This window comes from Ascidia mentula, chromosome 1 (assembly GCF_947561715.1).
Source record: "Ascidia mentula chromosome 1, kaAscMent1.1, whole genome shotgun sequence".
In the NCBI taxonomy this organism is placed as follows: Eukaryota; Metazoa; Chordata; class Ascidiacea; order Phlebobranchia; family Ascidiidae; genus Ascidia; species Ascidia mentula.
The window spans coordinates 13,441,654-13,562,387 of record NC_138566.1 but is presented as its reverse complement, the minus strand read 5'-3'; the positions used below and the strand labels follow the sequence as shown (position 1 = coordinate 13,562,387).

At 36.0% G+C, this 120,734-nt stretch overlaps 13 protein-coding genes across 22 annotated transcripts in view; 9 read left to right on the top strand and 4 right to left on the bottom strand.

Moving 5' to 3' along the window:
* The first annotated feature begins 8,937 nt into the window (after positions 1-8,937).
* LOC145887758 (vacuolar fusion protein CCZ1 homolog) lies at positions 8,938-10,590 on the top strand. Its single transcript, XM_082978974.1, has one exon. It carries the CDS (start codon positions 9,173-9,175, stop codon positions 10,454-10,456), a length of 1,284 nt encoding a protein of 427 aa, XP_082835100.1. The 5' UTR covers positions 8,938-9,172; the 3' UTR covers positions 10,457-10,590.
* LOC145887757 (uncharacterized protein KIAA2013 homolog) lies at positions 10,498-16,420 on the top strand. 4 transcript variants are annotated; one of them, XM_082978971.1, is made up of 13 exons: positions 10,501-10,756; positions 11,244-11,462; positions 11,578-11,763; positions 11,864-12,019; positions 12,801-12,922; positions 13,344-13,557; positions 13,608-13,713; positions 13,916-14,031; positions 14,246-14,475; positions 15,259-15,394; positions 15,449-15,531; positions 15,730-15,881; positions 15,938-16,420. In XM_082978971.1, exons 1-12 carry the CDS (start codon positions 10,617-10,619, stop codon positions 15,879-15,881), a joined length of 1,860 nt encoding a protein of 619 aa, XP_082835097.1. In that variant the 5' UTR covers positions 10,501-10,616; the 3' UTR covers positions 15,938-16,420. The 4 variants fall into 4 exon arrangements, 3 of the variants coding, with proteins under 3 accessions (XP_082835099.1, XP_082835097.1, XP_082835098.1); XM_082978972.1 differs by having other exon boundaries at positions 10,506-10,756; positions 11,578-11,748; XR_014399279.1 differs by lacking the exons at positions 15,449-15,531; positions 15,730-15,881; positions 15,938-16,420 and adding an exon at positions 14,553-14,667 and having other exon boundaries at positions 10,498-10,756.
* Positions 16,421-20,129: 3,709 nt separating this feature from the next.
* LOC145887759 (aspartate aminotransferase, cytoplasmic-like) lies at positions 20,130-26,629 on the top strand. Its single transcript, XM_082978975.1, has 9 exons — positions 20,130-20,583; positions 21,366-21,547; positions 21,739-21,859; positions 25,088-25,180; positions 25,245-25,360; positions 25,422-25,581; positions 25,647-25,812; positions 26,027-26,169; positions 26,229-26,629. Exons 1-9 carry the CDS (start codon positions 20,460-20,462, stop codon positions 26,378-26,380), a joined length of 1,257 nt encoding a protein of 418 aa, XP_082835101.1. The 5' UTR covers positions 20,130-20,459; the 3' UTR covers positions 26,381-26,629.
* Positions 26,630-32,554: 5,925 nt separating this feature from the next.
* On the bottom strand, positions 32,555-34,477 carry LOC145887760 (phosphoglycerate mutase 1-like). Its single transcript, XM_082978976.1, has 5 exons — positions 34,459-34,477; positions 33,965-34,113; positions 33,406-33,638; positions 33,085-33,346; positions 32,555-33,022 (listed from the first exon to the last, which is right to left on the bottom strand). Exons 2-5 carry the CDS (start codon positions 34,083-34,085, stop codon positions 32,856-32,858), a joined length of 783 nt encoding a protein of 260 aa, XP_082835102.1. The 5' UTR covers positions 34,086-34,113; positions 34,459-34,477; the 3' UTR covers positions 32,555-32,855.
* A 2,454-nt stretch (positions 34,478-36,931) lies between these two features.
* On the top strand, positions 36,932-50,612 carry LOC145887755 (integrin alpha-1-like). 3 transcript variants are annotated; one of them, XM_082978968.1, is made up of 34 exons: positions 36,932-37,109; positions 37,161-37,345; positions 37,538-37,655; positions 38,449-38,558; positions 38,699-39,006; positions 39,070-39,172; positions 39,274-39,374; positions 39,650-39,773; positions 39,843-40,007; positions 40,072-40,191; positions 40,242-40,356; positions 40,493-40,680; positions 40,750-40,829; positions 40,900-40,977; positions 41,047-41,092; positions 41,157-41,279; positions 41,370-41,518; positions 41,575-41,718; positions 41,780-41,882; positions 42,307-42,504; positions 42,558-42,674; positions 42,839-42,984; positions 43,717-43,883; positions 43,976-44,086; positions 45,132-45,288; positions 48,071-48,175; positions 48,237-48,415; positions 48,486-48,591; positions 49,075-49,203; positions 49,264-49,377; positions 49,702-49,830; positions 49,886-49,969; positions 50,053-50,199; positions 50,266-50,612. In XM_082978968.1, exons 1-34 carry the CDS (start codon positions 36,937-36,939, stop codon positions 50,356-50,358), a joined length of 4,515 nt encoding a protein of 1,504 aa, XP_082835094.1. In that variant the 5' UTR covers positions 36,932-36,936; the 3' UTR covers positions 50,359-50,612. The 3 variants fall into 3 exon arrangements, 2 of the variants coding, with proteins under 2 accessions (XP_082835094.1, XP_082835093.1); XM_082978967.1 differs by having other exon boundaries at positions 42,558-42,764; XR_014399277.1 differs by lacking the exons at positions 49,264-49,377; positions 49,702-49,830; positions 49,886-49,969; positions 50,053-50,199; positions 50,266-50,612 and having other exon boundaries at positions 42,558-42,764; positions 48,490-48,591.
* Positions 45,311-47,632, top strand: LOC145887761 (uncharacterized). The gene is made up of 5 exons (XM_082978977.1): positions 45,311-46,414; positions 46,477-46,634; positions 47,046-47,131; positions 47,183-47,424; positions 47,491-47,632. Exons 1-4 carry the CDS (start codon positions 46,060-46,062, stop codon positions 47,328-47,330), a joined length of 747 nt encoding a protein of 248 aa, XP_082835103.1. The 5' UTR covers positions 45,311-46,059; the 3' UTR covers positions 47,331-47,424; positions 47,491-47,632.
* A 1,931-nt stretch (positions 50,613-52,543) lies between the features above and the next one.
* On the bottom strand, positions 52,544-55,974 carry LOC145887734 (L-proline trans-4-hydroxylase-like). The gene is made up of 6 exons (XM_082978938.1): positions 55,845-55,974; positions 54,550-54,745; positions 53,706-53,797; positions 53,031-53,208; positions 52,748-52,942; positions 52,544-52,660 (listed from the first exon to the last, which is right to left on the bottom strand). Exons 1-6 carry the CDS (start codon positions 55,937-55,939, stop codon positions 52,544-52,546), a joined length of 873 nt encoding a protein of 290 aa, XP_082835064.1. The 5' UTR covers positions 55,940-55,974.
* A 1,989-nt stretch (positions 55,975-57,963) lies between these two features.
* On the top strand, positions 57,964-62,714 carry LOC145887748 (chloride channel protein 2-like). Of its 4 annotated transcripts, none has more exons than XM_082978958.1 (2): positions 57,964-59,742; positions 59,818-62,714. In XM_082978958.1, exons 1-2 carry the CDS (start codon positions 58,233-58,235, stop codon positions 60,597-60,599), a joined length of 2,292 nt encoding a protein of 763 aa, XP_082835084.1. In that variant the 5' UTR covers positions 57,964-58,232; the 3' UTR covers positions 60,600-62,714. The 4 variants fall into 4 exon arrangements, with proteins under 4 accessions (XP_082835084.1, XP_082835085.1, XP_082835082.1 ...); XM_082978959.1 differs by having other exon boundaries at positions 57,964-58,292; positions 58,351-62,713; XM_082978956.1 differs by having other exon boundaries at positions 57,964-58,296; positions 58,351-62,713.
* Positions 62,715-64,221: 1,507 nt separating this feature from the next.
* On the top strand, positions 64,222-66,370 carry LOC145909727 (uncharacterized). The gene is made up of 2 exons (XM_082997083.1): positions 64,222-64,504; positions 64,790-66,370. Exon 2 carries the CDS (start codon positions 64,836-64,838, stop codon positions 65,667-65,669), a length of 834 nt encoding a protein of 277 aa, XP_082853209.1. The 5' UTR covers positions 64,222-64,504; positions 64,790-64,835; the 3' UTR covers positions 65,670-66,370.
* Positions 66,371-70,430: 4,060 nt separating this feature from the next.
* LOC145906477 (rab3 GTPase-activating protein non-catalytic subunit-like) lies at positions 70,431-87,995 on the top strand. Of its 2 annotated transcripts, none has more exons than XM_082993909.1 (31): positions 70,431-70,694; positions 71,700-71,761; positions 72,322-72,397; positions 73,779-73,848; positions 74,423-74,546; positions 74,862-75,066; positions 75,593-75,837; positions 75,950-76,093; positions 76,176-76,338; positions 76,755-76,938; positions 77,247-77,384; positions 77,715-77,788; positions 78,903-79,052; positions 79,107-79,216; positions 79,278-79,388; positions 79,467-79,572; positions 80,037-80,186; positions 80,521-80,714; positions 80,790-80,832; positions 81,319-81,434; positions 81,487-81,538; positions 81,964-82,077; positions 82,196-82,305; positions 82,476-82,652; positions 82,709-82,820; positions 82,959-83,097; positions 84,691-84,844; positions 84,911-85,024; positions 85,089-85,148; positions 85,242-85,400; positions 87,666-87,995. In XM_082993909.1, exons 1-31 carry the CDS (start codon positions 70,619-70,621, stop codon positions 87,822-87,824), a joined length of 3,891 nt encoding a protein of 1,296 aa, XP_082850035.1. In that variant the 5' UTR covers positions 70,431-70,618; the 3' UTR covers positions 87,825-87,995. The 2 variants fall into 2 exon arrangements, with proteins under 2 accessions (XP_082850035.1, XP_082850026.1); XM_082993900.1 differs by having other exon boundaries at positions 85,898-87,806.
* A 2,174-nt stretch (positions 87,996-90,169) lies between these two features.
* LOC145894491 (rho guanine nucleotide exchange factor 38-like) lies at positions 90,170-103,131 on the top strand. Its single transcript, XM_082983105.1, has 17 exons — positions 90,170-90,562; positions 90,815-90,937; positions 91,130-92,121; positions 92,186-92,345; positions 96,383-96,449; positions 97,450-97,615; positions 98,406-98,507; positions 98,688-98,848; positions 99,836-100,041; positions 100,149-100,317; positions 100,389-100,587; positions 100,865-101,014; positions 101,147-101,290; positions 101,341-101,442; positions 101,505-101,636; positions 101,700-101,880; positions 101,940-103,131. Exons 1-17 carry the CDS (start codon positions 90,400-90,402, stop codon positions 102,371-102,373), a joined length of 3,651 nt encoding a protein of 1,216 aa, XP_082839231.1. The 5' UTR covers positions 90,170-90,399; the 3' UTR covers positions 102,374-103,131.
* Positions 103,132-103,387: 256 nt separating this feature from the next.
* LOC145887725 (uncharacterized) lies at positions 103,388-106,198 on the bottom strand. The gene is made up of 3 exons (XM_082978925.1): positions 105,391-106,198; positions 104,012-104,544; positions 103,388-103,897 (listed from the first exon to the last, which is right to left on the bottom strand). Exons 1-3 carry the CDS (start codon positions 106,196-106,198, stop codon positions 103,388-103,390), a joined length of 1,851 nt encoding a protein of 616 aa, XP_082835051.1.
* An 11,003-nt stretch (positions 106,199-117,201) lies between these two features.
* The window catches only part of LOC145910183 (suppressor of tumorigenicity 7 protein homolog), a 9,440-nt gene continuing 5,907 nt past the window's right edge, over positions 117,202-120,734 (bottom strand). Inside the window, exons 6-15 of the mRNA XM_082997217.1 lie at positions 119,623-119,701; positions 119,504-119,558; positions 119,343-119,442; positions 119,192-119,289; positions 118,480-118,594; positions 118,234-118,409; positions 118,026-118,176; positions 117,882-117,974; positions 117,643-117,791; positions 117,202-117,590 (exon numbers count right to left, since the gene is read on the bottom strand). Of these exons, the coding sequence (XP_082853343.1) occupies positions 117,495-117,590; positions 117,643-117,791; positions 117,882-117,974; positions 118,026-118,176; positions 118,234-118,409; positions 118,480-118,594; positions 119,192-119,289; positions 119,343-119,442; positions 119,504-119,558; positions 119,623-119,701 (1,112 nt within the window). The 3' untranslated portion in view covers positions 117,202-117,494. The remainder of the gene's footprint in view (positions 117,591-117,642; positions 117,792-117,881; positions 117,975-118,025; positions 118,177-118,233; positions 118,410-118,479; positions 118,595-119,191; positions 119,290-119,342; positions 119,443-119,503; positions 119,559-119,622; positions 119,702-120,734) is intronic.

The window sequence follows — 120,734 nt, the reverse complement described above, 5'->3', positions numbered from 1 at the left end:
ACAAATTGAAAGGATTGCTGCTGACATAGGCTTACTTTATGTTGAAATAGACGTAGGCTATACATATTAGGATTCTTAGACACAACATATATTTCACAAAAGTTGCAAATAATAACACCAATACTTACACATAAAATCTCAATGGGCAATTGTCTTACCAGTAGTATTGTCTTCTGTACTCCGACCTTTTTGTAATGATGAAGCTATAAAAAGTAAAATGCCACTAAAATATTCTACTTTCACATAATCAAACAAAGAAAATGCCTAAAAAAGTAAAAATAATGATTACTAACGTCTTTTTTCAATTTTTCCAAAATGGAACTTTGTCGTCTGCACAACAATTGTCACGTAACAAAGAAGAGATTGCCAAAATAGCCCGAGACCACAAGCACATGCGCACTGATGTTCGTGAAAAATGGCGCCAAAAGGTTAAATTTCGATGCTCTGTCCTAACCCCCTTGCCCACGACAGGCCCCAACACGTATTTTTCTAAAGTTTCGCCTATATACAATACAGAATACACGAACGACCAGGCTTCTTCCGAGAAAAACACAGTAGCGTATCCAAAGACAAGAAAACTTATTGCTTGGCGAGCTCGCCCGCTGGCGGAAAGAAAAAACGGAACAGCTAAATCACAAAACAAATTAATAGAAAGCACAGGTCAATCGGCCAAACATGAGAAAAAGAGTTGTGAATAGTTACGAGCAAAATTCCATCATTACGGTTTAGCACATTTTCGCAGAAAATTTATAGAAACTTAATAATTTTTCACGACCAATAGTTTTGCCAAAGTTGTTTCTTGTTGATTACTTTTGGTCCCATTAATTTGATACAGTGGTCGGTGTTAAGCAGATCACCAGGGCGTACAGCTTCAAGAATCGTAATACAATTCGGTTTCGGGGAATTTGCAGCATTTTGGGTGCTTTTTGACCGGGAACGAGAAAATCGTATGAAGCATTTGGCTTCTTATAGCGGAAGTGCATGTAGTTCACACATTGCACCAACTACAAACGCGCAGGATGGCGCAAAGATTTCCCAGACTAAACATGAATAAATACGACACACCTTATGGTTTTTCTAGAGATTTGAAATATAGGCTGTTTCAGTCATGATCAAGTATTTTTTGACATAAACGTGCCTGTGAACCGTTTTGATAATGCCCCGTTCAAATACTTTGGCGTAAATACTTTGCCGCGACGATGCAGCATTGACGACGCAGGCAAAGAATGACGAAGACACAAACACACAGATAATAAAGATGCAGGATCAAGAAGATGACCATTGTATCAGACAATGCACTTTGTGTCTGCTGAAATTCTAGGACTAAGGCAAACAAAAGGGCATCAGTGTGCCCTGTACATTTTGGTAGCTAATTCTATACCTGTTTATATATAAACTGCATTGTAGGCCTATTTTAAATGCAGCCCCGTGCCGCTGCCCGACGTCTTAACGTTGCAAATTTGGTGACCCCCGACGTGATATTTAAACAGAAAACATTAACCTTCTGTTGCAATAATTGCGAAATTTCTAGAACCAACTGTCACTATGTATATCTTCTTAACCAAGCAAATTATATATTGGTCATTGTCGAAATTGGTACAATTTGGATCAGAAAGAAAATTTGTTTCTTAAGCAGCTTCACACAATTTTACTAGCACGTCACGTTTAATTAAATGCGACATTTGTATTCCTCTCTCCTACAGAACATTTTTTGAATTGGTCGATCGCCAACAGTAAAACGGAGTTTCACGTATAATGCTTAATCTGATTTGCTACTTTCCGAATCTAACGCTTAAATTGACTTACAAAAATTGTATAACGCGCGTATTTACCAATTTGAAAGTAATTCTTAATATCTGAGGCGTAAAAACAAAGCGTTGTTTTTTTACTCAAGACTTTATTGAAAAAAGCAGCGTACGACCACTTTCTTCCTCATATATTCAGTTGGTTTTTCTGACCAACGATGTTCAATTCAATAGTTTTTGTCGATTGAAATACAAATACAAATTTGGTTATTGTTGGTCGCCTGTTGACATATTGCATATCGGGTAGATTGAAGTGCACAGTTTAGAAACCATTGGAAAATAGTATCATTTTTATATACACCGAACAGTAACTCAGAGTGGAAAATGCAGGGGAACGCGAAGTTGGGCACTAAGCCAACAGCTTACATTTTCCCAGTATTGTTTTACAATATGACAGTGTACAAAAAAAGTATAAAACCGTTTCAAAGGCTTTTTTTGCAAAAGACGCACCGTTTTGCTCAGCTTAACTTTCTTGAATTTTTTGTTGGTCACGATGGCCATGAGGTTCATATTTAATTTGGAAGCTTTTTAGTTTCCTCTCTACTGTATAGCTTGGTGTATTATTTTATAGATTAGTCTCCAGGGTAACCTATCCCAAGTAAGGAGTTCCATAATCCTTGTGCTTTGGGTGGATTTGTATAACCATTCTGTAGCCAAAGACAAGGTCTTTGTGTACCCACAGTGTTGTAAGATATTTTTAAGACGTCTGTAAGCTTTTTTGATCGTGAAGGAACTGCGCCATAATCCCACTCAGATAGACTTGCTACGAGCTTTACAAACGTGACGAAATCTGCGCAATCACTTCCGCCTCGATAAAATTTTCGTAAAAAACGTTCACTGCGCATGTTTTGGGGGTTTTGGCTGAGAATTTAGCAAATTAAACAATACTTATGACACAACGTATGCTCCTCAAAGGAATAAGGGTTTTCAAAAGTCCAGTTCAATTAACTTCTCAACCTTGTATTTTATGTGGTTTTATCACCACAAGGTACCTATAATAGAGTCTGAAGCCCATCGAATATGGATGTTTTTATATTCTTTATCGTAAAGGCGTATGCCTTCAAAGTCGACCTGTCAGAGCAAGATCAAAGTTGAATCGGGTCTTACTGTCTGACGCCACGTTCTATGTCAAACGATTGAGAGACAACGTTGCTATTAAAGTGCATGTGACAGAAAAATAAAACATATTAATAATTAAACTAGGAGATGGTCATAACTTTGAAACATTTTTTGCGTAAAAGTAGCTTGATACGGCGAGATACAGGTGATCAAAGTCGCACTTTTACCGTTGCGAACGAAATCGTGCGAAAGCGATTTTATTGTTGCGTGACGTCATAGAAGGCTGTAGTCGTGTGAATGCTGGCAGCAACTGGTTGCATGAAACAGGGCACAACAAGTGAATAAGTGCAACAAACGGATTTTGATGTTATATGGAGCTGCAGCCAGATGGCCACTGTTTCGACCTATTATGTCTTATTTAGTTGGGTAATAATAAAACAGTTACTGGGACAGGGTTACAGCATTTATGATCGCTAACGCGATGCATGAACTGTTGAAAACACGACAGAGACAAACCGTCAATTGAGCATTGTCTTTTTGTCCACTCACAGCAAAAGATAGAAGTAATTGAATTTTGAGGCTGGCAAAGACCGCCGAGAAAAACCGACCAAATTAGCCGATTATGCAACACAACACTGTTATTCTGTCATAGTTCCACTTTTTGTCTGGCAGTAGCGATGTCTACGAGTTCGCGTCATAAATGATTTGATTAATTCGCCACAATCAACCACTAATGTATTTTTCGCAATATAGTTTGTAACTAGAAATGTTGGAATCATCAAATTGAAGTCAACACAAAGGTTAAAGTTATGACATCACAACCAAAATGACTTCATGTAATGTCACTGAGCGAAGAAACGCACCACCCCGTCTTATCGAAGTACAGAGTAGTGTCGTTGCTGCTATACCCTTTGGTCTTCCGATAACCAGGGACAAACGAACCTTTGGTTTGTAACGTCACAGTAACATATTTTTCTATGATGTAAAACCTTGTCCTGACCTTTGAGGTAACATAATTTGTGGATTCTCCTATGTTTGAAACTATTCGATATCTGCAATATAAGGCGCCTTCTCCTATGTAAACAATGCACATTATGACGAGCGCGCCTTGTGTGGCGTCAATATGTGCATTGTTTACATATTTACGTTGTAGCAAAGTGGCGTTTGCTACAACGTAAAAGGCTTACGATTTTTGGATTTTTGAAAAAGTTTTGTATATATACAAATATATACCGCCAGGAACGCGGCAATGGTCCGTACTGACAATAATGTCGAAAAGCAAACGGATATTTGACCCTATTTATCGGAGCGGTAGGAAGCCGTTTTGGCCCTTGGATACTGTTACGGACAATACGTTCCCCGTGATGAAATAATTATTTCCCACCACCACAATGATTTTGTTGTGGACGTCTTGTGACGTAACAAGCACCTACTAAGTTCTCCTCTTTTCGGCCGGTAGAATGTTGAGATAGATGATGTAGGGAACGCAAATCTACTATTGTAATTCTGGCAAAATAAAAATAAAACTTTCAAAATCGTTCCGCATCACGTGTCACAAATTTCAATTAATATTATGAGTCTTTATTTCTGGTTTGAAGTAACTTGGTCTTATCTGGCAAGCAAATGACCAACACGTCGATATGGCCGAAGAGGAAATCATTTTAAATGCTATGTCAAACCAAACATTTCTTCATATAACTGAATATATACTTCACAGCGTATCCGAGAGTTCACAGAAAATGATGGTGATTCTGTTGACGTTTTAAACACTTTCCGGAACTTATATTTTTCTAAAAATTGCTCTATACCTAGAGTGCATCATCAGCTAAACGCTCATATCAAAATAAAATGGTAGACAAGCGCCGTTTTCCAACAAAATGGATTTTTCCGTTAACAACTGCAACCTTAATGGTAGATGCGAGCTTCTATTTTTAAGAGTTCTTTATTTCCTTGCCTTGTAAAAATCAATGCAGGTCAGTGGCAACTTTGTAGGTGAAAGCAGTCTTTGTGTCTGCTATGTGATATACACTCGAACGCCATTAGTTACCGACGCTGTGTTCAAAACTTGACATAGACATCAATAAACCTTTGAAGGCCTTAGTCGTCGTCCTGTCGTTTCAGTTACTTCACAGGTATTTTCGTTCTTAGTATAGCTTCCCAGACCTATATGGCAATTAAATCAACGAAATCCTGCTTTTAAGGTCATCTGCAACGATGCACCTGTCAGTTTTACCACTTGTGTACTAATTACCGTTGCTGGGTCTTGTGACTTTTCGGGCCCTAGCACTATTGAATAAAGTTCAAAACAAAATTATTGCAGGTAAAGATTGGCCGAAACTGAATTGGTTTAGATAGGAGTTTTTCAATTAAACGCGTGTAACACTACGGTAAATCATTTTGTGGAAAAAAATTTACGTTTATGCAAAGCAGGAACTGTCGAAGAATATAAAGTACCAAGGAGCAGAGACAAATAATTTCCCTCTAGGCGAAGAAAAAACTGTGGAATTAACGGCAACTGGCGCGCCTGGCAGCAACTTTGTCTGTTGTGTGCGTTTTTACTGCGGCGAAAAGTCCTGATCATAACGAACAGCAGACGGACACTAAAGCTCATCTATTATGTATTTTGTCAGAGCGTAAAACTACATTGGAGAATTTCGTAAATTATAATATCTTTTGCAGAACTTTTAAGTGACCTATAGAGAATTAGGAGTTTACAAATTGATTTAGAGCCGTTTATTTCATATGCTGTGACTTTTTTCTTCAGCTAAACGTAATTTTTTGTTTTTGGTGTTTGGTACATTCGAAGCATTAATAAAAGCGTTTTTCTAAAATATGTTAGTGCGAAGAGTGTTCAAAACGTTTGTGCAATTCGTTTCGTTGGAAAACGGCGCTCGTCTACTATTTTATTTCGATATAAGAGTTTAGCTAATATTGTTCTCCACCCATACGGCAATTTTTAGAAAAATATAAGTCCCGGAAAGTATTTAAAATATAACTTTATTGCTAACAGCTCTTGTTCATTTTAAGCCCATGCCTGTGGAAGTTTAATGCGCTTATGACGTAACAGTCTCTGTGTCATCTTTGTCAAAGTTTGTTTTGTTACAGCAGAGACTACTTACCGTATTTTACGGACCATAAAGCGCACCCGATTATAAGGCGCACTGTCAATAAATTGCTTTGATTAGTTTTTTGTTCATACATAAGGCGCACCGGGCTATAGAACGCAACGTATTTTAAGGAGTATGGGTTACCGTATAAAGCTCATTAAACAAAAACTTGTTACGTAATAAATGTAGGCAAGTCACAAAAGTATGAATATCATAGTTGCTAGTTGCTTTTACCGTAGTTTATTGTGTAAGACGGTGGTTTATTTATAATAGTATCGGTACTGGTTTTGAGTGTAGGCAATAAAGCACTACTTGATCCATACATTAGGCGCACCGGCTTATAAGGCGCACGATCAATTTATGAGGAAAAAAAAGGATTTAAGTTGCGCCATATGGTCCGTAAAATACGGTAGTATGAGCGTTTAGCTTATGCCAAACTCTTTCCTTATAGAGCGACTTTTAGGAAAATATTAGTCCCGGTCATAGGCGTCGATTCAGGGGTGACTGGGGTGACATGTCACCCCTCACAAACCAACAGGGGTGACAACGCATGTATTGTCACCCCTGGATTTCGTTTAAATTAAAAATTTTTGTTAGAAAAACCACACACATTATACATGTTTTAAGCTAGTTTCAAAAGACCTTTAATATTACTGTCACAATCATGACAAACACAAGCGTCTCGTGGATTATCACGCAGCGCAACAATTGTTGTAACATAATGGTAAGAATCGGCATTGTTGCGTAATAGATTTGTTTGTTACTTCATAATTACTAAAATTGCAATTTTCACGGAGTGAAACAAAAATGTCCCGCTTTCAGTAAGTGCTCGTAGTCGAAATGTTTAAAATTTAGTGCTATAACAGCATGGTTCGGTGAAAAAAGAAACTGACACGAAACGGAATTTGCGTCGTTTCCTATGTTTAGTGCGATACGACTGACGGAATGTTTTTTTGCGTGTTTTTAAAACCTGGAAAAGTCACCCTTAATATTTTACAAAACGTTGAAATATCGACGCCTATGGTCCCGGTATGTGTTTGAAACGTCAATAGAATTTCGTCGTATACCTTATTCTGGTGGCAATTGTTGACGAACAAAACCATTTCGTTGGAAAACGGCGCTTGTCTACCATTTTATTTTGATATGAGCGTTTAGCTGATGCAGTACTCTACTTATAGAGCGATTTTTAGACAAATATTAGTCCCGGAAAGTATTTATAACGTCCATAGAATTATCATTTTCTTTTACCAGGCATTGCAGCCTAGCTGGATCAGCCACTGTTTCCTGTCAAGTTGTGCGCTTGCGCACCAGTGTACCTTGGCCACAATATACCACGTGAAACCATTTAGCTCCTGTAGCTCAGTTGGTAGAGCGTTGGGCCTGGTTAGCCCAGGGTCGTGAGTTCAAACCTCACCGGGAGCTTGATTTTTCAAATCTTGCTCCGACTTGTCAGGAAAAAGTGGCTGGTCCAGCTAGGCTACAATGCCTGGGCTGCCAAGCCTGCATACCTAATGATCGCGATACGATAGCTGTGATCGCCAAGCAAGGACCTGCTCAGTGGGGCGATCCTGCCAATCATGCCATTGCATGAAATATTACTGCGTTAATGACAATAGTGTTTACAATAATCTATTTTGAAATAGGTGTGGTCCGAAACTTTTTAAAATCACTTTAGCATACGATTCTGAAACTGTTGTATTGTGAATTAAAGCGCATATTATACGCGATCGACCTTATAATACCAGTTGAAGAACTGCAAGGTGGAATTAAGAAAGGGCTTGAATTCTACAGGCCTTATCTCTGTATTTCTATGGAAAAGAGTTTCTTGGATGGGAAATGCCCATCTCGAACTCTGTCCTGCGTAACAGAGTTAATTGTACGTAACAATGCAATGGGTCATGCATGGGTGCCAGTGTTTTGGATGAATGAGCGCAAATGAACAGGCTGTTGCCAGAGCGATTTTCAGCGAGTATGGGGGAATTTTACTATGGTTTCCAGGGTTATTAGTCAGGCAGTAAATTGGTAGAGGGTGCTGTTGAACATGTAGCTGAAAAACTACCCAAATATTGAGTTGGATTTTGTGGAAAAATGAATCACATAAAGTATGCTCAATTTGTGATTTTCTGCTAGTCCTGACCCTTGTCTAGGAATTCTGGTCAAAATTATATTCGAGATAACTACTTTAACCGCTCCCCCAGGGGCATTTTGCACCCCTGTTGGACATTATTTTGGATAAAAAAGCAAAAAAAAGTGTAGGTTTGTTTTGTAAAAAAAATGAATCACAGAAAGTACCTCCTTAGAATTAGATGTCTCATTCTTATAACTGTTTCGTTGACGACTTTTGAGGCGATCTTATAGTCCACGTTTAGCAATGTTATCGGGCGATAATTTTAGGGCTGCAGAAGATCTTTCCCAGTTTTAGGAATCAGGGTGATTAGTACTTCACCAGTTTTACCAGTTTAACCGTAAACCTTCATGCATCTCTACACCAGTTTAATATCATGCCAAGACGTTATGTAGAATTCGTCAGGGAGTCCATCTAAGCCTGGTGATTTTTTGGCAAGGCCTTATAATCGCTGTTATAAATTGCGATTCCGTTGTCTCCCTTCCCCTTGTTCACAGGTAATCTTTGTTAGAGCGAGCTTTTCCAACTTATTTGCAGGTGGGGTACTTTGATTCTAATATAAAGGTTCCTCGTGCAGGTTCCCAAAGGAGCTAACTAGATTATTTAGTTTATTTCAGACAAAATGAATCGGCAAGGTCTCTTGCTATTTTAACTTATAACACGTTCATCTGCATGCTCCAGGCAAGCTTTGTGCATACATTGAAAAAAATCCTTTGGACCGGAAAGGTTTTAAATGTTCGCCTCTACAAGAGACCTTCGCCAAGCTATACGCGGGCAATAGGCTCTATGGCGTCACAGCTGACCTGCGGTTTAGTTCATTTCGCTGGGAAATTTGAAATGAGTTGGTATTTAAACTTAAACCATGTTCATCTACATGCTCCAGGCAAGCCGTGGTGTTCTAATTGATGTGTATACTTATGTTTTTTTTTAATAAACCCTTTGAAGTTGTGTTCACTGTTGCGTGAAATATATGTCGTTAAACAAATAATCATTCGCCGAAATCAGAGTAGTGATTTCTGGTGGATGTTGAGGTGATATCCCGTGCTTTTAATTTACAGGTGTTGACGCAAACAGGAATGAGTGCGGTTAATTCTTTATTCATCTTTAATAGTTCATTCGGTTCCAAGGAAGGAGAGGAAGAAAAGAAACTGATTTTCTATTACCCTGAGGACCAAAAACTTTTTCGGAAAGTGAATGATGTTGGGCTCTGTGAGGCGATCGTACAGTTCACACAAACTTTTGCAACGTCCGGACAATGTGAATACGTGCACACTAGTCACCACACACAGTTGTTCTGGGAACCTGAACCAAATTTTTGGATGGTTATGAGTGTAAACAACGAAGGAGATCAATGTGGTGAAATTAAAGGGAAAGCATTGATTACCAGATATGAATTTTTTTTGAAAGAATCCTATTACACATTTCGCTGTTTGAACAATGAGTTTAAAAAAATCAATGAAAGTGAAGGTGCAACTGTCCTTCGTTTTAAGTCCACGTTGTTCTTCCAGAAATATTTGCAACAGCTGAAACCCAGTGGTGGTTTTGACAAAGCAATGTTTGAAGGATTTTCTTATGCGAATCAACGAAAAAGTTCTACACTGAAATTTATGTCACTTGCGAGCAGAGTTTGTGAAATGTTTCAAGAAGTTGTTTCAGCGACCCTTTTTTATGACAACCAGTTAGTATTAACAGATTTGACCCCGTCTACATGTAATATAGTCACCAGCTATTTCAAAACTCATCTGCATACAAACCCCTCCACAAGAAACAAAAGCAATTCCAAATGCATACACAAGCAACTTCAAAATGGTATCTTTAGTATGGAAAAGCGAGAACTGTACTTGTCAGAAACTATGAAGAATTGCAGGGTTTGTTCCTACAAAGTTTTGAACTTCTTGCTGATTCTGGTAGTTTTAACTGACACTGAATTAGATAGCTTTGCTCTAAAATTGGAAAATTTTGTTGGTCCATTATTCACATCTTTTTCTTCATCTGTTTTGCCTCCAACCGATAACAAAAAATCTGAAATAAATGCGAAAGTTATTTTTTTTAACATGAGAAATTGCCTTTTTATTGCATCAACTCATGGACATTTTAATGAGGGAACATATGATGTTCTATCACTTCCAGATAGCATTCTTCATAAAATATATAACATGCATCGTTCTTCGGCTAAATGCATAGACAGTGATATTGAAATTGTTGAAAAAGTTCATTCTGATCATTGGCTGTCACTTAAATCTATGAACTGTAAACAGTTATACATTGTTATTTATCATCGCAATGCTAATCTAATATATGTAAATGATGATGTGAAAAGAGTATCATCCCATTTTGATAACATGTTTTTCTCAGATTAACATAGTTTCATTTATTATTTCATCTAAACATACAATTTGTGAAACATGTAATTCCTTTTTTAAAAAACGTTTCTAAGATGTTTTATAATGGTATTGACTGTAATTTCAATTTGCTAATTTTGGTTCATTGGCAGCACATGTTAGGATTTATTTGTGAGTTATGATTTCCAAAATAAATGATATATCAATGCGAAAAATTTTGTTTTTGGTGATTGGTGTGTGTCCCTTGCTCTACATGTTGCCACATATTATCCAATACCTACGAGGAAGATCATGTAGTGTGGAGTCCTGTATCAGGAGGTATTTAACTTATAACACATAGTTGTCAAAAAATAAAAAAAATGTAAAATACTCTCAAAGGCTCTTAGGGATTTAATCCAACTGTTTTTTTGGCTATTTACATTAAGTTACCTACTGTCTGTTTTGCTTGTTTACGAAAAATTCACTCGAACTTTAACTGCTTTCAACAGTATACTGTGCAGTTTTGTGAAGCCTTTTGGAAAACCAAATTTCTTAAAGGGGGTCAATACATTCTTAAGGTATCTTTTCTCATTTTATGGGATATGTTAAATGGAAAATGTACTTTATTTATTGTCCCATTTTTTTCTTCTTTAAGGTATATATATATACTTGTTGAGTTTTACCAAATCATGGTGTCATGGGATTTACTCTTACTATATTTGTCCCTTTTACAATTTTAGTTTGTGAAAATGCCAGTAATAATATGTTCAATTCCTTTTAGAGAAAGGGCACTTGTGCTGTTTGTAAAATTTTTGTGGCTTTGCAGAAATATTGAAGACGAGGCTCAACTCTTTCAAAATTTTAATGCAATGATGTTAAATACGGACACCTCCACAATGGATGCCCATAAGGAAGGATTTCCATTTGTTGGAAATGGAAAAATTGGTTTTGTTGTTGACAACAAAAATCCAATGCTTTCCTTGTTTTATGATTCATCCCAACAAGAAGCAGCAAGAATAGGCCAGGATGTTCTGCCATTTGTTTCGTAAGTGCTTTAGACCCAACTTTCAAATGCAGGATAATAAATTAACGCATACAAAAAAAGACATGACTTTGAGTTGCTTTTTTTTATTTACTTTGCTAAACATAAGCTTGTTTAGGTTTCCTATAAACTTCATTGTTACGCCAGAGCATGTTACTACACATGAAAACAAAGATGATGCTTTGTTTGTCAACTTCCACCATGGCATAGTGGAACATTTGTCTTGTTATGCGGTTGATGACCAGCATGGAAACTGTATTTTTGTAAACCACACCTTTATAGCCCACAGGTGTCTCAAAACATTGTAAATCTCAACTTGCAACAATCATATTATTTTGTTTACTTTCTAAATGTCTTGCTTATGGTTTGTAGTCTGAACATGAACACAGCCATTTTTTTGGTAGATCAAGGCCAAGTTTATTTTTGCAACATGTTGATGTATTCTTTGACGCTGGAACTACAAATGTTGATGAAGTGTTGCATTTTCGAAAATCTAATTGGATGTCAATTTTAAACTTCAAGCAAATCACCAGCAGTATTCACCAATCCAAACAATACAAGTAGAGTTTTACCATTCAGTTTTTCACCAATCCCCACTATAAAAAATAACTTACGCAGTAAAACATGGCAACTTATATTATCTAGTGATGTTCTGAACAAGTTCCAGGTAAATACACCTAAATTTACTGGATGGCTGTGATAGTATTTACGACGCAACTGTTTTTGATTTGATAATTACCCGGATCGGTCCGGGTAATTTGGAACTGGGAACACCACTAGTTTTATTGCAGTTTATGCCAACAAACTTCCTTTAAAACAGGTGTTTTAATAAAGGAGAGTCCTCCAAATCAGTGCTTCCCAAACTTTTTCAGTTTGCATGCCAACTTTTAATGCAAGTTTTATTGTGCGACCCACAATGAGATATGACCAAACATTGTTGCATAAATGTTACGTAATGATAATGCAATAATTTCATGATCTAATAGAAAACTGTAACATTTGGAAATTTCCCACTGGTTGGGAAGCACTGCTCTAAATAACCACAATTTTTTGTAAAACTTCTAATTCAAGATAACTTTTCTGCTCCTAATTTTGCTTTGAGCTCTGGATTTGTTGTTGATATTTTAAGTGAATGCAAATATCTGATTAAGTTTTAAGGCTATCTTCAAAAATTCATTTTGCATATTTGCTGTCTTAAATCTGCCTTTTTGCAGGTAAAAAACTAATGTTGTGTAAAACCCAAATTTCAATGTTTGAAATTATACTAATGATGGTCACAAGATAATTTAGTTGCTTTCCTAGACCATTTAAAATGTTTTTATTTGTTTTTTAATTTTTAAGATTATATCAGGGAAAAGTTAAAATTCCGAATAACAAATGGCTAATATTGATAATTGGGACAACCAATGCTCCTGAGATGATACATTTGAAAAATGGCCATGAATCTTTTCACATAATAAATGGTAAGATCACAAAATGCAGTAAATCTCGATTAATCGGGGTTTAATGTAACAAACACGCAAATTTATCTAGCGACATTTGTTTTTAGCCAAAACTAAAAATCCAGTTTTAATTTGAAATGCATGTTGCTGTACTATTTTGTCATGAAATTACACTTTTTTTTCATCCAGATTAAATAATTCAAGTTATCCAATGCTTTTTATAGAAAAAAACATTACAAATCATTAGTACCGCCAATTTTATTTGAATTATGTGAATACTAGAATTGACCGAGGTTTACGACACACAGGTTCAAGTGTTGTGCATATTTGTCACAGCAAAAACAGTTTTGATATGTGTTATTTCTGTTTTATTCTTTCTTTGTGCTCCAGGCAAATTTAGTATAATTACATTATTGTGTATTTAAGTTTGTATATTTTACAGTTGTAATGCATTCAAATCCAGTGGACGACCCATTGCATGATCAATCAGAAATACAAAAAACAATTAAAAAGACAAAAAAATACATGGATGATTTAATTAAAATAAATGTGTACAATTTACTTCAAGAACATATACAGGCATGGGATGATATATGGCATACAGGTTTAAGCATAAAAACTTCACCATCTCCTGAACCCAATATTCCTGAACCAAGGTAGTTTTTACTATATTTTATCACAGTGAATACAATCCACTCAAACTTAGGTTAGTGAATGCTACTTTGTACTACATTCTTTCTATAATGGATTCAAAACTTCATCATGAGGACATTCGTGATGATCAAAGGCAACAGCTGCGCAAACGACTTCAGGTAAACTGAAAAATAATCTTAAGTGTGTTTTGGGTGCGGATATTTAAATGACTGGGACTTGATTTACAGCACTTTTGACAAAACTCTTTTACTTCATAATGCGATGGTTTGTATGCAAAATTCATAATTATGGTCTTCCACCAAAAACCAAAAACAATTTTTTATATGTTTCTTACGCCAAAGAGAAGTAATAATTTTGCAGACTCCAGACTTCTGTTTCACTGGACATCCTACAGTTCATGCAAAAAAATTGTGGACTTATGTTTCTAACATCCAAGAGTTGGTTGATCTTGTAAAATTATGGTCAATAACTTTAAGGTTAGTCCATTTTGTGCAATACTTGAAAAATTTTTTTCAAAGTATTAAAAACGTGGAGAATATTAACTGCAGTTTGAACATAGATATGTTGTCCATTTCTCTTGCGTCTGCTTTAGAGACATTGCCGAGTTTGGCACTCAACTCTTTATTTAGCATAAATGCAAAATAACCAAGAGATCTTTTATTTACTCAAGTAAAGATGCTGTGTTTTTAGGAAAAAAGGTTGTTCGGTTTTATTAAGTGAAGGTGCTGAAGGGTTCCTTCAGGCAATTGTACTGAGTTTTGGTGGCTTGCAGTTTACCAATAATGATCTACAATTTAACACTGATCCAGATATTTTGCACAATCAAATAACATTCCACAATATTATCTATAAAAATGATACGATTGATATAACCATGCAATACAATGGTGGTGAAACATCAATTCAAGTTTCATTGGCAGGTATTTAAAATTTGTAGAAATATGTAATGTTTATGCTGTATATCAGGGGTGACCAACTTGTCCTAAATACATGATAGGTGACATGATTGTTTAAAGGGAAGGGTAGAATGTTTTTGGAAATTCCTCCTCATTTTTGCAAAGCAATTTGTGTAGAGTGAAAGACTGCACAAGTATATATTTCATACGTGTCAGGTAACAAATTTATTAGGAAATAATTTATAATTTGATTAAATGCATGCCTGTGGTCTATTGGTGTACATTTTGCATGGGCTAACTCTAGCAACTGTGACAAAGGTACAGGTAGCTTTCATAAAAAGGTTGTTGATTATGTTTATTTACATACTTCGTAAAGACAACACAAAATCAGATGGGATTGTCAAGTTAACATTTAATGATCAGTTGGCCACCCCTGTCATTTAATAACTTCCATGATTTGTTACTTTACAAAGCAATGCAATGGAGATATAGGGCCAGTCATTCTGTTGTGACTTTGATTTCCAATTATTTTTAAAATGGTCTGGAATAGTGTTTCTCAACTTTTAGTGGGCCTGATTTATATTGTAATTTGTGTTTTAAAATTTTCTCCTAAGAAACAATGCCCAATGGTTGAGAAACACTGTTGAAAAATTATATTGCAATAAATCGGAAATCTTCAGCGAACCCAGTCAGGATTTAGACTTCCATCACTACCTTTTGTGGTTTTCATTATTATGCATAATAAATTGTACATTTTGATGTAATTAAACTATATTTTTTATTGTGAAAATTATATTGTTGAGATAGGTGATAACCAGCTGCCATTGTATGCTTGTGAGGCTGGGTGTTTGTCACCCATTGTTCAGTTGACCAGAGATCCAAAAAAACTTCCAGTGTATATCACGGATCCTTTAACATCAATTCTGTATATTTCTCATGATCGGTAGGTCTCACTAGCAATGGCAAGTTTTTTTAATCTGACATCCCAAAATTGTAGACATCACTTGCACGAGTTGAAGGATTCTCTTCATTTGAAAACAATTATTGATCATGCTGAGCATATAAAAGATAAAAATTCAGGTAACTAAAATTTTTCACCAAACAATTAGCTTTTGTCCACTTCGGAATCAACATAATTGTGTGTTCATAAATTATTGTATTAAATAATTGTTTCATTGAATGAATGTTTTGTTACTTTTGTATTTAAGCAGTAATCATTTGCACTAAAAAAAACAATTCATTTCAAGTAAGATTTATTAAATTTGTTTAAATTTTTAGGTCTGCCCACCATTTTGTGGATAAGCATCGGGTCTTTAATAGTTTTGTTTCACTTGTATTTAATACGACTGATAGTTAAAGAATATAATACTTCTTCTATATCCAAATCGAGCAGAAATTATTACTCTAACAGAGGACGACTTGCTTCCTAGGTATATTTGTGTAAAACAGCATGTATTTTTTTTAATGCTATTGTTGTTATTGTCAGAGAAAACCTTTTCTAAAGGCATTATGTACAAAAAATCACTGTAAGAGAAGGAATTAGTGGTGGAAGGTAATCATACTGTGCAGATAAGGAAAATTTACATTCATGGTATTGTATGAACAATGTATGATTTGTTTTTCCAAACCAGTTTTTACAACATGGCTTGTGTATTGTAAAGCCACTTGAATCATTCCGAATGTAGTTATTTTGCTGAACAGTTCTAAATTTTTGCCTATTGTAAAATATTTTTTGGCAAATCTGTTTTTAAACAAACCACTGGCTGCAAGATAGCCCCACTGTGAAATCAACTTCTATCTAATATCAGATGTTTTTGCTGTTGACGACATTGTTTGCTATTTTAAAGTTTTACAAAATGATATCAATATTTTTTGTTTTGCTGTTTATGTGAAGCCACCATGTTTAAAAGTTTTGTTTGAAAGATTTCTATGTACATGGAAAGTTGATGCAATAAACAAACTGCTGTTTGGCTATAAGCCTTATAGTTTTTCTTCTAGAGTATCAGCAACACTTGCAAATAAATGAGACGCACGATTAACATTTTACCATGGTCTTCACTGAAAATTCCCCACAATGTTGTAATTCTGAAAATAATGGTATTGGTTGAATTTATCTGTTGTAAACTCAATCTCACTCCAATATTACAACATTTCGTATGGTCATATCAGAGGTAATGTGTGTCGAGCGCGGCTTGCGGCCACATCTGTATTTCTATGGAAATGAGTTTCTTGGTCGGGAAATGCCCTTCCTGTGTGACAGAGTATAATTGTGTGTAGCACTGCAACAGGTTATGCATGGGTGCCGGTGTTTTGCTTGAATGAGCACAGATGCACAGGCTATTGGTTATTATATTCAGGAGGACAATTTGTAGAAGGTACTGTTGAAAATGTGGTTGAAAACCTGCCAAAGCTTTGAGGTGGATTTTGTGAAAAAAAAATTCACAGAAATAACAATCTATTTGTGATTTTCTGTTGGGCGCACCCTTCTCTACAAATTCTGGTCAATTTATTTGTTAGATAGCTACCTTAACCGCTCTCCCAGGGGCATTTTGCCGCCCAGTTAGACATTGTTTTGGCTAAAATAGCAGGAAAAAGTGTAGGTACACTCCATTTGCAATAAGGCGTAGTCACCAACCCTCCTCTACACAATGCATTTAGAATTAGATGTCTTGTAACTGTTTTGGACCCCGCATAGGACTGGCAGTTTCAGCTGCTGCAGGTGCAATCAATTTTTTGCTGTTGTGCAATAGTAAGTCCCAGCGAATAATTTGGCAAACAAGAGAAACTGCCACCAGGTACATGAAGGTAATGACCTCCGAAACTTAATTTTTAGGATTTATTTGTTAGGGGCTTTAACACCTCCGCAACTTTTTTCACTAACGTCACATTTCTGAACTTTTAAAGTTTGTCGGGATTATGCGATTGTTCGAAGACGTTTATTTCAAACCTAACGTTGCGAACTGTAACCTGATGATCCAAAATGAACGGTAACACGTATGTGTAACCATAAGTATAGGGAATTGACTGTTAAAGTTATACGCGCACGGCGGTAAGTCACTCCAAGTTGCAATGTGGCTATAATTAGTTGTTGCGATTAAAACAAGTAGCAGAAACGTGGTTTGGTGGCGAGGGGCCCGCGCGATGGATGATAAATACGGGATATTTAAAAAAAATGCCATCACGGGGCCTGCGGGGCAAATTAGCATGGGGAAACAAGTCACACTGGTGCACAAGTGACTCCACATAATGTGACAAAAAAGTTTCGTTTGGTACTCTTGTGGGTTGGACTGTCAATAATTCTATAAAATTGTATCTTTACTGAAGTAGCGTTTAAATTGCAAGCTGCCATACAAGTGTCTGTTCCGTCCTCTTTTGTTGTATCCATAGGAAGACACGACAGCTGTGACAAAACAGAAACTCTTACACCCTATAGGCGATGACACCCTATAGGTTGAAACAGTGGCCATCTGTCTGCAGCTTACAGAATTCATCTTTCTTGCTCAGCTACAGAGTTTTCCCTTGTTTTCTCCGGTTGCACTTAGTTTGGTGCACTATTTGCTCTTCTCTCGGGTAAGCTTGTCCCAGCGTGCACAGTTTAATAACAAACTGCTTGTATGTCTGTTCTGCCAGCTGAAACTGCTGCAGAAGGCACTGTTTTGCGCTATTGCGCGAGGCAGAATCGGTTGTTACTTTGCACCAAAGGCCTCGTCATTACGCATGAAACTTATACTGTGCAATTTATCACCAGAAGTTTACCTTATTCCAAAATCAATTTTCTCCGGCAAGCAAATACAAAAACGCGTGCTTAACTCCCTTGTTTGCATCCACAATGGCACAAAAGCTATTGCAAACGTCGATAAATCGCCTTGCTCAGTGGGCTATTAAAAAACTCTTTTTTTCACTGGTACAGGTCTATGCTCGCCACAGTAACATTCATGATTATCAAGGCTCGTAGGACCTGCTTCAAACCAGTACGGTAGTCTACATATAGGCTACCTTTATTAAGACAAGTGAGTTATGACATGATTGAACACATCATAGTTCGAACAGAGCTCAACAAAAGCCCAAAAATATACATAGCACTTTCGGTGTTATGATTTTTTCTGTTTTTGCACAAAACTTGGTGAGAACACTAACGTAAATCCCTTGTTAAATGGCAGATAAGTCATTTGCACTCCATGGTGGAACACGCGATGACCATACAAATGCTTAGTTATACTCATATAAATGTATAAGCAATAGAGCCAAAACTGATTAGGTCCTTGCTGGCTAAATATTCAAGAAAAGACCGTTTCCTGATGGTTGCACCATCGAATAAAAAATAAGGTTGGCATCAGGTTTTGCAATATTTGCTTGATGCGACAACAAGTTCGCTTTTTTAACGCCGCGACAAACAGACCAGAGGCATAGTATGTTGACAAACCGACGTGGCAAGATGTGTCGAAAGGAGTGATCAACACCTTTGGATGCGGTATTACCAACTGCGCTTATGTAAAGTTTAATAATAGGTGAGGAAGAGGATCGTAACAATTAATTGCACCATGTTCACACTATAACCAAAGCTGCCACGAGTTCGGCTGACCAAAAACAATTTAGACACCGACCATGGCTAGACGCACATTGCAAACAATTTAAAAATTTATTAAATCTCTGTTGTGAAAAATCTGTACTTAACGTTAACATGCGATCGGCCTTTCACCAACTCTGCATCTAATTTGTCCGCTTTTAACTATTTAAAAATTTTGATCATTTATATTCTGTCTTTTTAACAGCTCCTATACTTCAACCTTTTCAAAAGTTACCTCCTTGTCATATTCACCAGCGTCCAAATTTTAATCCCTCATTTTGATCGACCCCGTCTTTCGTCAATTCCGCAACTGACTATTTCCTCACTTTATCTGTGGCAAAAGAAATTCTTTCTTTTTTGTTCTCAGGTTTGCATTAAGCAGTTGTTACGACGCACTCTTCAGGCGAGTTTGTAAGAATTTGTTTATTTGGGCCTGTAATTTTGAATTTCCGCAACGATGACAACGATCATAATTAAAATGAATATGGTTGACAAACATTTTGCATTAGGATCTTCGGAACGCTGTTGTCTTTATCTTTATGCTCATTAATGGTTGTCTTTTTTGCTCATTTTCTTTCAAGTGAAACTCTAGCCTTTAAGACTTTCACATTGATTTCAACATTTTGTTGTTCAAATAAATCGTTTGTATTCCATGCAATTACCCGGATTAGTTGTGATAGGCTGCTGGTTACAACTAGCGATCCCTGTGCCATGAAATAGATAAGCTTAGGACTCACTACCTACGTGAAAAAACACTACATTTGTACATTCAACAGGCACAAACACATTTTTTTAGGTTGAGTTTCGGCCTGGGAATACTTTAGAACAGTTTTGTTAAATCACCAAATGTCTATCAGGAAACATATAAACCACTGTGTTAATTTTTAACCTTTTTATAACTTTGGCATTGGAAGGGTCGGGTCTGGCTATGGGTGATGGGTGAACCACGCTGCTACCTCGTAAAACGGAGAAGTTTACCATGTTTGGAGCTTTGCTATTTGGCATTTTTTCCTGCTGCGTTTCATTGATCACTCAAGCATAGCAAAGGACGCTTGCTGGAGGACATGTTGTTATTTTGTTGTTGTTGTAATTTTGCACTGAGAGGCGTATGTATTTGGAAATCAAGCAGCTTACATCTTAGATAATTTTTTTGCAGTTTATTTTTTGTTTGTAATTAAAAGCTCTTCTGGCAAAAGAAAAACTTGTTTGTTCGACGTTTCGTTTTAATTACAAATAGTATGCCTGGCAGCGTTAGCAACAAACTATTTTTTGTTTAGTAATCAAAGTCTAACCAGTTTGTTTTTTTGTGGGTATTTTTTTCTAAATTGTTGTCAAAGTCTAACCAGTTTGTTTTATAAAAGTCCTGTCCCAACCCGACAAAGTTTCATCACCCTAACCCGTCGTGGACAAAATTATTGTATTATTTTAGTTTTTGCATAAAATGGAAAAGTCCCCACCATCACTGTTTGCTGATGTAAAATTAGCAAACCCAGTTGCTGTGTTTCAGCTGACTGCAGATTGTAAGTCAGACTCTTTTGAAAAAAAGATTAACTTGGGAGTTGGAGGTGATTATATACTATATAACTATGGCATTTTGTCATGACGACCCTTTAAGTGTTGTTCACAAAGCCAGATCCAAACATTGGAGAACATGTCATAGTTAGTGACTGTACAAATGTATATACCTACACCATTGCATATTGGATAAATCTCATTTATTACGAATTTTTATCAATCTACCATAATTTTCTGGAGTATTCAATTCTTAATTGTATTGTGATGTAAGTTTTATTATTTGTATGGTTGAAAAGCTTCATTACCTGCTACAACCATTAGTTCCCAATTGTGTGCATTTTCCTGAAAGTGGTTATTCATCAAAAACGAGCTTGTATTTTTTTCAAAATTATCTACTTAAAAAAGCTTACATACAAATTTATGTCCCGGTTACTAAAAATACACATATATTGCAAAATTCTTTTTTTACCTGTGCAAAAATATGGTGGGATGTGATGATGTAAAACTATTTAGAGATACTTAACACATTTCATCTTGTAACTTATCCTTCCTAAAATTTAGGACTAGTATTAAAATTTTACATTTTGCACTAATATATCTGTATTTTGTGTATGGAAGTCCGAAAAGTGTTCAAATGCTGGCATAAAATTCTTTAAATTGAAAGAAACAAATTTGTTTAAATCTGTGGTATGTGCTTACTCTGACATAAAGTCTATACACCAATTACACTGTACTTGGTGATCAGCCAGTATTCACAAATACATTTTTGTATTGATGTGAAATGCAAATGAAAGAAGAAATGGTAAATTCCAGTAATTTATGTATCTTTCAGCATATCGCAACGATGAGGGACAACCCTGGGTTTTGCCAGTTGTCCATACTGTGGAAGCACAAATGGCGATTGACCTCTCACTCAATCATGAGTACCTTCCAATTCTTGGACCAGAGAAATTTACTCAAGGAGCCATGAAAATGTGTCTTGGCTCAGATTCTCCTGCTATTGCTGAAAACAGAGTAAGAAATGATAAATTACGTTCAAAAAGCAATTTTTAGTAACAGGGACCAGTATATAACCTGATTTATCACCTGGCAATACACATCAATGAAATGCAAATTTTCATAATATGTTAGCATATGAATTTACCCAAGACAGAAGTGTGTGTGTTTTGAGAAATGTCAATTGTGTATATTGTTGTTTGTTTAAGGCCAGTGGTGTACAAGCACTCGGTGGAACAGGTGCTTTGCGGATTGGTGCAGAATTTCTAAAGCGTTTTTATAACCAGAGAGAGACAATGACTCCAGTCTATGTATCAGATCCTACATGGGGTAAGCATAATCCTCAAACTACATACTTTTTATGAATGGGGAGAGGATGGGAAATACATAATAATAAACTATTCTAATAAAGGTTCACAGGCTTCACAGCCAAGGCGCTGTGGGGCAATCCTGCCTTGCTATGCGAAAGCATGGCATTACTTCTGCTATTCTAGTAAAGTTGTGTTGTATCCGGAATACAGGATCCTAATTCTGTTTTTGCTGAATGCAATGTTATTACCTTATAATTTACCTAATGTTTTATGTCTTGCATTCCAGTGGTTGTCAACAGGTGTGTCATTTGTAACTTGTATAGTTGGGCAAGCTTTTTACTTATAAGGTGATGTTATATTAAAGTTTCAAACGTTTATTTCCGTCCTCATTTTATTGTTTTCTGTATGGGATAGTTCACAAAAGTCTGTGCTGCGAGTACTGGTTGTCAATTATAAAATAAATGTAATTTATGGCAAACTTACATTCAGAGAAATTGGCATTTATTATTTGCTTTCTTTGTCTATTGCCCTATAGCAGTTGTTTTCAGCCTGGGGTCTCGACCCCCACGGGGTCATTTTCCTTTTTTTCTAGAGGTTGTTTGCTTTTGATAAATAATAAACCAATTTTAACATTGTGCATACGAAAATGTAATACGAAAAAAACAATTTTGTATGCCTGAATGCAATTTTTGGCAGGGGATCGTTAGCTAAATGGTGTTGCTAAAATGGATTGCGGTATTAAAAAGTTGAAACCCACTGTTCTATAGTCTCTACTGCAGGGGTGCAAAACTGTTTAAGTTAATTAAACATTTTCTGACAGCCATATATGGAAAACCCACTTCACATTGCTACATTGCCATCTCACCGAATATTGCCAAACTTTTTAGAAAAAAACAGTGCCAAACTTCACATAGAAATGTCACCAAGTAGTAAAAACTTAGTTGACTTTACTCTTGGTATTTTTGTGGTAATGTTTGTAAAAGGGGATAATGTTTGTAAAAAGGCATTTCTAAGTTATAATTTTGGTTTGAGGGTTTTAAAATGATAAGACAGCCATTTCTAAGATTACAGATTAGGCCCGCGCAATCATTCATTACCCACATGTGGCCCTTTGACCAAAAAGGTTGGGCACCCCTGGTCTATGGGTTCTGCAAAATCCAAATATATTCTGCAAAATAACTTTTGTTCATTGCTCTGTGCTTTGTTTATTGACCATATTTTCGCTTGTCGATGCTGCTGGTTTGTCTGACGTTTTACATAGTTTTGTTGCTGACAAGTGCGTTTGTTGTGTTTTTTTCGATCACGTATATTTCGAGTTCGGACAGCTGCCATTAACCGTTGGGTACCAAACTAGGAATAACCTGCGGGAAATTTGATTGTTTGCGAGCCATGGCAATTGCAAGGCCTGTTGCGGTATGTGACATGACGTAATCACACACAACTTTTGACAAAGTAACGAATCGATTAAAATGATTCTTACCTCGTAGTCGATCGAATAGATACACGAGTGTGCTAATTTCCAATCGTTGTGTGTGATTGCGTCATGTTTACAAAAATAATATACCAGGCAAAGCATTGTAATAAAGCTAAAGATGTAACAAATTAACAAAGATTCTGATTCGTGTAAGATGTGACGTTAACCATGGGCGTATTCAGGGGGGTCCGAGGGGTCCAGACCCCCCCCCCTTTTGTGATATATTTTGGCCTGTTTTGATAGCTAAACAAACGCCACTGTATTTTTTTGTTAAAATCCCCGTGAAAACCAGGAATGTTCTATAACGTTGACCTAAAAACCGCATCGTGCTTGTATTCGCCATTTGTTTCCAAACAGGGAGCATTGTTACCGAACACTTGACATTGTTACCAAACATGTTGCATTGTTACGAAACAAGTGTAATTTTTCGTCAGTCTAAGGACGAAATGTTGTATTTTAGTCAATTAGTTTGGTTGTTAAGTACGTTGCCAATATTACGCATGTTGAAAACAACTGTTAGCACTAACATAGGTGCAAAGAGGAATATAAGGCCACTGCTTGGAAAATAGTTTTTATTTGTATGTTTTATTGGTAACGTAAGCCCACATTTGATCCTTTTTGATTACAAATATATTCAAGCCTTTCTTTTAAAGTAGTAGAAATAATATTACGGCGCAAGCACTATCGCAAAAACTCGCATCGAGTGTTCCATTAGCGTTACACAACTGCGCAAGCCAGGAAGCCACTCTTTATGTGATGATTTGCGCCAACACTTGCGTTCGTATTTTGCGATTCTCGACCACAATTAACCTTGGTAAATCGGGGAATTCCCCCAAAAAATTTGCCCCCCCCTTTAAAAATTCCTGGATACGCCTATGACGTCAACAATGTATTTGATCGGCTTACCTATTGCGCACGAGTATATTGCTTGAGTTACTATTGTTTTATTATCAAACGAAAAATTATTACAGGCACTTGATTTCTGCAAAGTGTGATAAACTTTCAGAAATCATCAACCAAGCCTACCAGTACAAACGAACAACGACCGCTGCCGATTGTGATTCGGAAGGACGAAATTATGACGTAATATTGTAATAAATAAAACAATTTAAGCCAGTGGTGTCCAACACGTATTTGAAAATGGCACTCGAGCAATTGCGAAAATTCAAATGCCAAAAACTAAGATTTGTTAACACAGTCAATTATTGTTCTATTGTTTATGCACAATACAAAACAATCGCAGCAAATACGATATATAGTCTAAGCGTGCGCACAGGTTAGCAGCAGCTTTCATGTTGGTAAAATTTTGAATTAGTTCCAAAATAAATTACCAAACGTTGGCAAGGATATAAGTTATGAGATAAAAATTTCCACGTCATCGTGTTTGAGTTGGACACCTCTAATTTAATGTCAAGCAACACAAGAAGTGGTTTTGTAAATTGTCTAGTGCGCTTCTTTATTTACGTACATGTCCTACGAATCGGTTTATAGTTTCAATGCGAAAAAAGCTCTTTTGGGAATAATATTTATAAATATCGACGTTTTGGTTGTCATGCAACAACCCCCGATCAGGATGTTCTCTTATAATGCGAAAGCAGAAAAACTTAACGGTTGTAACCATGTTTTAACAAATATTGTGTACTATTCGCGTTCGCACGAATATTAAAATTGTGCTGATATTCGGCGATAGAGTCATTTCCTTTACATATTATGAAACTTTTTATTTTCAAACTGGACGCAAAAAAACGAGGAAGTATTAATTTTTTTTTGTAGGAAATCATTATGGAATCTTTAGAAATGCTGGGTTCCTAGATATCCGCAAATATCGATATTGGGATTCTAAATCATGCTCCATTGACTTCTCTGGTTTGTTGTTAAAGGCTACATTACTTTGGTTTTATCTTGATTTGTAAACTATTGCAATTTACAGGCTTTACAGAAGATCTGCAAAATGCTCCTGAGTTCTCTATTGTAATATTTCATGCATGTGCTCATAATCCTACTGGCATGGATCCAACACAGGAACAGTGGGCTACTCTTGCTCAAGTGTGCATTTTGAAAATTACTTACATCTTGTATCTTTATCTGTTTCTCTCTATATCCTCAGATTTGTAAAGAAAAGAACCTATTTCCAATATTTGATTGTGCTTACCAAGGATTTGCATCAGGTGACCTTGATCAAGATGCATGGAGTATCAGATATTTTGTCAAAGCTGGATTTGAAATGTTGGTGTGCCAATCTTTTTCAAAAAACTTTGGACTATACAGTATGTTATCAAATATTATTGGTATACTTGCACTTCAATACCATTGTCCTGGTCATGTTTTGTAGATGAAAGAGTTGGAAACCTGATTTTAGTTTTGCGAGATGCTCAGTCCATTTCTAAGTCAAGGTCCCAAATTGAACTCATAAATAGGACCATGTTTTCAAATCCACCAAATCATGGACAAAGAATTGTGGCTACTACATTGGAAAATAAAGCTCTAAAGCAAGAATGGTGAGTGTATTTTGTTCTACCATTCATCCTAGATACAAGAGCACAAATACAAGTTTTTTTTTTCATGGCAATAGGGTCAAACTAAAAATGTGTCTAAATATCCCATTTGTAGTAGGTTTAAGCACAAAAAAATAACTGATCGGTTTTACCTTGGAGTTCTCATATTTTGGATAAAATTGGGAGGTTCAATTGATTTAATTATACATTACTGCAGGATGGACAATGTAAGAAAAATGGCAAACAGAATCAAGGACATGAGACAAAAGTTGCACTCGAAACTTCGTGCAGCAGGGACACCTGGAAATTGGGATCATATTGTCAATCAGACAGGAATGTTCAGCTACACAGGATTGTCAGGTAAATATAGTAATGTATGTCCATAAATGTTTCAACTTTTACTTGGGTCTGTTTTGTAGAAGAGCAAGTGGCTTTTCTAATTCAAGAGAAGCATGTTTATCTTCTTTCATCTGGAAGGATTAACATGTGTGCTTTAAATACAAGCAACATAGACTACTTTGTGCAGTCGGTGCATGAAGTAGTCACAAAATCACTTAATGGAAAGCTGTAATGAATTGATTCTGCTTCATAATTATAGTTTTTTTTTCAATTTAAGTTTAATCGTGTTTGATTTGTTTTAAATTATGTTAGATGAGGGTTTTAAGTGTGTGTTATTGCATTTTGGTATTATTGCCCAAACAATCCCCTAACAATTGCGGTGCTTAAAACGAACAACAAATTACTTGTGCTAAAAAGTCATGTTTTTTAAAAAAAATGCGACGCCTCAACGGTAAAAATACAAACAAATCATTGTTCAGGACGCATTTTGGTATTTCTATGAAAATAAGTTTTGGTGCTGGGAAATGCCCACCGTGTCGACGTTTGTCACAATAGGAATTTTACGTTACAAAGCAAACCAGTGATGCATATAAGTCAACTTTACGGTTGAATGAGCGCACATGCGTGTGCTGTTGTCATGGCGAATTTTAGGGTGTTTGGCAGTTTTAATCCGGTAGTTACTTGCTGGTGGGTACTGCTGAAAATTATGGTGAAAATGGAGCACAAAATTCAGGCTATATTTATGGAAAAATGAATCGTTAAAGTGGCCGATCATTCGTGATTTTATTAAAGATCCATCCCAGATCAACAAATTTTGATGAAAATTAGTCACTAGGCATTTGCCCCCCTGGTTATTTGCAGAAAAATGAATCTATCCACTCATTCGCATTTTTTTGTAAGTTCCAACTCTTCTCCATGCAATTGCATCAAATTTAGTTGCACAAAAAGTGTCAAAGCACCACGCCCTCCCCTGTTGGTCATAAGATCTTCCAGGTGGCTCAACAAGTCCTTGCTCTGTACGGTCTAATCCAGGGGCAAAATTGTTTTAACTTTGAAGAATATTTAGGTTCCTATGTAAGTCACAGCACCCATCAACGGTCATTGGGAAACAAGCGGAACAGTCGCTTGATGCATTACATCAGAGGACCTTGAAAACAGGATTTCTCCAATTTAGTACCCATATAGGTCCTTCAGTTTTCAACAGATCTAAACTGCTCCATAAGAAGTTTAATGCAATCTATTTTGGAAAATCTGAATAGATTTAAACTGTTCTATTTGTTTGTAGAGAGAGTCGCAATATACCTGCAGGTAGGCCATCAACTCCCACCTTAACAATCGTTTGTCTCTAGCCTAACTAAAATACGATGAAGAGTTTGGTGCCAAATTTGCCTTGATAGTGGAATATTAAACATCTATCAAAAATTTGCGGCCTTAAACCAGTCCACGTTGTTAATAAGGCCCAAAATGTTAATGTTTCGCAAAAACATTTTCCAAATCTCAATAAGCCGATGGAAATATTTGCTGCTATGTTACATCCCAGATAATGACTAAAGAAAAAATATACGAAACAACATACAAGGTCAGACTGCAATAGCCTATGTTATATACTAAAGCAAAAGACATGTTTTATTTTTTTTAATTTATTGGACTTTTAAATACTATGGGGAAATTAAAAATTTAGTTTTGAACATACCAGTTATTTTTATATAGGTATGATAGTGGCCACTGGAAATATTAAAAACATGTTGGGCTTCTAAAGTGTTTATTGGAAACCAACGTTTCGTCTGCCATCCGGCGAGACTTCTTCAGGGTTATGTCAACAGTAAAGCATCACGCACATAAAACACTAAAAACGTAGGAAAAACGCAGGAAAAACACAAGGAAAAAGGAATAGATAACACTGGCACCGCTTGCATCGTCACGTGAACCAGGTGTGTAGCGGGGCGTAACATTTACAACAAGTTGTTGTATACAGCTGGAAAATATACGCATTGCTCCTTATCGTTTATGCAATTGTCGTTTTTATGGATGTGGAGCGTCTCCAGGAACAGACGTTTTGTATGATCGTCCTCCATCTCTAGGATTTGCACGTCATCAAAGTTAACTCGGTGGCCGAGTGTGGCAGCGTGTTTTGCCAGTGCTGTCCTCTGGCTGTTCTTCGCTGCAACGTCGCGGCGATGCTCTTTTAACCGAGTCTGTAACCTTCTCCCTGTCTCGCCGATGTACGCTCCACCGCAGTCCTTGCACGGAATGTAATAGACAACGCCTTTTGGTTGGACCGTACCCTTCTCGATAGGATGAGACAACATCCGCCACAAGAAACAGCGCCAACTACCGGTACGATCGTTTTGCCATATGTTCCGGTTCTAACAGACACGCTAAGGCGTATGATGTTGGACTATGGTATTGCGGTCTACACTAAGCCACACAGAACACTGGGCAGGATGTTGTCTCATCCTATCGAGAAGGGTACGGTCCAACCAAAAGGCGTTGTCTATTACATTCCGTGCAAGGACTGCGGTGGAGCGTACATCGGCGAGACAGGGAGAAGGCCACAAGAAACAGCGCCAACTACCGGTACGATCGTTTTGCCATATGTTCCGGTTCTAACAGACACGCTAAGGCGTATGATGTTGGACTATGGTATTGCGGTCTACACTAAGCCACACAGAACACTGGGCAGGATGTTGTCTCATCCTATCGAGAAGGGTACGGTCCAACCAAAAGGCGTTGTCTATTACATTCCGTGCAAGGACTGCGGTGGAGCGTACATCGGCGAGACAGGGAGAAGGTTACAGACTCGGTTAAAAGAGCATCGCCGCGACGTTGCAGCGAAGAACAGCCAGAGGACAGCACTGGCAAAACACGCTGCCACACTCGGCCACCGAGTTAACTTTGATGACGTGCAAATCCTAGAGATGGAGGACGATCATACAAAACGTCTGTTCCTGGAGACGCTCCACATCCATAAAAACGACAATTGCATAAACGATAAGGAGCAATGCGTATATTTTCCAGCTGTATACAACAACTTGTTGTAAATGTTACGCCCCGCTACACACCTGGTTCACGTGACGATGCAAGCGGTGCCAGTGTTATCTATTCCTTTTTCCTTGTGTTTTTCCTGCGTTTTTCCTACGTTTTTAGTGTTTTATGTGCGTGATGCTTTACTGTTGACATAACCCTGAAGAAGTCTCGCCGGATGGCAGACGAAACATTGGTTTCCAATAAACACTTTAGAAACTAAGTGCCAGAAGAGCAATTCTGATTAATTAGTATGCCTGGCAACAAAAATAGCAGTATATGTTGGGCTTCTTTTGCTTGCACTGACCGTTCTGGGACGTAGTACAAAACATAACACTGCCGTATATCTGACTCCTGCGTTGCTGTTTAAACAAAGACTGTAGCCTTCCATTTAATTCGTTGAAACACAAACAAAAATACATCGACAACTTAAAAAAAACGTATCGAATCTGTTACTAAACAATAGCTCGAAAAGCTAGGCGACAATCAGCCCAATAGTTTCTTAATCTTATTAGTTCGGTCTTTCTCCTTCTTGACTCCCTGTTGACTGTCTTGGCTGCTTACTTGAGGAATATGCACGGAATGTATAGCCAGGGAGAGTGCAGTTAATTGAGATAAAAAGGCTACTCTCTAACCCAAAGTCAATATATTGACATATATGTCAGTTTAATACATACATAACAGTCGCACGAGTAGGCAAACAACGCGTACTAAAGTCTCAGTCTGTTAGGCTTGAATCTTTTTTATTCTCTTTTTTTTTAATGATCTTTTACCCAAAGATGTGTGACTTATATAACAAATGCATACCGGGTCGTTTAAGTTCGGACCAATCCGTGACTCATTTGAAAAGACAGCTTGTTGCTTGAAGTGTCACGAGAAAGGTCGGCCGGATATTTAGTTGTCTTCCGTGGAAACGAAGTTAAAACGGGTTCAGGACGTGATTAATATCCGACGTTAATAAAAATACAGTTGTTGCCACGAAAACACAACACAACATACGAGAAATATGACGTCGGACACAATACTTACCCCAAAACGTATCTTTATAGCAATTCCGTTTGGGTGGGTGATTGGTAGCATTGGTCAAGCGCCCGGCCCATAAGAAGAAAACCTGATCGGGATTCGCGCCCAGCCAGGGTTCAAATCCAGGTGTGGGCAAAAACCCTTGTGCTAATATATCCCGGTAAACTTTCTATCAAAAATATAAAGCATTCTACCAACAAAAACTTTAAATTTTGGTAACCGAAAAATTATCAGAACTAATAACATATGCCGTAAATGAATGGGTTTACTGTTTGTATTGACCATAACAATTTTAATAGAAAAGGAAATTGTCCCAAACTTTGTAAATCGACGACAGTAAGCATACATTATGCAAGGGGATAAAAAAAAGTTTTCTTGTATATTTAGAAATATGGCTAGTGGGTCTTATTATCAGCTGGACCTTTTCATCTTCAAGTACTCTATATAAAGCGATATCAAAGGCGAGGCAGAAACACAAAGATAATTTCTTCGAATATTTGAAAAAGGAGACTGAAGTAGAGAACGTTAAAAGACGTAATGCAAGCGAGAAAACTAAAGAGGGTGTGTAAGTGTAAAAGAGCAGAAAGTGTTTTCGAAAGACCGAATTGAAACTGTCGGTTTACCAGTTGTCGGGGTATGTCCCCGCTGGGTGACCGTGGGGTACGACTGCGTCTCGGCCTCGCACCCCCAGGGATCCGACTGAGTCTCGTTGGCAACTCGGCCTCGTAGGCAACTTGCCTTCTCTATCTCAAGGTTTACTGTTGGAGTTAAAGAACTCCTTTACACAAGTCTGTGCGTCTTCTAAATAATCTAACTCCCGACTAAACACATACATCCACCAAGCTTCAAGCCAGTCCAAAGTTGTTCATAAATCCATTTATTGATATAATCCAACGAATAAATCCAAGTACAGTACAGTACAATTGGGGCTCCTATACAGTGTACTAAAGCAGAACCAACAGCCTAGACCCTTACACAGCAACAGTTAAAACACACTAATTTGGCAGGCGCTTTGCTCTGCTTATATAGTCTGCGGTTGGCCACACGTATTGATGCCTTATTTGGAGTTGTTGCGCAACTTGAATGCAACTTGAAGGTGGCCGATTTGGTCGATTACGTCAGTTATTTATATAGCTTAATTAACTAAGTGCCCTAACAGGTTATTTATGTTTAGGTAGACTTTGTTTTCAGAATAACTAAAAGTAGTTATGTTTATTTTAGCTTTATTTATCATTTGCGAAAGAAGTACTTGTGTTTAAATTAACCTTATTTATTATTTGCCAAAGAAATGCCTGTAATTATTTTAACTTGATTTACGTAGCCTAGTTAGTTTGGTTGCCTAAGTTACCTATATGACTTCATTGCCTAAATTACGTGTTAATAACACAACTATAATGTGGCTGCTTCTACCAGCTACAATTTTTTCACCTGCCACTAGCTCGGCAGGTTTTTCCTATTAAATTGTCCGGTCAGGAATTGACCTAAACCGGAAATGAGTTCTTCTTTTTTCCCATGTCGTTTTATTGGACATCACAACTTGGACATGCGTTGAACGCGTGATTACAATGACTTTGGTTTTAACTCTCGGTCATAATATAGTTAAACGCTTTGGGCCTTTTTAAGTATATACATGTGTTGTGCGGCGACAAAACAAAATAATTTAAGGAACTTGAATTACGACAAACTGCATTTCCCGCTATGGACCCTCAAAATCCCTTGTGAAAAGTGTTCCAACGCGAAATGGCAAGTAACAATGTTTTGAACGCATACACGAAACGTAGTAATCCTTTCGCTTTGTAACCAATCAAGCTTTATTTATATTCGCGTACACAAATGATATTCAATATTACACTATGAAGTATTGTAGGAAGTTGTAAATTACCTTTTGCAATTCACACCACATTAATGTTAAAACAGCTCTAGCCCAGTGTAAATTTGTAACAACATAATTTCCATGGGATTTTGAACGCCCAGCAATAACGCAACGGGTTGGTGTCTTCAAAATAAGACGCTTTCTTCATGCACTTGACTCCAGACCTCCCTTTGATGACGAGAACCGAAAAACACCATAAATATATTGGCGGAGTTGTACCTTTAAGATAACTAACTACGACGCAATCTTGAACTTTTGATGAGCTATCATTTTTGTGTTTCTTATTAAAGGATTTTGATAAATTTGCTTCAATTGATGTCCTCGTCTTTTGGTTTTCGTCAATGACATATCCTAAAATGGTAAACAAGTGTCTAACAACGTTCAAGGTATTTTGTGCTGTATATTTAAATTCTAATGGATAAGTATTCTTAATCTTGTGAACAATTTCGCCAATGGTAAATTATTCCATAGTTCGGATTATGAAAGTGAAGGTCAAGGCGCAAGTTGTAATGTGCTTCACAAAGTTTTTCTCATCAAACACACCTATTTCATGTTGAACATTAAAACTATATTGAAACAAAAATAATACAGGCACAAAATAAACATGCAACTCAAGTATAGAATCACCAGCTATGCTCCTTCACTAGTACTACAACAGGAAATAAAAAAAACTTGAATAATACAATGAAAAAAATAAGACAATCCCTGTCGCACTTATTGATACATGTTTTTCCAAGTTATTTCATAACACAGAACATAACACAGACAAACAGCATTAATGATAAACTTATTTAGATTTCCCCTGAGCAGCAACAGCTGCCATTGCCTTTTTGACTGTTTCATCATCACCCAAGAATTTCATTGAAACAATGGGTTTAAGGTTTTCGTCCAGTTCATACACAAAGGGTATGCCAGTGGGGAGATTGAGTTCCATAATTTCATCATCAGACATATCTGTAATACATATTGGTTATTTTTATGACTGTTGAAAATTGGCGCAATCATCAACCACTCACTGTCCAAGTGTTTGACAATTCCACGCAGGCTGTTTCCATGTGCGGCAACTATAATCCTTTTTCCAGCCTTCATATTTGGAACAATTTCTTCATTCCAATAAGGCAAAGTGCGTGAAATAGTCATTTTTAAACTTTCACATTTTGGCATTTCATTGTCTGTTAAACCTTTGTATCTTTCATCATTCGCAATAGTTTCATAATATTCATGGTCATTCTTCATTTCAGGTGGAGGAACATCAAAGCTTCTTCTCCAAATGTGAACCTTAAAAAAATATTCATTTAATGACATGTTTAATACTTACTAAAAACTGTTTTATATACCTGCTCTTCTCCATACTTTTCTGCTGTTTTAGCTTTGTTGAGTCCAGTTAAACCACCATAATGTCTTTCATTTAACCTCCATGTTTTTTTTGTTTCTAAATTGTCCTGGTTGAGCTCCTTCAAAATTACAGACAGAGTTTCTTCTGCTCTCAGTAAAAGAGATGTATATGCCAAGTCAAATGATACGCCATCTTTTCTCAAAGCAACACCTGCAGAATGAGCTTCCTCCACACCTAAATGCATTGTAATTTTGAAAAGTGAAAAAAAAGCCTTTAATAAACAGTGGTGATTTAGTAATGTGGTATCACAACTAATGTCTAAATAATTTTTTTCCAGCGGAGGCCATGTTGCTACCTTAAAGTTACCTATAGTGTAGTATGTAATAACAGGTTTTAAACAAACTTCTGACCGAGAACAAAATACATTATATTATTAGGTGACTCTGACAATGTCAACAGTGGGAAAAAGTGTTAATGATAACCGTAACACATTACATAGTTTTGAACATATTATCTCTCCAACCGTAATTTCTAGTAAGCTAGGATACTTTTTTGTTTACCTTTAGGACTTAAACTGGCATCATACCAACCACAGAACTTGTTTTCTTTGTTCCACTTACTTTCACCATGACGCACCATTACAATTTTGTATGGCATTTTTATTCGTGAAAGCAAACGCATTAACTGAAGAAAACTTAATGTTGTGTGCCTAAAAATAGTTTATATTAGCCTTTGCAATATGTTTAGCCTGCACAAAACTTCAATGCGGAACTTTTACTAACAAACACTTGCTGTTCTAGTTGTAAACTTGGACACGTTGTCTCCTGGACCAAAGAGACGCTAAAGAAGATACATACAATGTTGTATCAGTTCATAATTTCAAGTTAGATTTAAAATTTAATTTTATGCACGAAACTTGCATTCAACTTAATCAGTCGTTCGTAAGTGAAAGCTCTTGTCATTATACCAGCTTCTCCAAAAATACCACTAAATGTTTTTAACAGCCAATACATTTCGTCACCATTTGAGCTGGGAATGAGGCATTTGATTTCACCTTAAAGCATCTTGAGCCGCAGCGCCAATAAGCTGTGTGGTCAATGAAGCGAACCAACGCCAGATCTGCTACCGAGACACATGCGGTCGTTCCGAATACGCAGGGTCTGGCAACACTGGGCGCCAGCTTTGTGACCTTGTTGTAGTCGCTCAAGCGTTCATTGTCATCGGGGTCATGTTTTTGCTTTTGTCCTTTCGTTTGTACTCCTTGAGGTCTGGGCGTTGACGAGATTGGCGTAGGTCCATTTTCATTTGCAATCGAATTGTTTTTAATTTTTTTCTCACTTACGTTTATCGTAGCAACGCGCACGTGCGTTAATAATTGCTTTCCCTATTCGGCGTGTGATCTTGAAGTTTACAACGGTCCTTTATTTCAATGAAAATTTTTAGGAGATACGGTTAGCCTACACTTCGTCAGAGGTGTTTTATGCTCCATTTCCATTTATGATTCGTCGTGTTATAGGCTATAGCTAACACCGCTTGATTTTTTATGAGCTGTCAACATGTATTACCCAAAGGAAAGCATGTTTTTAGGGTTTACGACAAAACCGTGGCGTTCATTTGGGGGTTTATTAGGCTTTGGTGTTGTAAGTCCTGCAGTTTTTTGGGCGTTTTGTATGCTTTGATGGTCTACATACCAAAAGCGATAAATTCAAGTATAGGCTACAAATCATCAGCAATATAATCACTTTTTATAATAGTTGTACAAATCATTGTTATTCCCAGTATTTCACATATAAATTGTGCCAACATTAACAGAAATTAGCCTACCATTATCATGGAATAGGTAGGTACTTTGCTACTAATATATCGCTGACGCTATCTTCCAACTGTTTTTTCAGTGACAAAAAAAATTAATCAAAATTCCTAACTAGAATAGCCTACCGTCCTTCGCGCCAAGCTGTGACCGTTCACAAAAAAAGTTAATTTTGGTGTGATGTCATACAGTAGACCCTATGCAAACTTCCGTTCTGGCATACCCTACGCCAAGTGTTGTGTTTGGTGCTTAGAATTTATCTTAATACTTAACCTTTTTCTTGCTCTAAAATCTCTTTTTGCCTACAGTTTCTAGTATAACGTAAAAATTAAATTTACTTCCAAATGATTAGTAGGTAGGCTAGCTACAGTGGCTCACAAGGGCAGTCCCTATTTCCAAATTCAAAACTGCATTCAAAATCGTATTTTTAAATTTGAAACCAAACCTTCAAGTCCACAGCTATCTATGACGACTTCCGATATTTTGTGCCTAATACTTGCTGCAAGTTTATTTAATCGTGCTAATGGCGGGTAGCGCGCACGGTGCGTTTAAGGACCTACAAACAAGTGTATGGCCGGTCTGCATCACATTTGACCGATTTGGCCAAATCGGGCCACGCGCTTTGTACCAACCCAATATTTACAATGGAGACCCAAAAAAAAAGTTCAAATCGAATGAAGATCTTTTTCAAGGTGAAATACAGACCACGCATTATTCATTCTAATCGGGCCCCGCTCTTTCCAGGCTCTGTGCAAGATTGGAACGCTAAGGACCTTAAACACTAGCTCTGTTGGCCTGCAGTAGTTTTGTGCATGGTTTAGGCTAGCAGTGTGCAACCTTCGCCCGGTAAATCGATTAATACATTTTCTAATACAGTGACGGATGTTTGTTAAGTTTTTTGGTGTAAAAAGCTTGTCTGTCGGTCAAAAATGAACATTAAATGTTGACTATAATTTCGCCATCGGACACGAGCCAACGCAGTTAGCATTATATGTCTTTGGCGTTCTACACTTGCCTGTATGCCCTTTTTGGCATTTCGCATTGTACCCAGCAGTAATACAAGGTGCCTACATTTTCATGATTAAATAAACATGCAGCAAGTAGGCACAGAATAAATATGCAGTTTTGAATTTGGAGACGGCCCTTCTATTTAAAGGTAACATAATTTGGGGTTCTAAAAGTCCATGTTAACTTGATTAACAGTCAACCCCTTTGAATAGAGGTACAAGAAAAATCGTTTTCTATCTCATGTCTTATTTACGCTGTATTTCGTTTAATTATTCCATTAGTATTTCCATCTAATCATTCCATTGCAGCATCAAAGCAAACCGATCATTTGATCACAGACCGAGAAGGCAGCGCATTTCCTTCCGGTTGTTTAGACCCTTTCAAGGAGCATAAACAACAGAAGCACATACTGATTTTGATAATATTTGTTTAAAACATTAACATTGTTACTACATGTAATTAACTTCATTAAGTTTTACGTCATAAGGCACATTTTAAGCACGCAATATGTGTTTACCCTTATTGCATGTGCATCATGTGCATGGCGCGCGAACACACGCGTAGTGGGCCGCTACGTTATTGTAGATATCCGCTGTAAGCAGGGAGACTGCTTCCATGGAGTGATTGTATGTGGTCAACAGTAGTTTAGCGCATTTTTACTTTTTAAAATAGCAAAGCTTGAATCAAATTCTGTTCGCTTTGCAGAAAACAAATATGCAAGGAATTTACTGGCAACTCGTTGTGAGCTTCTGTATCAGCTTTGGAATTTTGTTTGGGAAAGCTGTTTCCTACAATGTGGATTTAGAAACTGTATCTTATCTCGGTGGCCCGCCCGCCTCATACTTCGGTTATTCTGCCGTTTCCCAACAAAACAGGAATAATTTAATGTAAGTCAATGTTTGAATTTTAACAAAATTTAATTGCATAAACGGTTAAAGATTATGGATTGGAGCACCAAAGTTTGCAGAAGTTAATACAAACCGGTCAATGACGGCAAAAAAGGGAACAATTTATAAATGCCTTTGTCCTGTTGGAAATAAAACCAAATTTCAAGGACATTTTGGCAAAGCCAATTGCACACGAGTTAGAATGCAGGAACAAAACAGTGGAAATCATAATTCCCGTAAGCATAAAAATTTGTTTGATTTTTCGCTTTTTTGTCAATATTTTTGTCAATGTTTTCTGTGTTGTGGTAATTAATATCAATTTATCATAAAATACTGATCAATCAAATCGAAATATACACCTTTTTGTTGATGAAAATAATGTAACATAAATTCAGGTATAAGACCATATTATTTTGCACGAAATGCAGAAATGCCAAACCGCAACCTTCCGAACATGGCTCTGGAAACATGTGACATGGAAAAACCTGGAATATGTGGATTTCAAAATAGCTCCCTGACATCTCTTGAATGGGTAAAAAGTTCCAGGTAACAAATGATTGTGGCATTATTTCAGTTGAATAATTCTATATGTGCATGTTAGGCCTACCTGATGACAAATCAAAAAACAATAGGGAAGGGAAACTTAAGTGCTTCTCCCAAAAAACTTTTCATTCCTCAACATAAGTATCCAAACCTGACAAAACTATACTTTCGAGTTTTACACAATAGTCAATTAAAGATGATATGAGTTCTGTGAGGTGAGTGCAGATGGCCACTGTTGCGACCTAGTCACCCCAAAGTTGAAGTCTTTGCCTGGCCGTTTGGCCGGCAAGATCGTCTATAGGCCAACCAAGCTGCACTGATAAGATCTTATTGGTCGATATACTGGCCATCTGTACGCACCTGACAGAAATCGTGTAATGGATGTTCCCATGCTTAGTTAAAATTTTATTTTGAAAAAGGAAAACAAGTTAAAAATTTTCATTTAGAAAAGAGCAAAATTGTCACAAAGTGGGGGTGAAAATAACCAAAAAAAAAGGTTTGGAAGTACTAAATTAATATAAGTCACAAGTCTTCCATACGGGATTAGTTTTGTTCTCGTTTTCACTGTGTTTCTTACAAGAAGCCTGGGATGCTATTATGAAGCAAAAGAGATTTCCCAAAGTAACCGAACTTATACAGTACCTGCTATAATTCTGAGGGCGTGAACGAAAAATTTAAAAACAATTTTTTACTAATATTCAGGCAATAGGCAATTTATTTTGTAACATCTAAGCTATGTTTTATTGTTTGCTTTTAAACCAGATGTTTTTTCAATTACTGTGTGCAATTATTGCAGTTCGGGAATATTTCGATACAAAAGTAAAAGAAAATTACTCTTTGGACCAAAATGTAAAAAGAAAACTGGTTGTAAAAGAATTTCAGGCCCAGCTGGATATACAGTAAATGGTATAGTATATCCCTGTATTCTATATATTCACACTACTTTTATACCAGTTAAAACTAAAAAAATCTCAACCATAGTTCTTTGTTGCTCATGTGTTTATAAAGCACTATTGAGAACTAACGTTGATTAATATTTTACGAAGACAAATACTTGAATGCTAATTCTGATGTATTTGGTGGTAATTCTAACGGACCAATGAAGCGGTCCTACGTGCTGGAGTCACCTGCTATAGCAACTCGCAAAGGTTTAGTTCAGTGTTTACGCTTTTGCTTTCACGCATACTCTGTGTGCAAGAGGTGCAAAAGGACGTTGAATGTTACTTTGGAATATCACACTCAAGTGGGTGATCGACATAACTTATTTTTGTTTGATGGAACGGTTGATGAAGCAAGTTCATATTGGAACCACACTGAAATCAACATTCAATCTACAACAAATGATTCTTATAAGGTAAATTTTGTTTTTCATTTAATTATACCCATCTTACCACAAGTTTTGTGGTTTTCATTGCAGATTTATTTTGAAGCAACTGTGTTCAACAATGTTCGGTCTCGGATTCGTTTTTTCGCTGATGTGGTTCTTTCTGATATTAACGTATCTAACTTTCCTTGTGGCGGTAAGAATAAGACACTTGATCTTTATCTAAAACTACCATTGCTCGTACATAAGCAACACAACCGTCAATCAATCGACAGTAATGTGAGGATAATTTTGCAGAAGAGAAGGTGGAAGAAGACGAAATAGATGCAGAAGAATCGCTTGGTCTCAGTTTAACTTTGCAGCATAAACCAGAGCAAAATTTTTCCACTGCCGTTGCGGTAAGACATATTTTTGCGCAATCTTATCAGATCTCCAGTTGATATACCAGTAAATGTGTCGCAACTTCAGCAATAGTCTGAATGATGTGTGTAAAAGTTAACCATAATGGTTTAAGACAATAAATACCATGAAACTATTGCGATTTAAAAAAAGTAAAATCTCATTTCCTACCGTGACAACTGACGGGAAGTAAAGTTAACTAACTTCATTAGTGCAACTACACAATTGTGATTTGCAAACAACATTTACTGTGCTTTGGTTTCAATATTGACAGACTTGTGGGCCACTTTGGCAACATAACTGCGGTTATGCTAAAGAAGCAAATGGAGTATGCTACGAAGTTGACACTATTAAGTCGAAAATACAGAGTATTAAAAAAATGCGGCCTATAGCGCAAGGTATTTATGGATTTTTAAAAACTTTATTTTATAAAATAATACTCCCCAAAAAATCTTTTTTTGTGAAAGAATGTATCCGAGGAAAGATTGACATTGTATTATTGGTTGATCAATCCGGAAGTGTAAACCAGTGCAACTTTCAAAAGGTTAAACGCTGGCTTCACAACATTGTAACCGGTTTTACATTTGGATGGAACGAACAGGATTTGGGAATTGTAGTTTACAGTGATTACGGTGAACAGTCGCATTAAACTCTCCCAATTCCATCAAAACTTCAGTATCCCCTATTTTTTTGCAGAAAAAATACGAAAAGTGGTTAAACTTGGACTGAACGAGTTTTCAAACGGCGGAGAAAAGATGCACAAGACACTTTCATTAATTAAAAACTTACCGTACGAAGCCGGGCAGACATATACGGGTATGTATCTAATATGCTTTGTGTCAAGTTATTTTAATAAATGATTTTAGGAAGTGCCTTGGGAGTGGCAAATCAAATGTTAAACAACTCGAGGGCAAATGCAAAAAAAATTATAATTTTACTAACTGACGGCTCAACCTCTTCGAACGACAAACAAAAATTACAGTATGTTCACCTTGCATTTTCTGCGTTTAACTTTACGTGTGGAGAGTATTTAGCCTTTGCACGTGATAACAAGAATTTGTACTTTGTACCAGGAATTTGCATTGAAAACAGTTTTAAAACAATTGTGCGTCCTTAGGCACGAAATCAACAATTCTAGGAGTGCAAATATAACAATTTTGGCCGTGGGTGTTGGAAAGTATAACGAAACGGAATTAATTTCAATTGCTGGCACTGAAAAGGATTTCTTTGCTGTGAAAAGATTTTCTGAACTGGAAAAAGTTCGCAATAAATTGAGGCAATCTGTTTCACAAACAAATTTGGAAGGTTTTTCAAAAACAAATTAATTCAAACAATGGCGTACCCTTGATTTTACAACCTGTTGCATGTTTTAAGGTGGAGCTTCAAATAATCCAAATGAAACTAATCGAAATTTACAGCAATGTCAAATAGGATTTTCGGTGCACTATGCAAAGGTATTACTCTTCGATTTGAGGTTATAGGTTAACTACAAGGAAATAGGAAAACGTTATCTTTTATTAACAGCACGGTTTAATAATGGGGTCTCCAGGATGCTATGACCAAACAGGAAATGTTGTCATGCATAGACGTGGAACAAAGACGGTAAAACTACATTAGAGACTTTTTTCAATTTTTGTAATATAAAATCATATGTATTTTCCTAATCCATAGGTGGAAGAGGCATCTGGTTCTATGGATACATTTCGTGATTCCACCGGTTGTATCCGGCGTATTTTGGGTGTGTCGGACAGCATCTAAATTATTTGTCTTTTATTTGTCAGATATTTGGGGGTATTCGGAAAAACATCATAACTCTGAAACCCAAAACGGCGGCCAATTTGTAATACCAACTCTAAAGGAACTATTCGGGGTGTTAGACCCGCAAACATATGAAAGCTATTTTGGTATGTACAAATATAAGTGAGCTAAAATCGTGTATAATTTCTTAAAAGTTTTGCAAAAATTTCTGTTTAGTTAAATGTAATACAATTCAGGGTATTCAGTGACTAGCGGAAATTATTTTCATCAACGAGAAGAGCTTATTGCCTCAAGTGCTCCACGATTGAATGGTACTGGCTGTGTCTTTGTTTTTTCAAATGCCCGAGGTTTATTAAAAGGCAAACATTCAATGTGCGGAAAACAGGTAAGTTACAAACCGTTTCCTTATCTTGCATGTCTATTAAATATATTCACTTTTAGTTCGGGGAATACTTTGGTGCAACAATCATAACTGAAGACATAAATCAAGATGGTTTTGGCGATTTGCTTGTCGGTGCTCCGTTGTATACAGGAAAACATGCGGACGAAGGGAGAGTTTATATTTATTTAGGAGGGAAAACCATGGTAAAATAACACCAAAACTGACAATGTTATTTGAATATTCCTTATACGTAGCAGCATACAGTCAACAGATTCTAGCTTCGTCCTTAATGGCAATGAGGCTCCATTTGCAAGATTTGGATCAACAATTGCAGCGGTTGGGGATATAAACGGAGATAATTATCCTGGTATATATTAAATTAACTTTTTACGAGCGAAAATTTAATTAATTTATCATGACATGTTGAAAAAATGTTTCCTGCTCATGGACTGCCAGTCCTTTGCCATCACATCTTGCAATTTAAGGTTTTTCCTATTTTCAATATGCAGCACGTCACACAGTAAATTAAAAAATGTGTTTTACTGGATTATTTCTGCTACGTATGTTGTCTGTTAGTATAATAACTTGATACCACGTCTAGCTGTAAAAAAAACGTTAAACAAAATCTTTTTTTCTATAAAATTTCATTTTGTTGGCGATTTCAAAACAAAAATTTACTTAAAATTGACAGTAACAATCTTATTCTGCCCTTTCGTGAAACATTTATTAATGGGTCCATTGTTTACAAGTGTTTTTTTAAACTTGTCTGTAATGTAATCTTTTAATTTTAGACATTGCCATTTCCGCACCAGAGGAAAAAAATACTGGCGTTGTGTATATTTATCTTGGTAGTGCAAAAGGAATTCGGGTTGTGGCAAGTCAAAGAATCGACCCACAAAATTTTCCACGGTCTTTAACCGTGCCAGCGTTAAAAGGCTTTGGTGCATCGATTCATGGAAAAATCGATGTTGATTCCAATGAATTTTTTGGTAAGTTAAAAACTATTCCATCACAATCCGTAACTGATTATTTTTTTGCGAAGATATGATCATAGGGGCATCTGGTTCTGACAGTGTGGTTTTACTTCTTTCTCGACCAGTGGTATTCATCAATATTACTATATACTGCGGGGAGAATATTGATATTCAGGCGCTATCAGGTACTCCGCTTGGTGATAAGGATTACTTTGGTTGTTTTACGTGCAATGTAAAACTTATGCAGAAAGGGAAAAAAAAATTCAAAAACGTTGGTAGGTAAACTTTGACATTCAAAACATTGGTAAGCCTAAAAAAATTCGCTTGTGACATGAAAGGTATTTCCTAGATCTCCAGTACAATGTTTCGCTAGATATGAACTTACAAAACAACAAACATCGTATGGTGTTCCGTTACCACCATTTGCCCAAATTACAGACGACTGTAAGACTAACGGATACCTGGACTGCCATGGAGCATTTCGTATGCCTGAAGGTAAACACATTCTACATAGCGTTTATTACAACTTGGGTTGTTACAGTATGAATTCGAACATATTCGTTTGAAATACCGAAAATGAGTTCTATACGCCGGTAAAAATCATGATAAGTTAATGTTGTTATTATTATTATGGGTAAAATTTAAAGGAAAACGCAGAATCAATGCATACTTTTTGCATGCAAAGGCGGGATCCCAAAATTCATTTCTTCTTCACAAGTCGGGGCGAGATATAATAAATCAAGTTCCTGGTGAGGTTACATTTTCTCAAATACCGAGGAAAATGTAACTTATTAGGATCAATTTCGCAATATCCCCAGTTAAAGCCACTGAAAATGCATGATTGAATTGCGTTTATTCTGACTACAGACGAGTCCGGTAAACTTATTTGATCGTCAACCCCCAAACCGTAAATAAAAATAAACGATTTATTCGATTCATCGAAACGTTGACTCCAATGATAAGGTCGCTCAGTCCGGTGTTTTATATGAGGATATAAGAGCATAAATTTCCTAAATAAAACGATAGTCACGTTCTTACGCATTTGCGTTGCGTAAGCGTAATGCCGTGATTGGCTTTCTCATCGCGGGATTGTAAAATTTATGATGCTAGGAAACAAACTCACCAAAAAACTGTGTTATGTACCATCGGCATTGAGACAAACCTGAGTACAAAAATCGGTTATGCATTATGGAAATGTTGAGTTTAACATTGTTTTCCTGCTAACAGAGAAACATACGTGATGTGATGACTCCTGTAAAGGTCATTTTGCAATATGGTTTGCTGCACTTTCCTGGACATAATTCAACAAAGGTGGGACAAACAAGGGATACCAATTTTAACGGAGACGCTCATAAGGATAAAGGGACAAACGGCTTTGCCCCAATTCTTGATGCGTAAGTTATTCATTAAACTAGGTTTAAGCAGATAACTAAGTAATAACCTTGCCGCGCCAAAAATATTGCATTGTGAACCAATTTGCTTTTAGATATTTACCAAGAAGCGTAGTTCAATATATATATTTCGACACACATTGTCGAAATGTTGCTTTATGTGTCACAGATTTGGCATTAGAAGTGTTTGTCGTTGACAACAAAAGGTACGATGGTTATTGTTTTGTACAGTTTATTTTGTTCTTAGGTTAGGTTAGGGGAGACCGGGGATAGCTCGGACGGTTTTAGGAAAATTGGTAATATTTTTTTTAAGTTTTAAACCACATTCTTAAATTTTATGTTGTTGTAAGTAGTAGAGACATTACTCAAAAAACAAAAGGGTTTTGGTTCCCGGAACCGGGGTAACATCGGACGTCACTGGGGAGATCTCGGACAGCAATTTTTCAACAGACGTTTTTTTTTGTTTATTTAACAAATATTTTAAATCAAACTTGGCGCAATATCAGCATTGGGGTATTGGCGCATAAAATATCATCAAAGCTTTTAGGAATCGGGGCGTGGCCACTTATCGTTTCGACTTTTCCACACGTTCATGCTTTGGGTAACTCGTGTACTTTTAACGACAGCACGGATATTATAGATTTTCGGGTCAACAAACGATTTTTTATCTTTGGGGCTTTTTCTTACAGCCAAAATTCGATCATTTCATCCAGCCTTTGTTTTAATTATTCTCTTCTATGACCTGATAATTTTTCATAAAACTCGAAAAGTGTGTCTTCTTGCGATTTCTTGCCATGATGTCCGAAGTATCCCCGACCACGTGACGACATAGATTATTAAAATATGGCCGTATTTTTAAAGGTTACACAAAATCATCATTGGCCTATCCAAGAATACATATTTGAATATGCAATCAACCCAAAATTACTGCATTTTGATCAACTGTGACTGATATATAGCCTTACACATACAAATTGAAAAACTTGGTTTCACTGTAAAATTGACTTTTGGTGCCATTTTTTAAAAAACATTTATTGTACATCGCAAATTTAAGAAATTGTTTCCCATTATGCCACTGGTATTGCTTCACTTAAAATATCACAAAACGCTTAAAACAGTCACAGGGTGCAGTTTATTCCTGATGTAACCATGACACCTTAACATGCTTTCTGTCAATAAGTATGTTGAATTTTGTTCTGTGTCGCAAGAGCAAACGGTAGCCTATTTATTAATTTACCTGTACATCAAAAGTGGCCGCAGCAATGGAGCACGTGAAATATCCATTGGAAAAGATGGAACGTTTAGCATAAAAGTCAATATTCGTAATATTGGACCGGAACGGGCTTACAGCAACTTTTTGTATGTTCAATACCCAAGTGAATTCTATTTTGATTCCGTTTCGCAGGAAGTAAGTACTGTTTTTACGTAGCCTACAAAAATATCTTGATTTTTAATATTTTGATTACTTTTTGAATGTGTGCAATGGGCAGCTTTTATAAGGCAAAAGTTGGCTCTTAACTTTTGGAGGGTTGTCGGGTTGGTGTTATCACATACAAATCAGTGTCAACACAATATTACATCACAAGCGACGTAAAACGTGACACATTATGATAAATTGTGGTATTTGTACACAAAGATTATTTCAAATTTAACTTTAAACTTTTTTAGATCCGCAGTAAAACGGCTTTGTTAAACATAACGACCACATTATCCTCTATTTGCCATTACAAAACAATTATGACATCACAGGAAATACCCGCTTGCTCTGGTAATGATAGCTCTGTTGTGAGGACAAGACAGTTGATACATAAGCAATTTAGTTTGGTTGTAAGCATCTTACAATGCAGACAATCATTTAAAAAGCTATTCTGACTTTGGTAAACTGCAGCACTAACCACATTTTTACAGTGTGCACGATGTATGTGACTGAACAGAGTAGGAAGGAAGCGTGTGCTCACGCGAGAACTGCTCCTTTCTTGTTTCTTTTATATTTATTTAAGTTTACGTAATTGACAGCACGTGCCTCTTTAGGCGTCTGACGTGCTTATCAACAAAAGTGAAAAACCGTTTCTGTGGCTGAAGGGTGCGCAAGTTTTGGTAAATGAATAGTTTTTTGCCAGAAGAGTCCGATGTGAATTAACCAATTTGGTGAAGAAACGCTTTTATCTATGATCTGTGCATGATGAAGTCTAACCCCAGAAACAGACTTTCAGGACAAGCAGACTTGCACGGCAATTATGACAGTAACAGACCTGAAAATTATGAGCGAGGTACCAGCATAAGAGCGGATGAATCACGACAAGGTCTTTGCCAGTCGCGTTACTCAATAACTGTAATAGTAGTTAGCCTCATCGTTGCTTGTGGTCTTGGTGCTGGGATTGGATACGGTGTTTATTTTTTTATACTTTCGGGAAGTAACAAAAGCAGCATGTTACAAAATGGCGTCACAACCACACCTAGACAATCTTACCATAGCGTCCATGACAGTGATCAGTCTGGCGAAGGGACAGATAACGCTTCACCAAATGGTAACGGTAAGTTTCATTTATGGGACCAGGACTTTTTTTGGAAAGTGTTAACAATTTTCGTTTTTTAGTGTGGATAAATTCGACATTTTGTGGAGAATTTGCAAGTGGGGTGGAAAATCCTTTTTACAGCACACGGTTGAAACGGAATGCACATGTTTACCAGTTGCCTCGTCCAGTTGCAATCGTTGGTGGCCAAAACGCCCAAATACAGCAACATCCGTGGCAGGTACTTGGCCGAAAATGCCTTTGATATTCCATGTATATTGATAAAACATTTAAAAGCAAGCAAATACTGTACATTGGATATGTTTAAAAACAATTTTGACACAGCAATACCTCAGTCTTTAGAATAGTGCGATGCTAGAAGGAAACAGGCCTAGGATGGAGATATTTTTTTGCACTGCATCGCAGACTTTCAGTCTTCGCAAAAAGTGATAATTACTATAACACAATGTTCTCAAAATCGTTAAATTAGGAAAATGTTACCAAAACAATTTTTCTATCTGTCCTGACAAAAAATGCGCAAAAAAGTAAAAACCTGGTGGAATGTTGGGGCGGAATGTGTTTAACGACCAAAACAACAAAGCCCAAATACTCAAATCTCTGACAAATTTTTGAATATCCTTTTTTTGCAAAGGCGTCTTTATGGACAACGAGACACACCTGTGGTGGAAGCATCATTGCGTCTAACTGGATATTATTTGCTGCGCACTGTGCGGAACCGTAAGAGTTTTAACCCGCTAATTATTATATATATTCACTGTGATAAAAAAGTGCTTTAGATTTCCATTTGCGGAAAACTGGACTGTGTACGTTGGCACGAGTAGCAGAGGAGATATGCGAACATATGCACAGGCTAGCAAAGCTTCGGATTTGGTCTTTCACAGAGATTTCACTACTGATACTTACGATAACGATGTAGCGTTACTCCGTCTAAAAAGCCACTTGGACTTCAACAACAACGTAAGATCAATCTGCTTTCCACCATCATCATACAGAGTCAAAAATGGTACAATGTAAGGCAATTTATAGAATCTTTTTAAAACAATGTTTACAAACTTGTTGAATGTACTATTACATAGATGCAGAATATCTGGTTGGGGTGCAAAGCACGAAGGAGGGTCTTTACCAAATGATTTGCAAGAGGCTTATGTTGAAATATTTGATCACTACTTGTGCAACAGTGACAACTGGTTGATGGGGATGGTAACGGAGCGAATGATTTGTGCAGGAACTATCGATGGGAGTCGAGATGCATGCCAGGTAACTGGTTCGGTCATATGGTAAACTTTAACCTCTGCAAACATTGAGATACTTATTACATTTTGCAGGGAGACTCGGGTGGGCCGTTGACTTGCTATGAAAAAACAAGCAATCGTTTCTATTTGATAGGTGTTGTAAGTTGGGGGATCGGTTGCGGGGAACCGTACATGCCTGGAGTATACACAGACCTTTCAAAATTTGAACAATGGGTTGTGTCTCATATGTCACTCATCGAATCAAAATATCGATGAGAGTGGTGTTTTTTGTGTGTTATTTCTGTGAACCGTGTCAAATAAACATTTCGTTCATTGATTTGTCCATACAGCGTGATATGAAAATGCAGAGGCCAACTGCAATCACAAACGAGTATAAACAGCGGGTAAAACTATTTTGATTTAGGTTGGTGAAAAGGTTAGAATAAAAGAAGATCGAGATGAACAAGCCACATTTACGGATAGTTTTGCAAAAAGGAAGTTTGTGATTGTTCCTCTTTTTCTATTGCCGGTATTACGATTTAACTGAAATATTGTGAAGTGTTTTTGAAATTCTTTGTTTGTTTTTTAAGGGACAATATTGCAGTGCCGAAATTTTCTTTAAAGCTTCGCACTTGCTGGATCCGTACACCAGTCCAAATGCTACGTTTGTATTCACTGCAAACACTGTGAGCAATGATTCTAGCCCAGTTAATAACGAAGTTATCTTGATTACAAACCTAAAATTCCAAGCGGATGTTTACATACTCGGGTAAAAAAGTTAAATTTTCGCTGTCACAAACTTTACATTGTATTCACTTGAACCCGCTTTTTTTTCTTAGGCAGTCGGATCCTTATGTTGCTGTTTTGAATGCAAACGTTTCCTTTATTCCAAATAGTACTGAGGATATACTACAATATGGCACAAATATCAGTCATTCGTATACGGTAGGAAAAGCTAATTTTATACTTTTTTAATCTTGCGACCAACAAAAGTCATCATTGATAACCTCGACAAAAGTTTACACATTTACTGGGATTTACACAAATAATTGCATTACCAGCGGGCACCCAAGATCCGTTGCTAATTTATCAATCATTTAAATAAATTGTTGCTAAAACTGCCCAAATAAAAACAAAATGGGCCGTGCATGTTGAAACGCAACAGTCGAAACCGTTTAGAAACATGATTCACTCACAACTCCAAAAACAAAAAGGCATAAGCTTTTGCTGAAAAGTTTGAAATAAATGAAACATTTCAACGTTTCGCAATATGGGCGAGTCTTTTTGTTTTCAAAATTTACCATTTATTTGTTGTTAAAATTGTTGCACTTTCATGAGGTGGGAAGTCATTGAGTAAAACAATTTTAAAAAGTGACGTGCATGTTTCCAATGATCTACTTTAACTCCATTATATTATGCGTGCTGTAGATCACAAATACTGGGCGAGTCAGATTGGATTTTCTCTCTTTAAACATCTTCTGGCTGTTTTACTTACAATTAGAGGGAAAACCATATGATGCTCTCTACCTCAAATCAATATCTTGCCGTGGCTCCAAGGTAAAACGTCAATCACGTGATTTACGTTTTTTGCATACTTGTTGTTGATTTTTGTTACAGACGGCTGTGTGCTGGTGCGTAAACGATGGAATGGATAAGTATAACTTACTCAACTACACCCAAGTAAATTCCACGACACCGAGCTTCGAACAACCTATACACAACATAGACGCAGTATGCAGCTTTGTTATTTTTTTTTTATTATACGAGAAACAAACCCTAATTGTGTACGGGGTTTTCTACTTCAGAAGGTATTACATAGAGTTGTAGATTAGTTTCTTCAGCAAAAAAGTGCTAAAAAGGATAAAAACTAGGGTTTAAACTTTTTGTGAAAAGTGAGTATACTATACCATTCTCTTTCACATTTTTGTGTTGCCTTGTCCAGGTAGTTTACAGTGGACATCCTATTGTTACAAGGATGCAATTGCTGTGACGTCATTTATCAGCAACTGTCGCTATTTGTAGAAAAACCTTTAAACTTGCAATCTACTTTACCAGACAAACTTGGATGATTCATCTTTCGTGTACAGAGAGTTGACATGTTATGCTGCAAACTTCGCGATTGAAGAAAAAATTCTCGTTTTGTTGGATTCGATAGCATATCCAAGTACGCTGCTCTTACTCCGAGTAAGTTAATTATATTTCATGTGAAACCAATTAGTGTTTAAACATCTTTTTGTAGACACCATTATTGATACATTCTAATGTGAGCGTATCATTAAATAGTGGTGGACATGTTACACTAAAACAAAAAGGAAAGCAAGCGGTGAGTTTTTTTTTGGTTCGTTTAAAATAAAAACTTTTGAAAGAAGGTAATCCCCTTGTTACTCCTTCTGGAACTTATTGCAGATTGAGACGAAACTGGTTCCTTTTTCTTATGCCGGTGATTACGAAAGTGGAGCAGCTGAAATTCAAAATCTTCCACTGTGGGTGTATATAGCAAGCGCTGTCGCAGGCCTTTTCTTGTTCATTATTGTTCTGATGGTTTTACGAAAGGTAGACGGGCCCTGTTTTGAAGTATTTTTATTAAAAAAATTATGATTGTTCCACACACTCTTGCAGTGCGGATTTTTCAAAAGCAAGTACGCGGACAAAAAACGCGCAGTTGAAGAAGAAGCGGAATGGAACGAAACTACAATGCCACTAAAAAGTTAAATTTTGCTACCATTTGGGTTTCAAGCACTGTGAGACAAAAAACAACGTATGGCAAACTTTTGTTCGCATTTACCGTGACGGTTTCAGAATTCGGCTTCCTCTTCAATGTGGTATATTTGGGATTGCCATAATGGTTTTCCCAAAATTGGGTACACTCCAACAGCAGTTGCAATTTTATTTAAACTTAATACGTTGCTATATGTCTTTACTGCTATTTGTGAAAATCTATATATATGTGTAAATAAACTTTTGTACAAAAATTAATTATTCAAAGTGAGGTGAATAATTCAGTCAGAGAGGGAAATACTCGGACCGCCTCAGCTTGGGAATGTTTTTTTGCAAAACATGCAGAACATAATTTTGTGAGAAAAATATTCAAGAGAAAAACTGTTAATTTTCAATCAATGGAATTAGCAAACAAGCTTGGCAGCCCAGCTGGATCAGCCACTTTTTCCTTACCAGTCGGAGTAAGAATGGGAAAATCAAGCTCCCGGTGAGGTTTGAACTCACGACCCTGGGCTAACCAGGCCCAATGCTCTACCAACTGAGCTACATGAGCTCAGTGATTTAGCAGGGTATATTGTGGCCAAGGTACACTGGTGCGCAAGCGCACAACTTGCCGGGCTGCATTGCCTGGGCTGCCAAGCCTGAAAACTTCATGATAGCGATACGTTAGCTGTGATCGCCAAGCAAGGACCTGCGCAGTGGGGCGATCCTGCTTATCATGCCATTGCATGTAATATTACTGGAATTGGCAAATTCATAAAAACAGGAAATTAAATCAAACATACAACCAGAATTTATTTATTTATATTTAGTCGAGCCAAACTCAACTCATATTATATCAGAATTCTTTCTCTTCAGAACATGAATACGAACGATTTATTCGCCAAGATTGGACTGTACATTTCGGCCGGCGTTTTCTTTTTTGAAGAAAACTTTGTTGCAATTTTGTATCTTTTATATATGTTACATGCCCAAACTTTGTCCAAATGCAAAACATGACTAATCTCCAAGGCTACTGCCCATATTTTTGAATATCACATACTTATCAGGCAACCTTCACATATACGAAGGGGATCTCAAACCAATACAATCGGACAGCGCAGTAATGTTCATGCAATGGCATGATTGGCAGGATCCCCTACGTATATGTGAAGTTTGTCTGACAAGTTGTGCGCTTGCGCACCAGTGTACCTTGGCTACAATATATCCCGTGATACCGCCGAGCTCCTGTAGCTCAGTTGATAGAGCGTTAGGGCTGGTTAACCCAGGGTCGTGAGTTCAAACATCTCCGGAAGCTTGATTTTCTCAGTAAAAAGTGGCTGATCCAGCTAGGCTCCGAAGGCTGCAAACCTAGTGATCTCGATACGATAGCTATGATCGTCAAGTAAGGACTTGCACACTGGGGCGATCCTGCCAATCATGCCATTGCATGAAACACTACTGCGTTATAAAGGTTATTGTCACATTATTCTTTTAAATTTGTGAGTGTGAAGCCATATTAAGGATGAAGCAATGCAGGAAATACTCTCATTGGTACTTGACAAAAAATGGGCCTTATTGACTGCGTGGGCAGGTAGCTTTTTTAATTTTAATATTTTTTACGGGCATCCCATGAAAGCAAAACTTAGAACCTTTGTGAAAGTTCGATGGATGTTAATGTCAACCTCTTTTACTTATGCCAAATTTGGACTGAAACTCTTGGAACGGATTGTTTATCTATGAGAGAAATTTAGTAGTAATTAATGCCTACACATAAAGTTCGTCCGAAAATAAGTTACTTGATGCTTTTGTAAAGCATAATTAATGAGATCTTAGCTGTTACGCCTGGCCTTGCTGATAACTTTAAGACCTTTACATAAAAAATTTCCTCCCAAACTTTGTTGGCGCATAATATGTCATAAGTAGGTCTGTCGAAAAGGATTCAGGTTCTCATGCAAATTGAATTGGGGAAATATGAAGTTGTATTCATAAACCTATTCATAAACCTGAAACAAAACTTACAGATGGAATTTGCGAAAAAATTGTTAACCTAACTTTCCTTTGCACCAAGGTACCAATTGCATCGTCGCCGAATGTTTAATTTAGCTTCGCAGTGAAACAATATGGTTGCGCCTTTACATGTTAATATCATGGTAAAATTACAAATGCATTCAAATAATTTAAGAACATAAACCATGTTCTAACTGACATTTTTTCTTGTTGGCAAGTATTCCGGATGACTCTTGTTTGGGTTGACAAACCACTTGTTACTGACATCCTTTAAGTTTGTGCAATCTAGTATTGCTGAATTGGGTACCTTTGAGAATGATAATGCGTTATTTGTTAGTAAAAATACTAAAACTGTGCAGCGAAACTTTGTGAGTAAACGTCATTTTGTATTTACCATCGAAATTGGAGTGTATCGAGCATGGTGGTGATCTTTAGTCGGATTGTTGTCTGATTTGTTGTAACAAGAAATTAAACCCCACCGACGCCTTTCACTTTTGTTTTGATCACTTCGGTGCAATAAGTTACAATGGAAAAATAGTGCATCTCCAGCGTTTAACTTTACTGGAACTTGCTGCAGAATTTTTTGTGCCTTTAAACGAAACGACATATTTCCAACATGTATAAAATATAACATATGTGTTGGTTATTATAAAAACAGAAGAATTGTCAACATTAACCTCAGCCACTCTCTCCGGATCTGCAGAAACTTGTTCGCCTACTCTAATGTGATTAACTCTTCCCATTTTGTGAGAAGAGCGAAGTACTTTTAAACAACCGTTTTTCAAGTCCATATCATCAATAGCAATTTGCACCGATATTAGGTTTGGAAAAAGGATTCCATTCCGATACCAATACCTGATGAAATAATACAACACAGACTAAAATTATCTAGTTAACTTTATGGACTACATTTGTATTTTAATTTTGTCTTTTTTAAGTGCTTAACTAGCCACATAAAGAACTGAGGTGTGAGGTGTATGCAGATGGCCACTGTTTCGACCTATAAGGCCTCATCAGCAAGATCGTGCATAGTCACCAAGCTGCACTTATGAGACCTTATAGGTCAAAACAGTGTCATCTGTCTGCAGCTCGCAGAATTCATATTATTGGCTCCATGCTGACTTGTAATAAAACTATGTCAGACCACATTTTGCGCGATTCTATTTTAATAATTTACAATTAAGTCTTACTTCAATGTTTGACATTTACATTAAGAAATGCTAACAGGGTCAAGGCGATATACTCCAACCACTTGACTCATAAAGGTAGCATATTGCGTCTCTGTTTCATTTCTTCCTCCTTACTTTTGTACTTATGTTTGTAATTTTTTTGAAATTCACATGATTTCTTACCCATAGTCCTGATGCCACTGAAAGGCCCCACCATTCCTGGGTTCTTTCATCACTATTTTACTATGATAATGGTAAACTTCACCACCCATCAACTGGAAATAAATGACGAGTGTTTTTGTTTATAATATTAACTTCTAAAATTGTTTTTTTTTGCCCCATGGTATGCAATACAACAAAACAGATAAGTGAATGGGCCAACAATAATCTTAGTGATGTGCTGCAGACAAACAAAACAATGTGCACAACTGAGATTTTCGTGACATAGAGAAGACAACACTATTGGTCCCAAGCAGTTGTTTGTCCATAGTGTGTTACTGCGGTTCGTCACGGGTAGGTCGTACGTATACACTTTGGTACCTATCGGATCGACGTCGGCTACTATGTAACCACAAAGTGAAATAGTCTCTCTCTAGCAGTTTGCCAACAAGACCGTCGTCAGCCACCAGCTATGCTGATGGGACATGATAGGTCGAAAAAGTGTACACAACTGTCTACAGCCCACAAAACAGAAAAAAAACTTATTTGTTTTTCAAACGAACTGTTTTTTTTTTTTAATTTATACCAAATATTTTTCAACAAGTATTTGAAACATAAAATGTATTGTTAAAGTCTTTTGTTATGACAACATTTTGTACCTTCTTTTTTGTTTATCTTGTTGGGAAATAGCATTTCATTATTTACGGTTCGTATGTTGTTTAGTAACCTGGTACATAAAGTGAAGTTTCCTGATCGTATACGTAATGCACGGCTCTGTCGCCATAAAGTAATCACACCAAGATATATTAAAGAATTTCTGACAACGAAATGTAGGCTACACGAACAATTGACTTCTCATTCTCCTCACCATGCTGCAAGTGTCAACAACTTTTTCGCAACGGTTGATCATTCCTGTCAAATCATTACCGGGGTGATTCCACAGAACTAGTCGAACATCCATTCCCGCCCCATCGTCTTGACTGTAGGAATGGCGCATGATGGAAGACTGAGGGTCTTCCAAGCTACTTTTTAGCTTTTCGATTTCTGGTTGTGACAAAAGGTTTCTAAAAACAACATTTTTTAAAACAATTAACGGTTCATAAGCTAAAAATATCATGACTCCGACTCTTTTAACTAACAGCTATAATTAAGGTCAGCGACTTGGGTAACGCGTGGTGGATGTGGCAAAAAAAATAACTTGGATCCTATTCCGAATATTTACACTAAGCTAAGGAATTCAGCCGTATCCAAATATTCACGACATCACAACCACGACCATATTACTCAATTTAACGGTGTGTAGAACACAAAAGGAGTGTTTTTAAGTTATGGTACAAAATATTTTACTAATTTCTAGTGTGTCGTATAGTTGGGGACGAAGTCGGCTAATTTTTCCGTTCTCTTCAACCCTGGAGTGTAGGTTATAGGCTACAACTATAACAAACAGTTCAAACTCATAATACCATGCATTCTTGTTAGTTCTTTATTTGGCCAGGGTTATATCCTTCGTAAAATATTATATAGTTCACATGAGTTGTTTTCAACAATTTGCATTTATGACGTTGAAAATCTAGGCTTGTTCTGTGAGTGTAGATCTTATCTCTCGCTGCTTTACAACCTTATCGATTTTTTGTCTTGTTAGGAAATGAATAAAATAAATAAATCAGCAACCATACACCCCGACTGGTTAAATATGCCTGAAATAAAAGTGCGTTTTTGTTGACCATGAGTACTACGTCATCGCACGCTTCAGCGATTTTTCAAGCGTTAGGCACCAAGAATTACGATAGATTATACATTAACTACCCCAAAATGTTTTGTTCAGTTAGCAAATTTATGGCTTTATGTGAATAGTTATATTTTTACAGAAGCAAAAGACCCATAATAATCATTGAGCTTCTGGGAGTAGTGCACTTTATCTGCAGCTCGGCAATATTTTTAGTTGTTAAACAGAACGCCTACTGCCAGCGGTAGATGAAGTTGATTAATCAGACAATTTCGCGAAGTTTTTGTAACGATCATTGACACTCAGTTGAGCTGATAAATAGTAAAATCATATCGATTCTTGTAAATTTAATTATTTACCGAAATAAGTTAAATAAAAACATTCGCCCAGGTTTATTTGCTTCGTTTACATAAACCTTTTTGAGTCATTCTACTTACCGAACTACCACAAAGCCGTCGTCCCAAAACTTGTTTTTCAAGTTTTTTATATTTTGGTGATTTTGCACATATTCTAAACTAAAACTTTCTTCCATATTCGCTACGTACTTTCTTGTCAGTTTTTGAACTTGGCACAAGCAATCTTAAACGAGGTTTAATCAACTAGATGACCGAGCAGAGGATTTTAGCTCAAATGAGTTAATCATTTGCATTTGTTTATGGTGCTTTGCCGGTTTTAATCCGGGTGCCATACACGGTCGTTCGTTTAAACGCGGCTTGGACTCTGAACTTTTTCATTTACCTTTAACTTAGTTGTTAAATTTCAACAAGATTTCAATGGCCTGATTTAGTTGACGTATAGTAAGTAGGCCTATACTGATATTGACCAGTAGTCTGATACACTTCAATTTACCGGATAGATGCAACAGCATTTACGACAAAAAGCCAAAATTTTGCAAATTACTTGTTTTTAGAGTCTCCCGAACAAAACAATACTCACTGGCTTCCATTTTTACGTTGTTTATCACTAATCAGTATGTGTTTTGCGCCCGACTCGGTAAACAAGGTTAACAATTGACTAAAGAGTTGTGACGTAAGCAGTTTGAAAAATGTGCCCTATTTGCTTAATCATCATGTCAGCATAATCAAAGGTTTGATACATCTGAACATTGCGAAAATTAATAAAATTGTTTTTTAAAGAGGCTGAACAACATCCCTAATGAGTTGTTTTTGTTACACAGTCTGATTTGTTAGACTCATAATACATTAACTTTACCAATGCATGCTGTTCATGTATCCAGGCCCCCCGAGAAGTAGTAAACCCAAACAAAACTTTGGCTCGAAATTTTTTTTTAAACTTGCATTGGTCAAATAGGCTACTGTAGCCTGTAGTGACCACGCATCTACAAGCCTTCGTAACATTACCATACAAATCATTTTCTGAAAAATTGAAAATCTTTGACTGAAATATAGGAAATCTTATTGATCTAGGTGTGTCTGGATCTGTAAAAACATTGCAAATTAATCATAGACTGGAATGTTTTCATTTTGACTTAGAAATGGCAAACGGGTAGCCTCTACGTTCCTTGGATTTGTGTTTTATGTGTGGTGTTACCACATAAAAATAACCATGTCTTTCATTTTGTCTGTGTATTGCAACATCATCATCATCTGAATTACTGTGAAGCAACCTCTTGCACAAAAAGTCATGAAAGTGTATAGGCTAGGTCTACATTATCCAAAAAGTTAGACATCCGAGGATGCGGCTTAAAATTTTTTAAAAAAATAGACATCCGAGGATGCGGCACCAATAAAAATATAGGCTATACATTAGTTGCTGATTTTTATCTCTTCAAAACCTCAAACAATCATCGATTTGTTTGCGATTTTTAAAGACACGTCCTTTTCTTTTACGTTTGTAGAAACTCCTTCAATTTGGTCAACATTTCTCTCATTGCCTTTTCATTGGCAGTTTTTTATTTGGTGTCTGTTGTTGACAGTGATGGTATTTCGTTACCCATAACAGCCAATAATTTAAAATAAGTTAGTTGCCTCTGTCCCAACGTTTAGTTTAATCATAGAATACTAAAACATGGAGGTTTATCATACAATACTAAAACGTGGAGGTCTACAAAATACGTCTTAAGCAAAACAAAAAAGAGTAAATAATTTTATTTGAACGATGCTATTTTTTGAAAAAAGGGTTTGTCGACCAGTGTCTCATTACTATTTGCCATACTTTTGGCAGACTCCAAAACTATTTGATTTTACGTTTAAACCACAGCAGGATATATTATATTAAAAAACTTTATTGAATTATTTTTCGTGGTTTGAATGTGACGTAACCCCCTTGCAAAACAAGTCAAATAGTGCGTGTTTGAAGTCATTCTGATGGAAACCTGGGATTTGCACTGTACAATTCGTGTGCAATATCTATCAAGAAAATTGCTTTATATAATACAGTGATTCCTAATTTTTTTGTGGTTGCGTACCACTTGCAAGTAAAACAATTTCGACGTGTACCACCTAGTTGCGTGATACAAATAAGTTTGGGGGTATCTTTGTTTGTGACGTAATTTGGCGTTTTCAACATTTTACAATGTGGTCATGTAGACGTAGACCCCCTTGTTTTTACGCATTTCTCTAAATATTCGTGCAGAGAGTTTTTTCTGAAAGTTTGGCCTTTATATTTTTTGTTGTGAGTATCGCAAGTTATAAAGTGCGTGCTAAAGTGTCTACAAAAATTTTTAAGATATATCATGGGTGTACAGTTACCGTTATTTATATATACATAATGGAATACAGCTATATTTATTTAGGCCCAAGAGGTACATGCAAATGCTTGACAGATGATTAGTACTGTGAAGTTAACCACAAAGACTGACGACAATGGAGTGTGATAACTTGCAGGAGGCAGATGAAACACAGTTGGGCTGTGAGTCCAAACTCGTAGGTGAAAATTTTTCCAAGAAGCTTCGAAAATATCCAACATTTATACCTCATTTAGACCCAGGAGTAAAAACATGCAACAAAACAATGGACACTTCTACCAACGTGGGTGGAGATGTAACCAAAGGGAAGTCATTCTTTGGTTTTTATGTGGTTATTAAAGACTACTTTTTGTATTACATTGATGTTGAATGGATATTTTTATTGCTGCTGGGAATAATTATGGCTCTACTTAGTTTTGCTATGGATTATGCAATACAAAAGTGTCAAAAGGCACATTATTGGCTTTACCAGGAACTGAAAAGCTTTGTTGTTTTGCAATATTTGGCCTGGGTTTTTTTTCCAATGGTTTTTGTTGCATTTTCAGTTGGTTTTGTTCAAATAGTGTCTCCACAAGCAGTTGGCTCTGGAATTCCTGAAATGAAAACAATTTTGCGAGGTGTTGTTCTTCATGAATATCTCACTTTCAGGGTGTTGATGGCAAAAATGATAGGTTTAACCACCTCATTGGGAAGTCGGTTGCCAATTGGCAAAGAAGGCCCATTTGTGCATATTGCCAGCATTTGTGCCACATTACTTAATAAACTCTTTCGGTTTTTGCCAGATAATCAAGACAACAATTTCAGACAAAATGAAATGTTAGCTGCTGCTTGTGCTGTTGGAGTGGCTTGCAATTTTGCAGCTCCAATTGGTGGAGTATTATTCAGCATAGAAGTAACAGCAACATATTTTGCAGTTAGAAACTATTGGAGAGGTTTTTTTAGTGCTGTTTGTGGAGCACTTGCCTTTCGGCTACTTGCAGTGTGGAATGCAGAAGAGGAAACCATTACTGCCCTATTTAGAACAAACTTTCGAGTCGAATTTCCATTTGACTTGCAAGAATTGATTGCTTTTGGAACTATTGGAGTAGTTGCTGGATTTGCAAGTGCATTATTTGTGTATATACACCGGGGAATTGTCAATTTTTCTAGAAACCATAACTATGTAAAATCCTTTCTCCAAAAAAATAGATTTTTTTTTCCATTAATGGTGTCATTCTTTTATAGTTCATTAACTTATCCACAAGGGTTTGGCCAGTTTATGGCTGGGGAACTAACTCACACAGAGGCCCTGGACACATTATTTGATAATAAGACTTGGGCAAAACTAGGCTATATTGATGAATCTGTTTTATCTGGTGATGTCCAACAGGGATGGAAGCACCCCTCTGTTAACATTTTTGTCACATTGGTTGTATTTATTATAGTTCATTTTTGTATGACTGCTGTGGCAATAACTCTATCAATCCCTGCAGGTGTTTTTATGCCTGTATTTTTAATTGGGGCAGCATTTGGAAGACTGGTTGGTGAAAGTGTAGCAGCACTTTATCCTGATGGGTTTTACAGTGGAAATCACATGTTTCGAATAGTACCTGGAGGATATGCTGTTGTAGGTGCTGCAAGTCTGGCAGGTGGTGTGACACATACGATTTCGACATCAGTTATTGTGTTTGAATTAACTGGTCAAATATCACACATCCTTCCAGTTATGATTGCTGTGTTGATTTCCAATGCCATAGCGCAATCATTGCAACCATCTATATATGACAGTATCATACAAATTAAGCAACTACCTTACCTGCCAGATATTATTCCTGGAAAAAAACAACTCTATCAAACTTTTGTTAGAGATTTTATGGTAAAAAATATGAAGTATGTATGTTACACCTCAACATACAATGATTTGACAAATCTTTTACAGAATTGCAAATTAAAAACATTTCCCCTTGTGGATTCATCAACCTCTATGATTTTGATTGGATCAATTAGGCGATCTGTGCTTCAGTCTTTGTTACAATCCAAGCTAAAAAATCAAGTCAATCAAGATGTGAAATATACAAACACTAAGGACAAGGCTAAAAGAGAAAGTGCACATTCTGCTGAAGCTGGCTTGCGGAATTTAATGGGTCTCGGTGAATCTTTACCAAATTTGAATACCAGTTACTATTTACACGAACAGCTTGAAGACATGGTAAATTTTGACAACTGTGACATTGATCCTGCCCCATTTCAACTTGTAGAAAATACTACTCTTCGTAAAGTTCATTCTTTATTTTCCATGTTGGGTTTGAATCATGTATTTGTCACAAGTACTGGAAAGTTAGTTGGTGTTGTTTCGATAAAAGAATTGCAAAAGGCTATTGAAGGTGAAACAGGATCAAACAAAAGGTATCTAAAAAGCAAAAGGACTTTCCAGGTTGGATTTAACTGTACTTCCCAAGAATTGGTTTCCCTAACACAAAATGAAGAATCACCCAGTGAAAAGTAAAATAAACAGATTTTTCCCATGTTGTGATTTCCCATTTAATTATCCAGTGCTTTACAAGTTCTAGCTAAACAAGTGCTGTTGGCCCAAACTAATCTGTTACTGTGTGGTTTCAATCAAAACTCGTGTAAGTGCTTTGTATTTTTCTTATTTTACAAATATTTGTTGTAGATTTAGCGCAATAAAAATGTTTTGCCGTTAATAAATTCTTATTGTGATAATACCACAAAACACAGTCTTGCACCATTTGTTAAAGAACTATATGGGCATTAAAGTGAAGAAATCCTGTTTTCAAGGCCCTTCGCAATAAATGAATAAATAGGAAACATTATTCGCACCAACCCGAATATATTCGTGTGTAAGTAAGACGTGACCAATAGATCACCCGCACAATTAGTCTATTACTATGTTCCTTGACGAAAGATTGTTTTGCTTGGGCCCTTTTCAGCAACTAATTTTGGTGCTATTGTGTAGAGGAGAGATGGCATTTTTTGTTGCTCTTTTACCACAAATAATATCCAACCGGGTGATCAAATGTCCCCAGGGGCCAAAAATGCATTGGTCCGGTACCAATTTTGATCAGAATCACACGCGTTCACTTATATATCAGTAATAAATCCCCCCAAAAAATCAAAAGGTTTTTTAGGCTATCGGCATTAATATACTGTGACCCATGGAGATCTACTGCACTGGTAGCCTACTACTCAAAAGAGAAAAAAAATTATTGCAGTTTCATCGGACAAAACACAGCAAGGATCTGAGGAGCCTCCAGGAGGATCTTTTGTCCTATAGCAGTGATTCCCAACCTTTTTGTGGTTGCATACCACTTGGAGGTTAAACAATTTCGATGTGTACCCCCTAGTTGAGTTATTCAAAGTAACCTAGGGGATGAAGTTAACAAAACTTTGAACGCGGGTTACTCGGCCGCCTACGAGGTAGCAGCATGATTTTCATAGGCTGACCTTTCTAACGATACCAAAATTATAAAAAAAAGCATATTCATGATCGGTTATGAATATCATATGCGTATTATGGCATAACTCCAAGCAACGACGTTTGCCGCTGAAATCCTTTGCAACAAAAATATTCTTTCGCCTTCATTCTATCAAATAAAATGTTTTTTTGCACTCAACCCATTTCTATTTTACTGCTTGTATTGCAATATCATGACACTACAGTGATTTTTGTAACCTAGATTTTCCTATGTACTATCTGCATTAACAAAGCTTGCAAGTATTTGTCCACTATATTGCTACGAAATGCTTTTACCATTTTATTGCAAGTAGATGTCACACAATATTTAATTTCCAGGAAAGTGAATCACTATTCACTATGATTTTTTGTTGGTGGGCTACCATGTTGCTCTGTGTTAAAGATAAACACAAGGCAAATCGCAGAACACAGTACTGTCTTTCCCTGGAGCTCGTTATTTGCCATTGCAGCAACACTTTGTATTCTATGTGCTTATTTTGTGCAATTTGATTACTTTGCGTATACGTGCGCATCTGGGATTTTATTGAATACGTTTTCAAATTTCACCAAATAATACATGACTCCGAATCGTCAATTAATTATTTTTTATTGCGGGACTAACGGCTTCTTAATACCCGAAATCGAATTAACATCGGACGTGGATAATCCTATTTGTTGTCTGTGATAAGGGATACGGTATAACAATAATTTTAGATTTGTGGCTGTCATGTTTAATTCAAAAACGTAAACTTTTACATTAATTAATCAACTTGTCAATAGGAAAAATAACAGGAGAATTACATTTATACAGAATGGTGTTTTCAGTGAGCAATCACAGGGCTATCTCGCTGGTCGCGACGCATTCACTCAATGCACACATTTCTTTCACTATACCGGACAACGAGTCCGAAGAGCAGCACGTGACTGCTAGTCGCACGGCGCACCTATCGCCTCAACTTCGCAATAAGTGACCAGAAGCCACACGCTTGGTTGCTGAGCCTGAAGCCATGCATTGTGCAGTGGGTGAATTAAAAATCCACTTAGTGATTTACCCATTAGCTCATTTTGCACTGAAAATCTAAATGCGACCATTTTTTTTATTATTTTTCTCAGACCGCAGCTTGACATATCAATCACACATTTTCACTGCGTGTCAACAAATTGCCGTGTGGGAGATTCGTGATTACGGCCGAAACACGAATTACATTTCACATTGCAACACCTTTTCCCATAAAGCCCGTCACCTAGTGGACTGTATTAAATGCCAATCCTGGAATTACTAAAGACATGTTTGATTGTTTCACTGTTAATTCGAACTTTTGACAAAGCTATTATTATTTGTATATTATCCTCAAGTTCTCTGTCCTTGTTGTTATTCCAGCGCTTGAATAAAATGTCACTTGCTTCATTGCACAAAAACCGAAGCTGTTTGTCACGCAAATATATAAAAAAATAAAAATATCTGACAAGTCATATTATTCCGCGAAATTTATGTTGTAATTTAGGTCTAACACTTTTAACTGTTGTTTGTTCGAGTATGTCTACAGATTGCGACAACATTCTACATCAAACTTCAGTGCACGTTCAAATGCTACGGTACGACGATATATCGATTCATGAAGACGTTCGGCAGGATTAAAACTCAGCGTGCTAATCCATGACGCACGTACAACACCTGACATTCACCCAGAATACATTTCCGCACCGTGGGACTTCTGCAGGAACACTTTGTATTATTCTTCGTGCTTATTTTGTGCAATTTGATTACTTTGCGTCTACGTGCGCATCTGGGATTTTGCGTTAATCACTTCGTTCTCTTCGCCAGATGGGTTAATCTTGCACATATGTGCAAATCGGTTTTGGTTTTAATAATCACATTCTTATTAATCCTGTCAAATTCATTATTTTATGTAATCTCAATAACCGTATATATATCGATGGTCGTAAGCCAAAAGGAGAGGAAGCGAGAAAACGGACTAAGCGAGAGAACTAAGACAAAAGCAATTGAAGTATAACTCTCGTCGCGGCATTTAACCTTGTTTGTTTTGAACCAAGGTATGTTTGTTCAGCGTTTTATATTTTGATTAAAAGTCGCAAAGATAATTTTCTTGGCAGATGTTTTTAATAGTCTTAGGAGTCAGATACACGGCGTGTTCATTTCTCTGCAAACGGTCCCTGCACCTTCAATTACAACATTGCCGATAAGTTTTTCCAAATGGTTGTTTTTTATTTAATCCATCAACGTAAAAACGAAAACATCAGAAAGTGAGTTAACATACACACCAAGCTGCAACAAGTTATATGTCTTAAAATAGATAGCTGGATCAAGACCAAGTCTCTACGTAACATACAAAGTGACATGTTTCGTGACACGCAATGTGACACGTAATGTGGCATACTGAAATTTGGTGACATGCATAGTGACATGCTCGGGTTTGTTGACACATGTCACGTAGTCATAAAAATGGTGGCAAGTCCGCCTCCCGTTTCGTGTTCATATCAGGGAAATCCCCGGAGTCGTGCTCGATTACTCCAGTTTTTTTTTTCGCCGAAATGAAAAAGCCGTGTGTGCCAGACTGTTCTGTGTCGTGCCAAACTGTGTTCGTGTGCAAAAGGGCCTTAAAAAAATATTGCAATCAAGATTAAGAAGAGATATTAGACTATAGTTGCCAAGAAGAGAAGGGTCTGATTTTTTAAAAATCATTTTTACCTACATAGTTAATACTTAATAACCAACACAAAATACATCTTCATTAGTTTCCATGTCACGTTTTGACATACAAGAATTAAACGTTCCCCTCCAATTTATCCACTTCGTTTAAGTGTTAAAGAGAGAGACTCGAGAAAAGTCTTACCTTTCGTCTATGCTAAGGTCTAACCATGGTGTACTCTAAAAAAACTGTACAACAAAACATCGCCGTACTTCAGAAAGAAGGGTAGGAAATATTTAATATTTTTAATTATTAGAATCAATATAGTACTAACTTTAACATACTTAAAATTCACTCTACCCATGTTTCAAGTAATTCGAAAATATTGTAATTCGAAAGTTTCCTATCTCTTCATATGCAAAAAGCTGCATTTGATCTCCTGGAAATCATGCGTGACGGAGACAATCAGGATTCAGGAGGAGCTGTTGCACTACCATAAGAGCACTACCATATATATATATATATATATATATATATACTATGGTCTAACCATGTAAATATTTTTTCCAGTTGGCAGATTTTAGCTTTTGATGAGTAAGTTTGTCTCCTGTTGGACATGTTGAGACAACTACTGTCACCACAAAGAAATACCTTGGACAATGGAAAGTTGGTTCTTATACAAGATACCACAGATGCTCCAGATTTAAGTTTGTTTTTTTCCTTCATACATCACAAGGTGAATAGTCACAGCAATGTCCATGTATGTTTGTTTGAACAACCAAAACAAGATTTTGTTACTGTGATTGATGCAACAAATGTGGTTGTAAAGGAGTTTTTTGCCCCATGCTACACTAAGTTACATGTTGATGATTTTGTGGCAACTGTATGTGATATTGAACAAACTTCAAAACATTGTGTTTTTATTGATTCCTTAAACCCATGGATGCAAAAATCTTCTGCCCTGGCAGTGTTTCAAAGTTTGTGTAAACTAAAGCATTGCACACACATCACAGAGATTGTAGCAGTTATTCACACAGATCTCCTATCACCATTCACTTCCTTACAACTTGCAAAAATGGCTGATATAAGTCTAACTTTATCAAAGATGCCAAATGTTTGTTTGAGCGAAGATGTTGTTCATTGTAATGGAAGGATTGTAAAATCATCAAAAAAGGTGACATTGACTGAAGAAATATTTGCTGTATTAACAGACTTTAGCCTACAGATAAATATCTGCAATCTAACAAATGAAGTTTCCTCAAAAATGCAGGAATCAATCCCAAATAAAATTGCTTGTTTTGAAACCTCAAGAAAACAGGCGGAAGACATCCAGAAAAGTTTATTAGTGTTGCCTTACAAAAAAACAAAACAAAATGGAAACATACTTTATGAAGCATGCTCCGAAGATGATTTGGATTATGCAGATCCTGATGAAGATTTAGAATTTTAATGGCTGGTTTGAACAACGGCTGAAATCAGATGCTTAGCAATTCGTGATTTTACCTTGCTGTACGTCACACATCAGTATTTCTATTGTAGTAAGTTTTGCTGGTGGAAAATGCTGTTTTTGAACGGCAAATTTAAGCATGTTTCGGACAGTTGTCCATCTGTGCTGAGTGAAGGAGTTAATTAAGCAACAAAGAATTCGGGCAGATTTTGTGGAAAATGTATCATAAAAATGCTCACTGATTTACAACTTTACATTAGCCCCACATCTTATCCAATTAGGTGCAATTACTTTAGGTGGAAGAAACTTTGTTGGTCAGGAAATGCCTTTGTCGTGCATAACAGGGCAAAATTATGTTTAACAATGCAATTGGTTAGGCATGGGTGCCAAGTTTAAATGAACACAAATGTACGAACTGTTGCTATTTTAAGCATGTTTTGGGAATTTTTTGTGTGGTTTTCTGGAAATTAGATGTCTTATAATTGTTTTTGCAGCCTCCCTAAGATGTTTGTACCTCCCATAGGAAATGAAGTCTCCCGATGAGCATTTGCTGTGTACCATGTTATTGCAGATGCAATCGATTTTTTTCTATAGAGCTATAGTAGTCCCCCTTCAGAAGTCACAGGCCCCAGCAATTGTTTTTGGCAAACAAGTGAAACTGCCGCCACAGGTCCATGTAGGCAGATTACCTCTGAACCTCATTTTATAGGATTTAATTGTAAGATAGGGCCTTCAGGTTGTAATTACAGAAAATTTGGTCAAATTTGTTGCTATGGAAACTAAATTCGTCCAAAGCCTTGGGCACCAACAACATTAAAACAACACACAATTTGGGATCCCAGACCAGTGTTTCCCAAACTGTGGGTCGCAACTATAGTGTGTTTCGCATGAGTACAACATGGTAGTTAGCAACTAATTTTGGTGCTATTGTGCAGAGGAGAGATGGGCCTAGCATAAAGCCACCATAGAAACGATTAATTTTTCTGTAAAATCCAACATTTGTTGGTGCTCTTTTGCACCAAATAATGTCCAACCGGGAGAGGGGGGGAACAAATGCCCCCAGGGGGAAAAAATGGGTGAGTCCAAAACTCTCTCGAAAGAGAAGATACAGTAACTTGTACGCAAGTTGTTGTGCGGAAAACCTTAAGGTGAGTACAAAGGTGACTCACAGTTTCATCTCGTTCTTGAAGTTTGACATTCAGTGTAATTAAATGTTTCGTTACGTCCACAAAAAAGCTAAATCCGGGAGCCAAGCAGGTTCTGATAGTTCTTTCATTGGTTCCTCCTTTACACAAAACAAATGTGCAACCTCCTTTCAAAGAGAGAAAAGAGCCGACCATCGACTTAGCCACCTCACATCTCTGTGATAAATGATATCTGCCAAGCAACAACTGTTGAAACTGGCGGTGTCGCAAAGCTCTTAACGAATGACATTAATTGCTTTTTGTCACTGGTTTTATGAATTGATCAGATTTAAAATCTTTTGCACAGAGAGCCTGTTGGTGGATAATGCAGTGCAATTTAATACAGCTGCCCCTTCCTCGCTGACTTTGCTAAAGATCCACTTCGTAGCAGTCATGACAGGTGTACCATCAGTGACAAGTTGGGCGCATACAAGTGCTTCGACTTTCAGTAATAAAGTATTATAGCTGGGACTAATTTTCCAGAAAAAGGCGAAATGAGCGTCATCTTATACAAGCACAGATAAATTTTGCAACGAATGTAAAATGCCGTGGCGGGGCCACATTTGTCCCGCGGGCCAAGTTTTGGACACCCCTGTATTAGAAGGTTGAATACAGCGGACCTAGCGGACCTAGCGGACCTAGCGGACCTAGCGCACCTAGCGGACCTAGCGCACCTAGCGCACCTGTAGTATTAGAAGGTTGCCCATAAAATGCTCTCCTATGCTTAGGTCACATCACACCTATGTTCTTGTATTATAGGCCTATTACTTCGAGCGGTTCGTGATATCACGTGACATCATTGACCAACCAGCTCTCAGTACGGAGAACTTTTTAAAGCCCAGTTTAGACCGATAAATTCATTCTATTTGCTGCCATTCAATTTGCTAACATCCTAACAACGTTGTATTGAAAGTTGTAATGTACCGTCGTAATGAAGAAGATAACAGAAATGAATACAATTATTCGGGAAGAGATCTTGGTTCTGGGTGCTTTATAGAACGGGGTAGAAGCAGGTTCAACCATCGAAGAGACTCAATAACCGCTCAGGCCATCGAGACACTGTTAAATATCTCTGAGACCCTTAGAGTTATTTACAGTCTATAGACTTCGGGGTGGAAGATGCTAAAGAACCGTCACACCTGGCATCTTCCATCTCGACTTCTGTCGGTTGCGTCAGTTCGTAACGTCGGTAGAGCAAGGCTTTTTTAGTTGATTACGTGAGTTTCCGCCGAAGGGTTGCGTTCCAGCATAAGGAAAGAATCTAATGTGGCAGTTGGCACGTTACCAGGCCGTGCGGATTTTACATTGTAAATCGCAACTGCAACAATCCGATTTAATTCGATTTATTTGTTAATAATTCGGCGGTTAGTTTTGTTGGTATTGCTAGGATAAGTTTATTCTATTTAAATAAGGTGGAGCCGTGTAGGAAATTAGTTTTGAATCGTTCTTGTTTTGTTTTATCTGCTTGCGCTGTTCAGTTTACGAGTTTGTAACAAACCTAGCTGAAATAAGAGTCTGATACAGGTATAAACATGGTGCTGATGATGCGACTCTCGCACAAAGCCCAATGAACCAACTTCTTGGTCTTGCTGCTACTTAACCGACTTCGAACATGTTTTTTTGCGCAAATTATCAAACAAAGTTTGAATTTGCCTCTCTTAATCATGAAGAAGTTGGATGGTAGTCCATACAACTATCAGAAGCTACTGAACGCAAGGATTGACTGACGCTAGGAATTTATAACGTGCATCTGGAGTAATTATACCTTTAATGTTCTTGCCAGCACCTAGTATTTCTGCTGTAGTGTGCGAGCTGTACTTTTGTGTTTCTATACTTTTCCGTGATTTCTGTTCCTAGCTTTAATTTAACTCCCTTAAAACCTGAATTCCGTCAAAGCATGGAACAGCATATACTTTGCCTCGACCATGTATACCTGCAGCTGTCATCTTTCTGTACCTTGTGGGGAATTCGGCTTGTCATAATTCAAAACCGTTTGATATATTTTTCAAGCTTGGTCTTTTGAAACTGCGTAATCGCAACAATTATCTCTTTGTTTCTGCATCGTCTTTGATACTGTAGCAACACGCATGTTTCCCTACGTAATTCTTCACACATTTGGGACACAGACGGTGTTATAGGCTTTCCGGCAGAACTCGCACAGTCTTCTGGCATCCGGCTCGACGACAAACCTTTTTTCTTTATTGTAACTTGTTAAATACCCGTTCGCACGTTTCGTTGTCTCAGTTCGTTGTCATTCTCCGGTATTTTTACTCTGCCACCCAACTAGTCTCGGTCACCTAACCAACAACTGGCACACGGTAGAAGTTACTCTCTCATCAGTCACTAACGCGCTTGGAACAAATTTAACTTTACGCCGCCTGGCATTGCAAACGTGTGTTTCCATTAATAAATAAGTCTGCCACGGAGTTTCAAACACAGAGCTTCAATTATAGCAGCCAACTGGGAATCATTTTGTAAGCTGCAATACTCTTTCCACAAATAAACAGATCACGGTGTTCGGTGTCAGATCTCTGTTTTGGTCTCGGACCGAACTTTGCTCCAAGACCAACGGTGTCGGGACCTGCTGCCAACATGATGTCGGAAGCTTGAAGTCAGGTCTTTGGCGGTGGAAGTCCGTCAAAAATCGCCAATGCGACCCTTTAACCTGAGTTCCGTAGATACAACTTTGACCAATCAGATTAATTCGACGAAATCAGGTAACTCTAAAAAACTTAGTTATTGAAGTGAATTTTGCACCGGAAGTGCAAAAGTTTGGCACCGAATATGGGATTAAAAATACTTGTTTTGGTAAATGTTCGTTGTACCTTGAAAATATAATAAATACGCATAATTATTAAAGATGGTTATAGGCCTTGTGGCCAGCCTATACGCGCGTTCAGGGCTCTATGACGTCATAGCCGGTGACCTGCAGTTAAGTTCATTTCGCTGGGAAACTTGAAAACTGTTGGGATTTTAACTTATACCGCGTTCATCTGCATGCTCCAGGAAAGCTCTGTGCAAAATTAAAAAAAATCCTGCGGCCCGGAAAGGTTTCAAATGTTCGCCTATATCAGGGGTTCTGTTTTAATGCATTAGGGGTCCATGAAACGAAATACAATTATTCCGAAAATCCACGTATTTTCCTCTGTCCATAAGGTTGCACTGTCCACGAATTTTAATTTTTCGACATGTGCAATGTGTTTCTTGCAAAGGGGTCCATGGCTTTTCAAAGAATGTTTTAGGGGTTCGTGATCCAAAAAAGGTTAAGAAACAGTGGCCTATATTAAGCGACTTCTCCACTTTATGCTTCGTTTAAGTTCGCATCCAAATTTACAAGTATTGCTGCCTCAGTATATACATTTTGTGAAAAAAAATAGTCTGAATTGATCACGGAGGTGTGCCAAAGTTACATTGATGTTTTTTAATGGTCATTATGCTCTAATTTGTGCATATACTTGTGTTTTGTTTTTGGTAAATCCATTGAAGTTCTGTTCAGTCATGCGTGAAAAATATTTCGTTGATACAAAAAAAAAATTCGCCGAAATGACAGCAGTGTGACAATAACAATGCTCAAGTATATTCCAAACATGTGAACAAAATATGGTTTTATGCTTTTGCATCATTGCAATTAAAATTTGTTGCTTAAAGTAACAGGTTTTTGTCGAACGGCGCTTTATACCATGAAAGCATCAAACTATTGAAAGCATCAAACTACTGAAAGCATCAAACTATTTTTTGTGTGTAAAGTTAGGCTAAACTGCTGATATCATGTCCAGCTGTGAATTAAATTTACAGTACAATATCAACAAATTTCATGAAATAAAGTCATATCTCAGTCTGGAAGGTAAAGTATTATCTTTAATCTTTTTCATTTAGTATAAAGTGACTTAAGATCAAGAAGCAAGGTAGACAGTCAAAAACACATGCTTCAATTATGCCATCATTGCTACATTTTCATTCATAAGCAAAGATATTTGACCATATGTTAAAAAGACAATAAATATTCTTGTAAAGGCCAATTTACAAGTTACAATAAATATTACTGCTATTACGAGTTCTTTAGGTACACTTTTTTAGATGTTGCGTTGTTCATGTATTTCATTTTTTATTCCTATCAACTTGCAAGACATTACACCAGTTTTTTTGCAAATATCAGATGTTTTTTTGTAGCAGTTACAGAATAATTATGGATAAAAATAGCAGTAATAGCCACAATAATAGGGGTGCCTCTAAAATGCCATCGTAGGCTTTGAGTCTAGGTATTGTAGGCATCAATTCTACTGTCGTGCACTTTTGCTACTGTTGGAAATCAATGAATGTTTTGTGGTGCATGAAATGCAAACTACTTGCAAGAACTTAGTGTAGGCCATTTCACTATTTAAATTTAAACAATTAACTGTTTTTGAGGCAATATCCACAATCATAGGCGCCTAGTCCGGGGGGGGGGGGGGGGTCGCATTCGTAACGTTCTAAGAAAAAAAGTCCTAAAAACAATGTGTTTCTTACACGACGCATAAAAAACATGTTGACCTAGTTTCGTTCATCGTTAACGTCGCCCTTTTGGTTAATACGCCTCATGCATTGTAATTCATACACAGTTTTTCGATACTTGATGACGTCATAGTAACAAATTATGACGTCATAATACATCCGCCCCCCCTGGAAAAATGAAAACAAGGCGTCTATGTCCACAATTAAGCTCTAAGTGGCATTTGTTGCGTATGGTTTAAAGTTCCAAACGATTTTGCAACATTATGCTTGATGAACGTTGGTCAACTTCCTATTCGTCCGAGTGTGTCCGGCTTATTTGGTGCCTGATGGGTTCTAATGCATTGTTTTATTTTTACAGGTGAGTTTCTTGGGCCTGATGATTTGTTGAGCAACTGTTCAAAAAATGAAAATGATGGAAATGTAAGCATAATCCAACAGTTTCAAGTGAATTTGTATACTCATAGATATTGTTTTTTTGCAGATAAATGCCTTGATTTGTGTTTCACAGATAGTATTAATTAAAATCGCTAGTTTTTACAATCTTTAACTACATGCTAATATCAAATGATGTAAATAAAGAATAAATATTAATAAATATAGTTATGTTCTTTTATGTTTATTTTTTCTCTTTTACACAGTTTGAACAGCACCTTAATTAAACTTAAACCAAGTCAGTTCCATTTCAACATAGGTAACTGAATTCAATAAAAATGTCAGTCATAAACAAAGTAAGTAGGGTCAGTGATGAATGGTAGGAGATATATTGGAATATATCGTTCATAACTTACATTTTACTTTCAAACTATGAATTGCTTGACGAAAAGTAAAGAAACTTAGTGCTCTAAAGCAGCCAAAAATTAACCGTAGTAGCTGTAAACCTTTAAAAATTATTGTATTATTATTGCCAAACCTCTTTGGTTTAATTAACAATTTTAGGTTACTTACTTTAAATGTTGCCTATCACTTTTTTTTTTTTTCAGAAATGTTGTACATCCATATCAATAATGTTTTCATTCATGTGCATTGGAAAAGGAACAAAAGTTGTATTTCTACAAGGTTAGTTAACATAACCTTAGCAATACAGAATAATTACATATGATCAATGTGGATCCAATAACATGTTAAGTATGTGAGCTGCAGACAGGTGGCCACTGTTTAGCCCTATTTGGTCTCATCAGTGCAGTCTGGTGTGACTATTGTAGACGATCTTACTGTCAAGTGATCAGACAAGGACTTCCACTTGGTGGTGTATATACAATCAGGGCACTGATTTTTTTATTGTGTGTCAAACGTTTAAGAGAAAAATTATCGAGTGTGTTGAGTAACATAAATCTTGTAACCTGGTAACACAAGAGAAAGATAAGGCATATTTTTAATTAAAACATTGATTTTTATAACACTTAATTATAAATTATACTGGTATTAATTAAGGTTCGTCTTTGCATGCAGTTTTCTACTATGCCTCTTTCCTCAGATCAACGAAAATGGCACTTGTTTGGTTACAATGCAACTTGTTTTGTACCAATGCAACGTGTTTTTAATAATGCAACGTGTTTTGTAATAATGCAACGTGTTTTGTAATAATGCAATGTATTCAGTAACAATGGCAAGTTTAAGCACAATGTGGTTTTTCTGCTGAATGTTAAAGAAAGTGCTGGTTTTTACATGGATTTTGACAAAAAAATCATTATGATAAAACAGTCAAAACGAGAACAAAACGTATTTATACAAAAATACTCATGAAGAGTTATCGATGATCAGCATCAGTGTATTTTATTTTGAAATATAACAGCAATATTAATTTCGCCCAAATATCATTGTCAATTTCTTTACTAAACAGAATAAAAATAAATGAAAACAAAGCTCAACGTTAATTCCATTTGCACAACTCTACAACTGACAATAAAAACGATAAAATATCTCCAACAAGGAGCTAATCTCAAAGGTTTTTTGAGCATCGTTGTGTTTTTTTATATATTATTATCAAGATATTGTGATGATTTACTGTGTGTCCCTTCTTGAAACAGCAACATAAATTTTCATGCCATGTAAAATTCGTAAAACAGTAAACCCTAAATTCACAACCTCAAACATAAATTATATGCTTGAATTTATTTTTTCGTATCCCTTATAGCAAATTGACTCTCAGCTAACTCACACACTTAAGCTGCCCTGTAAACCACTATTCGCATTAGATGGACAGTTGAGATGGCTTAAGCTACTTGCCTTTTTATCTGTGCTGAAAACAAAGAAATTTTGATTGGTGTGTCAGCTTCGAAACTGTGTTAAACCCGTCATGTAAACGGGGTTACTGATTGGTTAATTTTTTATTAGAAAGTAGTTATAAGTGTGTAAAGAAATTCAATAAATGCAATACCTTATTTCTAATCTCATTTTAACTTGTGGCTAAATAGTAAATTTTGTTCTTAAATGATAGGCAAACCACCATCAGAACATGGACCAGGCACATTTGAAACTTGCTGGAAAGGCCAAATTGCAGAGGAAAGGTAAATATTCGTTTGCATTTTGAGGGGCAAGAAGGGGATTCAGAGTTTTATTTTTTAAGTCTGCATGTGTTTTGCTCATTTAACTTAAAATGTCAGTGTTGAAACTTTCCTTCCATCATCGTTAGTTTAAAACTTGCTACACTTTTATAGTTGCCCCGAAGTCTTTTAAAAATCATTCGACAAAATACAACAAATGTTGAATGCAAATTTAAAACAAATCTTTTGTATTTTCATGTCATCAAGTAAGAGTAAAATAATTTGTGTAGCATCAAGAAGGCTTCCGATTCAATTCAAAAACAATTTTTCTTGCTGTAAAATTTTGCAATCAAGTTTCAGAAATCATAAAATCTGTGCTTCTCCATCCCTTGTTTCAAACTTGCATTAGAAGTATGTTTTAACATCATCATATATTTTGTTGTGGTTACAGACCTTTCTCTCAACTGCATTTCTTTTAATACTACTAGTATGTACCACATTTGCCATTATTTCACACAAAATTATACTGCCAAATGAGAGGCAAATTCATTGTCACATGGGTTATAGAATGGAAATAACAAACTTTTTCATGTTTTAGTGACAGAATCACAGCAGTATTGTGCATTCCAATGGCTTCAAAAAAGGAGAGTTCATTTGGGGATCCAGATTGGTTTTGTGTCATTGTTGGATTTAGGTCTGGAAAAGTTAGCTTTTATACTGAGGTACATAAGAAAGAAATTCAACATTTGTACATTAATGTTATCTTGAAATTTTAGCACTGGCACATTCAACATGCTATTGCAATTTCAAGATTCAACATGCTGTTGCAATTTCAAGATATTCTGTACAAATATGCCAATCATGCCACTGAATGAAATATTACTGCGTTGTTGTTTTAAATTGTAATCATAAGTAACAATCACATCAACCATGCATAAACATATCGCTATCGTAACCTTTATGTTGGATGAAAATGTTTAATCAAAACAAAATAGCATTACCAATTTATACAGTAAAGATAATAATTTTTTTTTCAGAACGGATTGTGTCTTATAACGAATGATATTCATTCAAACCCAGTCATTGATATACAAAGCACATCAAATCTGAACCTTCAACTAGAAAATAAACCTGTGGTTCAATTAAGTGAAATATGTATTTTGTGTGAAGACGTTATAGTTGTTATCAATGGGAACCAGTTGTTTCTTGATTTAGGAGCATGTCGAAACCAGCTTGCTGTAGGTAAGAACAAATTAATACAGGCCCCCTAGCATTTAGGTTGTAATTAAACTTACAGTGAGCTGCAGACAGAGCCACTGTTTCAACCTGATAGGTTTCATAAGAGCAGCTATGGTGTAACTTGCAACGATTAGCTGGCAACACTTTGTGGTGACTATACAGACACCATTAACCATTAGATACCGAACTAGGTGTAACCTGCCAAAAACCAACTAAGGTGGAAACACTGTGGCCAAGCAAAAGCAAAACCAATAGTGTCATCAGGCTATTAGGTTGAAACAGTGGCCCTCTCTGCAGCTCACTATAAAAACATTAGTAACACTAGACTTGTTTTGAAATATTGTTATCAGTAAAACTTTTGTGGCACACAATTCATTTCTCTGTTCCTTAAATAAAGTGTTGACAAATTGAAGTCCCATAGCCAACAAAACAGTGAAATTATTTTATAACATACTCTTGGAGCAATATTGTATGTGTTTTTCACTATTAAAATTTATTTGTTTTGACCAAAAAGTTTTTATTACATTAGCATCTGCATATGGAGAAACACCTTCCACATCCGGTGCATTGACTTATAAAAAATTCAAATTTGTTGGCCAAGATGTTGTGTCAGGTGTTTTAAAGCGTGGTCTTGTAACTTTGTCACCATTTGATGATCTTCAGTCTTTGACAATAAATGGAGGTTATAAAGCTGATATTTCAATTTCAACTTCCCCACTTCATGAACTAGTAACAACAGGATCTAGTCCTTATGTTGGATGTTATTTGTATCCAGTAAGAAGATCTGTTTTTAATAGGAAGTTGTTTGGCAAATTGTCTAATTTAGTCAACAGTGCTTGCATTTCATGCAAAATGTACTTATAATTGTGTAACACTTGTTATTCAGGATGAAGCAGAGTTTCAACTGTCATATGTTGCATCTGCTGTTGCCAACAAACTCAAAAATGCTTTTTATTCAGCTGCTAACAATTGGTGGAACTGGAAACAAAAAGAAGTGGAAGCTCCAATTGATGAACGTGCTTTACAAACTGTAAGTTGTATTGGTGTGTTTGATATAATTTTTGTGGCTGTAATGTTTGCTGTAAAACATGGATGAAATATTGTGGTTTCAGGGAACACCTATCAATATTGTCCATGGGGTGCCAGACAACAGGCGCTGTGGAAATTCTGTATGCTTGGCTCCAGGTTGTAACTGGTTGGCAGCTGTTACTGACAGCTTTGGAAGAGTTGTTTTGCTTGATATAACTGATGGCTGTATTCTGAGGATGTGGAAAGGTTTTTTGGATTCTAGCAATTTTTTGTTACTTTTCAGACTTTTTATCTACCTCAGCCACCTACTTTTCAGTAACAGTGCCATAGTTTTAAAGCAGTGATTCCAAAGCTATGGTATGCATTGCAATAGTGGTATGCGAATGTCTTTACACAGAATTTGTGGGAATTTAAATATTTCACATGTTTATTTTTGGGTTCTCACATGTTTTTTGTTACGTTTATGATGCAACACCTATGTTTTAAAACAGAAATTCCAAGACTTTTTTACAAGAATTCAAAAAACTATTTTTTTGTTTTTTTCTCTTTTACTATAAATTTTTTAATTTTATGGTTATATGTGGTACATGAACATTGTTTGAAACCTCCTATAGGCACGGGCTCAGAAAAAAATTGTGTTACAAAAAAAACATTACTTTCAGGATACAGAGATGCTCAAGTTTCATTTATTCGAGTATATGATGATACAACAAAGGACAAACAGGAAAGATTCAAAACCAGCTCTTTGTTTCTGTTGGTGTTTGCCCCAAAACGGAGGATTTTGGAAGTTTGGTGTTGTATTAATGGCCCAAGAGTAGCAACATTTAACATCAGAAAAACTTCGCAGTATGTATGTTTGAAATGACAGTAAACAAAATGGGTAACACAATGTATTAAAACAAAACAAACCTGTAAACACTGCAAAAGCTTATATATCTTGTTGAAGCTGTAAATACTTTGACATTACACAAAATTTAAAATTCATTGAAATGAACTATTTATTCCCAACAGTATTACTTCTTAACATTTGATAAGTTTAATGATTTTAACTACTTTGGGCCGGACTGTATTTACACACACATACACTTTGTGGTCAAAAGCACACACTGAAGCCAATTTTGTGTGTGTTATTTTAAGTTGAATTTATTATTTAGGCTGCTAAGGGTTGGTGATAATATACTTGGATTAATGTCGGAACAATTATCACAAGTCAAAACTTCACCTTGGTGTTGTGTAATGAGTGATGATGGCAAAATAAGTTCAATCAACATTCCATTTCATGCAGCATTAAGGTGAACAAACACTGTGTTTTAAAACTTATCTACGTTGTTTAAGTTTGTGACATCATACTGTAAGTGAGCAGGCTAAAAGGTTTAAAAAAAACTTGTGCATAAATTTGTGGAATAAATATTCAACAACGCTTTGTCTTTTATGTTTTGAAAACGTGTTTCGCTTTTATAATCTTCAGTTTTAAAAAAAAAAATTATCATTGGTAAATCTGTGCTAATTGTGTTGCTTTGGGGTGACAACATGTGTTTTTTGACAAACTAGCAAATTGTTTAACATATGTTATTGTTGAATACAGTATCTCACTCTAAATAGTCTCAAATGTGTTTTGTTAGTGATGCAACAAGCAACAGAGCACGACACATTCACCTTCTAAAAAAAATAAATTCCCTTCTGCTTGCCCGAACAGGTAATATTAGCTTTCACATCTTATTTGTTCAACGTTGACCGAAATCACAATTCATTGGAATTTAGGTCAACGTTAAAGAAAGTTTTTGGTTTTCACAGGGATTTTGCCAAAAAAATACAGTTGCGTTAGTTTAGCTGTCAAAACAGACCAAAATCCCCCCAATCCTGGATACGCCTGTGCATTCTCACATAGATGGGTGGTAAAAAACAAACGCCACTGTATTTTTTTGTCAAAATCCGCGTGAAAACCATAAATTTTCTTTAACGTTGACCTAAAAACCGCATCGTGCTTGCATTCGCCATTTGTTTCCAAACAGGGAGCATTGTTACCCAAAACTTGGCAATGTTACCACACATGTTGCATTTTTGGGAAACAAGTGTCATTTTTCGTCAGTCTACGGACGAAACGTCTTTTTTCAATAGTTACGTTGTAATGGCAAGCGGTTTACTTGCGTGAAAGTCAATTAGTTTAGTTGTTAAACACGTTGCCAATATTACTCATGTAAAAAAACACCTGTTAGCGCTCGCAAAGGTACAAAGAGGAATATAAGGCTACTGCTTAGAAAATAGTTTTAATTTTTTTGTTTTCTTGATAACGTAAGCTCACATTTGATCCCTTTGGTTACAAATATATTAAAGTCTTTCTTTCAGCGTAGTAGTATTAAAACTACAGCGCAAGCACTACCGCAAAAACTTGCATCGAGTGTTCCATAGCGTTACGTGGGTATGGTGGTATTGAATGACATGCAAAATCAATAAAAATGTTTCGCACCAAATAAAAACAGTTGAACACATATTTTCTTCTAAAGATAAACTCATGCGAAAAAAACTTCTCTGTGTTTCACAGCTTGTGCATTAGTGTTCATTGTTGGATTAAAGTTTTAGGAAACAATATATTAGTGATTACAATTTTCCCTTTAAGTCTCAATTTTAACTTATGAAGAACTTTGTTTTTGCAAAGAAAAATATGACTACAAGTTTTTGAGATGGTATGACTGAATACCAGCTAATGATTTAAGAACCACTCTTTTAGATGATGTGTTAACTTTTGTTCTGAAACTTAAAAAGGTTAACATTATTTTTTATTTTAATTTTTATTGGTGTTTTTGTGCAAGATGAAAAAGAAATCATGAACCTCATTCTGAAAATGGACATATGCTCTTTTCAACAACAAGCACTGGAGAAACTTATGAAGCAAAATAATATACAGTGTCATACCATACGGTATTGTATTGAAAGCATTCTTGAACGTTTGGCATCTCAAGGTATGCTGTACAATGTATCTAATGTGATATTTTTCTAATTTCAAATTTTTTTAGATTTACTTAAGGAAGAACATGATTTTAAGATTTTTTTATTACATACCATTTCAGTTGTTGAAATGCATGAAAATATTTTGAAACTATCAACTTCCACAGAACTAAGGATGGTTAGTTTTGTACAAGTTATTCTTTTATCTTGTTCTTAATATGCAGCTTTAATTTGATCAGAAAAGCAGTGGTAACTTGGAAGAAATGGATGTACTTGAATCTGAAATAAAAGATCAACATGATACTTTTCTGACCTTTTATCAGTGTGTGGACATGGTTTCTGGTTTTAAAGTAATATGTTAGCACTTTTATTAAATTGACATGAACCCTGTAAAATGTGAACATTTTCCCCAAAATTGTATTTTCTAGAATGAAGAATATACATTATCAAACAGCCTAATGTACTTTGGTTTCAATGAAGGACAATGTAACCTAAAAAAATGGATAGGGGATTCTGTTCATGTACACCAAATAGGTAATTCAATGCTTATTTTTGCTATAACCAGTATTTGTAGTAACATTATATTTATATTACTAGGTTCACTAAATATGAACCAACTACTTATAGTGTAAATTTATTACCTTTAGTTGCATGTCTCTGCAAATTATGACCTTGTGATCACACTTAAAACAATCAGCTGCATGTACAAGGCCGTTGTTTCTGTTAATGACAGTGTAAATTTTGTTGTTTTATTGAAATCACCTGGTAGAAAAAATCAACCATATCAAATAACAACCTATATTTCGTGAAGTGAAAAGAAGAGTACTTAACACATTCAAGCACTTCTGTCCTACAATTATTTGTGTCTATCAGCTGTATATCATTTGCTTTCTTTTAACAAGAACGTTTTGTTTAAAATCCTTGTAGCAATTTACCAAGGCAACACTATGAATTTCAATGTATGTCTTTACTTATCGGTAAATCAATTGCTTCTTTAGGCGGTTTTCTTTTCAAAGAGTCTTTAAAACATGGTTTGGCTCCTGAAAGCTTTCTTTTTGTTTTGGCTAAGTTCAAAAATATTGAAAATGGTGACTTACTTATTCTGCTGTTCAGATATTTTTTGGAAACAGAAACTGGATCATATGAAGGTAAGTTTAAAGTGTGTTTGTTTGGTTTTTGTATATTTCATGTTGTTTGACAACAAAATCCTATTTGAATATATTCTTACGTCATTGGTGTTTGTCATGTTAATTTTCTTATCATTCACTTAGTTCTGTTAATGCCAACTCGGGTAAAATTTTTACCAAGTTTTCAGAAAATGTATGGAGTATTCAATGTTTGAAAAATCATTTCTTAAATTAAAGCGATTCAGAAATACTAAGTTTATAGACAAAACCATTTAAGCTACAAGACTAAACTTAGGACTTATGCAAATAGCTTTACATGAAATTTGCAACTAACATGCTTACATATATATGACAGAGCTTGTCAATTCTGCCAAAGTTGTGTTGTACGTTATGAAACTTATGTGTACAAATGACATCGCGGAACATGGCAGTTTTACCTGTTTAACAATGATACAAGTAGTTGGAGAAAAATTGTGCCAAGAAAGAACAAGCACACCTGCATGTCTGATGGCTGCATCTGTTTGTAAGCTGTTTTGCATCTGGTATCAAGTAAGAGTTTATGCTTTTGAATAATTGTGTTCAAATAGTGCAATATGATATGATAAGTATTTTTCATTTTGGTAGGATATGATCGTCAACAGAACCCAAGATGTTGGTACAGATAAAGGTAACATAATTTTCTTTTAATATCAATATCACCATCAGTCTGTAGGCTCATCAGTGAATAACTAAGACATAGGGTCTTCAACTTTTTTTAACCCTTTTTGTGCTACTCATTATTACTCCTGTACCCCTATCCGTCTTAAGAACTGGATTGTGAAAGAGAATATATTATTTATGTTTATTTTTATTATGCCTGGCAGACTTGGACAACTAGGTAATTCCACTATAAAAACCTATTTGTCCAATTCTGGTGTTACAAAGTTTTGTTACAATGCACACTTCCAGTTGTTATAGTGCTGGTCACAGCAATAAATGCTTGGTCTATTTCTGTAGCAATACAATTTGTTTGTACATTTTTGTGGTGATATTGCTGACAAGTTTATTGTAAGAAAAGCACACCAGGTGAATCATAGTTCAAGAACCCTAAACTAACAATGAAAATAATGTGAATACCACACTGCAGCCTTACAGTTTTTATTTTTTGATGTAGTCTCAGATACTAACAGTAATACAAAGTTTTGGAGCACAGTGATAAAAAGATTGAAAGACTGCCTATATGTCAATGTGTTGCTATCCTTGGCTTACCATGCAAACCATGATGTTCAAGTATGTCAACCATTTGTTGTTTGTTTTTAGCTTGACAATAATTTATTTGCAGATTCAGTTGGCGTCTTTAATTTCTGTTTCTGATGTTCTGAGGAATGGGAAAGGTAATAAGCAATAGATGACCTTCTGCATTGGTATGCCAGAAACATGCTTATTAGTGTAAATAAATGTATACTGTAAGTTTAGGGTACTATTAAATGATACCAGAAATCACTCCCCATGTAGCCCTTTTTTTACCTTTTCACAACAACAATTTTTAAGTATGATAATTCATGTTTAATGATGGTTAGTATCGAGTTTAAATCCTAATTATGTGTCACCATCTTTAAAAGTTTTCTCCCTTAGTCTTGGGAACAGGAAAAACAATTATTCCAAAGTCAAAATGCATTAGATAAAAGACACTACTTTTCTAGTATTTGAGACTTGTCATAGAACTGTAAACTCCATATACTGTATATTTTATCACTGCTATAGATTTCTATTAGAACACCGTTTTCTTATCTAACTCTTGTCACATTGCTGTTTACAGGCCACATACCTGAGTTGATCAGTAGATATTTTCAAAATGCAAGTATTTCTTCCCAAATGCTCTACTCTGATTTTTCTTTGAATGCTTTATCGCAAGAATGGAAACAATATGCCTGTAAATTAATTTCTTTGGTTTATTTGCCTGAAAAAATGGTGACAGGATTTATGTAATTTTTCGCAATTTTTTGTTGAGTGATTGTAGTTTTTCTTACTAACTGTTATATAATTTTTAGTATTTTGGAGATCACACATGTCAAACCGACTTCAGTTCTGTTTAAATGAAAATATGTTGCTAGCACATTGGTTTTGGGATAAAGTGGTTGAATGGAACAAAACTCCAATGGTATGGCTTCAACACATTCTTGAAGTTATATTGAAATGGTATACTGATTGCCACACGGTCATAAATAATGCCAGGTTTAAATTGATAGGTTGCTAGACTTTAGACTTACTGTCTAAAATAGTATAAATATTTAGTTGTTCTTTTTGACATTATTTTTGGTTTTGTTGTAGAATACGTGTTACCTTTTGGAAGGTATTTCACATTTGAAACAAATTAAAAATACAACAAGATTACAGCACGGATTATCGTTGATGGCATGGAGAGCATTCATAAATAAAAGAGCTAAAATTTTAGCAAACTTGATGGAAAAAATGGGAAAGCTACCAAAAGACCGCTTATGTGTAAAAGTAAAGTTATCTTTAATACAATATGTCTGGTTGCTTAAGTTCACTTATATTACAAGGAAGTTGGAATTCATGCAGACAAAATTTTGGAATTTTGCCACTGCTGTTATGAAATACTACAAATAGTAAATACAACTGATCCTAATCGTAGCAGTGACTTCAGCCAGCCAGGTATGTTTATCGTAGTGCTAGTAAGTACTTTTTAATGAATCATCGACCAAATCATATATTTTGAATAAAGATAATATGGTTAGTTTTGAAGAGAATTTACATTACCTCATTTTTAACACCTACACTTTTTGCTTCTAGATGCTGTTGAAATATTAAGTGGTTATGACAATTTTCAATGTTGGGGTGCTATTGTAAAGAAAGAATCAATTGTTGAAATTGCAGAAGTCCAGCCACCCTGCAGCACACTTCTTACCTGTCACAGACTTTGTTTGGCTATGTAAGTTTACATTTGTTTTAAGTTACATTCAATATACAAATTAGATTCAGATCTAACAATATTTTAGGACATCAGAATCTAGAGAACGCAGTAATGATAAAGACTTGTCAGGATAAAGTGGCTGATGCAGCTAGGCTACAATGCCTAGGCTGTGAAGCCTGTAAACCTCAACAGAATCTAGAGTATACATGTGTTCAAATTTTGGTTTGGTAATTTAATTTCAAATGCAGTGTATACGGTCTGACAGATGCCCTCATTTTTGCTTAGAAATCTCCTTACACTGGTAAAAAGTGCCAAAATGTCTGGAATTTTGAACCAGTAAATTAATGTAATATTCCACAGTTGAGACATGACTGTAATAAACGTCATTGAGGAAACTATGACCAAAAAAGTATTGGCTAACACTAGGGCTACCATAGTTTTGACACAAAAAAGGATAATTTTTGGGGAATGGCACTCTTCAATCATATCAATTTATAAAGTTTTTTATACAAAAGAGGTTTTGCCTTTCATTGTCATAGTAATCCTAGTTAAACTCTTTTACTAGAAAACTTCACTGCAGAATTACAGTTAAAACTTCACTTTGGTATTCATGTTGTTTGTACTGAGGAGGTGCTGGCTTGAGGCCTAGCTGGCTCTAAGGCACATTGTGACAAGTGGCATGAGCATGAATCTACACAGACATAAGCCAACACACTACCAATCTATATTTAAATCTTGTGAGGGAATCAACTTTTGATGAGTAGAAGAAATTGTTAACAGGCAACCTTTTTGATCGTGAACTTATGTCATAGAGTTATCAAATTGGCCCAGGTTTTTGACTGGCCCTAAGGCTTTGTATGCCTAGTGGTTAATCCGTCACAGTACTTGGGCAATATCTACTTCTGAGTATTTGAAATCCATTAATGTCCTCTCAGGTTATTTTTATTTGAAACAGGGAGGACATGTGGTAGCCCTAGCTAAGGCACTGTTTAAAAACTATTTTAGTTATCAAGGTAACTGATGTAAATGTGTCCAGAATTGTGCTTTGACAGAATATAGATCTGAATTTAAATCTATAACTTTGGACCACATCCTGGATGAGTTATCAATATTACACACGAAGCAATGCATGACTTTTAGCACTGAGAAAATGCCATGCATTTGTTAAACCAAAACTCAAATTACACATTTAAATTTTTCCATTAATGTATTTTTGCTGTTCATTAAGAAGCTGCATAACAATAGCCACTAGTTTCATGGGAATAGATTATCAGTATCTTTGAATAATTCTCTTGAAGTAGCTGAACTACAAAATTTACATCAAAATTACTTCCCATTATATCCTAATGGTTGCTAATAATTAAAGACCGATAGTCTGTGATTATACAGTATGTCATTAGGTTCTTGGTAAGAAAATAAGCTTAGCATGTGGCTGTCTTTGAAGTAACAACATTGTATCTTTTCACTTAAAGGTGCTTAGTTTACGAGTAAAAATTGGTCTGTGCGACCTTCACATTAAAGTCAACATGTCATGTAAAAGAATAAATCGTTAAAACTATATGCAATTATCCAGATTATGCTATTAACCAATTTGTCTGCAATTGTTTTAAGGGTACTGAAAGGCTTGGTGAAGTTTGAAATCCATGGAATTAAACCTTTATCTCGGCTTTTTGGATCAAATGTGTCACAAATGTTGTTTTCAGAGGTGGTTAGTACAGACTTTGTGATACCTAATGAAAAACAATTATGCTTCACAAGAACAGAGGTTTGAAGTGTAGAAAGTATAATTTTAAAGTACAACACTTAATTACATTTAAATTTTTCTATCCAGATATTCTGTAGCATTTTGTCGAAAGCATTAAAAACAGCAGGTGAAAATGAATCTACGCTGTGGTTTAATATGTTCAAGATGCATGCTCCTGATATAATTATCGATGTTGACCAGGTTGCATATCTTTGTCAAAATTTTTTTTTTCAATTTTTTTTTATATGCTTTTCAATATTTGCAGTTGACCATTTACTATGTGGAACAGCTTTTCAAGCAGGGATTAGATGTGTATGCATATAAAGTAGGTTCTAGCAAACATTTCTAAGAAGTTATTATATGTACTTCCCCCCCAGACTGATTTATCATATTCAGCAATCTTTGTTGTTTTGTTTAGTTTGTCAAGATGATTCCAAATGATGTAAATGTTACAACTATGTTATTATCAATTATTGGAAAAAGACTGGCAATGCACATGAAAAATCTACAACATAATAATCATGTAATGATTATGTCTCAAATGTCACCACCTGTTGCATCATGGATTACGAAACAGGTAATCTTAAGTTTAAGGAAGGTAACTAACACTTTCCTATCCCTAGTGGACTGAACATTTGGCAATCTTTTTTTATTGGACAAAACTTCAAACATACCTTAGTTCAATGTTTCTCAACTCTCTGTGGCGTCTGACCCTAGACTGTTTTTCTTGAGCGACGCTGTCGGGTTAATTTAATTGGCATGTTTTTGAAACTGGCTTTACTGCTGCAGAATAAGCTGTTGACAGTCTGCTCACTTTTTTAATAATGATTCCGTTACCACTGTGCAGTAATTTACACCAAAGAGACGCTAGTCGACAAAACTTTTTTTCCAGTCGACAAAACTTCAAACGCACATAACTCTGCTGTTTCTCAATGGATTCCGATAATTTGCTTGACAAGATCCATAGATTGACACAAAATTTATGGAAATGTAAAATGAAATATTAATTTCGAACGAATATTGTAACGCATTTTAATATGCATTGTCATAAATCCGCTATAACTTTTTTCATAGGTTGACAGGAAAAATAATTCTACCACCGTTGGAAAACCCTTTAAAATCCCTTTACAGCGATACCTAACTTGTGTAACATTTCAAGATGGCGTCCTGGAACTGCCAGTAAAACCCTCTGATTTTCCAGCGACCCCGGCAAACGACTTGTCCAATAGTTTGGTATCGTTGGAAAGGTATTTGTGTAAGCTTTGCAATGGTAGTAGAATTGTCTTTCCCGTCGAACTGTAGCCAAAGTTACAAGTAAAAGATTGATTTTTTTATGACGGTCATAATTAATATTCGGTCAGTAAACATATTTCCCCCCACTAATGAGAAGACAAGTTTGGTATCGTTGGAAAGGTTTTTCAATGAGCTTTGCAATGCTGGTGAAATTATTTTTCCTGTTGTGGCTAGAAAAAAAGTTATGAACGAAAAACTGTTTTTTTTGGGCCGTGGTTATGAACAATATTCGGCCGGTAAACATATAGCCCAAGTGAATGAAAAGACAAGTTTGGTATCGTTGGAAAGGTATTTGTGCAAGCTTTGCAATGGTAGTAGAATTGTCTTTCTAGTCGAACTGTAGCCAAAGTTATAAGTAAAAGACTGATTCCTGTTATGACGGTCATACTTCATATTCAGTTGGCAAACATATTTCCCCCACGAAATCGCGCACAAATTAGGTATCGCTGTAAAGGATTATTTTTCCTGTCGACCTATGAAAAAAGTTATAGCTGATTTATGACAATGCTTATTAATATGCGTTACAAAAATCGTTCGAAATTGTTATTTTTTTTTTACATTTTTATAAATGTTGTGTCAATCTATGCATCTTGCCCAAAAATTATCGAAATCCCACGAGTAACGGCAGAGTTATGTGCGTTTTTTTAAGTTTTGTCGACTGGAAAAAAAGTTTTGTCGACTAGCGTCTCTGGTTAATTTACACATCACATTTACACTATGACGTCACAATATAACGTAACTTGACGTGTATTCACGTAATTTGTGACACTCTCTCCCTTCTGAAGATTGCAAAAAAAGTGTTTTTCTTGTAGTTTCAAAAAGATTATGCAACGCAACAATCGGTGATTAAAATACCACGTTCAAAATTTAATTTGTTTAGTTACATATGCTCTACCAAAATAGAAAACCTATGTTGTCAACCTTCGTTAAAACAGTATAAGCTATTTATTCTATGGTTATTTAGCTTGGTGATTGTCGTTGTCCCTTATGGTAAGAAATCCAACTCACTAAAAATTGTGTTCACAACTTCGGTCATTAATGGAATTCTGCGTATTTTTCTAGTTTTCAGGTAGTTCGAAATCCATTTTCACTTGTGAACAGACTTGCATGCAAATAGATAGGACTTAAATAAATTCTAATACTTCTGTGTGAGGTCGCAGTCGTGTTTGAGCGATCATGCCTTGCCTACACAGACAATTTCGAAGATTTATATGTCATGTTTTGGACATTTTTGGTTTTTGTCCGCGCTCAAGTATTTATATGTGCAATACTTTTTATGTCAACTTAAGGCATATTCTCCAACTTATATCCGTCGCTTTTGGCGATATCACATAAATCGTACGAGATTGTGTGCAAGGACATATTTGCGTCGGTCAATTTCTGCAAAATTCACTTCTACATGATTATCACCATGCAGATTTTTTTCCTGCAGATTGTTATCACTTATTTTTATATCTCTTTACAGTCTTGATGGTAAGATTTTTGGTTAGAGTTGGGAATAGCAACGTCTTGTAATACGTTTAACAAACATAGATTTTTTTCTTTACAGAATGCAGATGACGTTTTAATCACTGATCTTGGTTGTTGTAGAGTATTAGCAAACTACGTTATATCACTGTTGGCAGATGGTAGTGACCGTTGGAAGTTTGCTGTTGCTATATTGGACACCCTTTCAACCGTTCCGGTTCCAGAAATGAATGTGGATTAAAGCACACTTTTACTTGTGCACATTCGTTTATTATATTAAACATCATTGTCAATGTATATTTTGAGTTGCAATGTATAGCAATTGTAGTTTGCAAATTGATTTAGTTTTTTGTTGTTGTTCTTATCTTGCAAGAACTACGGAAATGCACGCAATATAAATGCTGTGCTGTGGGTTGCATAGCTGTATTTCTCTGAAAATGAGTTTCGTCGACGGGAAATGCCCACCACCTGCCACAATATACAGATGACGTAACAAAGCAAATATTGATTCATGGAGAAAAATACATTGGTTTAAATTGGAATTCTTCAATAAAACGCGTGTAACGCAGAGGCAGTAATTTACGGTTGGGCAAAGCAGAAGTTGTCGAGGTATATATGTGGACCTATCAAGCACCAAAAACACAAATTTACTTTTAGGCAAAAAAAACTCAGTAATTAACAGCAACTAGTGTGACCGGCTGCTATAGGCTACTTGGTTCAGGTGTGCGCTTTTGCCACAGCTATTAAATTTCGATCGCAGATGCACACAAAAACTCACCTGTTGTGCTTTTTTGTTAATGCTTAATATTTCGTTTTGCAGGACTTCATGAACTGACTGATTCTGAGGACACATTTGTTTAATTTAGTGTCTTTTATTTCATCTGCTTCGATTTTCGAGTATTGTACAGTATAGTGTGCTTTGAAGTTTCAGTTAGGTATATTGTACTGCAGTAAAAGTTAATTCATTCAAAATAAAAATAGATAATTTAGTCAAAAGAGCTGAATCTGCTTTGCTGATGTCTTACTTCTTGTGGTTGCATACCTCTTTGAGGTAAAACAATTTCGACGCGTTACCAACTAGTTCTGTGTTACAAAGTAACCTAGGGGATGAAGTAACAAATATTTTGAGATTACTTTATGTTCGAAATATATCTGCAAATTACGGAAAGCTTGCATACCATCTGGAATGCCGTCGCGTACCACCGGTTGGGAAACCCTGGTTTACACGATTTCGTTTCAAACTTTTACTTATAGATGCACCCGCAGTTCGGTGTGCCTAACTACGGTTTTTATAATTATGCTACATAATTATTCTTTACTTCCAACTTGTTGCTTCGGCAGAGAATTATTTGTGACAATTTGTTCATTTAAGCCTGTGGTTCCCAACCTGAATTCTATCGCGAACCACTTCGAGATCCTGCACAGTTGCCAAAAACCACCAGTTCATTTCATTAAAAAAAATATGGCATAAATGAGTGAAGTACGATCTTTAAACCTTGTTTTGGTCGCATTATTTCAGTAACGGTCTGTGTATATAATTTCAACTGTTTTACATTGGTTATATTGTTAGCGTCAAATATGTTCAGGGTTCAAATTAGCGGTAAAAAACGTATCGCAAAAACGTTAGAACTTAAATTCCAATACTTAACTTTTGCTTCGTACGCGATTGTGCATTATGCTTAAAACCTGCTGTTTTAAACTCGTCAACCTAATATTTGTTTCGTCATACATCGCCATCGTTTCACTGACTTGCGCAATAGAGGCTTGAAAAAATACGAGGATTGAAAGAAGTCGTTGACATTGCCAAGAAACGTATTTGAGAAGATTTGAAAAAGGTATTGAGGGATGTGCGCAATGGAAGCGCACCTGTCCCGTAATGTTTCAAACTTTTTCTGATATCTAATCTAGAAAAAGTTCGAAGGAAAGGCTACACTAAATTTTCTAGCAAACCTAGTATCCGTAAACAAATCTACACATATTAACGTTTCTCGTCAAATATATGTAATCATAGGCTATAGATAATCACAAAAATTTCGACATTACTTCAGCGGCAAAAAGAATTGGCGAGAGACCTGACTGCCTTTTCAAAGAAACAGGTCCAGCGTAAAAATAATGTTGTGAGAACAATTGATAAGTAACATTCCTTCGCGGTAAACATCTAAAAAATGTAAACTGCAATAATACTATTTTGTGTAATAAATATAATGTGTAATAAATCGGTTGTGTGATTAATATTCGAGTTTTCACGGGCGCAAAGGGGTATGGTTAGTATTTGTCCAATTGAAGAAGCTTCTTGTTTTCTTAGAAGGCCAAATTTGATTTTATTCGTTAGCAGGAGTGTGTATAGGGTTGTTGGTTCGAAAGGATTTCATTGGCATACGTTTGTGCAAGGTTTTAGGGCCGAAATGTATTCGAAACATGGGAAAATAAGGGGGGTATGGTTTTTGTTTTGCATATTTGACAATGTTCTTGTTTTTTTTAGAAGACCAAATTTCATGTTATTTGATAGAATGAAGGCAAAAGAATATTTCTTTTGAAGGATTTTAACGGCAAACGTCATTGCTTAGAGTTACGCCATAATACGCATATGATATTCATAACCGATCATGAATATGTTTTTTTTATAATTTTGGTATCGTCAGAAAGGTCAGCCTATGAAAATCATGCTGCTACCTCGTAGGGCGGCCGAGTAACCCGCGTTCAAAGTTTTGTTAACTGGCGATTTTTTTTGTCAACTAACATCCCCTCCCTCTGGTTCTCTGGTCTCATGAATCTGGGAAATTAAAGCCATTCAACAGAAAATACCTGAACTAGGCATGGATTGTTTTTCTGATGTATCACAATATGCTCGTGCAACAATGGTTTTTGAATCCTCTTGCTCCGAAGAAATTTCCCTCGAAATTGGAGACGTGTTAAAAATTCTGAACAAACAAGACCACTTTTGGCATTATGGTCAAAAGTTGGTGAATGGAGTAATAGGTAAATGTATTAGAATTGAACTAGTTTTAATCTTAAAATCATTGCCTTTCACAAATTAAAATTGTAACAAGGTATGTTGTATGTTCTATTCAAATCAAGCACAACTGCCATATTCTGCAGACTGGCTCAACTGTATTATGACCACCATTTTATCTTTGACTTTGCTACTTTATTGAACATTGGTTACTAAGTTACATTAATAAAGCAGACTTTGACTTCTGAGTCAAAATTAACCATATTTTTGTGTCCAAGGCCAGTTTCCAAAGAGTTTTGTGGAAATGGTTAACATCCCAAACATTAAACCCAATGAAAAAATTATGTTTGCAATAAAAAACAGTGAAACACATTCAAAAGACTTGTTAAATTTTAATAAAGGTATATATGCTTATTTGTTTAACAAAATGTTACATTTTTGAACTATTTCGCATTTTTTTTTACTTTTGTGTTATACCAACGTTTGAGCAACAGAAGTAACAATGTTGCTCATAAAAATTTTGTTTTTTGCTGAGACACAAAAACAGCTCATAAGTGCACTTTCATGTGGCATTTTTTTCTTTGTTTGTGAAGGTGACATTATAGTTTTTGAAAACGAAATTGATGAAAGTTGGGGATATGGTAAATGTGACCATAGAAGTGGGCCTTTTCCCATTGCTTTTGTTCATAAAATTTCCATTGAACAAACTATTGAAAATGATCCAGAAGACAAAATGATTGTTAGGGCTTTACTGCCAATGCATGCTCAACAAAACGATGAGTTAAGTTTTGTTGTTGATGATTTGATTTATGTTTTGGAAAATATAAATCAGGAGTGGGCTAAAGGCAAAGTGGGAGAAAAAATTGGAATTTTTCCCCTTTCTTTTACACAGCAAATTGGCTTTGTGAAGAACTCAGTGCCCAAAAATGATATTCTGAAAAGAGGTACAGAGAAAGCAACATTAAGTAAATCAGAAGGTCACAATGAAGCAATGGTATTTACAGAGTTTCATGCAAAAACTGAATTTGAACTAAGTGTTAGTTCAGGAGCAATGGTAACAGTTCTCAAACAAATAAACAATAAGTGGTGCAAAGTAAAATACAAAAATAAGTTTGGATTTATTCCTATTTCATCCCTGGACCCATATGTCACAGATACACAAATTACTAAAGTCCCAATTCACAAAGAAGAAACCCAGCTAGTGTGTAAAATCTTCAGGCCGAACACATGTACAGATTCTGTGATTTTAAAAAACAAAAAACCTCAACGCAGTGAAAAGTCTGCTACACCAGAAGAAATAGCTTTATTGGAACAAAACATGGAAATCCAACATTTCTCTACATATGACAAGACAGTGCCTGATGTACAAACTGTGTTACAACCATCACCAATGTCTTTGGATGATTGTGAGACAACTTCAATTGAGAATTTTAATGAATCTAAAACAAACAACTTCAATAAAAAATCTTCTTGCGAGTCCTTTGATGTGAAAGACAGTACAAATATTCAAATGACTTCAAGTCATTGGAGGAGAACAAGTCTATCCACAAAAGTTTCACCAACACAGAAAATGAAAATTGAGCTTGTAAGTTACTGGCATGCTAATGCCCCTTTACAAAACCTTAACTTCTGCAGTTCTATTTTTTCAGATACGAAGTGAAATTGAGGAGTATTCTAGGTTAAAAAAGGAAATTGAAGTAATGTACAGTGAATCATTTGATGGAAGAGAGCGAGTAAATTTAGCTGAAAACAAGGAGATTGTAATGGCAAAATTGAAGCGACTGCAGAAGGAGCTAGAAGATCTTATATGTAAGTAAGAATAAATACTGATGAGAAATGTTTGGGTGAAATTATTAACATGCACCATTACTCAACAAATAACTTTTGTAAATTATGTGTAAGATAAGCCCATTTCCCAGATGGTTTTTACACCCAGATAGTTGACAGGTTGTTGGACTGAAATAATCATAATATATGAATATTTTGCTCAGCATTTTAAAAATCTGATCATCAAATGATTCCTTATACTCAAAACTAACTAAGTTATTCACAACCAGTTGGTGATAAACTTAAAAAAAGTGAAACCACTGCCTTTAAGTGCTTTACTATTTTTTATCTTGTTCTTTTCATTGACTAGATGAGAGAAACTCGATATTGTTTAGTCACTGACATTTGGAAATATAAACTAAACACAGGGGTGTTCAAGCTATTTTTATGAGTGCCAATTTCAAATAGGTGAAGACACCCAGGGCCTGAATTTTTTCTGTTAAAAAAAAAGTTTTTAATCACCAAAATAGTAAGTGTGTTTTTTGTTACACTTGAATGCTCTTGCCAGTAAACAAAGTTACACATGAAGTTGCAAGCTACTTCAACCCAAAAGCTTAATCTAAACTTTGGCAGGTTGTGTGAAACAAAATTAAAAACCATTGCCGCGGGCCTCATTTGACCTGTTGGCCACACTTACGACACCCCTGACTTGTGAGATATCACTATTGGGTCATTCTATGTCAATTCACCCAATGACCAAAACCATTACCTCTTCGATTTGGATGAAACTTACATGCAACGTGTAATGTATTGTACTATAGCACATTCACACATGCCAAAATTTTAGCCTAATCGGACAAGTGGTTTGGAAGTCACGCTCCCTCAAACTTTCCGTTTCGGGGCAATATTGTGGCATACCTTTCATTTTTAAACTCCTGTATTTTAAAAACTACCGGGCTAATTTTTATAAAATTTGTGTTGTGTAAAAGGGAAATAAAAACAGATTTTATATCTGTAATTAGTTTTTAATTTTATTGTTTCTTAATTTTAATGACTTTTTGACCTTTGTTATGCCTTCGAATTTCACCTTGCCTTAGTTTTGGCCAAACAAATTCTGCAAACCGCTTTCAGTGCATCCCTAGTATATATCACATAAAAACTGACTGTTTACAAAAAATGTTTATTGTGGTCATGCATGAGTGATTAGCCCAATAGTTTTCAAAATACAGGGGTTAAAAACAGAAGGTACGCCCCAACTTTCCCCAAAATAGAAAGTTTTTAGGGAGTGTAACTTGTCCAATCAGGTTAACATTTGGCATGTGTGACTGTACCATAGTACTTAAACACATATGCCAAGTTTTATCAAAATCGTAGAGGTAAGGGGTTAGAATGTAAATTTTGGAGGTGGTATGTTAAAGACAAAATATTTTTATTTTTAAATGTTAAAATGATTTCACTTCTAAATAATTTACAAAATCTTTTTGCTTCTAAGAGCAAGATATCAACCAAATTAGGGAACATTTGTGACACCGCGAATGTGAAACTTAAAATTTGTTTTTAATACTTTCTGAATAGATAATTTAAAAAGATTTATTTATTATATCATAGATAAATTTGTTAAAAAATATGTTTGTCTTATTGGTAAAACAACATGCATCATGATTACCATGCACAAAACATGTTACCTATATCTATATTTGGGAATGGACCAGTAAGTTAGCTTTTGCTTTAAAATAATTATATAAAGCTTTATATGTCAATATTTACATATCTGTTGTAAAGGTAGTGCTGTGTGGGTAAAAATTTCAATAGGCTGCAGTTTGACACAGGTTTGTTGGGACTGAAGCCATATAGTTATATATATGTTTCATGTGTGTGTGTTGTTTGCTTGTGAAATATTAAACCAACTTTTCAGAAAGGTTGGAATTCTTTGAAATATATCTTCTCTGCTAAATGTCAGTAAAAGTTATTTTCCTATTGTTGTTTCACGACTGATGTCATACTGCATGGAATAATTGAAATTGAGCAATTTGCATTGGAGACATTTTTGTGCCATAAACTTTTCTTCTCTAGTTTGTCATGATTAAAAATATGCATAATTCTAATAAATGAGCCTGTGAGCTATCAAACAAAATAATAAACAATATGGATGGTAGTTTGCATATACCTGGATACATTGTGGTGTTTTAGTAATCAGTTAATCAAACACAAACTAATTATACTTTTTAAATAATGGAACTTACTTTTATATGGTTTCAAAAGTTATTTTTCTGATGTATTTATGTTAAAATGTTATCACATCGTTACTTGAGCTCTTTATATGATAACAAACAAAAATGTTGTTTAAGAACTAGGGCAATTTGTTATGACCTTATAAATTTGTAAAATTTGTCTGTATTTTTACTAAAATTTGCTTTAATATAATTATGCCCTAATTTTTGGGTGATTTGTCATGAAATTATCAGCAATCCAGTTGTGAATCAATGAACAATCCTAATTTTGGGTTATTATACACCATAAGTAACATCATTGCAAAAATGCCACTTGCCTGAAGCTGATAAAAGTTTGTTGAACAATAAGGGAAATGTTGCTTGCAGTACATAGTTTTCCAGAGAACAGAGAAGACCAATTTGACTTGGTAATGGAGAATACATTCAGACCTCACTCATCTGAACCCCAAACATCTGGAAAGCTTACTATCCAACACATTCATTTTCTTCCATGCATTTCACCTCTTCAATCTAAAGTGGTCAAAATTGTGATAATTTTAGTCACTTTTCCAATCATGGAAATTATCAGTAATTTTGGTATTGCAACCCTGTGTTATGTCTGTGTGCAAAGAATGCAATAGCAAATATTACACAACAATTTGTAATAGCAGACTTTTTTTCAAATACTCTGGAATAAAGCATATAGGTTTTAATTGTGCACTTGGTCAAGTTTTTTTTTATACTTATCTCGTTACTTTACCTTTCCTGCATAAAATCATTTCTTTCAAATTTTCAAATCTTGCATTAAGTTGTGTTGGACAAGTAGTTCACCAATATGCGAAACATGATATTTCTTCATCAAGTCTGCAGGTTCTTCCGTTTTCCTTTAAGCATCAACTTGGACAAGTTTTTTAGTAGCCTACCATGTTTGCACTGCTGACAGTCACACTGAAGAATTGGCCATATTATGTTTTTTTGATTTAGTTAATCTGGTTACCCATGTTGGATTTTTAAGGTCTGACTGAATTTAAAAGTTATTTACACCATTTAAACTTGGCAGAATAAAAACAACCCAAACAATTTTTCTCTAAGAATGGTAAAGAATGGTTTGAAGTAGTTGTTCCAAACATCTGTAAAAGGGATTCATTGAGACCGTTATGGCTGTTCATTTTTTCTTAGTATTGTGGGTAACGTAAACCAGCATTGGCAAGTCATTGCCTCAGCAACCAAGCGTACATAAAAGTGGTGTTGTTGGTGGTAACAAGCCCACAAGTCTTAAATGTCAATAATTTTATTTTTCAAAGCATAACAATATTTTCTTGTTTTAAGTGAATGTATACTTTCAAAATTAAACTGTAAAATTGAACAAACATATTGTGATGAGCTATTCACAATCTGGACCAGACAGTAATGGAGAATTAAGTGGTAGTGACAATGTGGACTGGGGTGTCTATGGTGAAGGATCTAGAGTCAGCAAAAAGAAGCTATGGAAAGGGAAAAGACAGGAAAAACGAGTGGATTTGAATAATCCACTGTATGACCAAACTTTGCCAATTCAATATCCTGTATCATCTTTGGAGAAAGGTCATCAACAGCCTGATGTTAAATGCAAAACTGAAATCATGTCAGAAGAAATGATAGATTGTGGCACAGAAAGTGCAACCCAGGAAAATTACGACCACATTCCTACTATCGAAGTTTCAGTGTATGAAAACCTGTCCAACACCCAATTAATGCCATATAATTGTGTAAATTTTCAGCATGTTGTTGAGGACAGTGATAACAGCAATAGTGTATCTTTTTCTGATGGAGGTACCTGAAATTGTTGATTTTGGGGTATTTTATGTTTATTTGTTTGACTATTTGCAGATGTCACAGACAACATATATGAAAGTGTGGACGTATATCAACAACAAAATAACTCTCCACAAGAAAGGTAATAACATTTGTTGGTATTCCAAAAGATGTTTCAGATTGAATACTCTATAGTTTTCAGTAAAACTTTGTGTTACATGTCGCCCATTACCATATTTTTAGAAAATGTATAAGTTTTGGATTTATTTAAATGGATTTCTGTTATTTCCATTAAACCGAATGTCTGTGAGTAGTGGCACATCTAGAAAACAATAAGGGGATTTTCGGGTTTAGTCATGCATAGAAGTAAGTGAAGACATTTCCCATACATATTCAGGTTGAAAAAAAAGTAGCACAGTTCAAGGTATATATGTAAACAAGCATTTTGTTCAAGTTTAACAAAAAAACACAGGAACAAACACCATTCTTATGAAACAATGCAACTGTATCTGTATGCTCAATGAGTATTAGGTAGTATTTCACATCCCATTGATCATTCTTTACTAAATAAAACACAAATCCATCAAGTATGTCAATGGCAGAGTACATGCCCTTGCTTTTCTAAAAAAAATTATTTCACTGGAAGCAGAATATTTGTGACAAAACAAACAAAATTTGAATAATTGTTGAAATATATTTATTTTGGTGGAATCATGTGGTGAAAATAAGCAAATATATCTCTTGTAGCAGTTGTAACAAAAGTGTAGCAGAAATGAATAACCTGCATGGGCTAATTTTTCAAAACCGCTTGCTGAGTTTTAATGAGTTGTTGACCAATGGCAGGTTTTGGCACCCTAACATCCCCTCATATTCACTTCTAAATTTGAGTTGATTAAACAGTCTTGACTGCTGCCCTTATTTACCATCAGCATAAACTCTTTCGTTCGAGATTACATGTAAAATTTATGAATAGAAACTATGAAAATACTTTTAAGGTTAAACAAAACAGATATTCTGTATGTGCTTTTTGAAAGAAAAGGGTTAAATTTTACCTGTCTGCAAATGTAATAGGATTAAAAACCACTGTGTCATGTATCTAAATCAAATGTAATGAACCACTGTTACTTTTTAATACTCTGCAGACTTCCACCGACCCCTCCAACAATTGAAAAGCTTGAAGAAATGAAACAAAAACGTTTTATGCAACGCAAACATGTTTTAAACGAGCTGATAAACACTGAAGAAGACTTTTTGCAAGACATTAAAATTACTATCAATGATATCATGAAACCCCTATCCTTGCAGGAGGTACGTGAAAATGTATTACTAATGTCAAGCTGCATGTATTTGCACTTCATCTTCATATTCCACATATAGAATTGCCAATACTGTCTTTTTGCCTAACCACAGTACAATCTAAGCCAGAGATTCCCAAACTTTTTTGGCTGTGGCCCCAATTTTGTGAACCTGTTTTTTCTCGGAACCTAATCTTACGTCAGATCATTTTTCCCATTTAATCGTTGGAAAATACTACAAAACAATATTAACAGTAACGAGTTATTTGTGTCAGACAAATTCTTCAGTACAAGTCCATGCATATTCTGGACTCAACACTCAATTTTGTTTTCACACAATCACCTGTATCTTTACTCCACAAAACAGCAAATACGACCTTAACCTTATTAGAGTATGTCACCGGCAATAAGTTTTAATTCCTACGTCATAGACGCGTCGCAAAAAATTAACAACTCGTATGATACAAAGAAAGTGTAAGAATCATTCAAAAGTGGAGTAAATGTCCACTATATGTATTGTACAGCTTACAATACCACTCATACTGCAGTGAATGCTGCTTATGCACTGTTCAAAACATACCAGTTTTTTTTTTTATATATATCTTTGCAATCGTGCGGACACCAGTTTGGGAACCACTGATCTAAGCCACCATGTTAATTATTAACCCCAAAAAATCTATCTATCTTGCTGTAGTTAATTGTACAATTGCATAATTTAATGTTTACTGCCTATAAGTGACATCTGTAAAACACTTGAAATGACTTTTTGTTAGGTAAAAATATTCAATTACATATTTTCCTAGCTGCCCATGGATGTGCGTATTGATGTATTATTTGGAAATATTGAAGAAATTAGAGATTTTTCTGGCAGTCTTTTGTCTTCATTGACAAATTATGTTATGGAGGTACTATTTTAATAGTTTTTATTTAAATAAGCTGGACATAATGTACTGTTTAACTAATCTTATGACAAAAATGAGTCGGATGTCAAGTTTGCTCTGTATATTTATCTTAGAGCCCTTGTAATTAGTAGGCAATAGGGTAGAACATCTTTGCAAAACAATAAATTAAATATACTTTTACAGCATCAAAATGTTGGTGCCACTTTTATAAAACACATTCCCCAAATGAAGGAGGTGTACAAAGTTTATTGCCGAAATCATGATGATGCTACTTTAATGCTAGAGAAGATTGAAGAGGATAGTGAATTGTGCAATGCATTGGAAAGCTGTTTAAATAGTGTCAAGTGAGCAACCCGAAATATATTTTATATGTTTTGTTATAAACCTTATATTTGTTAATTGGTCAAACTGATATATCTTTAAATTGTACGGGCTTTTATATCACTTCCAACTTTATAAGTTTGTTTGGTTTATAGCAGGTGTATGAGCAAACTTTTCGATTCACAGGCCAGAAATTAGCGAAAAACTGGTGTGTGCAAATAGGCCATATGTGTAAAAAGTGGATAAAGAGTGTTTAAACACTACAATCTACTAACAACAATTAACATTTCAACGCTGTGGCTGAATGCACTAAACTTACATAAACTGTTCATTAGTGAGCTTAATTTATATCAACTCATGACTGATGAGATTAAAAGAACCAACAAGCAAGATTTGGCCCAAATGAGCTATTTAAAGCAATGGGTTTTATCTTGCCAAAGCTAAACAATAAAAATATGACCTATGTTCCACTAAATTCAAATTGGAACATTCCACATTAAATCATCATATTATATTATAAGTAGGTGGTAGACCGAATTTAAATAAAAAAAACATTTAATGTGTTTATCTCCAATTTTAACAATGGTGCTTGCATTGTTGTCAGGATTTATAGATGAAAACGGGATTGTGCGAATCAAATATTAGCGAATTCAGCGCCAATTGTGTAGGAAACTAAAAGTGGAATTTTGCCATTACAGAGAAACTGTAAACCATCATTTGTGGTGGAACAATTGTTTTTAGGACTAATATGAAAGTTTGCAGAAATTGATTAAAACTTTTGACATTATAAAATATTCTAATTTGATCCGGATTTGGCCAGAAACGGTGACATCCATGCCAAGTTTGCTAAAAATGACTTTACTGTTTGTGTTTGCAAATGTCATGAAGCTTCCAATACCACTTAACATACCTGCTTTATCTTAGAACTAGCCTGTAAAAAACGTTTAATGAAAGGTTTAAAAAAGTTAAATGTTGTTTTTGTTAATAATGTTTATTTTTTCATTTTATAGATTGAAAGTCAACGCTTTTGATCTTGGATCATTTCTAATTAAACCAGTACAACGTATATTAAAGTACCCTTTGTTACTTCAAGAATTACTCAAGTTTACAGATGTTGATGACACTAACAACAACTACAGTGACCTAATTCAGGCCCAAAAAATGATGCAGGAGGTTGCCAACAGTATAAATGAAGATAAAAGAAGAAAAGATTTAGGTAAATTTACATTTTTTTAATTCTTTAAGAATTACAAAGGCCTTGCTTTGAAGTTGTGCATTCATACATAAATTTGCCAAGGAATTGAAATGAGTCATTTTTTGTAGTTCGAAAGTATAGAAAAGGAAGTCAAGAGACATTATCTGGCAAGATATCTCGGTTGTCTATTCACTCAATGAAAAAAAAGTCTGCAAGAATTTCTTTGCGAATTGGTCATGCAGCAGGTTTGGCAACAACAGAAACGCAAGATGAAAATTTTAATTCTTCATCAAGATGGTAAGAAAACTAAAATTTAACAGAGTCACTTTCCAAGAATATATATTTCCAAAAATTTGTTGGTTTATCAGTTTTAAGGATATGGAACATGCTGTAAAAGACTTACTGGGGAATCTGGAAAACTTTGCTTCAAGGTTTAAAGAATGCCTCTATGTAGAGCAAATGTTATGTGAAGATTTGTTAGACTTATTTGTCTCAAATGCATCTATTACTTTGAATCAACTCAACACAACTAAACAAAAAATTCTGGAGAAAATTTATCGTGACTTTGTACGTATTGTGTTTCTAAATTGTCCTTTAATAAATCAATTGTTTAGTCCTTATACATTTTAGCATTTAATGAATGTTAACTCCTGTTTTCAAATTAATTTTTGACTTTGTAGTATGTTTGAATAAAATAAAAATATGTGATAATTAAAAATGCTGTATCATGGTCATTGTTTGACATGTTTGTTTGGAAGGTTTTTGGTAATAATTGAAACGTTTAGGTTTTTGTGGTTTGTAAATTTGTTATTACGGATAAATTATCAAATTGAAAACTTTGTAGCACGATGAGCTTCAGTTGAGGGTTCTCTCACCACTCTCCTCATTACTTGTTCGCTTCAAAGGACCTCAAGCAATCATTGAGAAACGATTTGATAAATTGTTAGATTTTGAAAACTGTCAAAAAAATACAGAAGCCCCTGAAAAGATACAGGTAAAAACAATGTTTAAGATAATAATTCTATATTGATCTGCCTTATAAATTTATAACCCAATAGGTTTATAATATGTTTGCAATTGACAATCTATTTTATGTGCAATTACCTCTTTTCTCAATTTTTAACAGATGGCCAAAAATGTTTATGAAGCTTTAAACCAACAACTGCTTGATGAACTTCCTGAATTGTGTAAACTCTCAATCCGCCTTCTACATCTTTGTTCTGCAATTTTTGTTGAGTTGTATATAGAGTGTCAAAAAAATATAGAGAAGGTGTGTTGTTTGTTTTGACATTTCTGTGTTTGACAAACATGTACTTGCAGGAGTTAAGTTCACTGATAACTTCTCTCTTCCCAACACAAATAGGAGGAAATGAGAATTTGGGAGATAATTTTAAATCAGTGTATCATATATATCACAATCAGGTTAAAAAATATTTCTTATGATGTAGAGTTTAGGTATATAACCCATGAAATGTTTTTTTTAGGCAGTGGTGAATCTTGGTAAATTTGCAGTTGTACCGCCATCATTCAGTGCTCTTACTGCATCATTAAGTAAACTACCAAGTGGATCGCACCAGAAAATAAAACCTGCTAAGGTGATGCAGGTAGAATCACAGGTAAAAAATGTGTTACCAGCACAATGTGTCCTTATTTCAAATCAAGTACAATTCAACCAACAGACTTCAGTCCAGCGTAACCATGTAATGAACAACTTCCCTCCTGAAAGTATTTTTGTTGTAACTCATCCTTGTCAAACAAACACTGACATTGATATTGATTGTTGTGTGGATGATCTAGTAGCTGTTTTGAAAAAGCAAGATCCAATGGGTAACATATCCAGATGGTTTGTAGACAATGGAGGTGAGTTTAATCATTTTTGTATTCAAAAAAATATGTTAAACAACTGGAGTTTGTTTTAGATACCCAAGGCTTCGTGTCTGCGAATATACTGTGCCCATATGTACGACCAACTCCACGTGATTCGTCACCAGATAACAGAACAGAAAGTTCAGTGGAAATTGTGCCACCCTCCGTTTTCACAACCAATCCCAATGAGCTGTATATTATTGAACAAAAAGATGTTTCACTGCCATTGGACGGTGGTTGTTCTGATGAAGATGAAATGTTGAATGATTCAGAATATGGAACTGTTACTCAAAAAACACATTATCGTGTGGAATATGACTTTGTTGCAAGATCAACATTAGAGTTGTCGGTCAACAGGGGAGATATTTTAACTCTTATTGTAGCTGGAGACTTGGAAGGAAATAAGGAATGGTGGCTTATGTCAAATAGCATTGGCCATCAAGGATACGTTCCGTCTAACTACTTGATTAAGGCCGAATATTTGTGAAATGGTGTTTGTTTTTTGGCTTGGTGCGACTTCGCGGACCTCAATATTTGCAACTCACGGGTCAAAGCTTGCTAATGTGTTTGTGAGAACATATATTTTTTTGTGGTTAAGCACTGACACCCAATGATTGAAAATTAGTTTCGCAGCTTGATACGCTCCATTAATGGTTTAAGCTAATTAAAGCAGATTAGCGCCTCCTAGGCATGTTGCGCAAAAGGCGAGACATCAGTTTCGATCCTGACGCTTGAGAGCAGGCCATTATTGCGCTGCATTAATGTCGCGCTAATGCAAATCGGACCCGAACGAAAATTAAACTAATTCTGGATAAAATGCACAGCCGTCGAATTGTCAGTCGTTAATAAATAAGTTGCACTCCCGGGATTTCGTCTATTAAAAGCACCGAAGGCGGGATAATGGATTGTCATGTCAAACAACCTGTTCCTGCTAATGTTGCGTCCGGTTTTTGGTCCCACGAGTCGTTGTAAGCGAAATTTGCTGTCACGTGTATTAAAATAATTTTGTCCGCATGCTGTGCCATGGCCAGTGTGTAGATTCAACTACACTTAATTGCGAAGTACTATACGCTTGTCAAGATTGTGCACGAGATTGATGATATTCGGCACTCAATAAAATCGTTAACTGAACAGCGTGTCGTTGATCGTCTCCCATTAAAAGCTCCACTGGGCAGCCGCAAGTTCCATATTCTATCATTAATTATTAACTAGAGAAACCACAGCATCTCTTTTCCTTGGTGACCAATCGGTCAATTTACGTGGCGTGACGAAGATGGCTGTTAGTCGTCTATTCGAGTTGACATGCATGCATTTTTGTATCCACTAAAACGACACAATGTAATAACCAAAGCTAATTTTTTCGCGTTTATTTATTTGATTCGTTGGGTCGAATACTCGATTGCAGAAAAGAGTAAAATAAATAACTTTTTGAAAGGAAATTGGCAACTTACTACAAATGCCAGAGGCTCTGGTTCTAAAAAGAGGAACACAACCCTTTTTCTTAGAACGAAGCAGTTTGGGCTGTGATTCTTTCATCGCGTTTAACTGATACTTGGTTGGTTTCATTGCTCGCATCAGTAATTTTTTGGGGAATGACGTGAGTGGCGGCTCCGGTTTGATTTCTTTCCAAAGCAAAGTTTCTACCATTCGATGCTGCAGCAGCGACCGCGGCTACCATCATGGCCCGCGGATAATATGAAAAATTGGAACCAAAACCTTGATCTGGGTTAAAGTTTTGATCCAAGATAATTTTTGGCCATTGATAACCATGTTGCTCGCTTGCAAGTGGGAAACGAGATAAGAGGGGATACCTTACAGCCTGGCATGGCAGAGTTTTTTGGTTCAATCCTGGTAGTATTGTATAACGGTGGTTATTCTGTCCGGGTGATGACACAGAAGTAGAATTAAATAAAGGATTGACTGAAACTGTAGATCTGTAGCCAATTCCGTCAACGTCCGACGCGATTTGTCTTTTCCATTTGTTTCTTCGATTTTGAAACCATATTTTTATCTGCGTTGTAAAAAGATGCTAGCTGTAAAATGACGCTGTAACTGCTTCTAAGTCTTTTATCTAAGAATTAAGCATGCAATTATTTTGGCAAAACACATTCAATTTAAAAGTTACCTGGGTTTCGGTGAGGTTCAAGTTAGCTGCCAATCCTGCTCTTTCGGAACTACTCAGGTAACGTTTTAGATCGAACGTTGATTCCAGCTGAAATATTTGATTTCTAGAAAAAACCGTGCGTGTTTTCTTTTTTCGTGGTTCAGAATATTTTGAAGTTGTCCTGCTGTTTTCTTCCTCTGGCTTGTGAAAGAGGGCACCATGGCATTCATCATCTGAATGCATGTTTTTGGATGGCGAAGAGCTGTTTGAATTTGATGAATAATTAGACAAACGAGAAGACGATCTGCAATTTTCTTTTTTATCTGCTTTGTTCAAGCAAATGTTTTTTGTCTTCGTAGTTTTATCGATGTAATTAAATCGTGACTGTATCAAATGTGTTTTGTCTTCGCTTGACGTGTCCAATTGGCACAAGTTTGAACTTTCGGCCATCAAGAGGTTGCAATCATCATTTTCAACTGTCTGTTCCCTTGAAGAGCTTTCTTCACATTTGTTAACAATATTTTCGTTGTCACATGGGTTCTGACCTCGGAAACCTAGAAATAAAACGCTGTGTTTGATTGTGGTATTACGATAAGTTGTAAGAAATTAATACAAATTAATTTAACACTACTTTGGCTAATGGAAGTATAAGATGTTTTGGCCTATATCAGCCATTTTCGGTCTTGAAATAATGTGATTTACAATGTCAAGAATAATGCCTGGTATTTATACATAATTTTTGCACACGCACGTATTTTTAGATTAGTGTTTTTATCTCTGACATGACCTCTGATTAAACGTCAAACCAGTTAGGAACAAGATCACTGCCACCAACCACTTTAAAATTCATCACCCCGAAATTGAGTTACATTTCCAAACCAAAGACATTTAAACAGAAACAGAATTTACCACGCGTTTCACGATTCTGGTTCTTCAAATTATACAGTAAGCCATATCAGTCTGTTGTTGCTTGACTGATCTTGGGCACTTATTGCTATACAGAAAGGTTGTCTGAATCACGTCAGTTTTTAAATTACTTTCTGGAGCATGTTGAATTGTAGGAATATAATTAATACTTTTATTACAACCTTTTTCGAAAGTTTCACCTTTTGAAGTTGCTCAAAAATGTTAATGGCTGCATCGTAGTTGTTTGTTGTCGCTTGTTCACGGCAATTTCACACAATCAAACACGCCTCAGTTCACGAAATGATTACCGTTTACGTGATTCTTTGAGTTATACCTATTTACGCTCGTTTGTAAAAACTCATTCGGTAAGTAATATAAATTGATGTCCATTTGGAAATTGGCGACATTGTTTAGGTGAAATCTATTTTTTTGAGATAAATAGCGGAATGTTTTTACGTGATATTGCGTTTTAAAGTGAAAACAACAGCGGTTACCTTTTGTCACAAAAAAAGATTTTCGTGTTTGTGAAAGGGGCAACGATGTTGATTTATGCAGATATGAGAGATCTCCTTTAACTTCATTCAGGCAATTTAAGGAAGGATGAAACCCTTGCGAGCATTGTAAAAGATACATCGCATTTGTGGCTGGGTGACGTAGAGCAAAGTCTTGCCATATTTTCCAAGCTGGAGAAAACTTTTTAGAATATTCCATGCCCATCGACTGGTAAAGATCTTCAGTATGATTAAAATGTGAATGCTGTGGTTGAATATAAGACGATTTTAAGGAGTTTTTGGCCAGATAGGCCAACGGACAATTGTCGGAAACACTGCAGCTCTGCGTTGTAAGGCCGTTAGGGGATGAAGTTTCTTCTTGCAAGCTAACTATACAGCCTTGCACTGGTGGTTCAGAGGTTAAAAGAGAAGATGAACTAACATGTGCTTGAATACCGTCTTCATCTTCAAGTTCAGATATGTTTGATTTGCTCGATATGTTTTTAAATGCGGACATTGTATGCATATCTCCAATCTGCCACGTATCATGCTTGCGACTTGCGCTGCATTCATTTCCAAGTTTCTTTTTTTGATGGAAACCAAGAATATTTGCAATAGAAAACTCGCTCTTTATTACAGAATTTAATGTTCCATCATCTTCTTTGCAGGGTTCGGTTTGCTGCTCAAGTTTTAATTTGTCGACTTGGCAATAGTCGCCTGAACAAGACTTTTGGTCTTGTTTCTCGTTTGGCTCAGAAAATAAATCTAAATTATTTTCTTTTCGTGTTGACAATTTGGTGACTGACGACATATTCTGCCAAAAAGTTTACAGCAGCAAGTATTTTTCTGGAAAAAATATAAGTCACAGTATTAACAAAAAATCCACAACTTCCTAAAAAAACATAATGCTGCTTGTTTAAACTCGCTGTATAAAATTGGCTTAGTCTGGTCCAAACTGTATGCCAGCCCCTTATAAGTCATAAACAAAATGTTCTACCATGTTCACATGAGTTAAGCGCGGCGCCACAAAATCAATTACCTTCTTGATACGTGGGACACAGACGGAGCAGAACAAATCGTCGAGCGAATGGTAAATGGCGGAACAGCTAGCTGCTAATGGCGACGAGAACGATGCATAGTCTTTAAATTAAATAACATATGTTGCTCTCATGGAAAAATCTGCTACTGTTAGACATCTCTCAGCTGATGTTTTAGTTTTAATCTGCACAAGGTTGTAAAACTTTTTCTGTCACTCTCTTTTTACGTGTTTGCTTTTTACATATGGCAGCGAACAAAAAACGTAATAAAATTGGATTCCAGATGCACAGTTCTTTCATTCAAGTGTAAAACAGACTATACATATATTTGTTGAATTTAATTGAACTGCGATTGCAAAAAAAATACCATAAGTCGGCAAAAGCCGCACACCCCGCCGGGAAACGGCCATAATCTCTAATTCACTGTGAAATCATCGTGGCTTTGCTTTTTTGACGTATGTGAGTACGAATATTCTATTATTTACCGGCCGATAATTTTTAAATATTTAAATAGTTCGGTATTTGTTTGTCAAAGCCTAAGGAATTTATTGTAGATAACTTTGTGAATGTGAAACATATGAGAATTTGCCTTTGATGCATCCAAATTGGTTCTTGACAATGAAACATCCATAGAGTATGTCAATCATCTCTATACTGTTTCTATTTGCATAAATTAATCCAACAAACACTCTTGCCAGCATTTTGGCAATTATTTGGGGATATTAATTTCATGACCTTTAACTACACGAGAATAGAAGTCGGTAACTGTGCACGAATCGTGATCAGGTCTGCTGGTGTAGGAGGTCAAACACCAAGACTGCCAATCGCTCGTAGGGATTCGTTGAGTTGAACTGGTTAGGGCACCAAGTGGCGAGTTAAACAGAAAATTAACTAAACCTTCAAAATATATTTTTGTAAGGATATTTTTGAACTTTAGTCAAAAATGTAAAGCAAGTTATTAATTATAAAGTGACCAACAATCAAATTAATCCGGTAAACTTGGTTTTCATATTCATTTTGCAAGAGATCGGTTTAAAAGGGTAACACTAATTTACGGAATAAGGTACCTAATAAGGAATCTAAGGAAACTCACACTAATTTACGGAGATAAGGAACCCAAGGAAAATCACAAACACTAATATACGGAGCTAAGGAACAGAAATAGTCTAAGGAAAATACATACTGATTACGGAACTGGCCAACGGCGTCTAAGGAAAATAGATAGAGCTTACGGAACTGGCCAAGGGCGTCTATGGAAAATATATAGAGCTTACGGAACTGGCCAAGGGCGTATAAGGAAAATACAGAGGGCTTACGGAACTGGCCAAGGGCGTCTAAGGAAAGTAGATAGAGTTTACGGAACTGGCCAAGGGCGTCTAAGGAAAATACATAGAGCCTACGGAACAGGCCAAGGGCGTTTAAGGAAAATAGATAGAGCTTACGGAACTGGCCAAGGGCGTCTAAGGAAAGTAGATAGAGCTTACGGAACTGGCCAAGGGCGTCTAAGGAAAATAGATAGAGCTTACGGAACTGGTCAAGGGCGTCTAAGGAAAGTAGATAGAGCTTACCGAACTGGCCTATGGCGTTTAAGGAAGATATAGAGGGCTTATGGAACAGGCCAAGGGCGTCTAAGGAAAATATATAGAGCTTACGGAACTGGCCAAGGGCGTCTAAGGAAAGTAGATAGAGCTTACGGAACTGGCCAAGGGCGTCTAAGGAAAATAGATAGAGCTTACGGAACTGGCCAAGGGCGTCTAAGGAAAATAGATAGAGCTAACGGAACTGGCCTATGGCGTTTAAGGAAAATATAGAGGGCTAACGGAACTGGCCAAGGGCGTCTAAGGAAAATAGATAGAGCTAACGGAACTGGCCTGTGGCGTTTAAGGAAAATATAGAGGGCTTACGGAACAGGCCAAGGGCGTCTAAGGAAAGTAGATAGAGCTTACGGAACTGGCCTATGGCGTTTAAGGAAAATATAGAGGGCTAACAGAACTGGCCAAGGGCGTCTAAGGAAAATAGATAGAGCTAACGGAACTGGCCTATGGCGTTTAAGGAAAATATAGAGGGCTAACAGAACTGGCCAAGGGCGTCTAAGGAAAGTAGATAGAGCTTACGGAACTGGTCAAGGGCGTCTAAGGAAAGTAGATAGAGCTTACCGAACTGGCCTATGGCGTTTAAGGAAGATATAGAGGGCTTATGGAACAGGCCAAGGGCGTCTAAGGAAAATATATAGAGCTTACAGAACTGGCCAAGGGCGTCTAAGGAAAGTAGATAGAGCTTACGGAACTGGCCAAGGGCGTCTAAGGAAAATAGATAGAGCTTACGGAACTGGCCAAGGGCGTCTAAGGAAAATAGATAGAGCTTACGGAACTGGCCAAGGGCGTCTAAGGAAAATAGATAGAGCTTACGGAACTGGCCTATGGCGTGTAAGGAAAATATAGAGGGCTAACGGAACTGGCCAAGGGCGTCTAAGGAAAATAGATAGAGCTAACGGAACTGGCCTGTGGCGTTTAAGGAAAATATAGAGGGCTTACGGAACAGGCCAAGGGCGTCTAAGGAAAGTAGATAGAGCTTACGGAACTGGCCTATGGCGTTTAAGGAAAATATAGAGGGCTAACAGAACTGGCCAAGGGCGTCTAAGGAAAATAGATAGAGCTAACGGAACTGGCCTATGGCGTTTAAGGAAAATATAGAGGGCTAACGGAACTGGCCAAGGGCGTCTAAGGAAAATAGATAGAGCTAACGGAACTGGCCTGTGGCGTTTAAGGAAAATATAGAGGGCTTACGGAACAGGCCAAGGGCGTCTAAGGAAAGTAGATAGAGCTTACGGAACTGGCCTATGGCGTTTAAGGAAAATATAGAGGGCTAACAGAACTGGCCAAGGGCGTCTAAGGAAAGTAGATAGAGCTTACGGAACTGGCCTATGGCGTTTAAGGAAAATATTGAGGGTTTACGGAATAGGCCAAGGGCGTCTAAGGAAAGTAGATAGAGCTAACGGAACTGGCCTATGGCGTTTGAGGAAAATATAGAGGGCTTACGGAACTGGCCAAAAGGAGTTATGGCTGCGCTACACACGTTTTAGTAAATAACTCCCTATCTAAACCAATGCATTTCAGCCAATCTTTACCTACAGCATTGTGACGTCAAACCCATTGTTGACGGTTTGAAACCATGAACCTTCGCAGTGAGGCAGGAAAAATCCTCCTAGGAAACTTAACATTAGCTGTAATGTATCACAATATATATATAAATATAAATTACATTATGAAGTAGAAAAAGAGCTACTCACCAACAACCATCAGAAATCAAAACAAAAAGACCACGTCAAGCCTTTCCCGCCGAAGCTTACAAATGACCCTTCACCTAAATACGTCATTTGTGCTAGGGCACTAAAAACGCTAGCAGTACTGACTTTATTTAAAAAAACGGAAATATCCAAATATTTTTAACAATATCGCTATAAAAGCAAAAAAGTTTGACAACGCGTTATTACTTTCTTGTTCGGATCTGACCAAAAGTGTTCAAAACACTCTATAGAGTTCATATTCATAGAGATCAGTGGTTCAAAGGCCTAAAAAACGAATCTGTCTGCTAAAACAACAATAAATTGGATGAAACATACTTTAGCAGACTGCTATAAAAAATACGACAAGCTAACGTAAAATAGAATACAATTCACTGATTAAATGCTGTAAATGTACAAATATGTTTAGTAAAATTTACGAATTTTTTTAACAGTATCCTACTTTTAAAAGAAATTTTTACAGGTAATAATGACACCGTGGTTAAGGGCCCGATTACGAACATTTAATTTAACCATCAAACATTTTTTGGAACTGGGTAGATTAACAAAAGCGTTTGTCTCATTAAGACACGGTGCTTTTATTGTTTTTTGGTTATTTTACAGTTCATTCGCGGCTAATCCAGGTTATTTAATTAGGATCTTCCCAAATTTCAGATAAAAGTTATTCTTTTTAGGATAGGTTTAATGAACTGCAAAATAACCAAAGAGTTGTTTTTTTTATAGGCCTACATCTCGTTAACAAACCTAAAAAATTTGTTCAGCTATTTTGCGTAAGAAATCGATAACTTCCTCACAAAAACTCATTGTGGTTAGCCTATAAAATACGATGTAATTAATATTTTAGGTCGCGAAGTCGCGAACAGTACTGGATTACCAAATGTTTGTTTATGCCGTTGATCTCATTTTCTTTAGAATGTTGGTATGTATACACTTTTGACTGACACGATTTGTTTAGCTCATACCTTTGTAAATACGAAATTCTGAATATTTAATCACCTTCTATCACGAAAATTTATTAATTCTATTCGTAACTGCAACGTGGTTTGGTGTATACAGAAGCAGGAAAATCCATCCAAGTTCGGATAACAGGATTCTTGCCCGAACCTGCTAAATTGTTATGAAAAACTTTAAAAATTTCATGTTTGCAACTTTTTTCACATAGTACAGAAATCTCAACCATAATTCCAAAAATGTTTTATTTTTTTGTGTAATTTTTTTCGTACCGAAAAAGACTCTATTTTAACCACAGGGGCATACAAACAATATCGGCATTTTAACCGTAAGATTTTCACATGCAAAAAAAGCCTTGTAGCAGGAACCATTCCACTCATTGTTTCAAAGTAAATTAAAAACAGCTTACAAGGGATGCGGGTACATCGTAGTAGTACGGTGCGCAAGGGAAGGTGTTTGGTGCGGTCACCTTATGCTACGTTTCGTAGCAGGGAATAACCCCTTTTTCGTGTTGGCACGTTTTTTGGCGTTAGTTGTGTGCTGTACCTATCTCATTACCCTGAGGAAGCCTTGTTGTATAACAGGCGAAACGTCGGTGAATAAAGTTACGTTTTTATATATGACAGAAGAACAGAATATTAAGTTACAATATGCCTGGCAGCAACAAAAACATTATATCAACATTAATATTGGGAAATTGTCCAATATAAGTAAATATTTTTGTCCACTGAAAAAATAAAAACAATGTTGTCTTTCTGGTATACTCACTTCGTATTCTTGCTGCTCTAAACCCGGACGACTGTACCGGTGAACGTGTGGTAACATTTTATTTTCATTGTATTCTATTTATAGCTTGTTTTTTGTTTGATTATGACTTTGGATTGGTTACGTCTTTCACTCCAAGGGCCCACTGACAACAGAACAACAAACGCTCTCAAAGCCAAACAATTTGCAGTGGCCATGGTAAATATAAAATTGAAACCAAACAACAAACACACAAAGCGTAGTCTACCTTTAAATAGGATTTGTTTTAAATCATCTTGCCTGCCTCTTTATTTGGATCAGGCCAAACGAGATGGAAATTATTTTTTGATATCCAGTTCCTTTAATTTAATAAAATGAATCATCGCTACAAAAGTTTTTTAAAATGCCAAGAAATGTTTACCTATATGTAGACGGCGAAGAGTACATATACGGTGTTTATGAACCCTGTCTGTCTTCCAAATACTTGGCTCCAATTTTTAACCACAAAGCTTAACAAGTGTTGTCGCAGATGTTTAAAGTTGGATATGAAATATTTGCTACAATAATTACATGTTCAAAGGATTTAAGCTGACTAACACAAATTTTCACCATTTAATTACATGGTTTACCTCTACCGCGCTATTTATATACAAACATTTTGTAGAAGCCACTGATAGGAGTATTGTTAGGCAGTAAATCGTATTACGAAAAATTATACTTTTCAGCGTGGAAAATAAGGCTTATTCTAATGACATGAAAATAAACTGGGTGCTTTTCGCATGCATTGTAATCTGTAACTTCTTAGTCGCCTGTCTTCAGGTCGCAACGCTCATGCAAATTTTATTTGGGAATATTGGAAGAAGCATCAGAAAAAGATAGATTACCTGCTGATAAAATCTCCCAGCCATGCAACAACATTTTAAATGCTTTCAGTGTTCAACGACTGTGGTGGTTGTTGGCATGCTTATATTATCGTCCCCATTTCAAAATGAAACAGCTAATTGCTACTTGATGTTTTAAAGAGAAACCATTTATGACGCAAGAACCAATCCATAATTTAAGAGTTCGTTACGAGTAAAGCCCATTTCGTACGGTGTTTGTTTGCAATGAGACTCGGCAGCACATGCAAACCGATTTAGCCTCTTTTAATGTCACTTAAATTTGCCTACGTGTTAGGACAATTTGTTTTCTACTCGCCAGTAATTCAACGTGATACATTTTGTCTTTTCTTGATACTGTGGCGGTCAACATTTATTGACATAATTACAGCTTATTTCCTTTTTTCGGCTGCGTAATACAAGAATACATAAATGGACAGGATTAAAATAGTTTCAAATTTCGATTCGTACAAATTCGGTTCAAAAAATTCGAAATTTGTTGTCTGCTAATGCTCATTACTTTCTAAGGAATGTTTAAACCCGGAAGAGTAATTACATGCACCATAGGCAGGCATGTCTGTAAAGACATGTTACACCTACTTAACAATTGTTTTTAAGTGGGCCTTACACCACCTAAGTAGTTATTACTATCACGTGCGTACGATTTTGGCCTGGTGTCCTTTTGATCGCAGCCAACAAATCTTAAAGCAAAATACATTGAAAAGAACTGTACAGCAGCATTTCTACGGTATAATTGCCGCGAAATTAACGTTGGACCTCAACCCACAACATTTTGTATGAATTGTCTTCTGCAAACGTTTCTATACACCAAAATGTTTATTCTTCGTCGTTGACTGTTACACATTTTCTTCGTAAAAACTAACAGTACACAAAACGCATAAATTATGATGATATCAATCAAGTAGTCCTTGAGATTACTGTTGTATATCAGTTGCTTCCACTATATTGGTATAAACTTCGTCATCTGTTAAAATGTCAGTTTCTAGACTGCTGGTTCCTGCCTTATTTCTGCTTTCAACCTGTTGGCGTTTGTACTTTGTCCGACGATTTTGAAACCACACTTTAACCTACAAAAAATCAGTTTGTTTTCATGTGAATATTTTTGCGTACTTTTAAACAGATTTTTATCCACACCCACGCTTAGTTTGTGAAAACTGAATGAAAAATATCACATTGTGTTCAGACATTTTTCGACTGCAATGTATTGTTGTCGATTTGTTGCGTTAACATTGTTATGTTCTTACTTGCGTTTCAGTTAGCTTTAGGGAATGTGCGAGTTGCTTGCGCTCTGCGCCAACGACGTAATGGTTTTTGTCAAATTCAGTTTCAAGTCGAAGAAGTTGCCCAGGTGTAAAAGCTGTTCTGATTCGCTTCTGTTTTCTTTGAAACGGGTTGTTCATCAGAAATCCGTATCTCGCTCGAAGTAAATTGTCTGCTGTTCAAAAATTATTCAAGATATAACATGTGTACAACAATTGGACATGCAAAAAACATTTCAGTAATGTTACCTGGAGTATGGTAGGAAAAATTTGATTTTACAAAAGATTGTGAAAATCCCCATTGGCTGTTAATTGGGTCTTTTAATGAAAGTTTGCTTTCAGAAAATCCAGAGGGGGATTGGGACCTCGGAATATTTTCGAACGCCAGGGAATAAGGTGAATTCACTTGTCCAAAAGGTGAAACGTAGGAAGCGGAAATTCCTGCAGGGATATGAATCCCAAGCGGACTGGGAAAGTTTGTTGTCATTAAAGCCTGGCGTGATAACTGTTCCAATACTGTGTTACATTTTATATGTGGATGTGCCAGTGACAACAAATGGTTAGGAACACCTATTCTTGTCATAAATGTCGTTGCCGGCGGTGGCGACACATCTAACTTTTCATCATCAATAGCTTGACTTTCGGATACAAGATGTTTGGCAGTTTCTTGTTCAACTTCGCAATTAGTTCCAATGTCGGATAAAAATGATATTTTATCATGAGAATGCTTTTCTGATTCGCAGGCATCTGTAACACGCGGGCACATGTTTGTTTCAAGGTAGCACATGGGAGATCTATAAGCATTAGATCTTGAAATGGTCTTTTTCTCCATTGGCAAATTGGAAGTATTGTTACTTGTTGGTAGTTTAGCATCTTGTTCCGAAATTTCACCTGGACTCAAATGTGAAGAGGTACGAGTAGTTCCGAAATATCTCTTCATTTCACTACAAGAATGATCTTCACCGGTTGTACCATTCTCACCAATTTGTCCTTTTGCTTTGCTCAATTTTTCTCGATAATACGGATGAAAATTACGCTTCTCTGATAAAGATTTGCTGTTTAAATCAGTTTGCAACAAACAGTCATTGCTGTGTTCCGCAACAAGAGAAGCAATGTCAAACCTTGCTTTTTGTTTTTTGAGAAAAAATCCCGATGAAATTACATCAGAAGGTTTTTGATTTAAAATCATATTTTGTTTCGTCTCTATATTGAGCAAAATAATAAAGTTGTTAATATTGCTCTTGTGAGCAAACACATTGAACTAAAGGCGCCGTTTTCATCAAATGTTAAAAAACTTGCTTCTGTCCTCATACTACTGATGTCTAGATGTAATATTCGGCTACGACACAAATAAAACGTTGCCTTTTTTCTTCGGTACTTTTAAAGTCTATTAATATCGCCCACAGCAAATTATCTCATTGCTATAAATTTTTTATCCTGATACCAATACTTGGGGTTTCAAGTTTCGTAACAAAACCGTACGGGATCGTATTAAATTTTATTAGTCCAATGTTTAGTAATACTATATTTCAAATAACAAAGCTTTACCAGTTTACAATCTATCTATGTAATACACGTGAAGTTGAAAGAACGATATGGTGTACCACAACTCGTACAGACAATTTCGACAGTGAAATTTGCGATGACATCTCGCTGCGCCATTCACTTCAAAATGGTCCTCTTATCTAAACAACAATTCGAATAATAGATGTCTGATAAAATCTCAGAAAAAACGTTCAAAACCGTTTTTCTACCCACCCTTCCATCTTCTGCAGTAATGACACATATCAATTGCTAGGTGATGAAAATAATAGGGATGATTCTCGTTGATCGAGTGAAGGCCAATAAAACTTTCAGCTGCAGGATAAAAGGAAGTGCCGCTGCCTTTCTTCTACGTAGTTGTCTCCCATTGAACAATTTATGTGAAAATGATTGGCCAGGATTTTGTAAACAAGTTATTAATGCATTGACACCGGGTGTGAAAAGCATGGAACGACCAAACAGGACAAATGTTTATAGGCTACTGTTTAATTTTATAAATACATCTTTCACATCGTTGCGTACAATCCCTATACAGCGCCTTTGGTACATGGCCTATAACTTTTTTCGCATCCTGTAACTTCAAATCGGCATGTCATTAAATGCTGTCGATCATTCGTTTTGTCCGTTCTGCTTGTAATCTCACACGAAAAGCTTTTCAAAAATTACGAAGAATTACGGAAGGCAGTTTACTAATAAGCCTATTTCAAGTATAAACCATAACATTTAAGTTCTCAGTCACAAGGTGAATAGGTCTATCATTTTATAATACGTTTTTTTTTTAAATATGCAATTAGTTTTGTGGGTAATGTGTATTTTTTGTGTAGCTATTACGTTATAATACATTATACTTTACGGTTGCACACATTAAATAAATTGCCCTCCAGTAATTTGCAACCGTGACAAACGTAATTCAAAAAATAAACACAAGTAGACTACCACCACGTCATCGCGTGATGAAAAGTATCGCATTGCTTAATTCGGCATGTCGATTTTTTTCTGTTCAAATATACGGAAGCCTTTCATTGCTTAAATGAGTTAATTAGTACAATTGTTAACAACACACTCGGTTTAGCGAACATAAAATACGCAAATAAATCTGATTCTAATGAGACTGTCTTGACCTTTATTTAAACATATGTTAATCTTTATAGTCGCTACAGAGATGTTGACGTAGAACTGCCGGACTCTTAAAGTGATCGGTAGTCGTATTTATGTTTTGTACCTCGCCTATTTGGCAATCCTTTTAGTTTTAGTAGTGTCTATTTTATTAAGTTTACATTGTGCATCTGCGTATAGTTCCTTTTTTGCATAGCATATCAACGCTTTACACACTTGGCAAGGAACATACACAGCATTGTTTACGTCCTATCTTTAAAAATTGGGAAAGTCTTTGAGACATCTAATTTTGAATGCATTGTGCATAGGGTTGGTGACTGCACCGAAGTGCAAATGAAGTACTTTTTGTGATGCATTTTTTCACAAGACAAACTGACATTTTTTTTCTTATTGTACCATTGCATTGTTACACAAAAATTTACTTTGTTACGCAGGGGTCGAACAAGGGCATTTCCCGCCCCACAAACTCTCTGCCATAGAAATACACATATAGGGCCTTTAAACGTAAGCTACCTGGTTTCATCTAATTGAGTGTTCTTGCGTGGTTGGAGGCCCGCAAAATAGATTTTCAATGAATTGTTGCAATTAAAAATCCAGAGAAGAATGTAAAAATGTCCCAGTTCAACAAATATGAAATGAATTAGGATACGTAGCGTACTTCACTTATTTGCCGAAAGAAAAATTACCTATGCAGCCGTATATCAAACAATGTCATAGAATTTCCTTCCACTCTAAGCTAACATCTGCTCCCAGTTTGTAAATATTCTGTTTGCCTCGTGTTTTGCTCTCCTACGGCCTCTGCGAGTATCCCAAACGCAGCGTGTTAAAAATCTGATGTAATCGGTGAATGTTGCAGTTATCCTTAAAATTAATGCTCAGGACATAATGACGGCTGATTACGCCTTTAGATTACAAGTGCAGTGTGTACTAAAGCAAATAGTTCAATTTATACATTCGGACAGCAAAATTTGTAATCCAAATGCAAGCTTTGGTTGTGCAAATAGATGGAAGTTTCCCCAAATATGCAAAAAGTGTGCAGTGCAATTGGTATTTATGCAAGGTACTGGAGCTTTCCAACAAGTTTTAGCGTCGTCTTCGGCATTATTTTACTACCGCAAAGTATTCCTTTTATCAGTCGGCTTTAAGTTTATTTTCAATATTTGTTTCATGAAACCTAAGTGCCCTACTTGTAACACATGCACGAGCTAAAGTAACACATTATTACTTCAAGTAAAGAAGACTTTATTCGAGAGACTTAAATTCTGGTCAGTACGTGCCACAGTGATGTTGGCATGAATCCATCTATTTTCTCCAACACAAAAGCAATTGGTTGAATCAAAATTCCCAAAAACTAAAAAAAAAATTGTAGACAAGAAACTCATACTTATATACAGAAAACTTACCTCACTAATTCCATGTGCAATTATTATCATGGAATCTGGATATTGATGGGTTAAAATGGCAAGCATGGCAGTAAATGAGCAAAGACACCCAACAAATACAATGAAAAATGGCCATTCCTTTTTAGGATATACAGACACATAGTGAAAACCTGCAACAACCAATTTTGCTATTTTTAGTCCAACGTCTTGAGTGGTGTGTGGTCAGACAGATACATGATTAAATGACCCGCAAAACTTACTTGGAAGAAGCTCCCGATCTGCACTTTCTGTACAATTTGGATATGGATAAAAAAGATGACCTTTTTCCAAAGGATAAGGTATCATTCGAAATGCTGAAAAAATCTTGTTTAAACAATTGTTTAAATCACTTGTATTTTTCGTACTTCCTTCCCATGTACAATGCAAAAGATTCAGAGCACCATCAACATTTTTCCAATGTGGCAAATGATAAAACGAGTATGCAATTGCTTCTGAATCACCACGCTTTAATATATGCTCAGGTGGCAAAATAAGATTTTTCATTTCCAGTAAATACTATAAAACAGCAGCTAACTTACGCACAAACATCATAAATCTCTTTGATTGGTTCACCTTTGGTACATGTGGGTTAAATTCAACAGCCCGATGTATAGCTTCCACAGCACTCATTTCTGCAGTGGATAATCCCCTTTTTGTAGCAACCTCAAGAGAAAACTTGTCACAAACAGCTCTAGCCTTGAGCAGGGCAGCAGTGTAACAAATAGTGGCTGATTTTGGAAGACTAATGTCTAAAAATATAGTTTCATGTTATATTACTTTAGATCAGGTGCATAACAAGATCTAAGCAAATTGTATTACCATCATACTTGTACAGTAAAGCCTGGGCATCTGAATATGCCTGAAGTTCCAACAAAGCTTCCAAAAGGTTTTCATGAATGTTCAGCTCATTTAAAAGTGGAAATTCTTTCATCAACTAACAAAGTAAAAGATGTGACAGCAGTGAGGACCTAGGTGTTAAAGAGGCAGAGTGATCTGGAGCTACCAACTAGGTTAAGTGATGGTTTGTGGTGTTGGATATAAAGTGTTTCTAGAATTAATGGTTTAGAATTGAGAGTGGAACTGTGTGAGAAGTTAACATTATAGTATGCTACTATGTAAACTTGCAGCAACAGTTTTCTGTTGTGTGCATAGAAACCGTTTGATATAATAAACTGAAAAGAAGTTCCAAATATAGGTAGTTTTCAGATAATGTTTGATACAGTAACAGAATGGTGCACAATTTGCCTGTGTCTTACACAAACCTAATGTATCATTGCAAATAGATATTTATTGTCAAGATATTTAAAAATGGTCAGTGCTTACTATGATACACATTTGTTTTAGAGTATACCCACTTAAAAAAAACACATTAAATTTGGATTGTTTTATGTAAAGAATAGCAAGATGATGCCACGTAGCGACACAGTCATAACAAGTTTATTAAGATAACTTGATTTTGTAACCCAAACTTTTTTGCGATTAACAAAATAAACTAGGAAAAGAGTTTATGATACAATAATTTTAAACTCACATCTCGCATAATCTTAACAGCTTCCTTGGTTTTTGCCAATTTCCTGGCACACATTGCCAATCTTCTTTTTACATATACTAAAACATTTGTGTCACGACCTGAAATACAGAAGTAATTAACAAGTATAATTTTACCATTAAAAAAGACTAACGATGTTCAGCTTCATGTATGTTGCTGTGGTGCTGTAACGTCTGACTTTTTCGATAAATAGTTTCACCTGATTTCAAGGCCTTTTTGAACATTTTTTCAGCCTAAATATAACAGTTTATAAACAAATATTAATCATTTGGTGTATACACGAGTTTTTGTCACCTGCTGTATGGTAGTTGCTTCTTCCTCAGCTAGTAAAATGTATCCAGTAGAACAGCTAATTCAAACAAAAAAAGGTTTAAAGAACATTTTGTAACAAGAAGTTACTGTAAAAAACATACTCTGTGTCTTCTTCAAGAGCAAGGTGTGCTGCTTTAATTCGAGATTTTGGGTTACGTTCTCGCCAAGCTTTTTGCATAACTAAAAGTAACAACATGCTTTTTATAATGCTGCATTTTTCTGAGGAAGGTTTTTTTAATTGTATGTACCAAATGTTTATAACATTTAAATACCTGCACAATTGATTGGAGATGTGGTTAAAAGTTAAATCACAAAAAATGCCTTTTTGTTTGTGGTTCTAAAATCTTACATGGAATGAACAAACTGACGACAAAACCTTTGGTTATAGAATGAAGTAGTTTGTGGATTATATTTGGAGTGACCAAAATATTTATCGTTAAATGAAAAAATTCAAAAAAATAAACTGCAAAAAAGAGTAAATAAAAAAGATTGCTTTAACCGAAAATGTTTTCTATGTTACATATTGGCAACTACATGTTTGTTGTTTTAAACAAATCAGGTTGTTAGTTTGTACAACATTGCTTTTGTGAACGTTATCCATAGGCTGTACAATACAAAATCATAATATCAGTTTTACAACTTCAAATTAAGTGAGCTAAATGCAATATAATTAGACAGTTTACTTATAAAAAAACCCTCCCTTTGTAAAATATTTTTTTGTTTATTTGATAACTAAACGGACGCCGTCGTAATTTTTTTTGCCGAAATCCACGTGAAAACCAGAAACTTCCTCAACGTTGACCTAAAAACGCATTATGCTTGCACTAGCCATTGTTTCCAAACAGGGAGCATTGTTACCCAACATGTTGCATTGTTTCGAAAAAAATGTCATTTTTCGTCAGTTTAAGGATGAAATGTATTTTATAGTGGTCACGGTGTTGCAATGGCCAGCAGTTTTCCCGTGTGTAAAGTCAATTAGTGTAGTTGTTGAACATGTTGCCAATATTACGCATGTTTAAAAAACTGTTAGTGCTTGCAAGGCCACCGCATGCAAAATAGTTTTTAGTTGCATGTTTTCTTGTAAACGTAAGCCCACATTTGAACTCCTTGGGTGACAAATATATTTAAGCCTTTCTTTCAAAGTAGTAGTAATAATACTACGGCGTAAGTAATACCACAAAAACTCGCATGTGTTCGCAATTGAGCAAGTCAG

Bases quoted from the DNA above. Each gene is read 5' to 3' on its own strand.
- LOC145909727 (XM_082997083.1), top strand. From the start codon at position 64,836: ATGTTGAGACAACTACTGTCACCACAAAGAAATACCTTGGACAATGGA.
- LOC145887734 (XM_082978938.1), bottom strand. From the start codon at position 55,939: ATGGAAGAAAGTTTTAGTTTAGAATATGTGCAAAATCACCAAAATATA. The intron at 54,746-55,844 runs GTAAGTAGAATG...TGTTGTTTTTAG, and splicing joins GACGGCTTTGTGGTAGTTCG to AAACCTTTTGTCACAACCAG. The intron at 53,209-53,705 runs GTAAGAAATCAT...TTATTTCATCAG, and splicing joins CAGTGGCATCAGGACTATGG to GTATTGGTATCGGAATGGAA.
- LOC145887760 (XM_082978976.1), bottom strand. From the start codon at position 34,085: ATGCGTTTGCTTTCACGAATAAAAATGCCATACAAAATTGTAATGGTG. The intron at 33,639-33,964 runs GTAAACAAAAAA...CAATGCATTTAG, and splicing joins TGCCAGTTTAAGTCCTAAAG to GTGTGGAGGAAGCTCATTCT. The intron at 33,347-33,405 runs GTATATAAAACA...TATTTTTTTAAG, and splicing joins AAAAGTATGGAGAAGAGCAG to GTTCACATTTGGAGAAGAAG.
- LOC145887758 (XM_082978974.1), top strand. From the start codon at position 9,173: ATGAGTGCGGTTAATTCTTTATTCATCTTTAATAGTTCATTCGGTTCC.
- LOC145887759 (XM_082978975.1), top strand. From the start codon at position 20,460: ATGGAAAAGTCCCCACCATCACTGTTTGCTGATGTAAAATTAGCAAAC. The intron at 25,181-25,244 runs GTTTGTTGTTAA...TGCAATTTACAG, and splicing joins ATGCTCCATTGACTTCTCTG to GCTTTACAGAAGATCTGCAA. The intron at 25,813-26,026 runs GTGAGTGTATTT...ACATTACTGCAG, and splicing joins AAAGCTCTAAAGCAAGAATG to GATGGACAATGTAAGAAAAA.
- LOC145887761 (XM_082978977.1), top strand. From the start codon at position 46,060: ATGATGAAGTCTAACCCCAGAAACAGACTTTCAGGACAAGCAGACTTG. The intron at 46,415-46,476 runs GTAAGTTTCATT...TTCGTTTTTTAG, and splicing joins CGCTTCACCAAATGGTAACG to TGTGGATAAATTCGACATTT. The intron at 46,635-47,045 runs GTACTTGGCCGA...TTTTTTGCAAAG, and splicing joins TACAGCAACATCCGTGGCAG to GCGTCTTTATGGACAACGAG.
- LOC145887755 (XM_082978967.1), top strand. From the start codon at position 36,937: ATGCAAGGAATTTACTGGCAACTCGTTGTGAGCTTCTGTATCAGCTTT. The intron at 41,093-41,156 runs GTTGTATCCGGC...TTTATTTGTCAG, and splicing joins TACATTTCGTGATTCCACCG to ATATTTGGGGGTATTCGGAA. The intron at 48,592-49,074 runs GTAGGAAAAGCT...TGCGTGCTGTAG, and splicing joins ATATCAGTCATTCGTATACG to ATCACAAATACTGGGCGAGT.
- LOC145906477 (XM_082993900.1), top strand. From the start codon at position 70,619: ATGTCCAGCTGTGAATTAAATTTACAGTACAATATCAACAAATTTCAT. The intron at 76,339-76,754 runs GTTTTTTGGATT...CATTACTTTCAG, and splicing joins TATTCTGAGGATGTGGAAAG to GATACAGAGATGCTCAAGTT. The intron at 79,053-79,106 runs GTATGCTGTACA...AAATTTTTTTAG, and splicing joins TGAACGTTTGGCATCTCAAG to ATTTACTTAAGGAAGAACAT.
- LOC145887725 (XM_082978925.1), bottom strand. From the start codon at position 106,198: ATGTCGTCAGTCACCAAATTGTCAACACGAAAAGAAAATAATTTAGAT. The intron at 104,545-105,390 runs GTAACCGCTGTT...TTTTATTTCTAG, and splicing joins ATCTTTTTTTGTGACAAAAG to GTTTCCGAGGTCAGAACCCA. The intron at 103,898-104,011 runs GTAACTTTTAAA...TTTACAACGCAG, and splicing joins TGAACCTCACCGAAACCCAG to ATAAAAATATGGTTTCAAAA.
- LOC145894491 (XM_082983105.1), top strand. From the start codon at position 90,400: ATGGATTGTTTTTCTGATGTATCACAATATGCTCGTGCAACAATGGTT. The intron at 100,042-100,148 runs GTAAATTTACAT...CATTTTTTGTAG, and splicing joins TAAAAGAAGAAAAGATTTAG to TTCGAAAGTATAGAAAAGGA. The intron at 101,015-101,146 runs GTAAAAACAATG...AATTTTTAACAG, and splicing joins AAGCCCCTGAAAAGATACAG to ATGGCCAAAAATGTTTATGA.
- LOC145887757 (XM_082978971.1), top strand. From the start codon at position 10,617: ATGATTTCCAAAATAAATGATATATCAATGCGAAAAATTTTGTTTTTG. The intron at 14,032-14,245 runs GTTAGTCCATTT...CTGTGTTTTTAG, and splicing joins TTATGGTCAATAACTTTAAG to GAAAAAAGGTTGTTCGGTTT. The intron at 15,532-15,729 runs GTAACTAAAATT...TTAAATTTTTAG, and splicing joins TATAAAAGATAAAAATTCAG to GTCTGCCCACCATTTTGTGG.
- LOC145887748 (XM_082978956.1), top strand. From the start codon at position 58,233: ATGGAGTGTGATAACTTGCAGGAGGCAGATGAAACACAGTTGGGCTGT. The intron at 58,297-58,350 runs GTGAAAATTTTT...TACCTCATTTAG, and splicing joins CTGTGAGTCCAAACTCGTAG to ACCCAGGAGTAAAAACATGC.